Source organism: Mchenga conophoros, linkage group LG9, assembly GCF_057382185.1.
Source record: "Mchenga conophoros isolate Kocher_MC1m ecotype Shallow Benthic linkage group LG9, M_conophoros_male_GT1.1, whole genome shotgun sequence".
NCBI lineage: Eukaryota > Metazoa > Chordata > Actinopteri > Cichliformes > Cichlidae > Mchenga > Mchenga conophoros.
The window spans coordinates 7,176,165-7,298,317 of NC_140534.1; the positions used below are offsets into that span (position 1 = coordinate 7,176,165).

The following is a 122,153-nucleotide window of genomic DNA, read 5'->3' on the forward strand; positions in this document are numbered from 1 at the left end:
AATCGCTGTAACTTTTGATGGAAGACTCAGACAAACATGTTTATGGCTTTATCTTATAGAACTCAATATCCCCGTGCTGGGCAAACAGGTTTTGCAGCCATTTGAGCTAAGATTTTAAAATTATTCACATAATGAAAACCTATACTTTGTTTCAGGCGAGTTTCCCATTCAAATGCATGTAACAGTGAGAAACGCATTGTCTTGGCAAAATAAAGCGTTTTTGAACAACTTCATATAAATCGCTGTAACTTTTGATGGAAGATTCAGATATACGTATTCATGACTTTATCTTATAGAACTCAATATCCCCGTGCTGGGCAAACAGAACAGGTTTTGCAGCCGTTTGAGCTAAGATTTTAAAATTATTCACATAATGAAAACCTATACTTTGTCTCAGGCGAGTTTCCCATTCAAATGCATGTAACAGTGAGAAACGCATTGTCTTGGCAAAATAAAGCGTTTTTGAACAACTTCATATAAATCGCTGTAACTTTTGATGGAAGATTCAGATATACGTATTCATGACTTTATCTTATAGAACTCAATATCCCCGTGCTGGGCAAACAGGTTTTGCAGCCGTTTGAGCTAAGATTTTAAAATTATTCACATAATGAAAACCTATACTTTGTTTCAGGCGAGTTTCCCATTCAAATGCATGTAACAGTGAGAAACGCATTGTCTTGGCGAAATAAAGCGTTTTTGAACAACTTCATATAAATCGCTGTAACTTTTGATGGAAGATTCAGATATACGTATTCATGACTTTATCTTATAGAACTCAATATCCCCGTGCTGGGCAAACAGGTTTTGCAGCCATTTGAGCTAAGATTTAAAAATTATTCACATAATGAAAACCTATACTTTGTTTCAGGCGAGTTTCCCATTCAAATGCATGTAACAGTGAGAAACGCATTGTCTTGGCGAAATAAAGCGTTTTTGAACAACTTCATATAAATCGCTGTAACTTTTGATGGAAGACTCAGACAAACATGTTTATGGCTTTATCTTATAGAACTCAATATCCCCGTGCTGGGCAAACAGGTTTTGCAGCCATTTGAGCTAAGATTTTAAAATTATTCACATAATGAAAACCTATACTTTGTTTCAGGCGAGTTTCCCATTCAAATGCATGTAACAGTGAGAAACGCATTGTCTTGGCAAAATAAAGCGTTTTTGAACAACTTCATATAAATCGCTGTAACTTTTGATGGAAGATTCAGATATACGTATTCATGACTTTATCTTATAGAACTCAATATCCCCGTGCTGGGCAAACAGGTTTTGCAGCCGTTTGAGCTAAGATTTTAAAATTATTCACATAATGAAAACCTATACTTTGTCTCAGGCGAGTTTCCCATTCAAATGCATGTAACAGTGAGAAACGCATTGTCTTGGCGAAATAAAGCGTTTTTGAACAACTTCATATAAATCGCTGTAACTTTTGATGGAAGATTCAGATATACGTATTCATGACTTTATCTTATAGAACTCAATATCCCCGTGCTGGGCAAACAGGTTTTGCAGCCATTTGAGCTAAGATTTAAAAATTATTCACATAATGAAAACCTATACTTTGTTTCAGGCGAGTTTCCCATTCAAATGCATGTAACAGTGAGAAACGCATTGTCTTGGCGAAATAAAGCGTTTTTGAACAACTTCATATAAATCGCTGTAACTTTTGATGGAAGACTCAGACAAACATGTTTATGGCTTTATCTTATAGAACTCAATATCCCCGTGCTGGGCAAACAGGTTTTGCAGCCATTTGAGCTAAGATTTTAAAATTATTCACATAATGAAAACCTATACTTTGTTTCAGGCGAGTTTCCCATTCAAATGCATGTAACAGTGAGAAACGCATTGTCTTGGCAAAATAAAGCGTTTTTGAACAACTTCATATAAATCGCTGTAACTTTTGATAGAAGACTCAGACAAACATGTTTATGGCTTTATCTTATAGAACTCAATATCCCCGTGCTGGGCAAACAGAACAGGTTTTGCAGCCGTTTGAGCTAAGATTTTAAAATTATTCACATAATGAAAACCTATACTTTGTCTCAGGCGAGTTTCCCATTCAAATGCATGTAACAGTGAGAAACGCATTGTCTTGGCAAAATAAAGCGTTTTTGAACAACTTCATATAAATCGCTGTAACTTTTGATAGAAGACTCAGACAAACATGTTTATGGCTTTATCTTATAGAACTCAATATCCCCGTGCTGGGCAAACAGAACAGGTTTTGCAGCCGTTTGAGCTAAGATTTTAAAATTATTCACATAATGAAAACCTATACTTTGTTTCAGGCGAGTTTCCCATTCAAATGCATGTAACAGTGAGAAACGCATTGTCTTGGCGAAATAAAGCGTTTTTGAACAACTTCATATAAATCGCTGTAACTTTTGATGGAAGATTCAGATATACGTATTCATGACTTTATCTTATAGAACTCAATATCCCCGTGCTGGGCAAACAGGTTTTGCAGCCATTTGAGCTAAGATTTTAAAATTATTCACATAATGAAAACCTATACTTTGTTTCAGGCGAGTTTCCCATTCAAATGCATGTAACAGTGAGAAACGCATTGTCTTGGCGAAATAAAGCGTTTTTGAACAACTTCATATAAATCGCTGTAACTTTTGATGGAAGACTCAGACAAACATGTTTATGGCTTTATCTTATAGAACTCAATATCCCCGTGCTGGGCAAACAGGTTTTGCAGCCATTTGAGCTAAGATTTTAAAATTATTCACATAATGAAAACCTATACTTTGTTTCAGGCGAGTTTCCCATTCAAATGCATGTAACAGTGAGAAACGCATTGTCTTGGCAAAATAAAGCGTTTTTGAACAACTTCATATAAATCGCTGTAACTTTTGATGGAAGATTCAGATATACGTATTCATGACTTTATCTTATAGAACTCAATATCCCCGTGCTGGGCAAACAGAACAGGTTTTGCAGCCGTTTGAGCTAAGATTTTAAAATTATTCTCATAATGAAAACCTATACTTTGTCTCAGGCGAGTTTCCCATTCAAATGCATGTAACAGTGAGAAACGCATTGTCTTGGCAAAATAAAGCGTTTTTGAACAACTTCATATAAATCGCTGTAACTTTTGATAGAAGACTCAGACAAACATGTTTATGGCTTTATCTTATAGAACTCAATATCCCCGTGCTGGGCAAACAGAACAGGTTTTGCAGCCGTTTGAGCTAAGATTTTAAAATTATTCACATAATGAAAACCTATACTTTGTTTCAGGCGAGTTTCCCATTGAAATGCATGTAACAGTGAGAAACGCATTGTCTTGGCGAAATAAAGCGTTTTTGAACAACTTCATATATATCGCTGTAACTTTTGATGGAAGATTCAGATATACTATTCATGACTTTATCTTATAGAACTCAATGTCCCCGTGCTGGGCAAACAGGTTTTGCAGCCGTTTGAGCTAAGATTTTAAAATTATTCACATAATGAAAACCTATACTTTGTTTCAGGCGAGTTTCCCATTCAAATGCATGTAACAGTGAGAAACGCATTGTCTTGGCGAAATAAAGCGTTTTTGAACAACTTCATATAAATCGCTGTAACTTTTGATGGAAGACTCAGACAAACATGTTTATGGCTTTATCTTATAGAACTCAATATCCCCGTGCTGGGCAAACAGGTTTTGCAGCCGTTTGAGCTAAGATTTTAAAATTATTCACATAATGAAAACCTATACTTTGTTTCAGGCGAGTTTCCCATTCAAATGCATGTAACAGTGAGAAACGCATTGTCTTGGCGAAATAAAGCGTTTTTGAACAACTTCATATAAATCGCTGTAACTTTTGATAGAAGACTCAGACAAACATGTTTATGGCTTTATCTTATAGAACTCAATATCCCCGTGCTGGGCAAACAGAACAGGTTTTGCAGCCGTTTGAGCTAAGATTTTAAAATTATTCACATAATGAAAACCTATACTTTGTTTCAGGCGAGTTTCCCATTCAAATGCATGTAACAGTGAGAAACGCATTGTCTTGGCGAAATAAAGCGTTTTTGAACAACTTCATATAAATCGCTGTAACTTTTGATGGAAGATTCAGATATACGCATTCATGGCTTTATCTTATAGAACTCAATATCCCCGTGCTGGGCAAACAGGTAATTGCAGCCATTTGAGCTAAGATTTTAAAATTATTCACATAATGAAAACCTATACTTTGTTTCAGGCGAGTTTCCCATTCAAATGCATGTAACAGTGAGAAACGCATTGTCTTGGCGAAATAAAGCGTTTTTGAACAACTTCATATAAATCGCTGTAACTTTTGATGGAAGACTCAGACAAACATGTTTATGGCTTTATCTTATAGAACTCAATATCCCCGTGCTGGGCAAACAGGTTTTGCAGCCGTTTGAGCTAAGATTTTAAAATTATTCACATAATGAAAACCTATACTTTGTTTCAGGCGAGTTTCCCATTCAAATGCATGTAACAGTGAGAAACGCATTGTCTTGGCGAAATAAAGCGTTTTTGAACAACTTCATATAAATCGCTGTAACTTTTGATGGAAGACTCAGACAAACATGTTTATGGCTTTATCTTATAGAACTCAATATCCCCGTGCTGGGCAAACAGGTTTTGCAGCCGTTTGAGCTAAGATTTTAAAATTATTCACATAATGAAAACCTATACTTTGTTTCAGGCGAGTTTCCCATTCAAATGCATGTAACAGTGAGAAACGCATTGTCTTGGCGAAATAAAGCGTTTTTGAACAACTTCATATAAATCGCTGTAACTTTTGATAGAAGACTCAGACAAACATGTTTATGGCTTTATCTTATAGAACTCAATATCCCCGTGCTGGGCAAACAGAACAGGTTTTGCAGCCGTTTGAGCTAAGATTTTAAAATTATTCACATAATGAAAACCTATACTTTGTTTCAGGCGAGTTTCCCATTCAAATGCATGTAACAGTGAGAAACGCATTGTCTTGGCGAAATAAAGCGTTTTTGAACAACTTCATATAAATCGCTGTAACTTTTGATGGAAGATTCAGATATACGTATTCATGGCTTTATCTTATAGAACTCAATATCCCCGTGCTGGGCAAACAGGTAATTGCAGCCATTTGAGCTAAGATTTTAAAATTATTCACATAATGAAAACCTATACTTTGTTTCAGGCGAGTTTCCCATTCAAATGCATGTAACAGTGAGAAACGCATTGTCTTGGCGAAATAAAGCGTTTTTGAACAACTTCATATAAATCGCTGTAACTTTTGATGGAAGACTCAGACAAACATGTTTATGGCTTTATCTTATAGAACTCAATATCCCCGTGCTGGGCAAACAGGTTTTGCAGCCGTTTGAGCTAAGATTTTAAAATTATTCACATAATGAAAACCTATACTTTGTTTCAGGCGAGTTTCCCATTCAAATGCATGTAACAGTGAGAAACGCATTGTCTTGGCGAAATTAAGCGTTTTTGAACAACTTCATATAAATCGCTGTAACTTTTGATGGAAGACTCAGACAAACATGTTTATGGCTTTATCTTATAGAACTCAATATCCCCGTGCTGGGCAAACAGGTTTTGCAGCCGTTTGAGCTAAGATTTTAAAATTATTCACATAATGAAAACCTATACTTTGTTTCAGGCGAGTTTCCCATTCAAATGCATGTAACAGTGAGAAACGCATTGTCTTGGCGAAATAAAGCGTTTTTGAACAACTTCATATAAATCGCTGTAACTTTTGATGGAAGATTCAGATATACGTATTCATGACTTTATCTTATAGAACTCAATATCCCCGTGCTGGGCAAACATTTTGCAGCCATTTGAGCTAAGATTTTAAAATTATTCACATAATGAAAACCTATACTTTGTTTCAGGCGAGTTTCCCATTCAAATGCATGTAACAGTGAGAAACGCATTGTCTTGGCGAAATAAAGCGTTTTTGAACAACTTCATATAAATCGCTGTAACTTTTGATGGAAGACTCAGACAAACATGTTTATGGCTTTATCTTATAGAACTCAATATCCCCGTGCTGGGCAAACAGGTTTTGCAGCCATTTGAGCTAAGATTTTAAAATTATTCACATAATGAAAACCTATACTTTGTTTCAGGCGAGTTTCCCATTCAAATGCATGTAACAGTGAGAAACGCATTGTCTTGGCGAAATAAAGCGTTTTTGAACAACTTCATATAAATCGCTGTAACTTTTGATGGAAGACTCAGACAAACATGTTTATGACTTTATCTTATAGAACTCAATATCCCTGTGCTGGGCAAACAGAACAGGTTTTGCAGTCGTTTGAGCTAAGATTTTAAAATTATTCACATAATGAAAACCTATACTTTGTTTCAGGCGAGTTTCCCATTCAAATGCATGTAACAGTGAGAAACGCATTGTCTTGGCGAAATAAAGCGTTTTTGAACAACTTCATATAAATCGCTGTAACTTTTGATGGAAGATTCAGATATACGTATTCATGACTTTATCTTATAGAACTCAATATCCCCGTGCTGGGCCAGAGCGTTCTCACTCCCGAGGCGTAACATGTCGACGTTTTGTCACGTCCCGCGGCGTTCCTGAGGAACGCGAAAGGAGACCTTCGGCGTTCTTATGGTACGCGGCGGGTTATGGCTGGAATCCAGTGCAATGACGCTCCCGCGGTAGTAGACGTTCCAGCCCTGTATTCCAGCCCTAAACCTAACCTTATCCCTAGCCCTGACCATAACCTTATTCCTGACCTTAACCAGGACTTTAACGATGTTAAATAGCGTGTTTCTAAGCGATTTGAAGAAAAAGAGCGAACATGTGTAGGTTCAGTCCAGACGGTTCTCATATTTCCTCTTTTTCCGAGGTCGTCATTTAGGAACGTGGTGGGTAGCCGAAAACGTAATATGGTAACGATTTGTCACCTAGCGTAAAATGTTACGCTTTGGGAGTGAGAACGGGTTGGCTGGGCAAACAGGTTTTGCAGCCATTTGAGCTAAGATTTTAAAATTATTCACATAATGAAAACCTATACTTTGTTTCAGGCGAGTTTCCCATTCAAATGCATGTAACAGTGAGAAACGCATTGTCTTGGCGAAATAAAGCGTTTTTGAACAACTTCATATAAATCGCTGTAACTTTTGATGGAAGACTCAGACAAACATGTTTATGGCTTTATCTTATAGAACTCAATATGCAGCCATTTGAGCTAAGATTTTAAAATTATTCACATAATGAAAACCTATACTTTGTTTCAGGCGAGTTTCCCATTCAAATGCATGTAACAGTGAGAAACGCATTGTCTTGGCGAAATAAAGCGTTTTTGAACAACTTCATATAAATCGCTGTAACTTTTGATGGAAGACTCAGACAAACATGTTTATGGCTTTATCTTATAGAACTCAATATCCCCGTGCTGGGCAAACAGGTTTTGCAGCCGTTTGAGCTAAGATTTTAAAATTATTCATATAATGAAAACCTATACTTTGTTTCAGGCGAGTTTCCCATTCAAATGCATGTAACAGTGAGAAACGCATTGTCTTGGCGAAATAAAGCGTTTTTGAACAACTTCATATAAATCGCTGTAACTTTTGATGGAAGATTCAGATATACGTATTCATGACTTTATCTTATAGAACTCAATATCCCCGTGCTGGGCAAACAGGTTTTGCAGCCATTTGAGCTAAGATTTTAAAATTATTCACATAATGAAAACCTATACTTTGTTTCAGGCGAGTTTCCCATTCAAATGCATGTAACAGTGAGAAACGCATTGTCTTGGCGAAATAAAGCGTTTTTGAACAACTTCATATAAATCGCTGTAACTTTTGATGGAAGACTCAGACAAACATGTTTATGACTTTATCTTATAGAACTCAATATCCCCGTGCTGGGCAAACAGGTTTTGCAGCCATTTGAGCTAAGATTTTAAAATTATTCACATAATGAAAACCTATACTTTGTTTCAGGCGAGTTTCCCATTCAAATGCATGTAACAGTGAGAAACGCATTGTCTTGGCGAAATAAAGCGTTTTTGAACAACTTCATATATATCGCTGTAACTTTTGATGGAAGATTCAGATATACTATTCATGACTTTATCTTATAGAACTCAATATCCCTGTGCTGGGCAAACAGAACAGGTTTTGCAGTCGTTTGAGCTAAGATTTTAAAATTATTCACATAATGAAAACCTATACTTTGTTTCAGGCGAGTTTCCCATTCAAATGCATGTAACAGTGAGAAACGCATTGTCTTGGCGAAATAAAGCGTTTTTGAACAACTTCATATATATCGCTGTAACTTTTGATGGAAGATTCAGATATACTATTCATGACTTTATCTTATAGAACTCAATATCCCCGTGCTGGGCAAACAGGTTTTGCAGCCATTTGAGCTAAGATTTTAAAATTATTCACATAATGAAAACCTATACTTTGTTTCAGGCGAGTTTCCCATTCAAATGCATGTAACAGTGAGAAACGCATTGTCTTGGCGAAATAAAGCGTTTTTGAACAACTTCATATAAATCGCTGTAACTTTTGATGGAAGATTCAGATATACGTATTCATGACTTTATCTTATAGAACTCAATATCCCCGTGCTGGGCAAACAGGTTTTGCAGCCATTTGAGCTAAGATTTTAAAATTATTCACATAATGAAAACCTATACTTTGTTTCAGGCGAGTTTCCCATTCAAATGCATGTAACAGTGAGAAACGCATTGTCTTGGCGAAATAAAGCGTTTTTGAACAACTTCATATAAATCGCTGTAACTTTTGATGGAAGACTCAGACAAACATGTTTATGGCTTTATCTTATAGAACTCAATATCCCCGTGCTGGGCAAACAGGTTTTGCAGCCGTTTGAGCTAAGATTTTAAAATTATTCACATAATGAAAACCTATACTTTGTTTCAGGCGAGTTTCCCATTCAAATGCATGTAACAGTGAGAAACGCATTGTCTTGGCGAAATAAAGCGTTTTTGAACAACTTCATATAAATCGCTGTAACTTTTGATGGAAGACTCAGACAAACATGTTTATGGCTTTATCTTATAGAACTCAATATCCCCGTGCTGGGCAAACAGGTTTTGCAGCCATTTGAGCTAAGATTTTAAAATTATTCACATAATGAAAACCTATACTTTGTTTCAGGCGAGTTTCCCATTCAAATGCATGTAACAGTGAGAAACGCATTGTCTTGGCGAAATAAAGCGTTTTTGAACAACTTCATATAAATCGCTGTAACTTTTGATAGAAGACTCAGACAAACATGTTTATGGCTTTATCTTATAGAACTCAATATCCCCGTGCTGGGCAAACAGGTAATTGCAGCCGTTTGAGCTAAGATTTTAAAAATTATTCACATAATGAAAACCTATACTTTGTCTCAGGCGAGTTTCCCATTCAAATGCATGTAACAGTGAGAAACGCATTGTCTTGGCGAAATAAAGCGTTTTTGAACAACTTCATATAAATCGCTGTAACTTTTGATAGAAGACTCAGACAAACATGTTTATGGCTTTATCTTATAGAACTCAATATCCCCGTGCTGGGCAAACAGAACAGGTTTTGCAGCCGTTTGAGCTAAGATTTTAAAATTATTCACATAATGAAAACCTATACTTTGTTTCAGGCGAGTTTCCCATTCAAATGCATGTAACAGTGAGAAACGCATTGTCTTGGCGAAATAAAGCGTTTTTGAACAACTTCATATAAATCGCTGTAACTTTTGATGGAAGATTCAGATATACGTATTCATGACTTTATCTTATAGAACTCAATATCCCCGTGCTGGGCAAACAGGTTTTGCAGCCATTTGAGCTAAGATTTTAAAATTATTCACATAATGAAAACCTATACTTTGTTTCAGGCGAGTTTCCCATTCAAATGCATGTAACAGTGAGCAACGCATTGTCTTGGCGAAATAAAGCGTTTTTGAACAACTTCATATAAATCGCTGTAACTTTTGATGGAAGACTCAGACAAACATGTTTATGGCTTTATCTTATAGAACTCAATATCCCCGTGCTGGGCAAACAGGTAATTGCAGCCGTTTGAGCTAAGATTTTAAAATTATTCACATAATGAAAACCTATACTTTGTTTCAGGCGAGTTTCCCATTCAAATGCATGTAACAGTGAGAAACGCATTGTCTTGGCGAAATAAAGCGTTTTTGAACAACTTCATATAAATCGCTGTAACTTTTGATGGAAGATTCAGACAAACATGTTTATGGCTTTATCTTATAGAACTCAATATCCCCGTGCTGGGCAAACAGGTAATTGCAGCCGTTTGAGCTAAGATTTTAAAATTATTCACATAATGAAAACCTATACTTTGTCTCAGGCGAGTTTCCCATTCAAATGCATGTAACAGTGAGAAACGCATTGTCTTGGCGAAATAAAGCGTTTTTGAACAACTTCATATAAATCGCTGTAACTTTTGATAGAAGACTCAGACAAACATGTTTATGGCTTTATCTTATAGAACTCAATATCCCCGTGCTGGGCAAACAGGTTTTGCAGCCGTTTGAGCTAAGACTTTAAAATTATTCACATAATGAAAACCTATACTTTGTTTCAGGCGAGTTTCCCATTCAAATGCATGTAACAGTGAGAAACGCATTGTCTTGGCGAAATAAAGCGTTTTTGAACAACTTCATATAAATCGCTGTAACTTTTGATGGAAGACTCAGACAAACATGTTTATGGCTTTATCTTATAGAACTCAATATCCCCGTGCTGGGCAAACAGGTTTTGCAGCCATTTGAGCTAAGATTTTAAAATTATTCACATAATGAAAACCTATACTTTGTTTCAGGCGAGTTTCCCATTCAAATGCATGTAACAGTGAGAAACGCATTGTCTTGGCAAAATAAAGCGTTTTTGAACAACTTCATATAAATCGCTGTAACTTTTGATGGAAGACTCAGACAAACATGTTTATGGCTTTATCTTATAGAACTCAATATCCCCGTGCTGGGCAAACAGGTTTTGCAGCCGTTTGAGCTAAGATTTTAAAATTATTCACATAATGAAAACCTATACTTTGTTTCAGGCGAGTTTCCCATTCAAATGCATGTAACAGTGAGAAACGCATTGTCTTGGCAAAATAAAGCGTTTTTGAACAACTTCATATAAATCGCTGTAACTTTTGATGGAAGACTCAGACAAACATGTTTATGGCTTTATCTTATAGAACTCAATATCCCCGTGCTGGGCAAACAGGTTTTGCAGCCGTTTGAGCTAAGATTTTAAAATTATTCACATAATGAAAACCTATACTTTGTTTCAGGCGAGTTTCCCATTCAAATGCATGTAACAGTGAGAAACGCATTGTCTTGGCGAAATAAAGCGTTTTTGAACAACTTCATATAAATCGCTGTAACTTTTGATGGAAGACTCAGACAAACATGTTTATGGCTTTATCTTATAGAACTCAATATCCCCGTGCTGGGCAAACAGGTTTTGCAGCCGTTTGAGCTAAGATTTTAAAATTATTCACATAATGAAAACCTATACTTTGTTTCAGGCGAGTTTCCCATTCAAATGCATGTAACAGTGAGAAACGCATTGTCTTGGCAAAATAAAGCGTTTTTGAACAACTTCATATAAATCGCTGTAACTTTTGATGGAAGATTCAGATATACGTATTCATGACTTTATCTTATAGAACTCAATATCCCCGTGCTGGGCAAACAGAACAGGTTTTGCAGCCGTTTGAGCTAAGATTTTAAAATTATTCTCATAATGAAAACCTATACTTTGTCTCAGGCGAGTTTCCCATTCAAATGCATGTAACAGTGAGAAACGCATTGTCTTGGCAAAATAAAGCGTTTTTGAACAACTTCATATAAATCGCTGTAACTTTTGATAGAAGACTCAGACAAACATGTTTATGGCTTTATCTTATAGAACTCAATATCCCCGTGCTGGGCAAACAGAACAGGTTTTGCAGCCGTTTGAGCTAAGATTTTAAAATTATTCACATAATGAAAACCTATACTTTGTTTCAGGCGAGTTTCCCATTGAAATGGATGTAACAGTGAGAAACGCATTGTCTTGGCGAAATAAAGCGTTTTTGAACAACTTCATATATATCGCTGTAACTTTTGATGGAAGATTCAGATATACTATTCATGACTTTATCTTATAGAACTCAATGTCCCCGTGCTGGGCAAACAGGTTTTGCAGCCGTTTGAGCTAAGATTTTAAAATTATTCACATAATGAAAACCTATACTTTGTTTCAGGCGAGTTTCCCATTCAAATGCATGTAACAGTGAGAAACGCATTGTCTTGGCGAAATAAAGCGTTTTTGAACAACTTCATATAAATCGCTGTAACTTTTGATGGAAGACTCAGACAAACATGTTTATGGCTTTATCTTATAGAACTCAATATCCCCGTGCTGGGCAAACAGGTTTTGCAGCCGTTTGAGCTAAGATTTTAAAATTATTCACATAATGAAAACCTATACTTTGTTTCAGGCGAGTTTCCCATTCAAATGCATGTAACAGTGAGAAACGCATTGTCTTGGCGAAATAAAGCGTTTTTGAACAACTTCATATAAATCGCTGTAACTTTTGATAGAAGACTCAGACAAACATGTTTATGGCTTTATCTTATAGAACTCAATATCCCCGTGCTGGGCAAACAGAACAGGTTTTGCAGCCGTTTGAGCTAAGATTTTAAAATTATTCACATAATGAAAACCTATACTTTGTTTCAGGCGAGTTTCCCATTCAAATGCATGTAACAGTGAGAAACGCATTGTCTTGGCGAAATAAAGCGTTTTTGAACAACTTCATATAAATCGCTGTAACTTTTGATGGAAGATTCAGATATACGCATTCATGGCTTTATCTTATAGAACTCAATATCCCCGTGCTGGGCAAACAGGTAATTGCAGCCATTTGAGCTAAGATTTTAAAATTATTCACATAATGAAAACCTATACTTTGTTTCAGGCGAGTTTCCCATTCAAATGCATGTAACAGTGAGAAACGCATTGTCTTGGCGAAATAAAGCGTTTTTGAACAACTTCATATAAATCGCTGTAACTTTTGATGGAAGACTCAGACAAACATGTTTATGGCTTTATCTTATAGAACTCAATATCCCCGTGCTGGGCAAACAGGTTTTGCAGCCGTTTGAGCTAAGATTTTAAAATTATTCACATAATGAAAACCTATACTTTGTTTCAGGCGAGTTTCCCATTCAAATGCATGTAACAGTGAGAAACGCATTGTCTTGGCGAAATAAAGCGTTTTTGAACAACTTCATATAAATCGCTGTAACTTTTGATGGAAGACTCAGACAAACATGTTTATGGCTTTATCTTATAGAACTCAATATCCCCGTGCTGGGCAAACAGGTTTTGCAGCCGTTTGAGCTAAGATTTTAAAATTATTCACATAATGAAAACCTATACTTTGTTTCAGGCGAGTTTCCCATTCAAATGCATGTAACAGTGAGAAACGCATTGTCTTGGCGAAATAAAGCGTTTTTGAACAACTTCATATAAATCGCTGTAACTTTTGATAGAAGACTCAGACAAACATGTTTATGGCTTTATCTTATAGAACTCAATATCCCCGTGCTGGGCAAACAGAACAGGTTTTGCAGCCGTTTGAGCTAAGATTTTAAAATTATTCACATAATGAAAACCTATACTTTGTTTCAGGCGAGTTTCCCATTCAAATGCATGTAACAGTGAGAAACGCATTGTCTTGGCGAAATAAAGCGTTTTTGAACAACTTCATATAAATCGCTGTAACTTTTGATGGAAGATTCAGATATACGTATTCATGGCTTTATCTTATAGAACTCAATATCCCCGTGCTGGGCAAACAGGTAATTGCAGCCATTTGAGCTAAGATTTTAAAATTATTCACATAATGAAAACCTATACTTTGTTTCAGGCGAGTTTCCCATTCAAATGCATGTAACAGTGAGAAACGCATTGTCTTGGCGAAATAAAGCGTTTTTGAACAACTTCATATAAATCGCTGTAACTTTTGATGGAAGACTCAGACAAACATGTTTATGGCTTTATCTTATAGAACTCAATATCCCCGTGCTGGGCAAACAGGTTTTGCAGCCGTTTGAGCTAAGATTTTAAAATTATTCACATAATGAAAACCTATACTTTGTTTCAGGCGAGTTTCCCATTCAAATGCATGTAACAGTGAGAAACGCATTGTCTTGGCGAAATAAAGCGTTTTTGAACAACTTCATATAAATCGCTGTAACTTTTGATGGAAGACTCAGACAAACATGTTTATGGCTTTATCTTATAGAACTCAATATCCCCGTGCTGGGCAAACAGGTTTTGCAGCCGTTTGAGCTAAGATTTTAAAATTATTCACATAATGAAAACCTATACTTTGTTTCAGGCGAGTTTCCCATTCAAATGCATGTAACAGTGAGAAACGCATTGTCTTGGCGAAATAAAGCGTTTTTGAACAACTTCATATAAATCGCTGTAACTTTTGATGGAAGATTCAGATATACGTATTCATGACTTTATCTTATAGAACTCAATATCCCCGTGCTGGGCAAACATTTTGCAGCCATTTGAGCTAAGATTTTAAAATTATTCACATAATGAAAACCTATACTTTGTTTCAGGCGAGTTTCCCATTCAAATGCATGTAACAGTGAGAAACGCATTGTCTTGGCGAAATAAAGCGTTTTTGAACAACTTCATATAAATCGCTGTAACTTTTGATGGAAGACTCAGACAAACATGTTTATGGCTTTATCTTATAGAACTCAATATCCCCGTGCTGGGCAAACAGGTTTTGCAGCCATTTGAGCTAAGATTTTAAAATTATTCACATAATGAAAACCTATACTTTGTTTCAGGCGAGTTTCCCATTCAAATGCATGTAACAGTGAGAAACGCATTGTCTTGGCGAAATAAAGCGTTTTTGAACAACTTCATATAAATCGCTGTAACTTTTGATGGAAGACTCAGACAAACATGTTTATGACTTTATCTTATAGAACTCAATATCCCTGTGCTGGGCAAACAGAACAGGTTTTGCAGTCGTTTGAGCTAAGATTTTAAAATTATTCACATAATGAAAACCTATACTTTGTTTCAGGCGAGTTTCCCATTCAAATGCATGTAACAGTGAGAAACGCATTGTCTTGGCGAAATAAAGCGTTTTTGAACAACTTCATATAAATCGCTGTAACTTTTGATGGAAGATTCAGATATACGTATTCATGACTTTATCTTATAGAACTCAATATCCCCGTGCTGGGCCAGAGCGTTCTCACTCCCGAGGCGTAACATGTCGACGTTTTGTCACGTCCCGCGGCGTTCCTGAGGAACGCGAAAGGAGACCTTCGGCGTTCTTATGGTACGCGGCGGGTTATGGCTGGAATCCAGTGCAATGACGCTCCCGCGGTAGTAGACGTTCCAGCCCTGTATTCCAGCCCTAAACCTAACCTTATCCCTAGCCCTGACCATAACCTTATTCCTGACCTTAACCAGGACTTTAACGATGTTAAATAGCGTGTTTCTAAGCGATTTGAAGAAAAAGAGCGAACATGTGTAGGTTCAGTCCAGACGGTTCTCATATTTCCTCTTTTTCCGAGGTCGTCATTTAGGAACGTGGTGGGTAGCCGAAAACGTAATATGGTAACGATTTGTCACCTAGCGTAAAATGTTACGCTTTGGGAGTGAGAACGGGTTGGCTGGGCAAACAGGTTTTGCAGCCATTTGAGCTAAGATTTTAAAATTATTCACATAATGAAAACCTATACTTTGTTTCAGGCGAGTTTCCCATTCAAATGCATGTAACAGTGAGAAACGCATTGTCTTGGCGAAATAAAGCGTTTTTGAACAACTTCATATAAATCGCTGTAACTTTTGATGGAAGACTCAGACAAACATGTTTATGGCTTTATCTTATAGAACTCAATATGCAGCCATTTGAGCTAAGATTTTAAAATTATTCACATAATGAAAACCTATACTTTGTTTCAGGCGAGTTTCCCATTCAAATGCATGTAACAGTGAGAAACGCATTGTCTTGGCGAAATAAAGCGTTTTTGAACAACTTCATATAAATCGCTGTAACTTTTGATGGAAGACTCAGACAAACATGTTTATGGCTTTATCTTATAGAACTCAATATCCCCGTGCTGGGCAAACAGGTTTTGCAGCCGTTTGAGCTAAGATTTTAAAATTATTCACATAATGAAAACCTATACTTTGTTTCAGGCGAGTTTCCCATTCAAATGCATGTAACAGTGAGAAACGCATTGTCTTGGCGAAATAAAGCGTTTTTGAACAACTTCATATAAATCGCTGTAACTTTTGATGGAAGACTCAGACAAACATGTTTATGGCTTTATCTTATACAACTCAATATCCCCGTGCTGGGCAAACAGGTTTTGCAGCCGTTTGAGCTAAGATTTTAAAATTATTCATATAATGAAAACCTATACTTTGTTTCAGGCGAGTTTCCCATTCAAATGCATGTAACAGTGAGAAACGCATTGTCTTGGCGAAATAAAGCGTTTTTGAACAACTTCATATAAATCGCTGTAACTTTTGATGGAAGACTCAGACAAACATGTTTATGACTTTATCTTATAGAACTCAATATCCCCGTGCTGGGCAAACAGGTTTTGCAGCCATTTGAGCTAAGATTTTAAAATTATTCACATAATGAAAACCTATACTTTGTTTCAGGCGAGTTTCCCATTCAAATGCATGTAACAGTGAGAAACGCATTGTCTTGACGAAATAAAGCGTTTTTGAACAACTTCATATATATCGCTGTAACTTTTGATGGAAGATTCAGATATACTATTCATGACTTTATCTTATAGAACTCAATATCCCTGTGCTGGGCAAACAGAACAGGTTTTGCAGTCGTTTGAGCTAAGATTTTAAAATTATTCACATAATGAAAACCTATACTTTGTTTCAGGCGAGTTTCCCATTCAAATGCATGTAACAGTGAGAAACGCATTGTCTTGGCGAAATAAAGCGTTTTTGAACAACTTCATATATATCGCTGTAACTTTTGATGGAAGATTCAGATATACTATTCATGACTTTATCTTATAGAACTCAATGTCCCCGTGCTGGGCAAACAGGTTTTGCAGCCATTTGAGCTAAGATTTTAAAATTATTCACATAATGAAAACCTATACTTTGTTTCAGGCGAGTTTCCCATTCAAATGCATGTAACAGTGAGAAACGCATTGTCTTGGCGAAATAAAGCGTTTTTGAACAACTTCATATAAATCGCTGTAACTTTTGATGGAAGATTCAGATATACGTATTCATGACTTTATCTTATAGAACTCAATATCCCCGTGCTGGGCAAACAGGTTTTGCAGCCATTTGAGCTAAGATTTTAAAATTATTCACATAATGAAAACCTATACTTTGTTTCAGGCGAGTTTCCCATTCAAATGCATGTAACAGTGAGAAACGCATTGTCTTGGCGAAATAAAGCGTTTTTGAACAACTTCATATAAATCGCTGTAACTTTTGATGGAAGACTCAGACAAACATGTTTATGGCTTTATCTTATAGAACTCAATATCCCCGTGCTGGGCAAACAGGTTTTGCAGCCGTTTGAGCTAAGATTTTAAAATTATTCACATAATGAAAACCTATACTTTGTTTCAGGCGAGTTTCCCATTCAAATGCATGTAACAGTGAGAAACGCATTGTCTTGGCGAAATAAAGCGTTTTTGAACAACTTCATATAAATCGCTGTAACTTTTGATGGAAGACTCAGACAAACATGTTTATGGCTTTATCTTATAGAACTCAATATCCCCGTGCTGGGCAAACAGGTTTTGCAGCCATTTGAGCTAAGATTTTAAAATTATTCACATAATGAAAACCTATACTTTGTTTCAGGCGAGTTTCCCATTCAAATGCATGTAACAGTGAGAAACGCATTGTCTTGGCGAAATAAAGCGTTTTTGAACAACTTCATATAAATCGCTGTAACTTTTGATAGAAGACTCAGACAAACATGTTTATGGCTTTATCTTATAGAACTCAATATCCCCGTGCTGGGCAAACAGGTAATTGCAGCCGTTTGAGCTAAGATTTTAAAAATTATTCACATAATGAAAACCTATACTTTGTCTCAGGCGAGTTTCCCATTCAAATGCATGTAACAGTGAGAAACGCATTGTCTTGGCGAAATAAAGCGTTTTTGAACAACTTCATATAAATCGCTGTAACTTTTGATAGAAGACTCAGACAAACATGTTTATGGCTTTATCTTATAGAACTCAATATCCCCGTGCTGGGCAAACAGAACAGGTTTTGCAGCCGTTTGAGCTAAGATTTTAAAATTATTCACATAATGAAAACCTATACTTTGTTTCAGGCGAGTTTCCCATTCAAATGCATGTAACAGTGAGAAACGCATTGTCTTGGCGAAATAAAGCGTTTTTGAACAACTTCATATAAATCGCTGTAACTTTTGATGGAAGATTCAGATATACGTATTCATGACTTTATCTTATAGAACTCAATATCCCCGTGCTGGGCAAACAGGTTTTGCAGCCATTTGAGCTAAGATTTTAAAATTATTCACATAATGAAAACCTATACTTTGTTTCAGGCGAGTTTCCCATTCAAATGCATGTAACAGTGAGCAACGCATTGTCTTGGCGAAATAAAGCGTTTTTGAACAACTTCATATAAATCGCTGTAACTTTTGATGGAAGACTCAGACAAACATGTTTATGGCTTTATCTTATAGAACTCAATATCCCCGTGCTGGGCAAACAGGTAATTGCAGCCGTTTGAGCTAAGATTTTAAAATTATTCACATAATGAAAACCTATACTTTGTTTCAGGCGAGTTTCCCATTCAAATGCATGTAACAGTGAGAAACGCATTGTCTTGGCGAAATAAAGCGTTTTTGAACAACTTCATATAAATCGCTGTAACTTTTGATGGAAGATTCAGACAAACATGTTTATGGCTTTATCTTATAGAACTCAATATCCCCGTGCTGGGCAAACAGGTAATTGCAGCCGTTTGAGCTAAGATTTTAAAATTATTCACATAATGAAAACCTATACTTTGTCTCAGGCGAGTTTCCCATTCAAATGCATGTAACAGTGAGAAACGCATTGTCTTGGCGAAATAAAGCGTTTTTGAACAACTTCATATAAATCGCTGTAACTTTTGATAGAAGACTCAGACAAACATGTTTATGGCTTTATCTTATAGAACTCAATATCCCCGTGCTGGGCAAACAGGTTTTGCAGCCGTTTGAGCTAAGACTTTAAAATTATTCACATAATGAAAACCTATACTTTGTTTCAGGCGAGTTTCCCATTCAAATGCATGTAACAGTGAGAAACGCATTGTCTTGGCGAAATAAAGCGTTTTTGAACAACTTCATATAAATCGCTGTAACTTTTGATGGAAGACTCAGACAAACATGTTTATGGCTTTATCTTATAGAACTCAATATCCCCGTGCTGGGCAAACAGGTTTTGCAGCCATTTGAGCTAAGATTTTAAAATTATTCACATAATGAAAACCTATACTTTGTTTCAGGCGAGTTTCCCATTCAAATGCATGTAACAGTGAGAAACGCATTGTCTTGGCAAAATAAAGCGTTTTTGAACAACTTCATATAAATCGCTGTAACTTTTGATGGAAGACTCAGACAAACATGTTTATGGCTTTATCTTATAGAACTCAATATCCCCGTGCTGGGCAAACAGGTTTTGCAGCCGTTTGAGCTAAGATTTTAAAATTATTCACATAATGAAAACCTATACTTTGTTTCAGGCGAGTTTCCCATTCAAATGCATGTAACAGTGAGAAACGCATTGTCTTGGCGAAATAAAGCGTTTTTGAACAACTTCATATAAATCGCTGTAACTTTTGATGGAAGACTCAGACAAACATGTTTATGGCTTTATCTTATAGAACTCAATATCCCCGTGCTGGGCAAACAGGTTTTGCAGCCATTTGAGCTAAGATTTTAAAATTATTCACATAATGAAAACCTATACTTTGTTTCAGGCGAGTTTCCCATTCAAATGCATGTAACAGTGAGAAACGCATTGTCTTGGCAAAATAAAGCGTTTTTGAACAACTTCATATAAATCGCTGTAACTTTTGATGGAAGACTCAGACAAACATGTTTATGGCTTTATCTTATAGAACTCAATATCCCCGTGCTGGGCAAACAGGTTTTGCAGCCGTTTGAGCTAAGATTTTAAAATTATTCACATAATGAAAACCTATACTTTGTTTCAGGCGAGTTTCCCATTCAAATGCATGTAACAGTGAGAAACGCATTGTCTTGGCGAAATAAAGCGTTTTTGAACAACTTCATATAAATCGCTGTAACTTTTGATGGAAGACTCAGACAAACATGTTTATGGCTTTATCTTATAGAACTCAATATCCCCGTGCTGGGCAAACAGGTTTTGCAGCCGTTTGAGCTAAGATTTTAAAATTATTCACATAATGAAAACCTATACTTTGTCTCAGGCGAGTTTCCCATTCAAATGCATGTAACAGTGAGAAACGCATTGTCTTGGCGAAATAAAGCGTTTTTGAACAACTTCATATAAATCGCTGTAACTTTTGATGGAAGATTCAGATATACGTATTCATGACTTTATCTTATAGAACTCAATATCCCCGTGCTGGGCAAACAGGTTTTGCAGCCATTTGAGCTAAGATTTTAAAATTATTCACATAATGAAAACCTATACTTTGTTTCAGGCGAGTTTCCCATTCAAATGCATGTAACAGTGAGAAACGCATTGTCTTGGCGAAATAAAGCGTTTTTGAACAACTTCATATAAATCGCTGTAACTTTTGATGGAAGACTCAGACAAACATGTTTATGGCTTTATCTTATAGAACTCAATATCCCCGTGCTGGGCAAACAGGTTTTGCAGCCATTTGAGCTAAGATTTTAAAATTATTCACATAATGAAAACCTATACTTTGTTTCAGGCGAGTTTCCCATTCAAATGCATGTAACAGTGAGCAACGCATTGTCTTGGCGAAATAAAGCGTTTTTGAACAACTTCATATAAATCGCTGTAACTTTTGATGGAAGACTCAGACAAACATGTTTATGGCTTTATCTTATAGAACTCAATATCCCCGTGCTGGGCAAACAGGTAATTGCAGCCGTTTGAGCTAAGATTTTAAAATTATTCACATAATGAAAACCTATACTTTGTTTCAGGCGAGTTTCCCATTCAAATGCATGTAACAGTGAGAAACGCATTGTCTTGGCGAAATAAAGCGTTTTTGAACAACTTCATATAAATCGCTGTAACTTTTGATGGAAGACTCAGACAAACATGTTTATGGCTTTATCTTATAGAACTCAATATCCCCGTGCTGGGCAAACAGGTTTTGCAGCCATTTGAGCTAAGATTTTAAAATTATTCACATAATGAAAACCTATACTTTGTTTCAGGCGAGTTTCCCATTCAAATGCATGTAACAGTGAGAAACGCATTGTCTTGGCAAAATAAAGCGTTTTTGAACAACTTCATATAAATCGCTGTAACTTTTGATGGAAGACTCAGACAAACATGTTTATGGCTTTATCTTATAGAACTCAATATCCCCGTGCTGGGCAAACAGGTTTTGCAGCCGTTTGAGCTAAGATTTTAAAATTATTCACATAATGAAAACCTATACTTTGTCTCAGGCGAGTTTCCCATTCAAATGCATGTAACAGTGAGAAACGCATTGTCTTGGCGAAATAAAGCGTTTTTGAACAACTTCATATAAATCGCTGTAACCTTTGATGGAAGATTCAGATATACGTATTCATGACTTTATCTTATAGAACTCAATATCCCCGTGCTGGGCAAACAGGTTTTGCAGCCATTTGAGCTAAGATTTTAAAATTATTCACATAATGAAAACCTATACTTTGTTTCAGGCGAGTTTCCCATTCAAATGCATGTAACAGTGAGAAACGCATTGTCTTGGCGAAATAAAGCGTTTTTGAACAACTTCATATAAATCGCTGTAACTTTTGATGGAAGACTCAGACAAACATGTTTATGGCTTTATCTTATAGAACTCAATATCCCCATGCTGGGCAAACAGGTTTTGCAGCCATTTGAGCTAAGATTTTAAAATTATTCACATAATGAAAACCTATACTTTGTTTCAGGCGAGTTTCCCATTCAAATGCATGTAACAGTGAGCAACGCATTGTCTTGGCGAAATAAAGCGTTTTTGAACAACTTCATATAAATCGCTGTAACTTTTGATGGAAGACTCAGACAAACATGTTTATGGCTTTATCTTATAGAACTCAATATCCCCGTGCTGGGCAAACAGGTAATTGCAGCCGTTTGAGCTAAGATTTTAAAATTATTCACATAATGAAAACCTATACTTTGTTTCAGGCGAGTTTCCCATTCAAATGCATGTAACAGTGAGAAACGCATTGTCTTGGCGAAATAAAGCGTTTTTGAACAACTTCATATAAATCGCTGTAACTTTTGATGGAAGACTCAGACAAACATGTTTATGGCTTTATCTTATAGAACTCAATATCCCCGTGCTGGGCAAACAGGTTTTGCAGCCATTTGAGCTAAGATTTTAAAATTATTCACATAATGAAAACCTATACTTTGTTTCAGGCGAGTTTCCCATTCAAATGCATGTAACAGTGAGCAACGCATTGTCTTGGCGAAATAAAGCGTTTTTGAACAACTTCATATAAATCGCTGTAACTTTTGATGGAAGACTCAGACAAACATGTTTATGGCTTTATCTTATAGAACTCAATATCCCCGTGCTGGGCAAACAGGTAATTGCAGCCGTTTGAGCTAAGATTTTAAAATTATTCACATAATGAAAACCTATACTTTGTTTCAGGCGAGTTTCCCATTCAAATGCATGTAACAGTGAGAAACGCATTGTCTTGGCAAAATAAAGCGTTTTTGAACAACTTCATATAAATCGCTGTAACTTTTGATGGAAGACTCAGACAAACATGTTTATGGCTTTATCTTATAGAACTCAATATCCCCGTGCTGGGCAAACAGGTAATTGCAGCCGTTTGAGCTAAGATTTTAAAATTATTCACATAATGAAAACCTATACTTTGTTTCAGGCGAGTTTCCCATTCAAATGCATGTAACAGTGAGAAACGCATTGTCTTGGCAAAATAAAGCGTTTTTGAACAACTTCATATAAATCGCTGTAACTTTTGATGGAAGACTCAGACAAACATGTTTATGGCTTTATCTTATAGAACTCAATATCCCCGTGCTGGGCAAACAGGTTTTGCAGCCGTTTGAGCTAAGATTTTAAAATTATTCATATAATGAAAACCTATACTTTGTTTCAGGCGAGTTTCCCATTCAAATGCATGTAACAGTGAGAAACGCATTGTCTTGGCGAAATAAAGCGTTTTTGAACAACTTCATATAAATCGCTGTAACTTTTGATGGAAGACTCAGACAAACATGTTTATGGCTTTATCTTATAGAACTCAATATCCCCGTGCTGGGCAAACAGGTTTTGCAGCCGTTTGAGCTAAGATTTTAAAATTATTCACATAATGAAAACCTATACTTTGTCTCAGGCGAGTTTCCCATTCAAATGCATGTAACAGTGAGAAACGCATTGTCTTGGCGAAATAAAGCGTTTTTGAACAACTTCATATAAATCGCTGTAACTTTTGATGGAAGACTCAGACAAACATGTTTATGGCTTTATCTTATAGAACTCAATATCCCCGTGCTGGGCAAACAGGTTTTGCAGCCGTTTGAGCTAAGATTTTAAAATTATTCACATAATGAAAACCTATACTTTGTTTCAGGCGAGTTTCCCATTCAAATGCATGTAACAGTGAGAAACGCATTGTCTTGGCGAAATAAAGCGTTTTTGAACAACTTCATATAAATCGCTGTAACTTTTGATGGAAGATTCAGATATACGTATTCATGACTTTATCTTATAGAACTCAATATCCCCGTGCTGGGCAAACAGGTTTTGCAGCCATTTGAGCTAAGATTTTAAAATTATTCACATAATGAAAACCTATACTTTGTTTCAGGCGAGTTTCCCATTCAAATGCATGTAACAGTGAGAAACGCATTGTCTTGGCGAAATAAAGCGTTTTTGAACAACTTCATATAAATCGCTGTAACTTTTGATGGAAGACTCAGACAAACATGTTTATGGCTTTATCTTATAGAACTCAATATCCCCGTGCTGGGCAAACAGGTTTTGCAGCCATTTGAGCTAAGATTTTAAAATTATTCACATAATGAAAACCTATACTTTGTTTCAGGCGAGTTTCCCATTCAAATGCATGTAACAGTGAGAAACGCATTGTCTTGGCGAAATAAAGCGTTTTTGAACAACTTCATATAAATCGCTGTAACCTTTGATGGAAGATTCAGATATACGTATTCATGACTTTATCTTATAGAACTCAATATCCCCGTGCTGGGCAAACAGGTTTTGCAGCCGTTTGAGCTAAGATTTTAAAATTATTCACATAATGAAAACCTATACTTTGTCTCAGGCGAGTTTCCCATTCAAATGCATGTAACAGTGAGAAACGCATTGTCTTGGCGAAATAAAGCGTTTTTGAACAACTTCATATAAATCGCTGTAACTTTTGATGGAAGATTCAGATATACTATTCATGACTTTATCTTATAGAACTCAATATCCCCGTGCTGGGCAAACAGGTTTTGCAGCCGTTTGAGCTAAGATTTTAAAATTATTCACATAATGAAAACCTATACTTAGTTTCAGGCGAGTTTCCCATTCAAATGCATGTAACAGTGAGAAACGCATTGTCTTGGCGAAATAAAGCGTTTTTGAACAACTTCATATAAATCGCTGTAACTTTTGATGGAAGATTCAGATATACGTACTCATGACTTTATCTTATAGAACTCAATATCCCCGTGCTGGGCAAACAGGTTTTGCAGCCATTTGAGCTAAGATTTTAAAATTATTCACATAATGAAAACCTATACTTTGTTTCAGGCGAGTTTCCCATTCAAATGCATGTAACAGTGAGAAACGCATTGTCTTGGCGAAATAAAGCGTTTTTGAACAACTTCATATAAATCGCTGTAACTTTTGATGGAAGATTCAGATATACGTACTCATGACTTTATCTTATAGAACTCAATATCCCCGTGCTGGGCAAACAGGTTTTGCAGCCGTTTGAGCTAAGATTTTAAAAATTATTCACATAATGAAAACCTATACTTTGTCTCAGGCGAGTTTCCCATTCAAATGCATGTAACAGTGAGAAACGCATTGTCTTGGCGAAATAAAGCGTTTTTGAACAACTTCATATAAATCGCTGTAACTTTTGATAGAAGACTCAGACAAACATGTTTATGGCTTTATCTTATAGAACTCAATATCCCCGTGCTGGGCAAACAGAACAGGTTTTGCAGCCGTTTGAGCTAAGATTTTAAAATTATTCACATAATGAAAACCTATACTTTGTCTCAGGCGAGTTTCCCATTCAAATGCATGTAACAGTGAGAAACGCATTGTCTTGGCGAAATAAAGCGTTTTTGAACAACTTCATATAAATCGCTGTAACTTTTGATGGAAGACTCAGACAACCATGTTTATGGCTTTATCTTATAGAACTCAATATCCCCGTGCTGGGCAAACAGAACAGGTTTTGCAGCCGTTTGAGCTAAGATTTTAAAATTATTCACATAATGAAAACATATACTTTGTTTCAGGCGAGTTTCCCATTCAAATGCATGTATTCACTGTCACATTTTAAAGAAATATAATCTACTTAGTTTTAAGAGTTTTAATCATTTGTGATTTCTTAAATTTGACTTTGAATGTACAAATAGGATGGCCACAGAGTGTCTTAATAGATACATCCAGAGATAAGCTAGTAATTGTATTACTAGGAGCATGGTGAACGGCAACTGCAAGATATCATATCGCAGATCTACATTTGGTCAGTCAGCTTTTTCCATAAAGGCTTGCCATCTGTGGAACACACTTCCAACCGAAATCAAATTGATTACAGACATCAGATCCTTTACATTGAAGGTTAATGTTTGGTTAAAGGGAAATCAGAGATGTAGTCATTTTAACTGATGATTTTTAATTTAATTTAAATTTATTTTCTATTAATTGTAATTGTATTTATGATGTATTTTGGGTTTTATGAAAATGTATGTTTTATTGTAAAATTTATCTATTTTGATTGCAAGCCCAACAAGGGACAATTGTTGAAAATTAGCAATAGCTATAAACTTATGTGCGCTACATCAGTTTCATGTTTTGTATTTGGACTATGTTAAACTGCACTGTCCCTTTTAAATAAATACATTCAAATTAAATCTCAAATTTTTTATTTTTTTTTAGTTTATCTGATTTAATTTTAGCTCATTAGTTTTTATTGCCTATTGTTACTGTTCAAAGAGACTGTACGGTTATCAGTTTTTCCTGTTTTATAGTTTTCACGGTGCTCAACAATGTCCAGAGAATGAGCAGGTGAGGAAATAAAAGGCAGCATCTGTTCGAAACTCTTCTGTCATTCTTGATGCCAAGGGCTGGTACATAATGCATATTACAGAATGTAACACCTGCATATGTGTAAAAAAATGGGCTTTGATTTTGCCACCCCATTTGATTGCCATGCTGCCCTCATACCACCCTAAGAAAATTTCCCTCAATCTGCCCCTGGTGAATATTATGCTCTGTGCTGTTCTGCAGGCACAGATAAGTCCACAAGAGGGAGATATGATACCACAGATGATCACAGGCGTTCACTCCAGCTTTCATGTGATTTGCATGAAATATGGCATGCTAAATCTGAATCCAGTGGTGAAAATCAGTGACATATACTGGGGAGCTTAACAAATGCACTGGTGAGTGAGTAGACAAAAAAACAACACAAGACAGCAATTACCACAGTCAATCTTTAGCTTGTGTAAAGCAATAAATTGCCACAAAATTTACTTTTATTTGTCAGAAGGTTCAATAAACACTTGGTGTCAAGGTTTTGTGTGAAAAACCTTGACACCAAACTGTGAAACTAAGGAAACACAATTCCAACAGAGGCTGGTTTTGAAACATTCCCAATAAGAATATTTTCCAGCACTTTCAATCACAAAGTTAAAGAATGTATTTAAAAGTCCCGAAGATCTCAACTTAACCACTGATCACTGATGAAGCCAGGTTTCGTCTTAGTGCTGTCCTGATACATACGGAGGATCTGACATCTGTCTGGCTGCCAGCTGTGCTTCACATTCACATGCACACTGTGGTATTAAGTATAGATGTGATCTGTACTGATGCTCTCTCTGTCTCACTCAGATGCAGGCACACATACATGCACACATGTGTCCCTTTACATGCAGCCCATGGGATCTCATTACAAACAGTGTGCCATATGCACACACACAAAAACAAGCACTGTTAATGTTTCCTATCTCTCTTTAAAATCATTGTCTTGGGAGCCCTGTTGCCTTCCTTGAGCCATACCCTAAAAGTTGGGACTGTGGTACCCACTGTCCTGCTGGAGGCTGGCTATCTGGGAGTGCCAGCGCAGGAGATGCAGTCACGATCAAAAGTTTAAGACCAGTTGAAAACAAGGTTCCAAGTAGCGCTTCAACATGAAGAAATGGGAGTGACACAAAGCATTTTTTTGAGCATGCAAGTTATTGAATTTAATTTATTTTAACAACTGAGCTATAGAAAACCTCCATCATTTTGCTTTACATGCCAGTATCCCAGTTTTTTTTAGGAAACAGCACTCGTTCATCCCTTTTTGTATATTCAGCCTCAGTGGTGGTCTTCTAGTTCAACCTCTTGTTGATAGTGATGCCCAAGTACTTGCACTCTTCAATTCACTTTCAATTCAATTTTATTTGTATAGCGCCAAATCACAACAACAGTCTCCTCAAAGCTTATATTGTACATATTATACAGTAGATCCTACAATAATAGATATAGAGAAAAACCCAACAATCATATGACCCCCTATGAACAAGCACTTTGGTGACAGTGGGAAAGAAAAACTCCCTTTTAACAGAAAGGGGCGGGGCGGCCATCTGCTGCAATAGGTTGAGAAAGAAGACAGGATAAAGACATGCTGTGGAAGAGAGACAGAGATTAATAGCAAGTATGATTCAATGCAGAGAGGTCTATTAACACATAGTGAGTGAGAAAGGTGACTGGAAAGGAAAAACTCAATGCATCATGGGAATCCCCCGGCAGCCTACGTCTATTGCAGCACAACTAAGGGAGAATTCAGGGTCACCTGGTCCAGTCCTAACTATATGCTTTAGAAGACTTGAAAGTTTTATGTTATGGTAAATGGACTGATACTCATATAGTGTTTTTCTACTCTCCCGGAGTACTCAAAGCGCTCTATACAACATGCCTCATTCACCAATTCACATAAGCACTTCTAAACTCAAGTGCAAACTAATAAACATTCACACAGATTCACACTCCGATGAACACATCAGAGAGCAACTTGAGGTTAGTATCGTGCCCAGGGATATTTGGCATGTAGACTGGGGAAGCCAAGGATCGAATCACCAACCTTCCAATCCTGTAGCTGATCTGCTCTACCACCTGAGCCACAGCCACCCCAGTGTTAATATGGTGATTTCTTCACCACATCAACATTCGTGTCTCAGGATACACTGACAGAAGCTGTTCTCCTCCTTCTGGATTCAGTTATTATCTCTCTGATCTTATTCACATTCAGAAACTGATAATTCCTCAAAGACGCCTTCAAAAAATCATCCATTAGCAAGCTATATCCCTCTTTCTAGAGTATTTTTGCAGGTGAAACAGTGTTGTACAACAACAACAAGTCTGTACAAGGTAACCAGGGATGAAGATCTGAGCCATTTGGCTCGCTGGACATATTCCGCATCAGTTCCTGTGGGGTTGGTTCCTAAGAAGAGAAGTTTTTTGGGGAGAAATTTGTCAGAGTATTTTTGCTCCAAACAGCACAAACCTGAACAGAAAGAGAAGTGGAGGGAATAGGATCTGAGTGAGAGGACAAACAGAAACAGACACTTCACAGAGCCAACTGAAAGCTTCATTAAGAGCCAGATTTAATGCATGTGTGAAGGGAGTGGTAAATAAAGTATAATAAAGTTAATTTTGAATTTTAAAAAAACAAAGCAATTTGACACTAAACTTTATTCTTTTAAACTTTAAGCACATCTTTTAGGCCATTTTTGGATTGCTATTTTTGTATTCATTTTGTGATTTTTTTCTGTGTCAGTGTCTACACTTTAGCACAGTAAACGTAAAATTTAAAAAATCAATTTACTGGTATCTTATCACAACAAAAAAACACTGCTGATTGAAACTGTAATTTCAGGAGGGGCTGTTTCATTCCTGGATGACGAAACACTCTTTGAAACGTGCCTAGGCGTGGCAGCTGGGCCTCTGCTCCTCACAGCATCTCTCTGCACTCTTACATCACGTCCCCCGGTGAGATCTGTTCAGCCTACACAGCCGATGATGCCACATCTATATAACCCACCCACCCCTGTCTGTTGTGATGGTCGACCCATTTCAGAATAAAACTTCTTTTCATGCTATGGCACTGACCCACATTGGCTCCATCATTGCTAGAGGTTTCTTTAGAGAACTACCGAGCCATACTACCTATGACTGTAATTGTCACTGTGATGAATGAAAGAGGACTCGGTATAAAACTGGGCACTGAGAAAACTACAGCAAATAGCTGAAATATTATTTACTTACACTGAAAGTTAAGAGTTTGACACATTAAATCTAAATAGCATTGGTTCCAAATACTGACTTAGAGTTATGAAAGACACAAAAAGGAGACGAATTTGACATTTTTGAGTATTTTTTGTATGCTTTGTTAATTTTTTTCTAGTTTGGGATTACATGGCAGTGACGGCGAGCAGAAATACACTTCTGTGTCATGACCTGAAACCCAGGTCAAGAGGGCTGAATGTATGAGGCACCCTGACAACAGCAGCTTCACCTCAGCAGCCAGTTTGCTCAGCTCCTTCCCTGAGGATAATCTCTATGACAACATGTTTGTGGACTGCTGATCCATATTTCTAATGAGACTATTCATGTGTATTACACTCAGCAGCTCAGACCTGCTCTTTTCACTCAGTTATCTAGAGACAAATTCAAATGTCAAACCAAAATTAAATACTTAAAAAAAAAAAAAGAAATGTACTCTATGAGTAAAATATCTTTGCTCAGGCACAAAAAAAGATTTTCTTGTTTTCCCCAAGAAAGACTTTGACTTTTGAACAGTTTTACAAATAAAACTATCAGCTTGTGTATGACTCATTAAAATAATCTTCAAAGTTGATTTCCACATTATTATCATTATTCTTTTTAACTATATTGTATATAGTTACTGTGCTATATATTAACTATACTATATATTAACATTATTATCCATTAATTTACATTATTTTTTAGTTAATTGATCAAAACAGACAAAGTTTTTCATTTCCTGCATAATTTAAGTGTGTTTGTTGTGCCGTGTTTTTTGCACATTGATGACAGAGCAAACATCAGATGTGTGACTTCCCATAGACAACGGGGGACATGTATCACCATGAACACTTGCAGCTGTGATTGTGCTCTAAAAGCCACATCTGTTATCACCCAGCTTTAAAAAGTAATCTGCATTTCATTTGGTTCTGCCTGTAAATCATTCTGAACTGAGCCGATGAGTTTAGCTGCGGATGACTCAAACAACACAGACATGGAGGATTACAAGTTTCTTTGTCAGCCCTGTATTTTAGTCTCACACCCAGTGTGTGTCTGTGTGTGTGCATGTGCTGTATCAAGGCTTCATGCATTCATACAGTCAGCGTCTTTACAAACAAGCATGAACTATACATTGCACATCATTGGTGTGGTTCCTTCCTTTCGTTTCAAGCACACAGTGGCCCGACGTACTTCTGTAAACTCAACACACCCCCACCCCCAACCCAGTCATCCAACTGTTCTGCCAGCTGTCTATTTTAGTCCACGTAACACCCTTCAAGCAATTACTGTCTGAGTGGTCTCCTGGAGTTCATCCAGAATATTCTCTCCTGAGAATCTGTGGATAACCAAAAAGTATATGACAGACTACGAGGCATATGAGAAGCTTGAAGAGGCCATTAGAAAAGGAAACAATCAGGTTTGCAAGTTCAGAAGCCTTTTGTAATGAAGTTAGTACATTAGTCAGGCGACTAATAAGATTCAAGTTTTCTGCTTTAATAAAATTGACTTGATCTGTAGTTATACTCTTAGTGAAGTCAAAATAACTGCTTTAAATAATACCTATGAAGACATAATAGACCAGTAGACTCAGACATATAAAAAGCCCTCAACCCTGCTACAAAAGAGGAAGACACCCACAGAAAGAGATATAAAATGACAATGTCAGGTTGTTTGGACTCAGGTCATTTTACATTATCACAGACTTTGCATCTTTTTGGCCATTTGGTGTCCCTTTGTATTTTTGTTATACCTCTCCTCTGGTTTTTCTTTCTTCAGTTTTTTTCAGTTTGTTTTATTTTTATGCATCCCTTTGATCATTATTTGTTTCGTTAGAGTGTGTGTTGTTCTTTTTTGTTGTTCTTTTTAAACACTTTCAGTTTGTGTTTTTATAGCTGACTTGCATCTACTTTTGCAGAAAAAAAAAAAAAAAAAAATCAATTCTATTGCATCTTTTCTATTGTTGTCACGGTCCGGGGCAGCGGCCGTGTGGAGAGTGGAAGGAGGACTCAAAGCGCAGCACTCATTCAGGTGTGAGGGTGATTTATTGATAATAACAAACATAAAGAGGAGATGGCAAAACAGAACTACGGATGAACTAAACTGGGTGAAACTACACAAAGGAGTGGCAAACCTGAACACGAAGGGAGAACAGCAGGGAGAGCACGCAGAGGATTTCACAGGGTAGATGCAGGTAGGAACACAGACGACGCGACCAGGAGCAGAGGAAATCACACGCTATAAATATACAAAGAGACACTGGGAAATCACACACAGATGGGGGAAACAGCTGGACCTGATTAACCTGACGAGACAGGGGAACACTAACACCAGGGACCAACAGAGGGAGCACAAACCCAGAACCCAGTGTCTAAAATCCCAAACACAAACCATCCCAAAACAGCCATGAATAATAATGAAAGTAATAACAATAAGTACATAAACATAAAGTCACTGAGTCATGGTCGCAGGACCATGACAGTACCCCCCCCTCAAGGGCTGGCCCCCGACAGCCACAGAAACACACCACCAGATCCGGGCGGGCGGCAGGGGGCCCAGGACGGAGGGACCGGACCACGACCACGGACGGAGGCCCCAGAGTCCCAAAACAAAGATGAACACAAAACCCACAGGGGAGCAGAGTCCAAAGCACAGTTCAGGAGGCCGTCCACGAAGAAGGCAGCGGCGGCGCGTAAAGAGTTCAGGAGGCCGGCCGTGCGGAAGGCAACGGCGGCGCGTAAAGAGTTCAGGAGGCCGGCCGTGCGGAAGGCAGCGGCGGCCACACAGGCGATGGGGGTCCGGGGGCCGGTCGTGCGGAAGGCAACGGCGGCCACTCAGGCGACGGCGCTCGGCCAGTAGCCTAGCCAGCGGTCCAGAAAACGGCCGTTTAGCTCCAGACCCAAACGAGGCTGGGCCAGGCGAGGCTGAGGGCACGGAAGCTGGGACCGCAGCAGGCGGAGATGATGATGCAGACACGGAGGCTGGACCAGGCGAGGATGCAGACACGGAAGCCGGGCCAGGCGAGGATGAAGCCGGGCCAGGCGAGGATGAAGCCGGGCCAGGCGAGGATGAAGCCGGGCCAGGCGAGGATGAAGCCGGGCCAGGCGAGGATGAAGCCGGGCCAGGCGAGGATGAAGCCGGGCCAGGCGAGGAAGAAGCTGCAGCTGAAGCTGGGCTAGGCGAAGCAGACGCTGAAGCTGAAGCTGGGCCAGGTGAGGATGAAGCTGGACCAGAACCAGGCGAGGCTGAAGCTTCAGGCTGAGGCGTGGCAGTAGCAGGTGGTAGCGCTGCAGGTGATGGTACTGCAGGAGGCGGCGCTGCAGCCACAGGTGGAGAAGCAGCCGCAGGTGGAGAAGCAGCAGGAGGCCGGACGGGATCCTCGGGCCCCCCAGCCGACATGGCAGCAGGTGTGGGATGAGGCTGGACGAGCTCCTCGGGCCCCCCAGCCGAAGAAGCAGGAGGCCGGACGGGATCCTCGGGCCCCCATGCAGCCGACGTGGCAGCAGGTGTGGCATGAGGCTGGACGAGCTCCTCGGGCCCCCCAGCCGAAGAAGCAGGAGGCTGGACGGGCTCCTCGGGCCCCCCAGCAGGCGAAGCGGGAGACTGGACGGGCTCCTCGGGCCCCCCAGCGAAAACAGCCGCAGAACCAGTGGGCACCGGGGCCCCCGGCACACATGAAACAAAGCCAGTAGGCACGTGGGCCTCTGGCACACATACGGAGGGCTGCAGCTGCGCAGAGCACTGACCCTGCTCAGGCAGTGACAGCCCGGTGCAGTTCACAGCTGGCATCTTGGCCACCAGGGGTCCAGAGTAAGCTGAGGGCAGCAACCCCGCCTCTGGGGAAGCCCCGGAGTGAGTAACAGTCACTAATGTTGCCAGCTGTTGAGGAACAGGTCCGTAATGTAACAGTTTGTCTCCCTGCTCAGAAACGGCGGTGGAAAAACAGTGTGAAAATTGTGGCTTAAGGGAGGCTAATGGTTGAGCTACAGACTGGGAAGCTTGTGGCTGGACACAGAACTGAGCCGGAGAATGGTGATAGAGTCCTGGCTCAGAAGGAGCGGCAGAGAAACAGTCTCTCGGTTTCACAGAGGGTCTGTACACGCCCACTTGCGAAGGGTCCGTTACCACGAAGGTGGGTAAGCGATCCGAACAGTCTCCCATCCCGCTCTGGATAGCCCCAGAAAACAGAGTCTCGGAATCTGGGGAAGCCAGAACATGTCGCTTGCTCACCGCCTCGGACTGCTCGGAAGTAAAAGCAGACGGGGGGTGAAGACCGAGGTCCAGAAGGAGGAACTCCCGCTCCCACGAACAAAGCGAGCCCAGAAGCCATGGGAGACCGGTCACCAGACGCTGTAGCCGCCTCTCTACAGCGCGCTGGGACGTGCCACCCGGGCTTTCCAGCCACAGGTCGATCAGCTCCTGTGTGGCATCGATGAGATTTTCCCGTAGTTCCCTGGATGGATTAAGCGCTGCTGGGTCCATGTTGTGGTCGCGTCGTACTGTCACGGTCCGGGGCAGCGGCCGTGTGGAGAGTGGAAGGAGGACTCAAAGCGCAGCACTCATTCAGGTGTGAGGGTGATTTATTGATAATAACAAACATAAAGAGGAGATGGCAAAACAGAACTACGGATGAACTAAACTGGGTGAAACTACACAAAGGAGTGGCAAACCTGAACACGAAGGGAGAACAGCAGGGAGAGCACGCAGAGGATTTCACAGGGTAGATGCAGGTAGGAACACAGACGACGCGACCAGGAGCAGAGGAAATCACACGCTATAAATACACAAAGAGACACTGGGAAATCACACACAGATGGGGGAAACAGCTGGACCTGATTAACCTGACGAGACAGGGGAACACTAACACCAGGGACCAACAGAGGGAGCACAAACCCAGAACCCAGTGTCTAAAATCCCAAACACAAACCATCCCAAAACAGCCATGAATAATAATGAAAGTAATAACAATAAGTACATAAACATAAAGTCACTGAGTCATGGTCGCAGGACCATGACAATTGTGACCCTCTTTGTTGTTTTATGCCCATTTATAGTTTTCCTGCATCTTGTTTCTTTCCTCTTCTTCGTTTTTTCTTTTGTTTTGTATTCAGTTGCAGTCATTTTATTACTTGTATTTATTAGAGCTATTTTATTATATTTGGTAACTTTGTAATAAATGTTATCATTTAATTTAGTTTAGTTAGTTGCTGTTCTTACGGTGCTGAAATAACTGACCACATTATTTCCTCTGGGATTAATAAAGTATTCCGATTAGGATTTTTTTTTAGTCTTCACCTATTTTCATGCCCATCCATTGTAGGATACATGTCTTTTTGGTCATTTTGCCTCACTTCGTTATCAACTTATAATTCTGTGTGTGTGTGTGTGTGTGTGTGGGGGGGGGGGGGGGGGGTCATCAATTTGCTTGGCATCTTTAATTTTTTTTAAGAATTTGCTGCAGATTTTGTGTTTTTGTCTCAAAAGCCAAACATACTAGAAATGTTAAGGATGCTAGGTGTGAGCTATGCTTAAGCCTGTGGAATTGAGAATACCAAAGCTGAGTCCAAGGGTGTGTTGTTTCCATTCTGATTATGTATCAAAACTGCTGGGAAATATGAGAGTTCATTTTCTCCTGCAGTATTAAGGAACCATTTATTCTAAGCTGGAACATACCAAAGTTATTATGGCAAGGTGTTGACAAATGACTAACCCATCCTTACTTTTTAAATTAGAATGATCTATTGAGTCTCTGTGAAAGGCTATTGATGGGGAGGATGTAAAGAGTGGGTGTTAATTACCCCATCACTTGAGCTCACTAAAAAAGCCTGTAATGAGTCCAGTGTGATGCCAGTACATGTGGCCCACTGTGACAGCAGGGTTCTAACATGCACTATTTTAAGGATCCTGTTTGCGCCTGCGTTTTTAAATTATATTTTTTGCTGCCTAATGGTCCTTCAGTTTTAAATAAAAACGAATATCTTTTTAGAATATATTTAAAATTAAATATAAGAACTTTTGAAGATTGAAAATGTATTCACTATTGTCATTTTGATTTTATTTGGGGGCTTTGAGCAACTAAATCATAATGTAATAACTACAGAACTTCGAATTTTTGAGGAGAATATCGTTAATTTGATAGAAATATTAGTAACTAACCCTGTTCACAATTAACAGATTTCGACAACTCTGATTTGCTACTGGGAACGATTGACAGCGCTCCTTGGCATTCTAAACCAATGAGCGAGCAGAGAGGGCGGGCACAGCCATACTGTAATCAATCCTCTGGTCGAAGGCGTGAGCGGGAAGTGCTGGCTGTACTGTGTGCTTACACGCGCAGAGTGAGGAGCACAAACTAACCGTTGTGCTGTCCTCCACTGAAAAGTTCCACAGGTGAATAAAAAGGACATGGGGGACAGATTTGTGGTAGTCCCTGTTGGCGGTGGAGGGACGGTCCCCGTACAGGGGGCTCACTTGGACGCGGTTGCCGCTGACCCGGGACTCGACACCGGCGGCAGCAGCAGCAGCAGCGCCGACACGGGGCAGGAAAAAGAGCCACTTGAAGACTCCGTGTTCGAACCCCTGGACCCCGGCGCTGCGGTGCCTATCCTGGAGTACAACAGGGAGCCTAACAAGTACGGTAGGTGTGCTACAGACAGGCGCAGACTCCGTGTCCCACTTCTTATCTCACCTATCCACCTTTTAGAGGATTAGCTGTCGTGTTTCTCCCGGGCAGTGATCTAATAAAACCGAAGCAGACCTGCGGAACCTGTTCATATTAACCACAACAATCAAAACGTTATTGGTTTGTATCCTGGTGCCTCATATAGAGATTTTACTGGCATTAAAAGTTCCGTCAGACAGTTTGGAAGATTAAAACGACATCTCTGCTCACCTAATTGAAGCGCACATGAAGCAGACTGTATTTGTTTAGGTCCATGCGAATTTCCTCTCAGTCTTTTATCTGGAATTTAGTTTTTGTTAATAAATGTAAAGTAAAATAATAATAAAATAATAATAATAATAATAATATACAAGGTTTTGGCGCCATTTGTTTTTAAAATAAAGGGCAGAAAATAAATGGTCCATGGACAATGGTCCAAATATAGTTTTAATTTCACATAGTGCCAGCGATTTCCCAAATGTTCTTGGTTCACAGTATGTGTCTCTGAGCTGAACCACAATTTGGCTGCAGGCTTTATTCTCAAGCTTTGTTCATGCAAACAAGGTGCATCTATAGCAACAGGTGGGTGCTTAGAAGGTGCTAGAAGAATTGCCTGGCACTTAATGTACTCTGAGTTTATTTGTGTCCATAAGGGTCATCCTGCTTATGGCTATTTCATATGTGGCAATAGCTTTATTGTCATGTCTGATGTGTTTGGTTTCTTTTTTGTACCTGTTCATTTGAAGGACCAAAGTGTTTTGGGGTAAACAATGTTTAGACACCAGGAAGGAAAGGTAAATTTTAGTCTTATTAATTAAATATGGATGAAAAAATAAGATAAATCTCACAGTGCTAGTGGTGGTTACTGGGTGTGTACTCATGATGAATCATGGTGACAGAGGAGACTTTTACTATTGACGAAATAAGTTTAAGTTTTGTTAGGTCCAACAAAAGTATCCCACAGGCTCAGAGCCAGTATAAGATGCTGGACAGGTGACAAGTTTCTGGTCCTGTTAAAGCCTCTGTTGATTTAGAGCAGTGATTGACAAGTACTCAAGTGATTCATTGTATAGTAACCGTAGGATATGTGGAAAGATGGGTTCAACTTGTGTGAAAAAAATAACCTATAAAACAAAACAGATTTTACAGGCAAAAAGTTGCTTGCCTTGATTCCAACCGGAGACACAAATTCGCTTTAGGGTAGTGTCAGAAGGACCATCTGACATAAAACTGCCAAATCAAACACACAGAGCAACCTGCTGTGCAGCAAAAAGCAGTGAAAAGTAGCGTTCATATGTTTTGAAAAGAAAATCTAATCTTGTAGAAAAAGATGCATAAATTTTGAAACTAAACAAGCAGTTTTCATTAGTATCAGTTTTTTCTGATTCCAGATTTATTTCTAAGACCTATAACTGACAATGTATACCAGCAAAAACCAGTGCTTCTTCAATGCACTATACTATTTTTGTAATAAAATCAATTTATAAATTATTAATTACAGTTATTAATTACAATTTTACAATTTCCTCCAAACTGTAGGAAGTTAGAGGAGCTGCTTTTCCTTACGTTTTACCTCTCATCCGGTGAAAGAAGCTTCTCAGATGAGAGGTGAAACGTCTTCAAGCAACCTAAAGAAGTCCAGACGGTTTTCTTTCCAAGCTCCTTAGACTGCTTTTGCTTAAACAACTCAAAATAAAGTGCTCTGCTAGGGAGGTATAACTAATAATTGAATCTGAGTTGGCGTACACCTCACTTTAAGGCTTCTTTTGTCTGCTCCCTTATTACCAAGGGTTGACCACCGTGTTTGATTTGGTCCTTCCCGACATAGCCTCAAAGGGATCTCCTTCCCAGGATCCAACAGGAGTCTTAAAACGTACGTTTACCTGACATGCAGTGCTGATAAGAAGTATTTTCCCTCTTCCTACTGTCACACTTAAATGTTTCAGATCATCAAGCTAATTTTAATATTAGACAAAGATAACGCAAGTAAATACAAAATGCAGTTTTTAAATGATGATTTCATTTATCGAGGGGAAAAACGTCCCTATGTGCTCCTGTGTAAAAAAGAAATTAACCCATGAACTTATTAATAACTTGTTGTGCCACTCTTGGCATCAAGAGCTGCAGAAAAGCATTCGTAATAGCTGACGATGAGTCTTTCACATCACTGTGGAGGAATTTTGGCTCACTCGTCTTTGCAGAATTGTTTGAATTCAACTATGTCATAGGTTGATTCTTTAAGGTCATGCCAAAGAATCTCAATCAAACTGAGTCAGAACTCTGACTAGCCCACTCCAAAACCTTTATATTAATTTATTTTCATAAGCCATTTAGAGGTGGAACTTTGTCTTCACTCACAATGAGGAGCCTACATGTTAATGACATGTTTGTGCACGGCTGTGAGTGTGCGCATGTTTTTTGTGTTTTTTTTCTCACGCCTGCTGTCACAGAACCTGCTGAGTCTTTAGCAATGTTGGTAGAAACACTAAAATACTCATTTGTAGCTTGATTTTGAGCATAGAAATATTTTTTAAATCAAACAGGTTGTAGTTTTGTAGGAAAAAAACCTCACCTCACTGGAGCAGTAGGTGTTTTTAACTGACAGCCAGCACTGAGCTGCAAAGCCATGAAAATGTGTTCAACCCGATTACCTCTTCTATAATACGATGACAAGTTGGGACTTGGCTATTCTGCTTTAATGCATAGATGGTATTTCATTCAAATTCAGATTGTTTTGCTAAGTAGAAGATGATGGGTGTGTTTGTGCATGTGAGATATCATGCGAGGGTGCATTATTGGGGCTTGTTGCACTTTGCAAGTTTTCAACGGCAAAAATTTTAATCTCCCAAAAATTTGTAACATGACTCCGGAGAACAACCAAAGAGCATTTGCCGCCTCTGTGGGCACATGCAACTGGGCGGGCAAAGAATGTGGCTGTCAAATGATGTCATAAGTTACATGCCGCTCCAATGAATATGCTGCTATAAAATCTGAGGATGTTTTTTGTTTGTTTTTTCTTTTTTTGCGGTGGGGGTTGTAAAAATACCTACTTCATTAATATCACTGGCTGGAAATTGTGACGGGAATAGTAATGAAAAAGTCTTGTACTTGCATTTTAATTGATTTGAATGCCTTTAACCCTTCGTTGAAAAAGATCCACACTGACCGAACAGATTTATTTTGTAATTTTGGCTGCGAAATTCTCTCCAGCCAAATATAGTTGAGGAGTTATGCTAATGTGAAGCGCACATGGAAAAATCTAGGCCCTGTAAATTCTTTGTGCTTGTTTTGTCTCTATCACAAATACTTACGGGGTTGCAGCCATGTGAAGAGTGCTTGCACAATGGGCCCAGTGATGGTTTTAAAAAGAGAAAAAGTGGACAAACCTACGCCAGAAACTTGCTGAGATGGATTATAGATATTAACGACCCTCTGTATAATGAAGACTCTACTTTAGGAGTTATTTATCACTGAAGCATCTTATTAGGTACTGACTTCAGTTCGATTTCAATTTCCGCACTTCATTCATCTGTGACACTCGGTTTACTGCAATCAGTGGAAAGTTGTTTGTTTTGGTATAATCTGTTTACAGATCTATAGGGGCCTCTGTTTAATTGAATTCCCTATGATAAAGTTAGCGGTAGCAGATAATAGATTTAATTATGTTTACATGATCAATGGTTAGCCATTTTCCACTAAAGAGGCACTGCACAGATAAACTTGTATGTATCAGCATGCTCAATGGGAAGGTTCCTCTTTTAGTTACATACCACACAGTAAAACAGAGACCAGATGCAGGCTCTGAATAAAGCTGACTGCATATTACAAGTTGTGACTTTTAATTTGTTAATAAAGGAGGCTTTATTTGATGGTGGAATGTACTTTTCCAAAGGTCAAACGCAATTTGAACACATTTGACAGTTTAGTGGAACTGGAGCACTGTGTTTTCCACGACTCAAGGTTGCAAAACAATGTTAAGTAAAGTCTCTTGTAAAGAGGAAGCAGCGGTTATGAAGAAATATAAATGATGGCAAAAAACCGTTTTGTTGTGTGAATGATAGTGTCTATGTGTTACACTGCCTTGGGCTCCTCTTAAAACACTTTAGTCTAAAAATGCACTTGTGACTTGGTCGTTGTTCAGATTTTAGGCCGTGCGAGAGTGGGAAAAGGCCATAGTGACTGCTAATGACATTAAGCAGTTTGTGGGTGTGACCTCACGGCTTGCCTCAGATGCTGAGGATGATTAAGATTGTGTTTGGATTTATGAGAGATTAACCAGGCATTGAAATATAAATGAGGTTCTAGAGTCTTCAGAAGGTGTCAGATTCACATCAGGCTGAGAGACTGTTAAGCTCTCATCTCTGTGATTGTTTCTGCTGCCTGAGATTCTTTATGGAGAATCAGCAAAAGTAATCTGCATGAATTTGTTAGCTGGTTATGATTTTTTTAAGGTCCAATCTCAGAAGCTACCCCTATAATATCAGATATAAGTAAGTAAGTTAATGTCTCATTAAGTGCACCAAATGTTAAATTGAAAAAATAACATTATTTATATAACATTAATAATATTCCTGTTGTGATTTGCTTTTATATTTATTCACCTTTGTAACATTTACCCACTCTGCACTTTACTTTGAGCCAAGTTACATGACACAATATCAAAGTTGGGGAAAAATAAACAGTGAAAGCATTTAAAGGGAAACAAATTATTAAATTTAAAACGAATGACGTTTAAAAAATAAAAAATATCTAGATGTGAGATAGAAATTAAATACCACTCTAGACACACTTTGCATTTGTTTTTAAATCTTTTGTGGTGTATTTAAAAGAATGTGAAAATATTTACTACTCAGTTATTTATTTCATTTTTGACAGTTTCAGTCTTACTCATTTTACATGCTGTTTGGATCTCTGCGACGCAGCTATCTCCACAGTGTTTATCCAGACTCTTCGCTCACGTTGCCTTTTATCCCATCGGTGAGTGGACTACGTGACTTTCATGGATCAAACCCACAGTTTCTCCATCCCCTGAAATGGACTGCGTCTGTGGCTGCTCTGTTCTCCACCTCACTAAGCATGACTTTATACAAGCCAGAAATCTGGATTTTTTTTTATTCCTGACTGAGACTTGGCAGCAGTCCGCATACCACACATCCCTTATTGAACTTTGTCCGAGGGGGTACTCTTTTATCAGCCAGCCTCGGATGCTGGGTTGTAGAGGAGGTCTTGCTGTTGTGTTTTCAAATCGGTTTTCATGTTGTTTGTTTAAAATTGGATAGTTTTTATCGCTTGAGCTGCGGGGGAAAGGATCCTTTTTATTGTGCTGTAGTGTACCGTCCACCTGGTCCAAACAGCACATTCTTAAAGGAATTTAGTAACTGTTTATCATACACCCTGAAACTGTCTAGACTGGTCGTATTTGGGGATTTTAACGTGCACATTGATGATGACTCTGAGCTCTTTGCTAGGAGCTTTATGAGTGTCATAGACATTTTTAATTTATCCAGCATGTGTCTGGCCCTACTCACGCCAAAGGGCGCACTTTGGATCTCGGTTTTACTTTGGATCTGAATGTTGATTCTGTTTGTTCTGAGGACATTTTTATTTCTAACCACCACTGTTATTTTTCATTGATCTGTAACTGTGACACAGTTTTCAGCCCCCCATTCCATGAGGTCTGCCTCCTCTGCAGGCATGCTTTCTGAGGATTTTAATTTGTTTTTCTCCCCTTAAAATGATGTAGATATCTTAACAGATCATTTTAATTAACATTACCTTTCTATATTAGACTATATCTGTTGTTTTAAATAGAGATGGGTGCCAGTTTTACAGTCATCACCATAGATAAATTATGATATATGCCATTTTTCTGCATGATAAAACGTTCCTGCAGAAAAATGGAACATCTGTGGAGGAAAACCCATTTAAAAAGGCACTTATTACACCTAAAGGATCTTTTAGTTCCTTTAATAACTCAGTGAAGTAAGCAAGGGTTGCATATTTTTCTAACCTGGTGTTAAATAGCAGTTGTTATTCAACATTGTTAGTGGCATCATTACTCCTGCTCCACCTACTATGTCCTGAAATGAGGACTGTCAGCGTTTTCTTTCCTTTTTTTGTTAATAAGGTCAGAAATGTAAGAAATAATATCTCTTCTTCAGCATCTGTGTTGTTGTTGTTGTTCCCACACCAGCTCGGCCTGTTATCTTACAATAGACAGCTTTGCACCAGTAACTTTACGTGAGCTGGCGAAGCTTATTGGTACGATGAAAGCCTGTTTGTGCTCTCTGGACATTTTTGTACCTTGTACCTTTAAGGACATCTATTATCCCTGCTATGCAGATGATATTCAGCTGTACACCTCGTTTCACCCAAGTTCCTAGACACTATTAAACGGTGGATGGCAGACATTTTTCTTTAATTAAATCAAGAATAAATGGAAATAATTGTGTTTGCACCAGAAAGGAGATGCTTGGACATCTTGGTTCTTTGGCAAAATCCTCTGTTAGGAACTCTGGCATAACCTTTGATTCTGGTTTTACTTTGGATGCACATGTCAAGTTTCTGGTTCATCATTTGAGAAGTACTGCCAAACTAAGCTCCGTTGTGTCACGTGCTGAACTGGAAATGATTATTCATGCTTTTGTTTCTTCATGATTGGATTACTGCAATGCACTATAAATTTGTCTTGGAAAAACATCCCAGAACAGTTCCAAGTTCTTCAAAATGCTACTGCCAGGCTTCTGACAAAATCCCCCAAAATGTGACTCATATCTTAATGCAGCTACACTGGCTTTCGGTTCATTTCAAAGTACAATTTGAGAGTATTTTGCTGACTTGGACAGCTTTTCAATGACAGGCAACATGCATTATCATCAAGATAAGGAACTTCTTCGATTACGCTGTTAAGTGCCAGGAGGATTGGCGTGATTTATAAATCGAGGAAACCAAACAACCTCTACCTAAGCAGATGGCACTACACAGAAGAGCTACCTCGTCAGGGCAGGACTCCGCAGTCTGTTTACACTTACAGGCCAGTCGACACTCTTTCAATGATGATGATGTACACATCCAGGACAAGGAGGAATGCTGGTTTGAGCGCGGAGTCAAGGAGGCCATTTACGTGAAAGCGAGGAGGGGGCCTCAGGCTACATCTTTCACCATCTTACAGTGCTGTGATTGCAGCCATTCCCCAACTCTCTGTGAATGGTACTCATGACCATTGATCAATGGTCCCTTATTAGTGGTCAAGACAATTTTCTTATTAATGATCCAGAAAATGTTTCACCAGTGGTGCTAGTTTCAGTCATTATGCAAATGTACTGTTCATAAGGCTGGAAACCTGCAGTCAGCTGAGACTGAAGAAGTCACTTGCAGATTAGTGACAAAACATTTCTCCCGCTGAAAATGCTACTTCCAGATGATTTAACTTTTTGGGAAAAACATTTATGTATTTTTTAGGTGGAGGGTTTGTATATTACAGCTACAGCTAATAATTACATTGTGTGTAGAGAATGAGTGGGACAGAACTGGTAAATGAACGTCCTCAGAATGTCATTCCAGAGGCTCACTTGCTCTCTCTCTCTCTCTCTCTCTCTGTGGGTGTGTGTTCATGTTCAAGAAGGCATGCACCTTTGGTGTCATGTGCTGCCCTCATCTTTATTTGGAACCCAGCAGTCAGCACCAACTGGGCCCTGGCATCCACTATATCTGCTCCTGCTCTTGTGTGGCCTTGTTCAGTCTCACATATTTGTTCTACTTGCTCCCTATTTACACTGCTGTTTACACGCAACACTCACAGGGCGATGTATGTGTCTGAGGTGGGGGTGGGGGTTACATCGGTCAGACAGAGGGTGTTTCAGAAGACTCTCTCCTTTGGGTCACAGTTTAGCTCAATCTTTACATTTTTATCAGGTAATTTTATTTTGAATTGGGCATTTGTCCTCAGGTCATTATCTACATTATCATAACACTTTACAGTGCAGTTACCACCAAAGCAATAATGGAATCTTACTTGTGCAGTTAGTAAATTTGGATGAGTGGTCAATGGGGTCTATCGGTGTCATTTTCAGGTGCAAATCTATTCCAAACTACAAGGCACAAAGGGTCTTATAGAAACAAAAAAAATGTGACAAACTTAAAAAAAATACTATAAATTCCTGCTCTGACATCACTGCAAGTTTGACCGTTTTTACTAACTAGGGTTTCTCTTTTGTTTTTGTTTTTCATCTGTTACAAAATTGAAGTTAAAGATAACTTAACACGGGTGTTTCTTTTCTATGTCAGTAGGTTGTAGCAATAGTTGTTTTAGCATGGGATGGTATGATATACTATCATACTTTTTTACATGCACAGCTGTGGTTAAAAATTTACATACAGTCATCACAGGCATGAAAAAAAACAGTGTATATCTACAGGTTCAGTATATTTTCACCTGTTATTTCAGAGTTTTGATAGACAAAGTATTTACTGTACTTGTATGTAGACACACATAACCACATAAAAAAAGTCCACCCTGTCCCTTTTTAAAAGCACCCTGTTAAGCAGCAGTGCCAGAGGGGGCGGTAGTGGGGTCATTACCCTTGCCCTGGCAAACCCACGCCATAGGACAATGAGTGACGTTACATGTTGCAGTGTCCCTTCAACTTGTGATTTCTTGATTTTTGTAAGCCAGCACATAGCGTAGCCGAGTCTAAGACACAAGTTAACTATTGTGAAAAAGAAAGTAAGAAACTCAGCAATTTCTTTGCTTCCAGTTTTGACTCCTTCTCCTCCTGTACCAGTGCTGGTGTGGAGGTTCTGTCTGAGTGGGGACACCCATCATTCAGGAGAATATTGCAGGGGCTATCCAAGGCCTAGACACTGGCAGAAATGGTCCGGAGCAAAAATGACCAATGTGGGGTCCTAACCAGAGTCCCAATCACTGTAGTATGGAATTCTGACTCATGAGCATTATGTGTGATGTGGTACATGTTTCATGCTGGATGCCCTTCATCAAGCAATCCTCCTTGTTTTAATTTTTTAAATTTATTTTTTGGAGGGGGGGCTTGGGGCCAGCACTAGGAAAGAGGAAAGATAGCTCCTCATATTTTGTGACTTACACCAAAATCTAGATTAAGAAGTCACTAAATGTGCATAGTATCTCTTAGGCAATGCACCAAACTGAAAATGGAAGTAAGCAAGTGAAACTTTACCAGTCACCTCCAAAGCACTGCTCATACCAGTGCAGTTTGTTTTATTTTAACACACGATGAAAGTGGTCTGGTTAATAATGCTAACAGTCTTTCAGCACCAGAAAACCACTGCTGCTGAACAGATGTGATGGGAAAAACTACATCATGTGTTTTCCCCTAGACATTCTCTACATTTGGGGTTGATAGTCAGGGGTTTTTCCACCTCTTGTATGTGTAAAACTAAGTAAGGCATTTACTGTGAGTCATTTTGGCCTTTTTGCCTTTCCTATCACGGTAAATATTGTTGTAGAGCAACATGAAGCCAAATGAGGCCCCTAGAAAGCAAAATACATGTTTAAAATTATGTCCAGAGAGAGTGAAGACATAAGATGATGACACTTAAACATATTAGCATTATCCCATCCAGTGAAATCATCCAAAATAAAGAAAATAACAACTTTTAAAATGACCAAATATGTTTATTCAACAATAATATTAAAACAAACACAATACAAATACTGCTTTATTTACTGAATAGAGCAGTTGATAAAACTTCAAAACAGAAGAGCTTTGTTTCCATAAAAAGCTGTGTTAAATTTCTGTTTGTGCTATTGTGTCTACCTTGGGTATATGTAAGGAGAAAATGCAGCTGGGCACAGTCAGTACAGTTACTTGGTTATGGCATCAGTGGATATCAGATGTCAGAAATGTGTAGAGAGAGACATTGCGTGAGTATCATGTTCCGCCTGTCTCTGAATTAGGAGTCCTATTATAACCTCCTTAACCGTCAAAGGAGCTTGCAAAGAAAAGCGTCTGGACTTCTTTAAGTTGCTTGAAGACGTTTCACCTCTCATCCAAGAAGCTTCTTCAGTTCTAAGGTCAAATGGTGGGGTGAGCTCATTGTGAGCAGTCCATCTGCATCTAAAGGATAAAGGTCACTCTTTCGAGGATGCCAATGTTCACATTTTGGACAGAGAGGACAGATGGTTTGAAAGAGGAGTGAAAGAAGCCATCTACCGGTATGTCCACTGTGAGCGACCATCTTTGAACAGAGGCGGTGGTTTAAGACACCAACTCTCTGCCATCTATAATCCAGTTTTGAGATCCCTCCCCAGACGCCTTAACGGCCACTCACATCCTGGGCCATCTGACCTCAGGAAATCGCATGATAAAGTGGGGCCAGGTTTCACAATGAGCTCACCCGAAACCCTGGCTGATTGGGACCCACACCCGTTTTCACACCTTGGCTCAGGCGATTAGAAGATCATCAGGGGGTCCTTTTGTCCCTCTTTGGGGGGATATTCCCACTGGGTTTAAATCTGGGACTCTCCGCCATTTGACCTTAGAACTGAAGAAGCTTCTCGGATGAGAGGTGAAACGTCTTCAAGCAACTTAAAGAAGTCCAGACGCTTTTCTTTGCAAGCTCCTTTGACTACGATGACCTGGATGACTGAGAACCCTCACAGACAACCTCCTTAACCCCACCCCAGCCTAAATGACTACAGTCCTGTAAAACTCCAGGGATGAGACTGATGCAGTGCAAGCTTCAATCCTTCCAAACTCTCTCATGACATGGGCTGAGCTGTCTGCTGAAAAAAGGAACTGAGATAGCAAAAAACTTGAGTCAACTTCTGTTTTTGCTGATCTTACTCATTGCCCCAAGACAGGTTTTTTTTTCTTTCTTCTTTTTTTTTTGGTTATGTTTTCTGTTCTTATTATGTTATGTTGGGGTGGCTGTAGCTCAGGTGGCAGAGCAGGTCAGCTACTAACCAGAAGATTGGTGGTTTGGCTGCTCCAGTCTGCATGCAAAATATCCTTGGGCAAGATACTAACCCCATATTGCTCTCCGATGCACCCATCGAAGTGTGAATGTGTATGAATTTTAGATAGAGCGCTTAGAATAAGTGCTTGTGTGAATGGGTGTGATTGGTTGAATTAGATATATAAAGTACTTTAAGTGCTCAGACAGAGTAGAAAAGCGCTATATAAAAACCTGTCCATGTTGTTTGAATTTTTGTCAGACTCACAAATGCAGACACATACAATCTGATTATTAACACACTTGTATGGAGATGCTTTTGTTGTAAACATGTAAAGTACAGAATTGGATAAAATTAAGCAAAATTTCTCAAAATAAAAACAGTTTTCAGATCACACAGTTACAAAGTCCTTCACAGTTTGAAACGATACATACACATACAATACATAACCAGGGCTGCACATAAGCACATAAGCATTCGCTGTCAAAATAAAAGACGCGCACGGAATAAGAAGTTGGAACACGCGTTTGCGTACATAAGATGTTCCCGGAAATTCTGAGAATACGCACTTCTTTTGCGCGTAATTGCTTACGAAGCTTGCTTCTTGCTTCTTCGACATCTTTAAGAGTTTTGAACAAATGTCTGTACTCCTCCAGAACACTTATGTGCAGCCCTGAATATAATAGTATCCCTTGAGTTAATAAGTTCATTCAAAACTTTTACAAGTGTACAGGGAGTGCAGAATTATTAGGCAAGTTGTATTTTTGAGGAATAATTTTATTATTGAACAACAACCATGTTCTCAATGAACCCAAAAAACTCATTAATATCAAAGCTGAATGTTTTTGGAAGTAGTTTTTAGTTTGTTTTTAGTTTTAGCTATATATCTGTGTGTGCAGGTGACTATTACTGTGCATAATTATTAGGCAACTTAACAAAAAACAATATATACCCATTTCAATTATTTATTTTTACCAGTGAAACCAATATAACATCTCCACATTCACAAATATACATTTCTGACATTCAAAAACAAAACAAAAACAAATCAGCGACCAATATAGCCACCTTTCTTTGCAAGGACACTCAAAAGCCTGCCATCCATGGATTCTGTCAGTGTTTTGATCTGTTCACCATCAACATTGCGTGCAGCAGCAACCACAGCCACTGACACTGTTCAGAGAGGTGTACTGTTTTCCCTCCTTGTAAATCTCACATTTGATGATGGACCACAGGTTCTCAATGGGGTTCAGATCAGGTGAACAAGGTGGCCATGTCATTAGTTTTTCTTCTTTTATACCCTTTCTTGCCAGCCACGCTGTGGAGTACTTGGACGCGTGTGATGGAGCATTGTCCTGCATGAAAATCATGTTTTTCTTGAAGGATGCAGACTTCTTCCTGTACCACTGCTTGAAGAAGGTGTCTTCCAGAAACTGGCAGTAGGACTGGGAGTTGAGCTTGACTCCATCCTCAACCCGAAAAGGCCCCACAAGCTCATCTTTGATGATACCAGCCCAAACCAGTACTCCACCTCCACCTTGCTGGCGTCTGAGTCGGACTGGAGCTCTCTGCCCTTTACCAATCCAGCCACGGGCCCATCCATCTGGCCCATCAAGACTCACTCTCATTTCATCAGTCCATAAAACCTTAGAAAAACCAGTCTTGAGATATTTCTTGGCCCAGTCTTGACGTTTCAGCTTGTGTGTCTTGTTCAGTGGTGGTCGTCTTTCAGCCTTTCTTACCTTGGCCATGTCTCTGAGTATTGCACACCTTGTGCTTTTGGGCACTCCAGTGATGTTGCAGCTCTGAAATATGGCCAAACTGGTGGCAAGTGGCATCTTGGCAGCTGCCCGCTTGACTTTTCTCAGTTCATGGGCAGTTATTTTGCGCCTTGGTTTTTCCACACGCTTCTTGCGACCCTGTTGACTATTTTGAATGAAACGCTTGATTGTTCGATGATCACGCTTCAGAAGCTTTGCAATTTTGAGACTGCTGCATCCCTCTGCAAGATATCTCACTATTTCTGACTTTTCTGAGCCTGTCAAGTCCTTCTTTTGACCCATTTTGCCAAAGGAAAGGACGCTGCCTAATAATTATGCACACCTGATATAGGGTGTTGATGTCATTAGACCACACCCCTTCTCATTACAGAGATGCATATCACCTAATATGCTTAATTGGTAGTAGGCTTTCGAGCCTATACAGCTTGGAGTAAGACAACATGCATGAAGAGGATGATGTGGACAAAATACTCATTTGCCTAATAATTCTGCACTCCCTGTAAATTGTTTGCTATTCTGTCCCTTGAAATAAGATTTAAACACTTTTAGTCTGGAGCTGCTGGGAAAAACAGCTTTTTTCCCCTGCACCTGTTGGAGTGAGGTTAGGCTTTTTATTAAAAGGCTGCACTACAGTGTGTTTATGAGAAAGTGTGGATCATTATATATCTGGGATGTCTTGATTGAGTATTCATTTTGAGGTCATGACACCATTTCAGTTGCAGTCCTGTCCAGCGTTAGTGTTGACGATCATTCCCCAAAGCAGTCAAATGAGTGGACTGTTATTGAATTGGGTGAAGGCCAGATACTAACTGCTGCACTGTCATTCTCCTAGCTGCAGTTTTAAATTCAGTGTTTTCTCAACTATTGTAAGGCATTCCTGTCCTGAAGTAGCAAAGCAGCCCCGAACCACGATGCTCCCTCCACTGTGCTTCACAATTGGGATGAGATTTTGACTCTTTCAAGTGTAATGTACATTTAGATATTCACTGACTGCAATTTTCTTGTGCAATATTTGGCCCATACAAGCACATACAAACAAATATCAACTGTTTTTTAAAAATGCTAAATATTAGTTTAATAATTAAAATAAATTATTAATTTCCCCCAAATTTGAAGTACATTTCAGGATTTATTTGCAATTTCTTTTTCAATTCAAGTGTTCATTGTGTTATAATATCACCAGATAACAGGATCTTAATCATTTTCATTTTTTTTTTATTTTTACCCGTTTCCATAATCTTCCTTGTAACTGCTTTGATCATTTTTGCTGTTCCAAATCTCATACTGATGATGCTGACTTATGGTTACTATTAGCTTTAGCCATGTTCTTTTTGTTAGCTTCTTTCAAATCTCATATGTTCAGCTGGATGAAGATGAACATTAGCTTTGTTGCGTGGTGGTCCCTCCATGCTTTATTTTGGGGAACTTTGTGTCTTCAATAACAGTGAGAAATTTCACACTAATGACATGTTTGCATGTGGCTATGAGTGTGCGAGTCAGTATTTGCCTGCATCTCTGTGCGTATGTTGTGTGCACATGAAACAGACTGGCCTGTAATCAGATATTTGGGAGAATGACCAGTCACTGGTCCTGGCTGAAAACACTGGAAATTGGCTGTTCTGTTCCCTGGTTACTGGATCAGTTCATGTCTACTAGTAGAGATGTGGAGGACACTGTCATTTAGAGGAAAGGTCTGATTCCCAACACATGCTTTAGTGTCATTTAAGTGGAACTCTTGACCCCAAGTAACTTTTGGAGAGGCCTACAGGTTCACATCCTGTACAGCCTGGACTTTGAGTGATTGCTCAAGGTTCAATAAAGACAGTAAAACAAAACGACTGATTGTGTGTTCTCAGTTCATTCAGATTGTGTTTGTCTGTAATTGTAACTTGAATTAAAATGTTGTTGATATTTAATGCAGAAATTTACTCCTGCAACTGTAAGATTATAGAATTTTTGTACTATTGTTTACAAATGAATTGTATTCAATGTTATATAATTAATTAATGGATTTTTTTTCTCGTAACGATTTAGATAGCGATTTTAATAGTACTCTCTGGACGCACATAACAAAATCCACCTACCAGCACTCCTAAAGATCACTGATTTTCACAGTTTTTCAGAACATTTCCTGGGCTTGGAAGTTTGCCCTTTGGCCAAAATAAATACTTAAAAACTGGAAAGACTAGAATTGGTACCATAACCTTCAACAGTTTATGATGAAGTTAAATAATGCAAAGTGGTCTTTTATTTTTCCTGTAAGGCAGATATTTTGTGTCTTTAACTTCTTGTATTATCATTTTATGCAAGTAGACTGAAGTGAAGTAGATTTTTCAGTATTGTTTCCTTGCCACAGATGTAAGTTCACATACAGTACCAGACAAATGTCACTAAAATGTTTCAGAAGGGAACCCAAGTGGTACACTCGCACTTTCATAATTACATTTAGGAACGTAAGACTTTGTATGTCTGGAATTCTCACATTTCTTTTCTCCACTTGCCAGTGTGGACCTGATTGTGCAACTAATACTGCTTCTTGGGTTTTTGGACATGAACACATATTCTTTTCCTTTTTTGTGTCTGTTGGAGGCGATGTTTTCATCAGTAATCATCTGGGGAAACTAGTGAAAATGAACTAGTGAAAACAGAAGGAACTAAAAAACTGGTTTTCCGCTTAACTGGAGGATAAAAAGTAAATTCCATTTGGCTCTCTGCCATTTTGTTAGGATTTTGTTTTATTAGTATGAATTTACGTACATTAGCAGGTTTTGTCTGTAACCTCTGGACTCTGTAGGTCAAAAGTGATGCACGTTTGAGAGAAGGAAGTAATGGAAAGGGAGATGATGTGTGAAAAAGCATGTGATCTGAACTCACATGATATGATAAAGAGATTCCATCTGAGCCTGCAAGACACCACAGTTTCCTTTATTGACTTTATTGAATATCCCTGTATCCGTACACTACAAAGTTTTTGCATCTCTGTGTATGGAGAGAAGCTGTTGAACAGATTAAGTGAAGAACTGCAGCAATATCTCTGCATGACTTGGTTTAAAAAGAGGTACAAAAATATGTACAGGGAGGAGGTAGGGCTTTGACCGGGTCTTGTCACACACTATTTTCACACCAGGGATGTGTATATGTGTTTGGGTGCACAAGTTTGTTTATGTTTATATATCTGTAAATTTGTATGTCTTTTGACGTGTTACAGTACTAGGGTTATTAAAGCAAATACATGTAACAAATTTCTGAAGTGATAGGGCATAAACAGGAAGAAAAAGTGTTGACTGTTAGTTACCAAATAGTGTAAGAGGTGGGATTATGTATATAGCTTATGCTTCTTCCTACTCTTTTTTTCAACATGTAAGTTAATTATGATTTTTATTATTGTTTTGTTTTCCTGTTGTTTTGATTTGTTTGTTCGTGTCTCTTTATTCTCGGTTGTTGTTCTTATACTATACACTTATACATGTTCAAAATAAAGATACAATACACAAATACACAGTTTTACACTGAGTTCACTTTTCTCCTTTGCCCACCAGAGGGCAGTGTAATATATTGGTTGGGCAGACAGGCTATGTGGTAAACGTGAGATAATGTGAGGTGTGTTAGTGTTATTTTTCATTGTAGTTGAAATAATAACATTTATTCATTTCAAAATACTCTATTTGAATTTAATCGCAGTAAAATTAAATGCAATTTTAATGAAATCGCAGAACCTGAGCTTAACCAAGTTTTAGCAAAGTAAATAATAGTTCAGATTTGTTCTTTGTTGCTTTTGTATCAAATCTATTAAATACATTTCTCGGTATTTTCCTTTATATAATGATTTTACAACTTCAGGCTACCAAACATCTCTAGATTCTTATATAAAACAGAGGCTTAAAACTTGACAAAGAAAGAGTGAACTGTTAGATATGATAGCCATGAAAAAGATAAAAACCAGGGAGTCTCAAGGCTGCACAACAGCAGGAATGATCTACACTGCTGAGAAGTATGTCCTTGTGTCATTGGCCTGCACTTGGTGTATGTGTTGCAAATCCAGCGTCTTCCCATCTTCCCCTGCAGGTTCAATCAATACATCTATTTTGGGAGTGGAAATGCGAGCCGCCAGAGAGAGTTCTGAACTCAGTTTAAGTGCTGTTGTTCTTGGGGCAGAAAAATTCCCCACTGTCTGCAAAACCAGGAGCCTAGGCTCATGTAAAATGTGGATTACCACACTTTTCAATGTAACAGTAAATCGTAAATGGTTTCTCCTGTCATGTTTGGGTTTTGTTTTGGGGTTTTTTGTTTGTTTTTTGTTTTTTGGGTCAGGTGGTTCAGGGGGCCTCACCACTGTACCCTCTGAGCCACAGAAGCAACAAAATCTGACATCACACAGACTTTGTACTGGGGTGCTGACAGGGTAGAGACCAGTTAGTGTACCATCTGACTGCATTTGTGTTGTCAGGGACACCTTTACTAGGCGATGTTTAAAGTTCAGGGCTTGTACAAAAACAGCTGGAGAAGTGACTGAATAGGCAAACCCACATGTTGGCCTGGGAAGGCCACACCCAATTAAAAAGTTAATAATCAAGATATAACACGTGGAATTTAATACGTTGATCGTTTAAATAATGCCACTGGGATTAGGGGTGTTTATTTCTCAAACGTCTGTGTAACTGTTTAGCCACTAGCCTCCTCCTCAGAAACTTACATACTCAAACCAGTCATGTGTGACAGGTATCTGACTTTGCACACACCCACAACCTCGTCTTGTTTTAAAACACGTTGTGAAGTTGGTCTGTATTTCCACTAAAAATCAAACCTTTCAAAAAAACATGTTCAAAACATTAAAATCAACCCGATTTTACACACACACACAACCCTTGGTTTCGAGTATTTTGTGCAGTTGAGTATAAAAGGCACTTAAAAAAGGAGTTAATGCATATAAATGGGTAGATTAAATCCAGTTATTTTGTACACACTGAAGTGACTATCCTCATACTACTTTATTAGTATATTGTGGAGGTCAAATTTAGGTTCAGACTCCCAGTTTCTTATCAACACATTCCAGTAAAGGTGATAGATATTCGTGCCTTTGTATGTGTTAATTGAGGGAATGAATCATGAGTTTGTGGCACTCACTGTATACCTATGCGGGAATTACAGTAAAACAAATTCAGTAATAATTCCTGTAAGTGTAAGACAAATAAGTACTGGAAAGTTGTGAGGACCAGTAAACAGCTAATGTCTGCTCTTGTTTTGTTTTTTTTACCACAATTGATCATTTCCCTCCTATGGGAATTTTTTTAGCCCTTTTGCTGGAGAAGTTATGTAAGGCATTTCCTCCTTCATATTGTGTGTCAAATCAACCGTGAGACAGCCTGAGAACTGCTTATGTCACAGCATTTTAGCCTACTTTCCAACCTCCCTTATTTATTGGTGTAAATGCTCTCACAAAAAGGGACATTGTCCCCCAGGCCTGGATGCATGGACTGTCCCTGAGAAAGCAGTCTGAGTGTCTGGCCACTTAATCAGCAGATGCCGGTTACATCATTGCTCATCCACTGAGCAGCAAGTAAGAGCTGCCTTTGTTACCTTAGAAGCACTGTAATACTTACTGCGCATTTAGGAATATTGATCCAAGCTTTCCTTTCTTGATGCAGGGAAACAGTAGTAGGAATGCTGGCTGCTTTAGTTTAGGCTGTAGCTGCAGCTCGGAGTGATTTGCATGTAGCATGGGTCCAGCATCATATTTGCAACCACACCCCCTGACAGGAGTTATTTAATTGAAAGAGGTCTAGTTTCTGAAGACTAGAGTAATAAATGTTTGATAATAAGGATGCTGTGGGGTTTTTTTTATGTGACTAACAAATATTTCACTGAAGATGTTTGAGGAGTGAAGGTTTCCCAAGCTTTAAGAATGCTGTAGAAAGTCCTAGATGGTGCTACGTCCTTCCTCTGGTTCAGTATTGAGAAATGAGCTGTGAGCGAGTCGCATTGCTAACTGGGCATCTCTCTTTCTCTTTGATTCTCTCGCACCGTGCACGCTCTGCCTCCCCCTTCCTGCTTTTGCACACCACACCCTTCCCTTGACTCTATTGATCTCATGTGTCGGCACACTGGGGAAGTTACCGGAGGGGGCGGGATCTCATTCTGGTTTCCATGTGTTCACAGTCACACTCAGCTAGTGTTATAAAAACTCTGGCCATCTGCACTCAATTCTGTGGACTTCACTGTTTCTATCACATTTCCAATCACATAAGGTGTTTGAGACCTGATAGCTAGTGTCATTTTCAGTGTAGTATATATTCAGAGGAAATGAATCATTAGAATTAAGGTCAAATGGATTTGAACATGAGGCACCTAAAGCCATTTTCTCCTCCCTTTTACTATTTTTCAGAAACGCTACGATACTTTATTAGTCTTAGAGTACCAGTCGAAAGTTTTAGATCCTATCCATCTTTTATATTCTCGTCAACCCAATAGCACAAATGGAACAGATTAGGGGAAGAATTAAGAGAACAATGGTATTTTAAATGGGTAGAATGGTTCCTTATTAGCGCTGGTGCTTGACAGCAAGATGTCTGTTGCTTCACACCTGCTGGTTTAACAGGTTCGACAGTTTTTTGTACCTCCAAAAATCTTTGATTGCCACAATCACATCTACAATTACTGTCTGTAATTGTGATGTGAGCATGTCTTTGCTGCCCCTTGACTTGTGTTAGCTTGGATAGAGTCTAGCTGCTGTGACTCAATACAAATGAAGCAATGTGCAGAAACTTTAACTCTCCAATCCTGTACAAGTGCACACAAATGCGCTGCTTTGTTTTTCCATTCACTCGTCTGACCACTTGATCCCAAACCAGCTGGATGGGGTTTTACATATAGAGACTTCTGTGCTGATTCTTTTCTTAAAAAAGGCCTGTAGTATGAACCTATGACCAAGATGACGGTCTGTGTAAAGATAGTTTTAAAGTACTCAGCAAAAGTTGGACAGGTTAGGATTAACTGTGGAGACTGCACAAAGGCTCGATGTTCTCCTGTTTCTTAATCCCTGAAAGAAGTTTCTCTATTATGTCTCAATGACCATTCAGTTTTGGTTAAACCTTGGATGATGTACAGCTCACTCTATACAGATATGAGCATCTTTCAGAAATCTGTGTGTTTCCACACATAAGCATATGTGCTAACGCTCTTTAGGGTTATATGTTCACACAGTCTATATACATCTTCAGAACAGCATTGCTGCACACTTGCTGCACATGGGGTTTAAATTATTGCATAGCAAGTGAGGAAATACATGTGTGTCCGTGTGTGTGTGTGTGTGGCAGCTTTGCACTTCCTCTTTGAACAAAGGTGATTGTTTCTGGTGGTTGTTGTGCCTGTGTGTGAGAAAAAGGCTGCATTCCTGGTCAGGGGATCTGCCCTCAGGCATAGAAAGAGCTGCTATATGTGCTCTCACTCACAGATGAGCACTAATGCATGTAGTTTTTCAACCTCAGTGTGTGTGTGTGTGTGTGTTCATGTGCACTGCCCCCCATTGGGCGGGGCAGCAGCACTCTTCCTTATTTGGGTAGTTGGTGCGGTGGGGGTCGGGGTCACATGGGTGGACAGCAGAATCCTAGCGATAGGAACAAAAACTCAGAAGCAAGACACAGCGTCCTGCCCATGAGGGTAAAGTACACCGGGGAAGTTGGTCTGAACAACAGAAAGCAAACAACGGAGAACAGTAGGAAGAAAGAGAAGAAGAGTGACAGTTGCTGGACAGAGAAAGGAAAAGATTCAGCAGAACAGAGGGGGCGGAGGAGGGCTGCGGGAGATAAGAGTGTGACAAACAGGAGACACTGAGAGGAAGCACAGGGTATAAAAATGCCCACCAACTTCACCGTGGTGCCGGTGAAGGACGGCACCAGAAAGGCAGAAGAGGGGAACGACCAAAATGATGTGCTGAAAGAGGAGGAGGAGGACGCCGCCACAGGTGAGATCACATGTTTTATTTCTCTGTGCCAGGTGGGCAACTGGTGCAAATGAGATCAAATTTACGAGCGAGGCTCAGGCGTCGGAATACATCTTTATCCTTCTGTCGAGACGGTACAGAGGAAGCAGCTCTGGAAAATTCCAGACTTTGTTTACAGTGTCCAGTGGAAGCTGATAATTTTGCTTTATTGCAAGGTTTTTTTTCTGAAAACCTGTTTACAGCTGTGTGTGGGCAGATAATGTGAAGGGATGATTGGGTTTGGGCAAAGGCTTGCTTGTAGCTGTGTGAGATGCCAACTCGCCTCACACGATACTGCCACTCATGGGAGTTTGACATGAATGTGGTTTTTCCTTCTGTCAAAGTCCCTCCTTTTTTCTTTGTTTTTTCATTTTGTTTCACTCCTCAGCTGATGGCTTTTAAGCAGAAGCCCTAAACACAATGAGTTAAATGTTCTTTGATTTAGTTTAACTTTAATTTTTCTGCGTTATGCCATGTAATCCTAGTGTTGGTAACAAATGCAGGGATAGCAGAGCTTCAGTGACTTCAGCATCTGCTGACTTCTCTGTTGGTTACCATTGATGTGCAAACTCCTGCATGAGTCATGACTGAAGACCTCACAGTGAACTCCTTGGTGTTAGAAACAACAGGATAAAAGAACTTTTACACAATGTCCTGACGCCCAGGCATGACACACATTTCCTTGTGGGGCCTGTAGGACCAAGACAGAATAGTCATGAACTTAAATAACACTTTATAATAAATATTTAGTGAAAGCCAACAAATATGTGCCATTTACAGTTGCACATAAACAAAACAGGAACATACTGTAATATTATAGATCTGGTGTCAGAACAACACAACCTGCCTGTGTGCAACACCTCAGAACAATATGTAGAGGTCATGAAGTGCATATTTAACAAACTCCTCTCTGACACTCCATGGTTTTGTTTTTGGGAGGTTTTTTTTTCCAGGCTCTCATTGCCAGTTAAGTTGTTGCTTTTACAGCGCTTCACATGGTGCTGAGCAAATCTGTTCCCGGTGTTTAATTTCTGTTGTGGAGCTACAATTACGGCTGCATGCCGGGTGAGATTTTACAGACTGTGGGAGAGAGAATGGTGTTTCATTGTGATGCTTATACAGGCTCTTGTATCACTTTAGTTTCTCCTGTGCTGGTCTATGTGTATGCAGATCAGCTGTTACTGACAATGGCTGCAGAGTGACAGAGTCGCTCGGTGAGCAGGGCATAGCATGTCAGAGAGATCTCACGCTTGATCTAAAACCACAAAATTATAACTTGACTCGTGGAAGCATCGAGGCCACGCATGTTCCTTTGTTTGCATTGTTTTGAAGTCCAGCCTGCTCAAAGCCACAGGTCCTTTTAAAATAGGCTGAATCATTCCATGAGTCGAACTGTAGACACATTCTTAGCTGTGAGATTTGTTGAGAACATGATGGTGACGGTATGGTTAAATAACAGCAGCAGGCTCCAGACTTTAAAAGCGAGACATATTGGGGGTGTTTCCTTTCCGTGATTTGTTAGGGATGGGTCTCAATAGTGTAGCTCATGTCAGCTCATAAACATATAGTGTGTAAGGAGGACAGAGTGAAATAGCAGTCACTGTTATTGATTATGTTGCTGGCCCGCTTTCCGTTGACTTAGTCAGGGGAGATGAGACCCCACCCCCATGCTGCAATGTCCTGGGCTCAAGTTTTTCTCATTCACTCTGAATTCTCTCTTTGTTCTACTCTCCCTCTCTGTTTCTTGATGTTCGAATCTCCTGTTCCCTCCTGGAATTAAAGCTTTACTCATAAACAAGGTGTGCTTCTTATACACGCACTGGGCACTGAAAACGTAAAGGAAATATGTGTCAAAAATGTGTCAAGAGTGAAATGGAAACGTTTCATTCCTCCCAGGTAAAGCTAACTAGTGTAGCCAAAGTGAACCAGCTCAGCCCCTTAGGCCTTAGTAAGGTGGTACATCCTTTCCATCTTGTATTTGCAATTAAGCTTTCCTTAGAAGACACAAGATTTATTTATTTTTAAAATCGCTTTAGTAGGTCTGGTGTTGATGTGGAGTAAAACTGTCTTGTTGTCTTTTTTTTCCAGAACAATGTTATTTAAAAAAAGTAATGACACGACTTGACGTAGCTGTACTACAATAATATTCTGACCTATTCCGTATTAACCGAGTCTCTCATGTGCTTCCACGTGTTGAAGCACAATTGTTATAAGGGCAATTGAGTCTTGCCCTTATAACATTCTTCCGTTCATTTAATTGTTTTTGCGCAGGAGATGTCAGCATGTGTGATTGGGTTTAACTAAAGTCTGTGTTTGGCCCAAGCACCAACCCCTGGACCTGAATAATGAAGCCACTGTGGAGGTGCCAAAAAGTGCATTCACCCTTGTGGCCAGTTAGCCTCCCCAGATTCCCGTATTAAAATGTCTGTGGGGGAAAGTTTGCCCCTCGACAACAGCTGTATGGGGGATGAACTTTTTTTGTAAGTTGTGCTTTTGGATACAGGTAATGATTAAAGTTGAGGGCTTGGCTGCTTCAGCTCCAGAATCAAACCATGAAATTCTCCTTGCTGCTGCCCTCTCACGAGAGTATGATAAACCTGAAGTCCATCAGATAAACCTAAGGTCTGTTTGAAGACGATTTTTCGCAAAAATGTAGCATGTTCGGTGTGTATATACAAGTTAAATGACTGAATTTTCCAATTGTTTTTTGTTTGGTGTGTAAATACCTTTACAGGGAGTGCAGAATTATTAGGCAAGTTGTATTTTTGAGGAATAATTTTATTATTGAACAACAACCATGTTCTCAATGAACCCAAAAAACTCATTAATATCAAAGCTGAATGTTTTTGGAAGTAGTTTTTAGTTTGTTTTTAGTTTTAGCTATTTTAGGGGGATATCTGTGTGTGCAGGTGACTATTACTGTGCATAATTATTAGGCAACTTAACAAAAAACAAATATATTGCGTGCAGCAGCAACCACAGCCTCCCAGACACTGTTCAGAGAGGTGTACTGTTTTCCCTCCTTGTAAATCTCACATTTGATGATGGACCACAGGTTCTCAATGGGGTCCAGATCAGGTGAACAAGGTGGCCATGTCATTAGTTTTTCTTCTTTTATACCCTTTCTTGCCAGCCACGCTGTGGAGTACTTGGACGCGTGTGATGGAGCATTGTCCTGCATGAAAATCATGTTTTTCTTGAAGGATGCAGACTTCTTCCTGTACCACTGCTTGAAGAAGGTGTCTTCCAGAAACTGGCAGTAGGACTGGGAGTTGAGCTTGACTCCATCCTCAACCTGAAAAGGCCCCACAAGCTCATCTTTGATGATACCAGCCCAAACCAGTACTCCACCTCCACCTTGCTGGCGTCTGAGTCGGACTGGAGCTCTCTGCCCTTTACCAATCCAGCCATGGGCCCATCCATCTGGCCCATCAAGACTCACTCTCATTTCATCAGTCCATAAAACCTTAGAAAAACCAGTCTTGAGATATTTCTTGGCCCAGTCTTGACGTTTCAGCTTGTGTGTCTTGTTCAGTGGTGGTCGTCTTTCAGCCTTTCTTACCTTGGCCATGTCTCTGAGTATTGCACACCTTGTGCTTTTGGGCACTCCAGTGATGTTGCAGCTCTGAAATATGGCCAAACTGGTGGCAAGTGGCATCTTGGCAGCTGCCCGCTTGACTTTTCTCAGTTCATGGGCAGTTATTTTGCGCCTTGGTTTTTCCACACGCTTCTTGCGACCCTGTTGACTATTTTGAATGAAACGCTTGATTGTTCGATGATCACGCTTCAGATGCTTTGCAATTTTGAGACTGCTGCATCCCTCTGCAAGATATCTCACTATTTTTGACTTTTCTGAGCCTGTCAAGTCCTTCTTTTGACCCATTTTGCCAAAGGAAAGGACGTTGCCTAATAATTATGCACACCTGATATAGGGTGTTGATGTCATTAGACCACACCCCTTCTCATTACAGAGATGCACATCACCTAATATGCTTAATTGGTAGTAGGCTTTCGAGCCTATACAGCTTGGAGTAAGACAACATGCATGAAGAGGATGATGTGGACAAAATACTCATTTGCCTAATAATTCTGCACTCCCTGTATTCAGATCGCAGACTCCAAAAATAATTGGTGATGTGATTGTGGCTATATACTGAGTCCTGTAGCCAGTTTGTCATAGTTTTCGAAAACATCTGTCTTACTGTAGACTTTATTTTTCAGTGACGATATTTTTTTTAAATTAAAATGTCATCTGGAACAAGCAAATTAGGTAGATTTTAGGATCTGTTATGAGCTTCAGGTTACCTTGTATCATGCTGAAAAGGTCTTAACTTAGATGAATAAATCACAGGTACATGTATGTAACTTTCCCTGCTGAACAGGTTATACAGTATTGAACAGAACACAGCGTTCCAGAAGGGAATGAGCTCAGGCTCTGTGGGAGTGGGTGGAGTGGGACTCTGAGTGAGCGTATGTAGTCAAGTATTCTGTGGGAGTTGAGCGGTGTGGCTTTGTAGTGAAATGCAAACCTCAGTTTTCGTTATGCTAAGTTGGGTTATCAGATTTGGGACAAAGCCCCACCTTGTAATTAAGTAACAGGGTGGATGTGGGATGTAGCTCATGGCTCCAGTAGTAATAGTAGTAGAAGTGCAAGTGGTGGGTGTTTGGACCCAGTCTTAAATCACTTGCTTTCAAAGCTGCTATGGTAAAATCCAGCCTTACTTCTGTTTTGTTCAAGCTAAACAGGTGATTATACCAAATGCCTGGGGTTACTGCCTCTGTCCGTTGGTCTGCTTGCCCATCTGTCCCAGACATGTGTTTCCTGTTTATTTCCAAGCAGGTCTGGTTCTTTTTAAAGCTGTACGTGGCAGTCTGTATTTTTGTCTCTAATTATATTGTTAACTCTTTAATTTGCCATACTTGCATACTACCTGCTAGCCGCACTGGAAGCAGCACATATAATATGCTTTAAAGAGACTCTCAAACAAGTACATTGTAATGACTGAGTGATGCGGTTGGAATAGTTGTATCTTAAGCTGCTAAGACATGCACCATAGCTGTAAAATCTTTTAGATATTATGTGTCATGGTCCTGGGCCATGTGGGCCCAGTATTCTTAGTTCCTTGTATTTTTGTATTTCGTTCCTTATTTAGGCCATGTTTTCTGAGTTGCCCTGTTGTGTTGTTCCCTAAGTGTTTTCCCTTCATGGCTTTTACCCCCTGTGTGCCCCTCTGTGTATCTGTGAGCCCTCGTCTTTCCTTATGTTTTATTCCATGTTTCCCCTGCCCTTTATGTCTAAGTTCTCCCCGTGCTCTCTCTCCCCCCTGTGTGCCCTCTATGTATTTATGAGCCCTCGTCTCCCTTTGTGGTTGTTTCATGTTTCCCCAGCCCGTTATGTCTGTGTTTTCCCCGTGCTCTCTCTCCTCCTGTCTGAACCTCTGTGCCTGTACATGTCATGTTCAGTTCACCCCGCCCTGTCTCGTTATGATTATCAGTATCACCTGTGTTCCCCGTGTGTGCCCACTTTCCTCGTTTACCCTCTGTGTATTTCTGTCTGAGTCTCCCTCTGTTCGGCGTCGCGTTCTCCCTCATGTTGTGTGTTATTCTCCCCGTGGTTCGGTTCCTTGTACATCTCATGCTTTAGTTTTCCCAGTTTTAGTTTATTTTGTATTGCTTCTCGTGGCCAGCAATAAAGCTGTGTTTTTGAGTTTATCCCCGTGTCTGTGAATCTGCATCTTGGGTCCTTCTCCTGCCTGCCACACAACGTATCATAACATTATGTGACACAATATATGAGGACAAAATGTCCAGTGCATGTAATGTCCATTTGCAGTGATTTTGGCACAGCACAAGCAAAATAGTCAGATTTTACTAACAGTCTAATCTGTTGATGTGTTCTGAATTTTTCATCACAGCCTGTTAAATGCAGAGTTGATCTCTGAATATTACAGGGCTGTAGTAAAATCTGCTTCTTGTCAAGTTATTCTAGATTTATACAAGTTTGATAAATCAAGAATATGATTGAGGTATGTTTAAAGATGTCTGTTGTCGTATTGCCAGCCTTTAGAGTTTTCATAAATTAATTTGAGAATAATTGAGATAAATGATTGAGAATGGGAATTTTATTTTGGTCATAGAAATCCTAAATAATGAATTGGATAAGCGGTGCACGTACTGTATAAAGATGGTACGATTTTTTCATTTTATTGGCTATGGGGCAAGTTAGCGTGATGCTGCAATCACAGTGTGATAAGTGCTCTAATTTATACAGCAGGATGCAACCAGTTCATTTCAACAATAATCTGCATTCTACCAGGAGCAGCACAGATTAGCGGCTCAAAACCAGCAAACACGATAAAGGAGCACTAAACAAAATATTACAGAGTAAGCACATGTCTTAAGTATGTTTAAGGCCTAGATTGTACTCTAATGGTGTCATGGTCCTGCGACCATGACTCAGTGACTTTATGTTTATGTACTTATTGTTATTACTTTCATTATTATTCATGGCTGTTTTGGGATGGTTTGTGTTTGGGATTTTAGACACTGGGTTCTGGGTTTGTGCTCCCTCTGTTGGTCCCTGGTGTTAGTGTTCCCCTGTCTTGTCAGGTTAATCAGGTCCAGCTGTTTCCCCCATCTGTGTGTGATTTCCCAGTGTCTCTTTGTGTATTTATAGCGTGTGATTTCCTCTGCTCCTCGTCGCGTCGTCTGTGTTCCTACCTGTGTTCATCCTCTGTGTTACCCTGCGTACTCTGCATCTACCCTGTGAAATCCTCTGCGTGCTCTCCCTGCTGTTCTCCCTTCGTGTTCAGGTTTGCCACTCCTTTGTGTAGTTTCACCCAGTTTAGTTCATCCGTAGTTCTGTTTTGCCATCTCCTCTTTATGTTTGTTATTATCAATAAATCACCCTCACACCTGAATGAGTGCTGCGCTTTGAGTCCTCCTTCCACTCTCCACACGGCCGCTGCCCCGGACCGTGACAGTACGACGCGACCACAACATGGACCCAGCAGCGCTTAATCCATCCAGGGAACTACGGGAAAATCTCATCGATGCCACACAGGAGCTGATCGACCTGTGGCTGGAAAGCGCTATAGAGAGGCGGCTACAGCGTCTGGTGACCGGTCTCCCATGGCTTCTGGGCTCGCTTTGTTCGTGGGAGCGGGAGTTCCTCCTTTTGGACCTCGGACTTCACCCCCCGTCTGCTTTTACTTTCGAGCAGCCCGAGGCGGTGAGCGAGCGACATGTTCTGGCTTCCCCAGTTTCCGGGACTTTGTTTTCTGGGGCGATTCAGAGCGGGATGGGAGACTGTATGGATCGCTTACCCACCTTCGTGGTGACTGATCCTTCCCAAGTGGGCGTGTACAGACCCTCTGCAAGACTAACAGACTGTGTCTCTGCCACCCCTTCTGAGCCAGGACTTTATCGCCATTCTCCGGCTCAGTTCAGTGCTCGGCCACAAGCTCCCCAGTCAGTAGCTCAGCCGTTAGCCTCCCTGGGGGCGCAATTGCCTGTTCTGCCGCCGCTCCAGTTAGCCACTCAGCCGCCACCATCACCGCTAGCATCGCTACAACCCACGGTTCCGGTAATAGCTGAATCACAGTTTTCACACTGTTTTTCCACCGCTGTTTCTAGGCAGGGAGATGAACTGTTACATTACGGACCTGTTCCTCAACAGCTGGCAACATTAGTGACTGTTACTCACTCCGGGGCTTCCCCAGAGGCGGGGTTACTACCCTCAGCTTACTCTGGACCCCTGGTGGCCAAGATGCCAGCTGTGAACTGCACTGGGCTGTCACTGCCTGAGCAGGGTCAGTGCTCTGCGCAGCTGCAGCCCTCCTTATGTGTGCCAGAGGCCCACGTGCCTACTGGTTTTGTTTCACATGTGCCAGAGGCCCACGTGCCTACTGGTTTTGTTTCAAAAGTGCCAGAGGCCCACGTGCCTACTGGTTTTGTTTCATGTGTGCCGGGGGCCCCGGTGCCCACTGGTTCTGCGGCTGTTTTCGCTGGGGGGCCCGAGGAGCCCGTCCAGCCTCCTGCTTCACTAGCTGGGGGGCCCAAGGAGCCCGTCCAGCCTCCTGCTTCGCCTGCTGGGGGGCCCAAGGAGCCCGTCCAGCCTCCTGCTTCGCCTGCTGGGGGGCCCGAGGAGCCCGTCCAGCCTCCTGCTTCTTCGGCTGGGGGGCCCGAGGAGCTCGTCCAGCCTCATGCCACACCTGCTGCCACGTCGGCTGGGGGGCCTGAGGATCCCGTCCGGCCTCCTGCTTCTTCGGCTGGGGGGCCCGAGGAGCTCGTCCGGCCTCATCCCACACCTGCTGCCATGTCGGCTGGGGGGCCCGAGGATCCCGTCCGGCCACCTGTGGCTGCTTCTCCACCTGCGGCTGCTTCTCCACCTGTGGCTGCAGCGCCGCCTCCTGCAGTACCATCACCTGCAGCGCTACCACCTGCTACTGCCACGCCTCAGCCTGAAGCTTCAGCCTCGCCTGGTTCTGGTCCAGCTTCATCCTCACCTGGCCCAGCTTCAGCTTCAGCGTCTGCTTCGCCTAGCCCAGCTTCAGCTACAGCTTCATCCACGCCTGGCCCGGCTTCATCCACGCCTGGCCCGGCTTCATCCTCGCCTGATTCTGGTCCAGCTTCATCCTCACCTGGCCCAGCTTCAGCTACAGCGTCAGCTTCGCCTGGTCCAGCTTCAGCTGCAGCTTCTTCCTCGCCTGGCCCGGTTTCATCTTCGCCTGGCCCGGTTTCATCTTCGCCTGGCCCGGTTTCATCTTCGTCTGGTCCGGCTTCATCTTCATCTTCGTCTGGTCCGACTTCATCTTCGTCTGGTCCAGCTTCAGCTTCATCTTCGTCTGGTCCATCATCAGCATCATCAGCATCGTCTGGTCCATCATCAGCATCGTCTGGTCCAGCCTCCGTGTCTGCATCCTCGCCTGGTCCAGCCTCCGTGTCTGCATCCTCGTCTGGTCCAGCCTTTGTGTCTGCATCATCATCTCCGCCTGCTGCGGTCCCGGCTTCCGTGCCCTCAGCCTCGCCTGGCCCAGCCTCGTTTGGGTCTGGAGCTAAACGGCCGTTTTCTGGACCGCTGGCTAGGCTACTGGCCGAGCGCCGTCGCCTGACTGGCCGCCGTTGCCTTCCGCACGGCCGGCCCCCGGACCGCCATCGCCTGAGTGGCCGCCGTTGCCTTCCGCACGGCCGGCCCCCGGACCGCCATCGCCTGAGTGGCCGCCGCTGCCTTCCGCACGGCCGGCCTCCTGAACTCTTTACGCGCCGCCGTTGCCTTCCGCACGGCCGGCCTCCTGAACTCTTTACGCGCCGCCGTTGCCTTCCGCACGGCCGGCCTCCTGAACTCTTTACGCGCCGCCGTTGCCTTCCGCACGGCCGGCCTCCTGAACTCTTTACGCACCGCCGCTGCCTTCTTCGTGGACGGCCTCCTGAACTGTGCTTTGGACTCTGCTCCCCTGTGGGTTTTGTGTTCATCTTTGTTTTGGGACTCTGGGGCCTCCGTCCGTGGTCGTGGTCCGGTCCCTCCGTCCTGGGCCCCCTGCCGCCCGCCCGGATCTGGTGGTGTGTTTCTGTGGCTGTCGGGGGCCAGCCCTTGAGGGGGGGGGGTACTGTCATGGTCCTGCGACCATGACTCAGTGACTTTATGTTTATGTACTTATTGTTATTACTTTCATTATTATTCATGGCTGTTTTGGGATGGTTTGTGTTTGGGATTTTAGACACTGGGTTCTGGGTTTGTGCTCCCTCTGTTGGTCCCTGGTGTTAGTGTTCCCCTGTCTCGTCAGGTTAATCAGGTCCAGCTGTTTCCCCCATCTGTGTGTGATTTCCCAGTGTCTCTTTGTGTATTTATAGCGTGTGATTTCCTCTGCTCCTCGTCGCGTCGTCTGTGTTCCTACCTGTGTTCATCCTCTGTGTTACCCTGCGTACTCTGCATCTACCCTGTGAAATCCTCTGCGTGCTCTCCCTGCTGTTCTCCCTTCGTGTTCAGGTTTGCCACTCCTTTGTGTAGTTTCACCCAGTTTAGTTCATCCGTAGTTCTGTTTTGCCATCTCCTCTTTATGTTTGTTATTATCAATAAATCACCCTCACACCTGAATGAGTGCTGCGCTTTGAGTCCTCCTTCCACTCTCCACACGGCCGCTGCCCCGGACCGTGACAAATGGATGGGGAAATCTATGTTACTTGGACCTGAGCAAACTCTAGCAGACTTGCGAATGCGTAAAGTATAATCCCGATTTAGAAGTAAGGCAGTTCTGGTTAAACTCGACTTCCATTGAGGCTGAAGGACAATCAGGGGAACTTTTGTTTTAATCATTGCTAGAGGCAATTTGAGATCTACAGGACTGGGACTCCGAATTATTTCACACCTGTAGTTTTTAGTCCGTTTAAGTCAAACTTCTTCCTGCGTGGTGTGGTTCATTTGTGCAGATGTGAACACAGTAATTGGACACTGGTACACACCAAAACATCCACACTGAGATGCTTTGGAAGAGGCGGTCTTGGTGTGGTTCCAAATTCAATTCAGTTTTATTTATATAGCGCGAAATCACAACAACAGTCGCCTCAAGGTGCTTTATATAGATCCTACAATAATGGTTCCAAATGAATTCCACTGCGATTCGCTTGTAGTGTCATGTGATCTGACCTCGATCCGAACCAACTACCATGTGTATGTTGTAAGTTTGAGCTAAAAAACTTCCCTGTAGCCTTGTATGCTTTGTATTCTGGGATGCTGCAAGGTACTATGGATGTATGAAGGTCTAAATGGGCTAACAGCTAGCCATTAAATGAACATAAATTCTCCCGTGTTCTCCAATCCAATGATCGGACTCAGTGTTCTCACGTGGTTTGTGGTAACATGTTTTGGGTTTGTTGGAGCTGGAATTGTTCTCTTTGAGAAAACAAACCAAACAACAGGGGAAAGTTAAAAGTTTACAAACTCATCAACTGATTTGAACCAGAGTAAATGAACTATAGGCTATACTGCTGCAAATACCTGACTCCATCGTGGCCTATAGCTGCTCATCCACACGCCTGGTTCTCTTGGATGTTTTTTCCTAATAAAAGGGACTTTTGTCTTCCCACTTTTGCCACATGCTTGCTGATTGTTGGGTTTTTTTTTTCTGTTATTGTAGGTGGGAATCACCATACACCCCACGATACGATATTATCACAATACTTAACTCACGATACGATATTATTGCGATTTTTTTTTATATATTTTTGCAATATTCTGGGTATTGCAATACGATATTTTGTGATTTATCACATATTTTTTCTACTGCAGATTTTGTCCATAAAGGTAAACTTTATCAATATTCATTGTATCTAATAATAAAGTCTCACACTCAGTCTTTCTCTCATGTCAGTCAGTTTTATTGCTGACAAAGTGAACGGTTTGTATAACAGTCTAGTAACCAACTTAACTGAACGTAACTATCTGGTACAATTATAGCTTAAAACAAAATATAATTTTACATTAAATAAAAAAGTTTTAAATTTAAATAAAATAAAACATTTCTTAAATTAAAATAAGTAAACTGTCCTGTTTGTTGCTGCCCTAAAAAGTTAAACACATTTGGACAGTGAAGCAATGTCAGCATTCTTGCTCAGAAAAAGGAGCTGATCAACATGCTCTGAAGTGAGAGTGCTCCGTTTTGCTGTGACGATGTCTCCAGCGGTTGAGAAGACTCTTTCAGCCGAGACACTAGTACCTGGGATACAAAGGTATCTCTTTGCCAGCGTGGCCAGGATTTCCACCAGCTTAGTGGGTCTTCTGTGAGTGCCAGTGATGTGACCTCCTGGTATCTTTTCACCTCCTCCTCAGCTGTGGCAGATAATGATTTTGGTGGGGCTCCAACATCACCATAAGTCTGACCAAGCAAGTCTGTTAACCCACAAGACTTCCTCATCTTGGCTGGTATGAGAGGGGGTCTGGGATTTTGTTCAGTCTCGTCAGGTTTCTCATGATGTTCATGGGCTTCTGGCTCACAGATGGGCTGCTGCCTCTTTTCTTCCTGTAGAAAACCCACACACATACAGAGAGAGAGAGAAAATAAATATTTCATATCTTTTAGTATGCAGTAATATGTTAGCAAATTATAATTAATGTATTTAATTGCTAAATAGAATATTACCAATATGACAAAAAAAATCACAGATCTACTAATATTGTAAGTAAGTTATTTAAATTATAACACCAGAATGTTTGCTTACCTGAAGGGTTATAGCCTCAGCAACCACTCTGGCATAGGTTTCCTGTCTTTCCTCCAGTGACAGGAACGGCAGGGTTTTAAAGCGTGGGTCGAGAGCTGATGCTGTGTAGAGGGTGTTCCTCTCGACTGTGCTGGCATATCTCTTCTTAAGATCTTGACTGATACTTTGCTTGATGTTTCTGACCAGTGCTGTGTCACCAATGTTGTCTTGGGTGTCGTGCAACAGCTGTGCTAGCAGCGGTGCTACGAGAGACAGAGTAGGATTCTTTTCCTCAGACATCACAGTAGTCACGACTTGCATTGACTTGACTTGCCCGGACAATTTCTTCAGTGTTCCCAATATCCGTCTCGTTTAGAGTAAAGATATCTGTGCTACTCTTTCTGACTTCAGGAGACAGCAGCGCTGCACAAATCGCAGGTTGTTGTTCAAGGAAACGCTGGAGCATGTCATAAGCACTGTTCCATCTCGTGCAGACGTCGGTCTTGAGCTTGTGAGTCGGGAGCTGTAACATTTTCTGTTTTTGCTCCAGAGCGTGGTTTGCCACTGTGCTTCTATTGAAAAACCCAGTTATGCGCCGCACTCTCCCCAAGACCCTGGCTACTGCAGGCAGGTTTAAGGCTCGTTGTGATGCCAGATTGAGTGTATGGGCGAAACACTTCACATGCAGGTATCCCGCTAGCTGAGTGGCAATTGTCATATTAGAAGCATTGTCGGTGACAACCACCAGATTTTTGTCGGCAATCCCCCATTCCTGTGGTGTATTTTGCAGGAGATTTGCAATGTTCGCTCCGGTGTGACTTTCATGTAATGTTCGAGTTTGGAGAACGTAAGACAGCAGTTGCCAGTCCGCTGTGAGATAATGAGCTGTTATAGTCACATATGAATCCACAGCCCGCGAGGTCCATGCGTCGCAAGTTAATGCAACCCTTTCTGCTGTGCTCAAACTTTCCTCAACTTTATGCTTCACATGTAGAGATTGGGTACGGCTGTGTCTGCGAAAAAACGTCGTAATGGTATCACATACCTGGGTTCCAGCGTCTTGATCATGTAAGAAAAGCCCTCGTTTTCCACAATGTTGTAAGGACGCAGGTCTTTGCAGATGAAGTACGTGATAGATTGTGTTATTTTCTTAGCTCGCTCTGAATTGGGAGATAGCTTTGCTAAGCTAAGAGTGTCCAGCGTTGGTTGATTTTTCAGTGGAGCTGATTTAGAGCTAGCTTTCCCGTCCGCGGTTAATGCTATTTTTGGATGGTGCCGTGTAAGATGGGCCCTCATGTTCGTAGTATTCCCAGAGTACTTTATTTTCATACGACACACCTTGCAAATCCCGTGTGTCATATCCATCTCATTTGTTCCATCCTTGTTAAAAAATCCAAAGTACGTCCAGACGTTTGATTTAAACGCAGATGGCGCTTTCCTGATCTCTTTTTCTTCCTCCATCTTTGTTTGATCAATTTTCCCATGTGCTGACCTAACCTCTGCTGACCTCACTAGAGAAAATGCTCAACCGCACCATCTGGTGGACTGGAAGTTTTTGGAACAAAATATCGATGTCTGCTGTCCCTGTATCGATACATTATTAGCAAACAAAATATCGCAATACTACGCAGTATCGATTTTTTCCCCCACCCCTAGTCTTTACAGTATAAAGCATCTTGAGGCGACTGTTGCAGTAAGTTTGTGCTATATAAACTGAATTGAACCGAAAAGTTCCGGTACGTTCTGCTTCCTTTCATCAAAAATGACAGTGTTAATAACAGAGTTAATTCAGGCTTTGCTCTAAACACTGTTGTTGAGCACTGACTCAATATGTTCCTTTTTCTCCTAAAAACTTGACTTTGAGGTATGTTTCCCCAGTTGTTCTTGTTTGCATGACCTGCATGAAACAACACGGTAAGAGGACGCCGGTGTGACGTAAGAAGCTCGATGTGTAGTCTGTCTTCTGTAAATTGTAGTTTAAACATGGAAAACAACCAGCATGATGTTTTAAGGAGTCTAGTGTAAGTGTGGTCAGATTGTGAGCACACTGCATTTTACTTTCCCTAAGGCCTTTTCAGTTCTGCTTCACACCTTTCTTTGACCTCATGATATTTTAGGAGGAAAAGTGGTTAGAAAAAAGACAGAGGAGGTGATTTTTCTTTTCTTTTTTCTTCTCTTATGTGGCATGAACACACCTGGTTCTGCTCTCATTTTTGGAAACTGTACATTACTATAGTGCAAAGTATGTGTACAGCTAAACTACACAATGTTTGTCTTAGCCCCATGACTTTGTCCTGATGTTCCCATCAAAACAACCAGTCACTGTTTACACACTGTATGCATTTCCACCCTAAATTTGGATGATGAAAAAAAATAAATAGTAAAAACAAATCTCTTGACAATAGAAACTCTTATGATTGTTTTCTTGGAATTATCTCCACCTTAAAGGTGGTTTGGGAATACTTTCTGGAGCATCCATAGACGATCACCCACGAGCAGCTGTTTAATATAAATGTAAAAACTATATAAAGTTTACTGATTTTGTACAAATGTGTGGAAGTGAAGGTAACAATAGCATGTTTTCTGTGCGTATACTAAAGACAATGTTGAGATTATCAAACATAACAACTTAAAAGAATCCATTTGGGCCATATATATATGAAGAAAAATATCCTACATAAAACACACATGCAACATTATGACCAGAGGATCACGTTGTCTGTAATAGGACAGCTTCCATAGCTCTTTTGAGTGTATGAAAGAGTGAACCACTAATATATGTTCATTCTTTTATGTATGTTGAGCACTCGAGCCAAATGGAAAATTTCATTCTGCTGATTATCCAGACAGTCCTACTCTCCGACTACTGCCCTCCATTTCCGTCTCAGATATCTTGTCCTCACCAGTTCTCTACTCTAAATATGGTACCTCAGATAAGTCCTAATAAGCACGCACAAGTTAAATGCCCATTTTCTCCTCTATCTACTGTTGCTATCAGCTATAGTAGCTTTTATTTGCATAAGCCTGGGTAGGGGAACTCCAGGCCACAAGGGCCAGTGTCCTCCAGTTTTTAGATATCACCCTGGATCAATACGCCTGATTCAAACGATTAGTTCATTACCAGGCTTCTGGAGAACTTCAAGATATGTTGAGGACGTAATTTAGCCTTATAAATAAGCTGTGTTGGATCAAGGACACATCTAAAATCTTCAGGACACCGGCCCTTGATGCCTTGAGTTCACCATCCCTGGCATAAGCGCTTAGCCTTCACAAACATGGTACATTTTAGAGAATGGAATCACCAGACACCCTACAATAGGATATTTTCACAGTACTTAACTCATAATAAATTATGTCCTCAAAGTTGAACTTAATCAGTATCTGTTTTATCCAGAAAGATAAAGCTATCTCACTTCAGTTATGTCATTTATGAGATTGTCAAGCACACCAATACTGTCACTAAAGCCTGTCATCAATGTTGCCATAAGACAGAGTCAGTCTCCTGTCAGGTTGGGATTGAATAGGGTCAGGTTGGCAATTGCATGCAATCCGTTTCTGATAATACAGCAATTAACTGTAAGAAAAGCACATAGCTGTTGTTGTCTACATAAACAGTTTTGCTGGAATATAACCAGAGTACAGCCAGTTGAGTTGTGCTCATTAACAATGTCATCACACCGCATGAGTGTATCTGTCTGCATTTATAACATTTATTTGCAAATCTTTAATGTCTTTGAGAGTGACGGCAGTTGGTGCAAGTCGGACTGCAACTGTTTGCAGAACGGTTGCACTAATTTTTTTCCAGCTTGTTTTCAGTTAGGAGGTAGATTTATCAAGCATAGTGTTGGGTTTTATTTATTTTTGGTTGAGATGATTTAATGTAAGTTTATTCAGCTACTATGACCTCTACTGTTCATATTCCCATGGTATTTTAATTTATTTAATGAAATAAATAAACACCCTTAATGAATTCCTCCAGCTACGTATCTAGGGCTGCACGATTAATTGTTAGAAAATCGCGATCTCGATTCATACTTATGTGCGATCTCATTTCCAAATGACAACGATTTAAAAAAAAAAAGAAAAAAAAAAAAAAAGACGATGACGACGATTGTACCGCATTTTGATCTGGGACGTAATACAGAAGCTGTGCCGTGTGATGCTAAAATTAGCAGGGAAAAAACAACGGAGAGCACGTCAGGGATGACGAGAAAGTGACAGGAGAAAATCCGTTCCGGTCAACCACCCAAACATCAATAACGGGAACCTTATACAGCGCCTCCCTATACCCGTCGAACTCCCGCAGGCACAAAGAAATTACGGAGGCTATTACTTATCACCTGACCAAAGATATGGCTCCCATCAACACTGTGCAAAACGAGGGATTTACAGTGGGGCAAAAAAGTATTTAGTCAGCCACCGATTGTGCAAGTTCCCCCACTTAAAATGATGACAGAGGTCAGTAATTTGCACCAGAGGTACACTTCAACTGTGAGAGACAGAATGTGAAAAAAAAATCCATGAATTCACATGGTAGGATTTGTAAAGAATTTATTGGTAAATCAGGGTGGAAAATAAGTATTTGGTCACCTCAAACAAGGAAAATCTCTGGCTCTCACAGACCTGTAACGTCTTCTGTAAGAAGCTTTTCTGTCCCCCACTCGTTACCTGTATGAATGGCACCTGTTTGAACTCATCATCTGTATAAAAGACACCTGTCCACAGCCTCAAACAGTCAGACTCCAAACTCTGCCATGGCCAAGACCAAAGAGCTTTCGAAGGACACCAGGAAAAGTATTGTAGACCTGCACCAGACTGGGAAGAGTGAATCTACAATAGGCAAGCAGCTTGGTGTGAAAAAATCAACTGTGGGAGCAATCATCAGAAAATGGAAGACATACAAGACCACTGATAAGCTCCCTCGATCTGGGGCTCCACGCAAGATCTCATCCCGTGGGGTCAAAATGATCATGAGAACGGTGAGCAAAGATCCCAGAACCACACGGGGGGACCTGGTGAATGACCTGCAGAGAGCTGGGACCAAAGTAACAAAGGTCACCATCAGTAACACACTACAACGGCAGGGAATCAAATCCCGCAGTGCCAGACGTGTTCCGCTGCTGAAGCCAGTGCATGTCCAGGCCCGTCTGAAGTTTGCCAGAGAGCACATGGATGATACAGCAGAGGATTGGGAGAATGTCATGTGGTCAGATGAAACCAAAGTAGAACTTTTTGGTATAAACTCAACTCGTCGTGTTTGGAGGAAGAAGAATACTGAGTAGCATCCCAAGAACACCATACCTACTGTGAAGCATGGGGGTGGAAACATCATGCTATGGGGCTGTTTTTCTGCCAAGGGGACAGGACGACTGATCCGTGTTAAGGACAGAATGAATGGGGCCATGTATCGTGAGATTTTGAGCCAAAACCTCCTTCCATCAGTGAGAACTTTGAAGATGAAACGAGGCTGGGTCTTCCAACGTGACAATGATCCAAAACACACCGCCCGGGCAACAAAGGAGTGGCTCCGTAAGAAGCATTTGGAAGTCCTGGAGTGGCCTAGCCAGTCTCCAGACCTCAACCCCATAGAAAATCTGTGGCGGGAGTTGAAAGTCCGTGTTGCTCGGCGACAGCCCCAAAACATCACTGCTCTCGAGAAGATCTGCATGGAGGAATGGGCCAAAATACCAGCTACTGTGTGTGCAAACCTGGTAAAGACCTATAGTAAATGTTTGACCTCTGTTATTGCCAACAACGGTTATGTTACAAAGTATTGAGTTGTATTTTTGTTATTGACCAAATACTTATTTTCCACCCTGATTTACGAACAAATTCTTTACAAATCCTACCATGTGGATTCATGGATTTTTTTTTTTCACATTCTGTCTCTCACAGTTGAAGTGTACCTCTGGTGCAAATTACTGACCTCTGTCATCATTTTAGGTGGGGGAACTTGCACAATCGGTGGCTGACTAAATACTTTTTTGCCCCACTGTAGGAAAATGATCAACACCCTAGACAAACGCTACACAGTGCGTTTCTATTGTTGCACTACCTGCTCTATACATGCTGTGTCGAGCAACAGTGGAGACGGAATTTCAAGCAGTACAACATTTTGCGCCAACGACAAAACGTGAGACATTTGTTGTTTTTATGTTTATTTATTGTTTTTATATTTATTGTTTTTATGTTCAGTCTCAACTGTTACGAAGTTGATGTGCAGTTAATAAGTGCAATAAATATTTATACTGGAAAAGAAAATCGTGAGAGAATCGTGATCTCAATTCTAAGCCAAAAAATCGTGATTCTCATTTTATGCAAAATCGTGCAGCCCTATACGTATCAGTGTGTCATGTTTACAACCGTTACACTGCTCTTTCAGTGACATCCAACCAAAAAGTCAACTTTAAATGATGTTTAAATCCAGTATTTACCGACTTTTTTTTATTTTTCCAACCAATCTTGTGAGCTTTGGCACATTTTTACTGGCAAACCATTTTTCATGTGCTTACATTCTGCAGATTATGGGTGTGCACCACTATGACTTTCATGTTCCTAGCTCAAACAGACCAATAAACATGAAAGAAATGCTTTGGTAAAGGTCTGGTTAGAGTCCAGCCACATTTGAACAGCTCCCAGAGTGCTCCCTCTTGGGCGTGTGGGTTTCTCACAATAACTATTAAGTAATTTTGGGTCGCTATTGATTTGACATTGTTTCCATTATCAAATGCGTTAGGCAGCTGCAAACTGCCTGCTTTTCTGTTACTATCAGTGTGGAGTAAATCTCTGCTGACTAATTGTTTCATTACTAACTGTTTACCAGATACATGGTGGAAACAAACCAAGAATTATCTGAAGTGGCAAATTGAAGTCATAAAAGTGGGCTTCCATTTTTTATTAAAAATATTGCAAAGCCTAAAAACATTTGGTAACCTCATAAAAGATGTGTATGTGTGTTTGACATTACGTGAAAGGTGCCTATTTGTGTACCTTTAAAGATACCGTTTCTCTGTGTTGGTGATGTAGCATCACCTTCCTTGCAAGTAATGGATGCTCACCAAACACATTTTGACATAGTACATAAAATATCCTTTCATATTAACAGCCTTTTGTTGTTTAAATGTCTACCATTATCCCCCATATTGAACATTCTCATATTCTAGGAACCAGATGCTGGCAGTAGAACAACCATTTAATATTCTTGTAAATCACCTTGGTTACATTTAAAGTGGCCTTAGGAGGATATTAGAGAGGATTTTGTGGCTCTAGATGAAATCCCAGAATGTCTTACCAATTGCATTTACAGTTTCTCATGTACACGTCCACCTTCAAGCACATGCTGTTTGCTTCATATTGTGAGACAGTGACACCATCTGGAGAAGAGTGGACTTGATCATTTGTACCTTTCATCAGGAGAGGATGGTTGGCACGGACTATGTGACTGACTGTGACAGTAGCATCTGATTTTTCTAACTGCTGTATTTAATCACCACAAAGTCAGTGTCTGTAAGCTATGTGTGAAATACAGTGTGCATGTAAACCAGCCAACACGTGAACAGTTATCTATTCCAGTAACTGTTTGAAGTGACAGGTTGTGTCTAAGTGCTTCTAACGCTAAAACAGAATACCTGTATTTGGGGAATATGTGATTGAAACATCTTTTAAGCTTGCCCATTATGGTCAGTGTTGACTTTTAAGTCTACTGTTTATTCCAACTGTTTTTATCCGTAGTGTGATTTTGTTATTTAATGGCTTCTAAGGTGTCCTTCAGTGTTTTGAAAAGTGACTAAAAAAAGGTATTACTACTACATACTGGGGAGAGTATTAACAGAAATTAAAAATTAAAAAAAATAACCAACATGGACAAGATTACGTCAGCCCTCCTACAGTAGTACTATCATTTGATTTTGTTCTTGTCCATAAAAGAACAATAGTTATGAAAAATTTTGCAGATCAAGGATGAAAACAAATGTAAATGCTTGGGTTTTAGAAACATGCAGCTACACGGTTGAAGTCTTTAGCGTTAAGGAGAGCCCTCACAGAAAGGTTTGCACATCATTTGTGTAGCTGTTGGTTGGTTACTAATTGATGTTCCCAGCTCTGTTTGCTTTTGTAACCCTGTGAAGTATTTAACACCCTGTCATTTGTCAACAGGATCGTCTACTGTCATTGGTCATTGCTTGACAGTTGAGAAAAGTTTAATTCGGGATCTGCTGACTTCACATCACAGATGGTCATTTAGGCTTTTTTAGCTTAAAGCTTTAAGTTTGGACAGCGCTCTATAGTCTTCTCTGTGTATAATGCGACACGTTCACACATTCTGTCCTTTGTGTCCATCCTTTGTGTTGCCCAGCAGAGCAGTTTGTTTACCTGACAGGTTTAGAGGCTTAGAATATAACACGGAGACACTTAAACGCACGCACGCACGCACGCACGCACACACACACACACACACACACACACACACACACACACACACACAAAGTAACAGCATCCATCTGATATCAAACCAAGTGGAGCTTGATACGACCAAAATCTTCTTACTGTGTGATTTGATAGCCTCTCTTTAAGATCTGCTTTGCCAGTTTAATGACGCTGACAGCAGATGTTCAGTTTTGTCTGCTGAAAGATGACTGAACTCTGCTTGTAACAGCGAGGAAGTCTACGTGTTTTTTTTCTGTCCTTTTAAGTTGTTATTCACAAACTGCTCCTTAAACTGGTGTATTGTAGTTGTCCCTGGCTGATGACTCTACATTGATCCTCTGCAGGTAATCTGACCAGCAGTTAACGTATACGAGGCTGGCAAGCAACACTGATCTGATTCTTACTGATTCATCTGAATGTGGCTAGACAGCACAAGTAGACCTTCACTTTGCCTGCTGACTTTAAAGCCATATCTTCCTCAACTCTGGGGCCTCAACTGACTTCTGTTTTATAAAAAGTTCAGGATTAGCCTAATCTGGTTAAGTGATTAGTGCCCATTTCACATGCTCTTGTACAAAGAGATTAATGGGCAGTCAGTACAAAGGAAGACAGCAGGGTTCTAGGTTGACCGGGCTTCAAGGTAATAGCTGGGGCAGAGCTGTTTCTGCCATTGTCTGTCCGGTTTGTGGGGCTGTAGCACACCTTTGACTCTTTCCAGCTGATGTCTAGCTTAACCTGATCTTAGATTAAGTATGCATCAGGGTTTTAATAGTTTTGCAATTTTCATTAGTTTTTATTTTTATTTAGTTTTGACTTCAGATTTTTAATTTTATATCAGTTTTAATTAGTTTTTACCAATTGTTTGCTAGTTTAGTTTAGTTTTTATTTTTTTGAAAATCCTTAGTTTCAGTTTAGTTTTGATTAGTTTCAGTTATAGTTTTAGTCGTGTTTGCAATAATTAAGTGTAACAAAATCCCAGTTTCATCATATCAGTCATTCTCTTCTGCTTATCCTTGGGTATGTTGCTATTCCAGCTACCATACCCTGCACCCTGCACAGGTCGCCTGTCTGTCGCAGGGCTAACACGCAGAGACAGACAACTCACATTCCCACCTATGGGTTCTTTAAATAAATAAATAAATAAATTAGGGCAGATGAACAACCATTGATACCAGGCAACTATAAAATGTATATCTTGGCCCCAATGAGACTATTAACTCTTCAGTGTTCGTAACTTTGGTTCAAGTGAATTGATAAACTTTTTGAAGGCAATTGACTCACACAGTTGTGTAGATATCCCAGTCCTGTTGTCTTGGGATGCATCACGCTGCCTTGCCTGGGGTTAGCTTCTATTTTCTGGGGATGAGGGTTGAGTGTGCTCCCTTACCTTCTCAAGGTAAGCTAGGTTAGCCTTCTTGTGTGAGCTTTTCAAGTGCACTTTAAGGTTTGTGGGATTTTTTTCCCTTGAGAAATGTCCCTCATAATTTGTCTCTTTCCACTACAAGACACTTGCTTCATCCAAAACACAGTCATATTCAAAGTAATCCCAAATTGGACTCTGGCGCTTTCTCCCCACTTTTCCTGACATGATTCTGCGCGTGGACGGAGCAGCAACACAGATGACTCGACTAACATACTGCCACCTGCTGGCATAATGAGACAGCAAGAAATAAATCTGGAAACTAAACTTCATTTTCACCCTTGACTATTGTATGACACACACACATCAACGAAAACTAAACACATTTTTGCTATAAATTCAGTTAATTTTAGTTAGTTTTGTGAACACTCATTACAGTTTTAGTTAGTTTTCCTTTTTTTGTTTTTATTTTTATTTCCGTTAACGAAAATGTTTTTTCACTTCTTGTTTTCGTTATTTCGTTAGTTTTCGTTAACGATAATAACCTTGGTATGCATGACACTAAAGCATGGTGCTTTGAAAGCACTCACCTCTGGTTGGCCGATGTTAAAAAGAGATATTTATATATGTATGTATTAGGGGTGCAACGATACACAAAATTCACGGTTTGGTTCGATACTTTGGTGTCACGGTTAGATATTTTTTCGATACAAAAAATGTTCATGCCTTTTTAATTTGTCATTTATTAAAATTATAAATATATATTTTAACTCAAAAGTAGTTTTTAAATTTAATGTTGCTGAAACAACAAAGGGATAAAATAATAAATCTATCTGATCGAGAAATCACTCATCTTTGGAAAAGAGAGTTTATTACAGAGAAATGGCTCTTTCCAAAATAAAAGCTATACTATACGCGTCTTCTGGGCTATATTCTCAGCAGCACATTGAACATATCAGGTCCCCATAAGGAGAATCATGTGCTAACGGCTGTCTAAATGACTCGGGTCAAGTTTGTAGCATGCATCCTTGTTGTTTTTGTCTGCTTCCACTTGTCTTTGCACTAGGATGATGTCGGAGTAAATGTGCAGTCATATTCGTTGTGTTCCCACTAGTGCTGTCAGCGTTAATCTCGTTAAAATGACGTTAACGCCACAACACGGCAAATCTCCGTTAACGAGCTAACTGCGCTAACGCACTAGTTCCCACCAATGTAATTGAGCATTGCGTGGCACATCCAACATACTGTTTTACTTTTGTCCATGACGCGCTTACCTTCAAGGTCATACATCACATGAAAACCAAAATAGTTTCAAACGCCACATCTGAATGAGGGTGGAGGAGGTTCAGTTCGCCATGTTGCAAGGAGAGCTTAACTTCTGTCTTGCTAGCTTGCCCTGTGCTCAGTGAATCTGCGTTCGACTACTCCGCCTAGGCTGCACTGTCGAGCGCAGATCCACTGAGTGCTCAACACAGACAGCATAGTCAGAAGGAAAGTTGATAAAATAAATTAAAAATTTTGTATTGTTCGATACATATCCGTACTGAACCGAAAGCACTGTATCGAACGGTTCAATAGCGATACGAGTATTGTTGCACCCCTAGTATGTTACATATATTCATTGATGCATGATCATTTTCAGATCATTTTTCTTTCTGAAAAACTGAACAAGTTATTTGCTAATTCAGAAATTAAATACAGGGGGGAATAAAAATTTTAATGGCATCTGTTTTTATGGTAAAAAATTTCTTAGTGTGTGTGTGTGTGTGTGTGTGTGTGTGTGTGTGTGTGTTACGTCATAGTCTAGGGGTACAGGAGCACAACATAAGGGTTAAAAGGAAGGTGACCCCACCCAGGTCCCCAAAGCCAATTTACAGATTAAGGTGATTTTATTGCTACATGTTTAGACATCTTTGTGAGGACAGAAAATTATATACCTGTGGGGTACAACAGACACTTATGGGGACAAAGTGCCTGTCCCCATGAGTTCGAAGGTATTTTAGAGGCTCAAAATATGGTTTTAGTGTCACGGTTACAATTAGGTCATGGTTATGTTTAGACTAAGGGTTAGGTATGAACCTTTTCATGGTTAGGGTAAGTGGCTAGGGAAAGCATTACATCAATTAGATGTCCTGAATAAGATATGAAAATGTGTCTCATACTGTGCTGATCAATGCAATGTTTGTGACACCCTGAAGGTCAGGCAGGAGGTCAGCCCTGTACCTGTAGTTTAAATCGGTAAACACGAATCGATTCGGAACGATGTACTGCACAGCTCTCATTTCAGAGGGCATGTGGTAATTCTGCTCTGTCAGCACCACAAATGTGCTTTTTATTAACGGGGGAAAAGGATTTTTGTATCTTTCCTCTTTGCTGTGTGTGTACGAGAGAGGGAGGCTGAGAGCACATTGACTCATCCTTCCTTCTTCCTCCAGCTCCACTAACCTAAACCAATCTCTCTGTTTTACTCCAGACTGTAAGCTTCTGCATACTCTGCTTGCTTTCTTTGCTCCTCCCCATTTTGTGTGTGTGTTCATACATGCACACACAGTGATCAGTAGCTTAGCAAGGTTGAGTGAGAGAACTTGGGTGTGTATGTGTGTGTGTGCACACACTTGGACATGTGTGCTTGCCGGTCTGTCAGCAGGAGGGTGAGGGTGCTTTGTGATGCATGGCTGATGTCGCTGATCGTCGTCGTCACAGGCCACTTTTCACACACACAAGCACCCACACACTGTCACAGAAATAGCTGATCCTCACGTTATCCACACAGCTCGGGGCAGCATTCCTGACTTCAGCACCTCACTGGCAATATCTTTCTACTTTGAGCCCTGTACTACTGGAGTTTCACAGGGACCACTGCTAGGAACCCAGCCCCCTTCCCGCCCTTCTTTTTAGCCCCGCTCCTCAGGATGGAGCACAGGGGAGGGTCTCGACAGAAGGGTAAGTTTATCTTCACTCCTTCTTAAAAGCCGTTTTCTACCCCCGCGGTCGCTGCACTGATAAATTGTGATTATATTGTGAAGAATTGGTTCAGTGTGTAACGTGCATATATATCTTCAGAGGTATAAATTTGGGTTCAACAGAGGTCGTAGTGTCTCGCTTTCTCTGTATTCAGTGTGAATTTAAGGGATCAAGATGCTTTACTCCTTTATTGTTGTTGGGTTTTTTTTGTTTTGAGACTCACAAAATCAAAAATCTCAATTTTTTGTAAAGTGTGGGAATCGATGGGCGGAGCATGGCACAAACTTTCCCAAGCAGAGTTTAGAAATTTGCCCTAAAAATAAATGCACTGACATCCAGCAAAGGGCAAAGTGCATAAAAATTTAAATTCCTTCTTGTTTCTGCCCTTTCCTAATCTTGGGGTCAGTAATGGAATCTTTTTTATGCATTAACCACAGGCTAAAAAAATAGATTTTTGACTTGTAATTTTTGAATATCTGATATTCTCTCGGTATTGACTTTTTTAAAACCTTTGTGTCTTTTTCTGCCCACCATAGTACATTGAGCCACGGGCTAACACCGACAGTGTTAGGCAGCTTACAGCGTCATCACAGCGGACGGCTTAGTGGTTATAAATAGGATGCGTGGTCATTTATTACCACAGTGAATATAGAGGCTGAGCCTAGCCATTAGCACATCCTCAATGTACCTGCACATATATTTGGAGTAAGTAGCAGAGTGCTGATGGAGTCTAACTTTAGCCGTGGCTTCTGAACAGAGGCGAGCTGAAAGACGACTGACTGTTTGAGAGAAACATCGAGCTGCCTCTAACCATCTTCAACTGTGCAGAGCACGGTGGCACAATCAGGGAATCCCACTCTGTTATGTAACAACGCTGACTGTGATGTAAAACAATGAGTTTGGAATTGCAGATGTTGGGGGCAGTCTAGCATGTAACCATCTGGACTCTGTTTATCCTGCTCTTAACCGCCTGTGTCCTGCAGCTTTCATGAGTATCATCCAAAAAGTAATGGTGGCCACAAGGTTTGCTCTTGCATGCGTAGGTGTGTGCCACTTCAAATTAATTTATGAGCTCTAATGCACTCAAATGTATTTCTCACTAAGTGTTAATGTCTTAAATACAATTTTATCTCACTGCTGAAACACAAAACAAAGCCAAACATAATTTTTTCCTGAGCTGATTCAAATTTTTCTTGGCAGTTAGTGTGTGTTGTTAGCAAGCTTTAGCTCATGCCAAAGGTTTCTGTCCACCTTGAAAGCATTGGAGATAAGGGGCATGATGGTTTTTGCTACTTAGGCGGTTAATTTAACCTTTCTATATTTCCATTTAGTTAGCCCCAATTATATATGCCCTTCAGCAATGTCGCATTTGTTGAGGTCACGTAATGCGCTATAGCACCAGCAGTCTGTCCTCGGCACCTGCAAAAGTGGATCATGTACACAAACACACACAGCTTTAACCGTCAAACCCACCTGCATTCATTCATCACACATTACACAAGAGGCTTCAGCCTGCTCGTTCCTTATGTTTTTTTATTGCTCAAATCCCAAACTCTTTCTTACATTTGAATCATTTTGCCATCAGTGTATGAGGGAAAACTGCACTAATCATCACAAATAATTCTGCTACTTAAAGCTCACTTTTTAAAGTGTGCTGCTCAATACTGCAAATTGAACATTTGCAGTATTTGTAGCTTTAGTGTTTTGCTGTAACATGAGCTAATGCAGGGTTAGGGACACGTTCTTGTACCTGGTTGCTCTTGCTTAGTCTGTACCAGCTGTGATTGAATATGCGGCTCTTTAACTGCAAGCCGGTCTGCTCCATTCACCGGGACGTACCTTACATGTTCTGTCTGCTGTATCTGCTTTTTTTTGCTGCCTCGTAGTATGTTTGGTTCAGACACTGCCTGTTTGGATGAAAACATCTGCTTGTTCTGGATGGAAATGAGGGGGGATTAATGAGTGTGTGAGAGTAAACATTACAGAAGATTTGGAAATGATGACCTGTGTGATGAAGGCAGGGTTACACAGTGAAAAGATCAGGCAGGAGCAGTTTTTAGGCTATGGTTGGCAGGAGACTCTTGCTTTCTTTGTTGTGATTATTTAAATATAGTGAAGGTTGGACACTAATATTGGTTTTGTTTGGTTTAATCCTCTAATGCTGGGCGAGATGAGTGGTTAGGGGCTACTATGGTTACATAAATAGTAGGGGTGCAACGATATTCGTATCGATATTGAACGTTCGATACAGTGCTTTCGGTTCGGTACGCATATGTATCGAACAATACAACATTTGTAATTTATTTTATCAACTTTCCTTCTGACGATGCTGTCTGTGTTGAGCGCTCAGTGAATCTGCGTTCGACTACTCCGCCTAGGCTGCACTGTCGAGCGCAGATCCACTGAGTGCTCAACACAGACAGCATAGTCAGAAGGAAGAGCGCAGGGCAAGCTAGCAAGACAGAAGTTAAGCTCTCCAGATCTGGCGTTTGGAATTATTTTGGTTTTCATGTGACGTATGACCCTGAAGGTAAGCGAGTCATGGACTAAAGTAAAACAGTATGTTGGATGTGCCGTGCAATGCTCAATTACATGGGTGGGAGCTAGTGTGTTAGCGCAGTTAGGTCGTTAACGTGTTGGCCGTCTAGCCCCATGCACGGGGCGATCGGCGGTAGCTCGTTAACGGAGATTTGCCGTGTTGTGGCGTTAAGGTCATTTCAACGAGATTAACCTGAAATCACTAGTGGGAACACAACGAATATGACTGCACATTTACGCCGACATCATCCTAGTGCAAAGACAAAAACAACAAGCATGCTACTAACTTTAGCCGAGTCATTTAGACAGCTGTTAGCACATGATTCTCCTTATGCTGCTGAGAATATAGCCCGGAAGAAGCGGATAGTATAGCTTTTATTTTGGAAAGAGACATTTCTCTGTAATAAACTCTCTTTTCCAAAGATGAGTGATTCCTCAATCAGATACAGGGCTTGCAATATCGCTAGCCCGACGTCCTGGGGCTAGCGATTTTTTTCAGTCGGGCTACCAAAATCTATCTCTTCCCTGCCCGTCGGGCTATTGTAGGAAGAAAAATATATGTCAATGCTTTTGCATTCTTTCAGAAATGTAGCTGGGTAATTATGTCATTGGCATCGGTGAGCCACTGTCAATATGTGACATATTGAAATCGCGTTTGAATTTGCGCTTGTTTTTTTGCTTTCACTTTGCAATCGCGCGAACTGTGTATAGAGAGCGACAGCACTGATCTGTGAGTGATGAAAATTTGTGCACCAATTCCTCTGACATCGTCTTATTAATCGTTAGCTTACTATGCAAACATGACAAGTGAAATCTCCCGCAGCAAGCTTAAACATGTGAGAGGTTGATCGCACAGAGAATCGCTGAGCTTATGTGAGTGCGTGTGTAAAAGCAGGAGGATATATATTTCATTTCTTCTGAGCCAAATAAGACAGGTCAGGGTGAAGAAGTGACAGCCAAAGAAAAGCTTACCACAAAACGGAGAAGTTATGACAAATCAGACTATAAGGCAAAAAGAAAGTGCAGCTTCATGGTTTCATGGACAAAAGAATTTCTGTGGCTGCAATATGATGAGCTAAATAACCAGGGCTGCACATAAGTGGTCCGCAGGTGCGCATTCGCTGTCAAAATAAAAAACGTGCACAAGGGTTAGGGTTAAATTTAAAAACTGTACTTTTGAGTTAAAATATATATTTATAATTTTAATAAATGACAAATTAAAAAGGCATGAACATTTTTTTTGTATCGAAAAAATATCAAACCGTGACACCAAAGTACCGAACCGAACCGTGAATTTTGTGTATCGTTGCACCCCTAATAAATAGATAATCATAAGAGGAGCATCCAGACGGGGAATATCAGCTGAGCATAACCGTGTGTGTCCTTTGTTTGACATGCTATAACCTTTGCTTTGACACTTCACTATAAACTGCTGATCTGGTTATTCATGTGTCCACATTCCTTCTTCTTTTTTTCTTTTTTTTTACATGTAGCACTGGCTGGCTTTTTCCTCACAGGTGCATATTTGCAAACATTTACATCCTTTGCTCCTTTTGAACTAGATTGCAGTGCACCATCAGCAATCTTGAGCTGACTTGAGAACAGATGATGTAAGGACTTTGCATCAGCAAAGCAGGATGGGTAATAATCTTGGTGGAATGATTACCCAAACAAAGGGGTAGTTTGGGGCAAGGCAGGTTTATTTATAAAGCTCATTTGAAACACTACAGTCATCATGATGCTTTAGTTTCAGGCAAAAATAAAGAGGAAAGAACCAGAACAAGACTTTTGCTTATTTGTTTCTTTATGATATGGTTGATGATATGATTCACATGAAATTTAGGATTAGACTGCAATCAAATATATTTAAACAAAAACATAAGATCACTGAAAGCAGGGTGAATTAGTCCAAGGTAGATGGCAACTTCTGCAATGTGAACAGAGGCCAACATCTGTTCACACCATGGCGATATGTGAATCTCGACCATGTGCCTGTGGACCCCTCCATGCAAGCACACTCAAACACATACAGTGACATTTGCGCTAAACCATTCCAGATTATACTTAAGACAGAGGGACATGTGCAGATAATCTTCATCTTCTGTTGAATCCCCCGTATTTGTCCCTGTGATCCGCCCCTTCCTCCACTAAATAATCCACTGCAACAATCACTGCAGCAATTGCAGTATGGGGGGATTGTGGCACCTGGCACTTTTTCTTCGTTTAGGATGTTGAAGTGCGTCTTAAGGTCACCGGAGGATTCGATCACCTCAGGGTGAGACAAATTTGTCGCCCCACACAGACTAGTTGAGATATTTTTAGAACAAAGGAGCATGAGATTGCAGATTTAATTAACAGATGACATCAGTATTCATGTTGGACACAACAATGTGATCCAGATAAAGAAGCAAAGAAAAATGGATGCATAAATGAACAAAAGTTTTTATAATAATGCAGAAAGTCTCTCTGGTTTCTGTTGGCTTGTAGTAAAGAAGGGGTAAAGCCCCTTGATAGTTTTTATTTATATTGTTTTTATTAAATAACCTTAAAGACATCACTTCACACGCTGCAGATAACATCGTTCGGAAAGCTACAACCATGCAGTTAAACTGATAAATCAACTCACCGTCTTTATTGTGTATTCAAACATTCATAGCTATTTTACACTTTTCAGATCACAAAAAATCCTGAACATTCTTGACGTTGAAAGTACTTCATAAAACAATCATGGCTTGATACCTGTATATTAGAGAAATTAGATGCCTTTGAAAAGTCCATTAGGGTGTCTTAAGTGCAGCGTGGGATTGTATTACCAAAGATCCTTCCTTCACTTGAGGACAGGTGAACGGTTCTCTTCACTTCCTGACTGACGTCTTAACCAATTTACATATGGACTTAAAACAGAAACCTCACCTGATTTGGAAACATTGACAGTTTTAGCCTGCTGCCTGGTCTCAAAGAGGATTTAGCCAGAGTCATTTAAGACAATGATTACCGGTGGCGTGTAGCACTGAAAAGAATAGCTAAGTGATGACTGGCTAAGGCTGACTCACCTTTACCTGCACTTGCTTCATGCTTTGCCTTAAATTCACTCATTCCACACTCTGTGAAATATTGTGTCCCTCCCTGATGTTCTCTACGTGCTGTCCCACATAGAACGCTCTTTTACAGAGTGTCACAGTACAAGGACGTAATGACTTTCTCTGTGATTACCAACGGGCTAAGCCACTCTACAAGCCTCTTATTCCCCCAGCAGCTGGATCAAGCAGCAAAAGTTACTCGTGAAATCCCCTCTGCAGTAGGCAGCTCCGGCTGCTGATGAATGGAAAAGGCCCAGCACTGACTGGTTGCGAACTATCAATCTAAACAGGTGGAGAGATGCAGTGCACGTATTTTTGGGCCAGTGTTTAAACTTCAGCTGTTTTGCTCTGGATAGGCTCATCACAGACAGTTGTGTTATTTTTAAGTAGAATAGACTCATTTTATACTGTGGAGCTTCAAACAGCAACTTTATTTACACATATTTACATTTGAACCACTCAGTATTAATACTGACCTTTGCATGTTTCAGTTAAAAAATGCCAAATATAAGCAGATCTTCTGCTTTACTGCATAATTTAATAACATCAATTCATCTTTTACCTCTGTATTAAAATATAAGCATCTTCTTTTTTAAAAGTGATCAATTTGTGACCCTTTAACTTCTTTGAAGTTAAAACTAATGAGCTGGAGTGCTTAAAAAGACTCCAGTTGTCACTTGCATAGTCTTCGCCCAGATAGAATTGACCTCAGTTTATGTGTGCATGCATGAAAGCAGCATTTGAAGTGGTGTGGCTTTTTGTGAAAAACATAGTTTGCTGCCTTTTTTGTGTCGGGATATAAAGGAGTTGTCCACTTATTTTTTCTGTTTTCTGTCGTGGGTTTGTTCTGCGTGGGTGCGTTGGTATGAACTCTACACACGCCACCTCTGTTTATTTTTCTTGAGTTCCATTTGAAGCTCATATTTATTGCTTCATTTTTTGCCTCATTGGACTTTATTTATAGCGTTTTATTGGTCATAAACACACAACCTATTTTTGACTGTTTTAGTCTCTGCACAGCAGGCTTCAACTGCTTAAACGTCTGTTCACTCCACCTCACTTTAATATTTCTGACACTATAATGTAATTACCTGCAAATTAAACTAATGGAATGGCACGCACACACACTCACACAATCTCTCTCTCTGAGATGATCTTTATTTATCACATTTATCTGGATTTCACACACCATCACACCCTGCGCTCTAAGGTGTCCGTTCATTCAAAAAGTTTGGTTTGCATTGCTGTGTAGTTTGCCAGCCCAAGCAGCAAAGACGTGGTTCTCAGCTTGGTGCTAGAATGTCCCTTCTGAAGACGGCTGGGTCGCTGTGGGTAATACAGAACAACTACAAGATTCATCATGCAGTTGACAAAGTAGACACAGAGGAAAGACAGCGTGTTTCAAAAACCTCTGCTACAGACCATAAAATAACCAGTGTTATTAATCTTGATGAGGAAAAACATGGGAACCAATACTTGTGTTGTATTTTCAGTGAGAAAATATCCAACACAACTCTTGGTTGCACTGTTATGTATTTTTAAGAATACGAAATATGTTTTGTGTGATCTGTAGTAATGTCTTTGATATTAGTCTTTCCATCTATATTCCCACTGTCCTTTGCTAACTTGCACTTACAGAGTAAGACTTAATTTCTAGTTTAGGTATAAATTATTTATGGATATCTCATCACCATGATGTGGGTTATTAAAAATGCAATGATGTGAGAGTCAGATGCATGACGCCAAAGTGGGTTTAGTGTAGAGATGGCACGATACCACTTTTTTATGTCCGATACCGATACCGATATCATAAATTTGGATATCTGCCGATACCGATATGAATCCGATATAGTGTTTTTTAATCAACAAAACTGTTTTTTAAATATCTTGCTGCATTTTGTATAAGTTCATACTCAAGTTTAAAACAACAACTACACTAAAGTTATTCTGTTATACCTGTATGCAAAAAAAAAAATTTCATAGTTCAGCAATACTGATCAATCTAATAAACTTAAACCTACACCATCCTCCCTATTCTGGTATTTTAAAGAGTACTTAGCATAAATATTAAGCAACCTAACTAATAGGGTTCCAACTCCCAGCAACAACAAAAATAAATAAATAAAAAATAGGGAACCACCCCTCACGCTCCACCTCATGATGCTTAATCGACGTAATCAACCTTAATTTGATGCAGTGTGAAAAAAAAATGCACAGAAATCAATTATTTTTCAAGAAATATTAAATAGATTCAACATCTTTCTTCAACAAAATTGCAGACTGCACAGATGGTACCTTCCCAAAGGAAAAAGTACTATAGCTTACTAGGGTATATATATATATTAGACTTAATCACTATATACAGTAATTGACTTCTATTCATTTTACATCAAATTAAAACTTTGGGTGTCAGATAATTATTTATTAAAAGCTAGACATTTTAAATGAGAATAAGAAAGAAAAGTATGTCTTTGTGCCCCCTTTTCCCTGTTAATGCCCTATCAGCCCCCCTGGCTAAACTTTGCTAGATCCGCCCCTGCACAGTTACCAGCCGTCAGCTACGTAGAAAAGATCCTCGAGTAGAAAGTAATATTAAATAAATTCTAACAACAGCTGATCAAGCTTAAACGTGCTGCTGTTGTTCAGCCGCTGGTTTCCTCTTTCTGGTGCAAAATGGGCCAAAAGCAAACTAGAGACACGGACTGCGACAGAAAAGCCGATCAGCTGATCGTTAAGCAGTTTCATGATTGAAGTAGCAGCAAGAAGAGGCAGTCGCTTGTTAAGCTTAACGTAGGAATGCTTTACAAACATTCAGAGATGGACTTACACACTTGCTTTACTTCTCTCGGGATAACTTTGTCGGAGATGAAATGCCGGGTTGCTAGCGAAGCTCCACATGCTATCCAGACCACCGACAGGTCCCGCATGCCACAGCCGCTCTATCACAGCCGCTCTATCACGTGATGCACACTGCTCCGACGTGCTAACGTTCTGAGGTGAGTTACGGCGTGTTGCAAGTTTTGTGAGGTGCTTTCGTGATATTTAATGGATCGGATTACATTTTTTATTTTTCTCCGATATCCGATCCAGTAATTTAGGTCAGTATCGGACCGATACCGATACGTAATATCGGATCGGTCCATCTCTAGTTTAGTGTATGTCCAAAAAAGAAATAAGACTGATTACATCAGATAACAATTGTTAGCAGGAGTCACTGAATATAGCAAGTAATGTATTAATTTTAGATGGAATCACGTCCACCTGTTGGATTGTTTTTTTTCAGTAGGATGAAAATACAAACCTTGCCCCGTCCTCAGGATGGATGGTTACAGGTGTGTTCTAATAGACTGTACTGTCAAACAAAATTCGAGTCTTATTTTTGAACCTGTTCCAAAAAAAAAAAAACCTCCCTGAGACATCTTCAGGGATCACCTCAGCAAATAATGAACTTTTTGAATAATGAACTGAATAATGACCTCCGTTTAACAACTTTAGATGTTACATGGACGAGATGTCTTGGAATTAGAGCAGGGCGATATGACCAAAAATATTTGTCACGATATACATTTGAAAATTTGAGATAATGATATAACTGATGATATAATTGACACTAGAAAAAATACTTAAAAAGAGGTTATACACACACAATACAGTAATATTATGTTGAAGCACAGTACGTATCACTCTGCGAGGCTCCTGCCTACGATAGCCGTAATGCTCCGACAATCCATCAAGCTGTGCGGGTTTCGTAGCTTAGCAAAGTTGTACTGAAACATTTGACAGATTTTCCAGCGCCGTGTACGACATAAAATAGTTTTGAGGTCAGTAAACACGATCAGAGTTCATACATAAGGCACATGGGATTATAAGGGGCACTGTCGACTTTCAGAAATATCAAAGGATCGATTTTAAGTGCGCCGTATTTTCCAAAACACTCGTTAATAACGATGCCCCACTAGCATGCTCTACCAAAAATAGTGCTTTGTTGTGTATCTGATGGACGAAAGCTAAACCAGTTCCACACCACTGAAGCTGCAGCATTTTTACAACCCAATTCTGGTTCATCTGTTTCATTCAACGATCCGCTTTTGCCCTTCTCATTCTCTCTCGCCGCCGTGCTTTTTCCGCCATGTGCGTATGAAAACAAAGGCACTGCGCATGCGTGTTTTACCCATATTCTATCCTGATATTTCATTTTCTTATCATTGCCCAACATTATACCGGTATTACCGTGAACGGTATGAAATGGCCCAGCCTTACTTGGTATAAGTACTTGTCCAAGGTAATTTATCATATTTTTTCAGAGATAACACCATCTGCAATAGCTTTACTAGTGGAGAATAGTTTCATTGTCTTCTTAAAAGATCTTTCTGGCTTCTCCCATTCAATGTTTTTCTGCTACCAGCGTGGTGACATGACATTTGTGGCAGTCCCTGCACTGAGTCAACCAAACTGTCAGGAAGTTCTTGGATATAAGAAGAGGAACGCCTTACAAATGGAAACATGTGATAATGATTTGCATAAGCAACCATCTGAAGTTTTCTTTACTTCCACCGAACATTGTCAGGATGAAGATCCATGAACAGCATTATTATGTACTGTGGTTCTTACAGCAATTGTTTTCCAGTCACTGGTTATATTGAGTTTTGGTTACACGATGTGTTAAATCTCCTCTGCATTTCACATAACGAGAAAACTGTGTTTCTACAGGTGATGGAGTCCCAAAGGAAAACAGTCCTTTTATCAACAACACAGACGACAAAGGCAACAGCTACGATGGCACCAACATGGCACTTTTTGAGGTAACTGCCCAACATCATCATGTGGATGTCGCTATCATTTCACAAGCCAAGGAGTGTGTTCCACTACACAAGGAAATGTGACTGTGCTTAGGCTGGGAAAGAGAAAGCCCAAACTCCACAGTAAAAACTATAAATTCACCAGAACCCTGGCTGAACCTTATCTGCAGCCTAAGTTGGAGCTAGTCTGTGAAGCTCAAACCATTCATTAATGCCAAGTATGCTGGAACAACAGTCTAAGTTGTGGTGAACTAAATAAATAGAAACTCGCAGAGGTAAAAGCACCAATTTACCCTTAGCTCAACAATGTGTCAGTCAAGAAGTTTATTTGCCATAAAAACTGGTACATTCATTTAACTCCATTCAGCTGAACCTTTGCCTGCTGCTTGCCTCTGCCATTTGGCGGACTTTGTTGCTCTGTGGTCACTGGCGCTTGTGTAGAATCAATAAGACAGCCGCGGCTTTTGGTTCTGAAGTTGATCCAGGAATGCTTTTCAAATATGCTTTGAATGGATGAAAATACAAAATTTTGCACAGTTTGTTTTGCAAATGGAAGACTTCATGCGATAACTGCCCATCAAAAGGCCAAATTAAACTTTGAAGTTTTTCCTTGATGTGATATATATGAACATATAATTCCTGCAAGCCCAAAGTTCAAGCATCAGGCTGCTCTGAACCATACTTTCTGTTTCTACTCTTGGCTCTGTATGAACTTAATGAGAGCAGATTTCCTGAATATGCTTCTCAGGTACACGGCTCTGTCTGTGAGCATGAAAGCCCCACCAGCCTATTCTTTTCTTTTAGTATTCAGCCAGTCAGAAGGTAGATGGCTTAAAATGAAGACAGTAGATGCACTGGCTGCACTAAAGCCCAGTATAAGATCTAAAGGAATGATTTTGAAAAACAAATCATACAAGGCTGCTAGTAAAGTTCAGCTATAACAGTTTTGAGCCTGAAATGAGCATAAAAGCTCCCACTGAATGTCATTTTGAAAAGGTCATTTGTACAAGACTGCTGCTGTTTAGCTGTTAAAGATGAGTTTCTTTATTGCAGGAGGAAATGGACAGCAACCCCATGGTGTCATCCTTCCTCAGTAAACTCGCAAACTACACCAATCTCTCACAGGGTGCACAAGAGCACGAGGAGGCTGATGACGATGAGGGGCCAAAGAAGAAGGCTGTTAAGGTAAAGAAGCACACACTGTAGTGGAGCTTTTAGTTTGTGTTTGCATGCATTACATACATGGTAATGTACAGTTGCATATTAACAGTTGTTCTTTTAAATCTGCTGACCTGTCATTATATAACCAGGTCTTTGACCGATGAAGCCACCGCTGTTTGTTTTTGTTCTCTCTGTGCTTTTCCATCTTTAATACATCTCTTAAAACGTTTTTGTTCCTCAGAAAAAAATGTTATTATTATTAATATGCGTGTGTGTATTACTGCTTAGAGGAAGTCTGTTTAGTCACTGAGTCAACATTTCGTTTTGTGAAACGGCTACAGTGAAAAACTGATTTTGCCAAGTAAACAAGAAGAAGAGGCAGGGTCAGGCTCATTTCAAAGATAAAATTCTGATAAACACCATCACCAGTCCAGCACAAGCCTTTCCTTCAGCCTCTCCTTCGATGCTTTTGTTTTGTCATTCTTTGAAAAGAGTAGTTTCCACAGTGCTGCCATGCTTTTGTAACCACAGCCTGGGTCACATCCCAGTTGCCCCATCACGTCCCAATGTGTAGAAATGGGCCTTGAGCACCTCCCACTGGCTTTTAGGAGCATCTTACTAAAGAAAGAAGTGGATGCCATTCTTGGCATTCTTGCACCTCTTTGCCTGAAAAAGTGGGACGAGTATCTTACATTTGGAGTTAGATGGTGGGTAGGCCTGTCATTCTCCTTGCGGTCTTTCTGCTTGTTGTTGTGAAAATACCGTTCCTTGCAAGGAATAAGATGGAAGTCAGTTGTACTTTTGGGGTAGTGGTTTTGACTTATACAGTGTTTAATAATGTGTACTTTCTTTTACACTCTGTCTTTATTTCCCTCTTTGCTTCTGCTTCTTTGTCTCTGGTGATGTTTTTTAATTGTTTTATTTATGGCTGTAAGGGTTTCAGCAGTTTTCAGTTTGCACAGCAGTTTTCACTTCTTTCCTCTGTTGTCATATCCTTAATCACTCCTTCCATCAAACACAAATATTTTTAATGTTTTCTCATCTTCTGCTTTGTCGCTTCTCTCCCAAATCCTCCCCCTGCCCTTCCTGCCTTACAGAGCCCTCAGATGGGGACGTTCATGGGTGTCTACCTCCCATGCCTCCAGAATATTCTGGGGGTCATCCTGTTTCTGCGCCTTACCTGGATTGTTGGCACTGCCGGCATCTTGGAGTCCTTGGCTATTGTCGGCTTATGCTGCTCATGTGTGAGTACTTCATCATCACAGTCTATGTGTTTGTTTCTGAGTCTCTCTCTTTTTGCTTTTTCCCCCTAAAATGTGGCATTAATGCTTGTCTCAAGGCCTAAAGAGTTTGTGAATTAGAAGATTATAAAAATGCAAGTTTTAAACAGCCACAGCTGCATGGCTGATGTGATCTGTGACAATCCAAAGTAGAAAACAACTGTGGAAACTTTAGGCTCACATGGACTACTTACACATATGCTCAGTATGCTGACCTTATTATTTGAAATTAGGCCATGTTACCATGATCATTGTGCTAAACATACTCTAGGTCCATGTTGCATTACAGTAAAGGAAGTATGACTGGTTATGTGCAGAGTAAACGTTGATGGGTATTTTGTGTTCCCTTCTACATCTCACACCAAACCTTTTTCCTTGAATTTACTTCCTGATTATTTTTTATGATGGAAACCATTTCAATGTATTGATAAATGATAGAATAAGAGGAACTGGAAGGAGCTGAATATTATTTGTTCTTTATCAAGGGCTTTAGCTTTTAACTCATTAGAACAGGATTATGTAAGAGTGTGTGCATGTGTGTGCGCACGGCTGAGTGTTTTTGCTGATTTTGGGTCCAGAAGCTGCTTCGGTTGGTTGACAGCCATAATGAATGGCCAGCAAGATGAATTAGTGGCCACTGATCCCTCCTATATTTAGCCACTGTGACTCTCCATTTCTCCTGCTCGTCCAGCTTCTAATGGTACCTGACTTGACGTGTAATCTGTCCATCTGCAAACTGTCAGAAACATGACGCCGTCCACACCCACACAGTAGCTATATTCACCAATCCCATGGCAGGCAATGGATTATTTCAGCTTAATCAGGCAAAGTAGAAAGGAGGAAAACCCCAGACCCTAAATGCTTTTTGTCTCATAATTAAATCTTCTAATGGCATACCATCGTCTGTTTGAAGAGTAACACTGCCTAAACAAAGAATCAACCGTGAAGTGCATTTCCATTAATAAACCCATTCTTATCAAAACTTTACATTTTTAATATCCACAAATTATCAAATTTGAAGCATGTTATTAATGATCTTATTAGGTGTTTTATATTAGATATTTTGGACCCTGCAATTCATAATATTATACTGAGACCCCCAACAGTGAGATCACCCACTGTGAGTAAGCAATTGGCAACATCGGGAAGGGAAAAACTCCTGCTCTCTCTTTTTAGTCCCTGTCAGCATTTTGGATCAACTGGAGGCTTTTCCCACCTGTGCGGCCCTACTTGCTTTATATGTGCAAGTAGGGCCGCACATGATTTTGGCTTCCCACAGTTAAATAAACACGATTATTTAAAATCCAACACACACACCTGATAATCAAAGCTTCTGTTTGCTAAGCACAGCCAGCAAAAGAAAGTTGGATTAGAAAGATGTCCATGTGAAGTTCAAGTATGAGATAAATAAGAATAAAGAATAATAAAGTATCCTTTTAGGTGACAACACATATGTTCAGTAGGGGTGCAACGATACACAAAATTCACGGTTCGGTTCGGCTCGATACTTTGGTGTCACGGTTCGATATTTTTTTCGATACAAAAAAAAATGTTCATGCCTTTTTAATTTGTCATTTATTAAAATTATAAATATATATTTTAACTCAAAAGTACAATTTTTAAATTTAATGTTGCTGAAACAAAAAAGTAATAAAAAAATATATATATATCTCAGGGCTCGCAAAATTTCAAAATCCCTGGTAGCCCTTCGGGCAGGGACTCTTCAGTTTTTGGTAGCCCAAAATAAATTGAAGTAGCCTGAATAAAAAAGAGAGCAATTTTTGATTGATGTTTTATTTCCTGTTTTGTTTCCTTTACAATATTATACATTAATAATATAATATTGTAAAGGAAACAAAACATTAATCAAAAAATTGTTAAAAAACAAATTACAACATTGTATAAAAATTACAATCATCAACTCAAATACTTGGTTCTAATCGAACAGAAATTTCTATGAACTTGTAAGAACTGTGTAGGACATGAATCAGTCTGTGTCAGATCAGAATTTGAAATTTCCACTGAAGTCACGGTAAGAGGCAAGTGGAACCAAGATCTAGGCCATTTGCTTTTTGAAGTTTTCAAAGACTGCTAAATTTTGCCAGTGGTAGTTCACTCTTTGCAACATAGTACGCTGTTCTAAACAGATTTTTCAGGTTTATTTTTAGTATGTTATTTGCAATTGGTGTTTGTTCTGGGAAAGATATTGCAGACTGAGCAATAATGCATTTCTTGCATTTCTCATGGGTTCTAATGGGGGCCTTTTCTTAAAATGACATTTCGAAAGAATGCAAAAGCATTGACATATATTTTTCCTTCCTACGATAGCCCAACGGGCAGGGCAGAGATAGATTTTGGTAGCCCGACTGGAAAAATCGCTAGCCTGACGTCCCGGGCTAGCGATTTTGCGAGCCCTGTATCTGATTGAGGAATCACTCATCTTTGGAAAAGAGAGTTTATTACAGAGAAATGGATCTTTCCAAAATAAAAGCTATACTATACGCTTCTTCTGGGCTATATTCTCAGCAGCGTATTAAACATATCAGACCCCCATAAGGAGAATCCTGTGCTAACGGCTGTCTAAATGACTCGGGTCAAGTTTGTAGCATGCATGCTTGTTGTTTTTGTCTGCTTCCACTTGTCTTTGCACTAGGATGATGTCGGAGTAAATGTGCAGTCATATTCACTGTGTTCCCACTAGTGCTGTCAGCGTTAATCTCGTTGAAATGACGTTAACGCCACAACACGGCAAATCTCCGTTAACGAGCTACCGCGGATCGCCCCGTGCGTGGGGCTGGACGGCCAACACGTTAACGAGCTAACTGCGCTAACACACTAGTTCCCACCCATGTAATTGAGCATTACGTGGCACATCCAACATACTGTTTTACTCTCCGTTAACGAGCTACCGCGGATCGCCCCGTGCGTGGGGCTGGACGGCCAACACGTTAACGAGCTAACTGCGCTAACACACTAGTTCCCACCCATGTAATTGAGCATTACGTGGCACATCCAACATACTGTTTTACTTTATTCCATGACGCGCTTACCTTCAGGGTCATACATCACATGAAAACCAAAATAGTTCCAAACGCCAGATCTGAATGAGGGTGGGGGAGGTTCAATTTGCCATGTTGCAAGGAGAGCTTAACTTCTGTCTCGCTAGCTTGCCCTGCGCTCAGTGAATCTGCGTTCGACTACTCCGCCTAGGCTGCACTGTCGAGCGCAGATCCACTGAGTGCTCAACACAGACAGCATTGTCAGAAGGAAAGTTGATAAAATAAATTTTGTATTGTTCGATACATATGCGTACCGAACCGAAAGCACTGTATCGAACGGTTCAATATCGATACGAGTATCGTTGCACCCCTAATGTTCAGTTAACCTCCTAAGACCCAAACTCTTCCACGGCATGCATTTTTAATTTCTCTTTGATATTTGGGCTGATTGGGACCTGATGAATGTAAAAACAAAGAATTATCAGATTTTTTTTTAACCTAATTTTTGTTTCTAAGAAAAATGAGAGCCACATATGAGGATATTTGTTTAAAATTTCGATAGAACAGTAGCAGTATAATGTCCTTGTAAGTGGATATCAGGCCCTTGTAGAGCAAAATTGAGTATTTTGGTCTAATAACCCAAAATGTGGACACCAGGTCCTAGGAGGTTAAAACTGTGATACCTCAAAGAGCTCAATGTTCAGATGTAGTTGAGAGTATTTTATAAATCCAAGTACGGCTGCTGATAAATTCCCGACATGTGGCAGGTAGCTTTAGAGTTACAAATTGGTCCATGTGACGCAGGAACAGTGGGAATGATGTCATCAGTAAACAAATGCCTTCCAGTTCTATACTTCAAGTTCTCGCATCATTCGTTGTCAAGTCCAACTTTGTGTATAGCTTCTTAGTGCTTCAGTGGAAGCAGGAGGTAAAACTGTCAGCTAATTGGCTTTACTCCAGCCTGTCTGACACCTTAAATAGGACGCCAACAAAGAGCACGGGGTGTATTTTGGTCATGCCCTTGCCCTTTCTCTACACCTCCTCTTGCTTTCCTCTCATTCATTTGCCTGCTTTTGTGTCACCTTCACGCTGTCCTCCTTCAGTCTTTACTTCACCCTTTTAAGTTTTAACTCTATTTTCTTTTTTCTTTGTGCATCTTATCTGCCCTTCTCTCCGCTCTGTCCTTTCTGTCATCCGGAAGGTCTGTTAGGTAACAGGCTGATGTAAATATCCTCTTCCACAATGACTGATTTCATGGAAAAGCTTGTATCTGTTACCAATCCAAAAGATTTAGAGCATAAGCCCATAAGAAGTATTTTAACAGACTCAATATTAATTTAATCCACAGAGGGTACCATTGTTTGAAAAATCTACAAAATTCAGGGAAATAAAGAACTAGAGGGTGGGCAAGGACGGTGTTTTGTTTTGGGGGGCTTTTACATGACACCATTGCACCATCTTTGTAAGGTCTTCAACATGAAGCATTTTAATTCAGTTCAGCTTTTGTTCATTAATCTCGTCTCTCCACAGACCATGCTGACAGCCATATCCATGAGCGCAATTGCTACTAATGGTGTTGTTCCAGGTAGGATCCTTTTTCTTGGGGTTATTTGAATAACAGTACACACTTGTCTTCTTCAGGCTTATGGGTTGTATAGCAGTATATAGCTGAAATGATGACCTAAAAGATATTAATATCCTCCTCCCTCATTCCCTTTTTTTCCAGCTGGAGGCTCGTACTACATGATTTCCAGGTCTTTGGGTCCAGAGTTTGGTGGAGCTGTGGGTCTCTGTTTTTACCTGGGGACCACATTTGCTGGCTCCATGTACATCCTGGGTACCATTGAGATTCTACTGGTAAGTAGATTATTTTAGATTTGCAGCTGGTAGATCAAGTGATCCCAATATCCATCAGTTTATGGATTCTCTGATACCTTCTACAAATCCAGTTGGTCATCTCATATAGGGTGCACCTTTTAAGCTGCTTCAGCCAGCAGCACCACATTTGCTGCTCCGTCTCCAGGCCAGCTTCTGCTAGTGATGTGATTATTTATGCATACTCTGTTCTGCTGTCTTTTGTCTTGTCTTCCTTCTCTCACCCCAACCGGTCGCGGCAGATGGCCGCCCCTCCCTGAGCCTGGTTCTGTCGGAGGTTTCTTCCTGTTAAAAGGGAGTTTTTCCTTCCCACTGTCGCCAAAGTGCTTCCTCATAAGGGGTCATATGATTGTTGGGTTTTTCTCTCTACCTTACAATACAAAGTGCCTATAGGCGACTGTTGTTGTGATTTGGTGCTGTATAAATAAAACTGAATTGAATTGAATTGCTGTGGTCTTGCTGCTGCTTTCCCCATTTTATGACCTTGAAAGCAGAACGCAGTTGGGCCATAACCACAGTTTATTTAACACACAAACTGCCACAATATAAAAGTTTTCTTCACATCTTATTAGTACAATGAAACGAGAAGTCGTTTAATGTGACACTTTGTATTTCTTCCTGCATTGTCTTTGTCCATCCAGACCTACATGGTGCCTAAAGCAGCCATCTTTGTGGCAGATAAAAAGGAGGATGAATTGGATGCCCTGCTGAACAACATGCGTGTTTATGGCACTTGTTGCCTAGCAATAATGTCAGTAGTCGTGTTCGTTGGGGTCAAATATGTCAACAAGCTGGCACTGGTCTTCCTGGCTTGTGTTATTCTCTCCATCCTGGCCATCTATGCGGGAGTCATCAAGACCATCTTTGATCCGCCATACTTTCCGTGAGTCAGTGCTAACATTTATTAAGATTTATTTCAGTTTAATTAGTGCTTCATGTTAAAATTTCTCTCTTCCTTCACACAGTGTCTGCATGTTGGGGAATCGTACCCTAAAGAACCACCAGTTTGACAAGTGTAATAAGATTGAGGTTATAGACAACATAACGGTCACTACCCAGCTGTGGAACCTCTTCTGCGATGGATCTCAGCTCAATGCCACATGCAACGAGTATTTTGTCAACAACAATGTGACCGAGTTGCAGGGCATCCCTGGACTGATCAGCGGAGTCATTTCAGGTGGGAGCAGACCGTTTTTGTTTTTTTTTTTTCTCTGGAGCCGTGTGCACATGTGGAAGAATTTTTTAAAAAGTTACCAAGATATGTGTATACTTGTTTGAATCATACAGATTTTAATAGCTGTTCACCTATCCTCATCGATCAGGCAACAACAACCACAACAATCTTTATTTATAGAGCACATTTAAAAACCAGCGGTATACCAAAGTGCTTAACATAAGAGACAGAGAAGTAACACGAGTATTATAAGGCCTTAGCAAAGTGTCAAATATACTCACAGGTCAATGCCACTAATACACAGGGGGTAATATGAAATGCATATCAAATAAAAACATAATAAAAGCACAAGCCATAAAAAATATGTATAAGGAAAAATAGAGTAAGTCTAAGAGTCAGGTGTGAGCATTAACAAGCAGGAAAGGCGAGATTAAACAAATAGGTTTTTTCAGGCACACTGAATACTTCCTACAAACTATAAATGAAAATGATTGAAGAATGCTTAATCTCAGCAGGAATGTACACGGTCAGTAGTTTTTTGAATGCATTGCAAAATCTGAGCATACCTCATGTTATGTAACTGCTGGCAGGGACACACTGCTTTTCCTCCCAACATCCAGTGCAGATGCATTCTTGTCATATTTCTGCAACTGGGACAAGCCTGTGCAGGTGCTGAGTGATTCCATGCACAACTGTTTTACTGTCTCCTTAAAAACAGACAGTTATTTTACTGACCTCTCATCCTTTCATCATTTCTGTGAAATATATTTAATTTTCTCTTGATTAATGATTCATTTCTGCTTTGGTGCTGGTACTTATATAGCACTTTTCTACTCTAATTGAACATTCAAAGTGTTTTTAAATTAAGAATTTAACTTTGCCATCCTCACTATCTAACCGCACTAATAATATTATTTCATTAAATGATTTATCAGTTTCATCGGTGTACCAATGAAACCATTTTATTGTCTATTAATATTTAGATTCCCTTCACCCTGCACTAATGGATGTAACGGATGTTGTAAACAAGCTACGTGGAAAGTCAGAAATCTAAAAAGGTTCACTTTGTCCAGTACTATTTTGAGCTAGAAAAGGAACAATTATATATTTGAGTAAAGTGACATATATGCACATTAGTATAGGCATGTAGACATGCTGAGGCTAGCACTGCTAACGTTAGCCACACTAACGTTAGCAGTGCTTTATTTAAATTAATTTAATTGCCTACCTAAATTGAAATTTTCATTTCATTCACACCTTGCCTTCTATCACAAACTTTTGCTGGAGGACTAACTGCTGATTAGTTGTTTGAATAGTGATCTAGTGCCAAGAATAGCCACACATTTCTACAAGCAGTCTGCACATCTTCACTCTGCTGTCCCAATTTTATCAGCAACACTAAATAAATGCCACACAATTGACTCATTACCCTGTTTAGTACTTGCTGCAATATGTTGCACAGTTCACTGAGCTCAAACAAATGTTCCACCTGCAGAGACTGCCCCCTGGTTGCATTTGTGTGCAGTAAACTACAATCTAATTTTTTCCCAGCACTAATGTAATTTAAACAGATAAATAAAGTCATTTTATCTGCTTCGTGTTGGTGGATTTCTCAGGGTAGCAGGCAAAGGATTTTCCCACAACTTGAAAAGACATACTCCTCGCTCGCTGCTCATCATCTCTTCTCGATAACTTAAGATAAGATAAGATAAGATAAGATAAAACTTTATTAATCCCTCGGGTGGGTTCCTCTGGGAAATTCGGTTTCCAAAAGCACAGCACCGACAGAAGTTACAGTTACAGAATATTATATATATATATACACACACACACACACACACACACACACACACACACACACACACACACACACACACACACACACACATATATAAATACAGAGACATATATAAATAAAATATACGAAGGGGATCAATAGAATAAATAGGAATACAAATAAAAATACAAGTGAATTGCACATTTCAAGTATGGAGTCTATTGCACTGTTGACTATTAACAAAAGTATTGCATGAAAGGTATTGCACAGTGAGGTGAAGAGGCACTACAGCTTAGTTGTTCCCCCCTCCTTTGTCCACCTGTTTCCCCTCCCTCTCCCCTCCAGAGAGGAGTTAAACAGTTAAACTTGTGTCCTGGGAGTACATGCGTTTCACAACACATTATGCTGTTTGCAGTATGAATTAGAATATTTCTGTCTCTCTTGTAGAAAATATGTGGTCGACATACGGCCCTCTGGGTATGTTGGTGGAAAAGAGCAACTTGCCATCGGTTGAGGGTGGCGACCCAACCCAGGACATCTACATGCCCTATGTAGTCAACGACATCACCACCTTCTTCACACTGCTGGTCGGCATCTACTTTCCCTCTGTCACCGGTAAGCTGGCGCCATAAGCAACAGACTCATTCTTTGTACACGTGCATGACAGTTTTTAACATCCGTTATGGCTGAGAGACAGCCATAGGAGTCTCTGAAGATGACCTGTTTGACTTTTGACTGTGACCCTGTCACCTCTCAGGTATCATGGCTGGTTCAAACCGCTCAGGTGACTTGAGAGATGCCCAGAAGTCCATTCCCATTGGGACCATCCTCGCTATCACTACCACTTCCATCATCTGTATCCTTCAACCTCGCACTGTTACCAGATATGATAACAAGTCACACAGAACACTGATAAATTAAAAAAAATCTTATTACACCTCTGATCCAGAAAAGTGAAAAACTGATTCGACCACAGTTTATTATTAAACTTGCCAGTGGAAGATTATCTAACAGTCACCAGATTTTTTCATCTTTGAGGAACTTAAAATCAAGAATTAAAGACTAATATTAACCACCAGCCAGGATGTGGTTGATTTCAGTGTGTACAGCTTTGCAGTTCGTTCTCCTTAGCTCTGCTTCCCAGATATCACCTCCGTGGTTCTGTTTGGCGCCTGTATTGAAGGAGTTTTGCTTCGAGATAAGTAAGAGCTTAACATATTCAACGTTACTATGGACAGTGTGCTGAATGAATGTGTTTTAATAATGGAAATGGAGAGAAAATATGCCTCAAACATGCACGTCTACTTCATTTATAGCATCCAATGGTTTAAACAGGAATAAAAACATCACCACACTGTCCTGTCAGTTTTTGTTAAATCTTCCAATATTTGTGAATAACAGCGTTTGTCATTCACATAATTGTTTTTGCGTTGCAGATTTGGCGATTCTGTAAAGGGGAACCTTGTTATCGGCACCCTGTCATGGCCCTCTCCCTGGGTTATTGTGATTGGCTCGTTCTTCTCCTGCTGTGGGGCTGGTTTGCAGAGTTTGACCGGTGCCCCTCGCCTGCTGCAGGCTATTGCACGAGATGGCATTGTACCCTTTCTACAGGTTTGACGGTTTGACTCAAACAGCACTAACAGCAGACACTAATACTTTCAGTTTCTAGTCTTACGTGCCTCAACGTTCACACTTGGCTGCATCTGCTCGTAGGTGTTTGGTCACGGGAAAGCCAATGGGGAACCAACCTGGGCTCTCCTGCTGACTGCTGGGATCTGTGAGATCGGCATCCTCATCGCTTCCCTGGACGCTGTGGCGCCCATCCTGTCAATGTCAGTATCTGAAAGAAATATTATGCAATCTCATTCCATAAAAGTAGCTCAGCAGATCAAGTCTGTGATCCCCCAAGTATACAGCTGCTTACAGTAGATCATAAAGTGGAGATTTATTATTTGAAAAGTGACCAGAACTTTTGGATTGCTGTTTTCCCTCCTCAACAGGTTTTTCCTCATGTGCTACCTTTTTGTGAATCTTGCCTGTGCTGTTCAGACCCTGCTGCGAACGCCTAACTGGAGACCACGCTTTAAGTACTACCACTGGTGGGTGATGTGGTAAACATCCTTGCATGTTTACATCATATATCTTGTATTATATGTCGAACTGGTGTCCACAGACTGTTAAAGGTCCTCGTTAATTTGAAGCCATCAAATTAGATTTTTGATTTTTGGACGTGTGGCAGGAATCCCTCATACACAGACACCTTCACAGCCACAGGCACATCCATTTAGCCTTTACTGAAGATTAATTCCACAACACAGGTTAAGGACAATGGCAAACGGCACTATTGTTAGCTGTGGATTTTGATTACTCTATTGAATCCTAAGCCTCTCATCTCTCTAGCTTGAGCTGTTTTCACTTTATAAAGACATTTCCATGAATGCACAGAAAACTAAATGAGCATGTAAATTGTTTTTTAATCTTTTCTTTTCTTGTTTTCAGGGCTTTGTCCTTCCTTGGAATGAGCTTATGTCTTGCTATTATGTTCATCTCCTCCTGGTATTACGCTATTGTTGCTATGGTCATCGCTGGCTGCATCTACAAATACATTGAATACCGAGGGTAAGATTGCGAGATAATGGATGTGACCGAGAAACTCAGTACACTGTAAAGAGAGGAAATAATTTATCTGGAGAGAAGCTCTTGAGGTTCTTGTTTTATTTTTGCTTGCACCGTGTTAAAAGTAGCTCATGTTGCCGCAATAAACTGCATATGATCCCTAAAGGAGTTCTTACTGCCCTAAATGGATTGCTACTTTTCTCTTATCACTGAGTGCTTTTCATTCATTTGTTTGCTTTAACAGGGCAGAGAAGGAATGGGGTGACGGTATCAGAGGCCTCTCTCTTAATGCTGCCCGCTATGCCCTCAATCGACTTGAGGATGCTCCACCTCACACCAAGAACTGGAGGTATGGGTGTTTGAGGGTGTGTGTGTTTACAGTTGATATTGTGTTGGGATGGACAATAACAAGACAAGAATAGACACAGAGGATGAATTTCATTAATCTTTTGGTTCCCTTCCTAATCTGTCATGAGCAGCTGATAAGCCTTCATACTGTGAGGCTCACACTGACCTTGAAGTCCTTCTTTCCAAACCAGTGGGTACTCTTCTTAAGGGTCTGCTGTTTCCAGTTACCAGCTGTTCTTTTTCACTGTCTACCTTCAACATATGTCCCTGCAAAGCTGAGTGAGAACCAATAGTGCGACAATAATACTGCCGCACCAACATTTCAACAGTATTTTCTTTACAAACAGCTGTTATGTCACATGATTACAGGCCTTGCACTGTAATTTGAATTTGTGCACCTGATAATTGTGCAAAAAATTTAAATCCAAAATATTTGTTGGTGTTGTTTTTATTCCTGAAGTTTAAAAGAATGAAGTAAAATTAAGCCAGACTGTTTTCCCCTCTCGATCTGCATAGGCCTCAGCTTTTGGTGCTTCTGAACGTGGACTCAGATCAAGCAGTCAAACACCCTCGCCTGGTCTCCTTCACCACCCAGCTGAAGGCAGGGAAAGGCCTGACAATAGTGGGGAATGTTTTGCAGGGAACCTACCTCACTAAGGAGTCGGAGTCTAAGAAGGCTGAGCAGGTATGGTGGGGAAGCACGCGCACAAGTGTGCAAATAAAAGGCAGGTAGCGATACTGTCATTAATATTGATCTGCAGTTGCTAATAATTTAATATCAGTTGTAATGCTTGCTATCTTATCTGTGCTTCAAGGGCTTCAGATTCATCACTGGACCCAAAGGCAAATCTGTACTATCAAGCTGCATTTAGAGCATTTTATAGACTCTAACTGCAGATAAACTCTGCCACCTACTGGCCATAATAAGCAATTCATGTGATTCTTTCAGGCTGGTTTTAACTTTTATCCTCCTTAAAAACAGTTTCTGTTGAAGCAGTCATGCCCAGAAGCAACTTTACAGATGTACAAAATTATTTATTGTTCAGATCCATCAGTACAAGTTATCCTGAATGGATGTGAGTAACTAACAAATAGGTTATTTGAAGTGTTAGCTTAGCTAAGCAGGGAAACTTTGCTGTAGTGTAGCCATATCTTCTCTGGAAAAAACACATTTTGTTTTGTCAGTTGGTGCAACTTTAATAGTGAATCAGTTTTAGTCTCTTTTATGATTAACGATGAAATCCCTGTCCTCTTTTTCTCTCTCTCTCTCTCTCTACAGAACATTAAGGCTGCAATGTCTGCAGAGCGTACCAAAGGATTCTGTCATGTTGTAGTGTCTTCCAACCTTAGAGATGGTGTCTCACACCTCATCCAGTCTGCAGGCTTGGGAGGCATGAAGCACAACACAGTCCTGATGGCCTGGCCTGGAGCCTGGAAACAGTCCAATGACCCACAGTCATGGAGGAATTTCATAGGTACCGTGCAGTAGAATTGCAAAAATAGGGACACAATAACAGAATATATGTCGTAATTTATTTTAAAATACAGTGTAGATAAAGAGAAGACATCGTATGTGACATTTGCTGTCTGTCATTACTCTGTCAAGATGGCAGTGACTTAATGCAGCACAGTGATTTATCTCTCATAGACCCTCTGTCTGTCCTTCTGTTCATCCAGAGACAATCCGGGAAACCACAGCAGCCCATCAGGCCTTACTTGTGGCTAAGAATGTGGACAGTTTCCCCACCAACCAGGACCGCCTAGGAGAGGGCACTATTGATGTGTGGTGGGTGGTTCACGATGGGGGCTTGCTGATGCTGCTGCCCTTCCTGCTTCGACAGCACAAGGTTGGTTGGACTAGTTTGGATTGTGTTTATTCCTGAAACCATCTTAAGCTCAGCAGCATTTTCTTCTATTTCTTATTCCACCCAGAGCCTTTCTTTCACACCCATCTGTCCCGCCTGACATTCTTCTGTCCCTTATCCATCCTGTTTACCGTGCTGTTACTCCATATCTTCCATAATAATGGTGCCTTTCTCCCCTCCAGGTGTGGAGGAAGTGTAAGATGCGCATCTTTACTGTAGCTCAGATGGACGACAACAGCATCCAAATGAAGAAAGATCTCCAGATGTTCCTTTATCACCTGCGACTGGATGCAGAGGTGGAAGTTGTAGAGATGGTGAGCATCAGCCAAGGATAGCCCTGAATGGTATTCATGTCTAAGTGCAATGGGAAGCAGGATGGTTATTGAAGTTTTTCAACAATTCAGTGCCTACTTTTGTCTTAATATGATGAATGTTGTGAGGAGTTTGTCAGAGGACCCACATTGGCATCGTCCCTGAAAAATAATGTGGCTGCTGTAACGCCCGTGTTTATCCCCTTTGCAGCATGACAATGACATCTCAGCCTTCACCTATGAAAAGACTCTTGTGATGGAGCAGAGGTCGCAGATGCTGAAACAGATGCACCTTTCCAGGACTGAGAGGGAGAGAGAGGTAAAGAAGCGCTAAAAACAAACCTTCACTTGGTCTGTTTGCTGCTGTTCAACAAATGTGGATGCATTTTTTTATACTCAGTTAAATGCATTTATTCCTACTGTATGCATTTTTAATACATTGCATGTATATGTGTACATGCAAAATGATTAATAGCACACACAGCACAGCAATCAATTTACTCACTCATCCAGATAGTATTTAAAAAACAACTAAGAGGTCATTCACATGAATAACAGTCTATGACACTGAAGTCACTCATGGCCCAACATCAAGCTAAATGCCTGCTGGCCCCTTTTCCTGTTCATCTGCCACTGCCTTTCTGGGCCTCGCCGCACCATTCAGATTCAGAGTATCACTGACGAATCGCGTAGCTCAATCCGGAGGAAGAACCAGGGCCCTGCCGAGAACGCGAGCCTCAGCCGGCAGTCCTCAACGACGGAGGATGCTCAGGAGGATGAGGTAGCTGATCTTGTCAACCCATTGTTCCCTTACTGGTAACGACACAGGCCCGTCTTCACAAAGCTCCATCTTTGGCTACAGGTGTTGCTCATCATTTGGCTGCATTATCATCATCACGTTTTAAAATCACATTTTCTGTTTCACATTTGCCAGAAAAATATGCGCAAGTGATCAGCGTTGCATTATTACTGAGTTACTGGAATAGTGTGGACAATGGACGTAATGCATACTGTAATAAATAAAGATAGAAAGAGGGAAGTTTGGAGAAAATGTAGTAAGGAAGGAAATCAGATCCCACAATTTCCATCTTTATGATGAAGACATAGTTCCAAGTTGAGCATTTAACACTCTAATGTTGACTTCTTGTTGGAAATGCAGTTTTGTTCTACTTAACAAGCTTGCCTTAACGCAGATGTCTAATACACATCTTTAGTGTCATGATCAAAGCTCTACACAAAATTGGTGAGCAGGGTTCTCTGGGTAACCCTTTGTTATTTTAACCTTCTAGTTTATCCTTAGTATCACCACATGGCTGGTGTACTGGTCTTATTCTAGGGTAGTAGAGTGATAAATAACCATGATATATCATGTCTTTGCTGCCAGTTCACCAGTTCTGTCTGGCCAAAGCCAGCAGTAAGACGCACAAATGCAATCTTCTGCTTTGCCCACAACTACAAACTTACTGTTACTTGTAATAAGCCAATTCATGTTTGAGTGGCTTCTTTCAGTGCCCCCCCCTCTTTTATCCACAAGGGGTAACCATGGCAACACCGTATACTTAACCTGGCAGATTTTTATTTATCATTTTCTTTTTTCCTTTAAATGCCGGATAACCTCTGTGATGCAACCCCCATGGGATTTGTGTCTCCTCCCAATTGGATCTTTTGTGTGTTTGATGTTGTTCAGGCTAAAAATTGCTTATAACCTTTGTTTAAATTTACGACTGTCCAGCAAAAGTAGATGCTTTATTATACCAGAACATCTGATCATTAAAGCCACCAGTCCAGATTAGCCCAACAGTAGTGCTACCTGCTACTGTGTAGTCAGCAAGAGCTGCTTTGTGAATACCAGCCCATTGCATCCTGAAACTGCTGCCTGGCCCATTACCTCCATCACCCCACCTATTCCTCACCCCCTGGCAAGAGTGGGCAGTATTGTCTAAGAAAACTGAAGAGTGTAAATAACATTTCACGTTACTAATACCATCAGACTCATGTGTTTACAGCTGAACAGTTTGATTCTCACATTTAGGGGAGGGAGGGGAGGGTGCTGTTTATCTACTATCTTTGAAAATGACAATACTGTCCTCTTTCTGCTCCATTCTAACCATAGTCAGAACCTACACATCATCCCTCCCTCCACCCTCCTACCATTCATTCTTCCCACTGTATCTGTCTGGTTTTACCACAGTGGGTAGTTAAGGTTAAAAATACTATACTACAGAAAACAAAAATATTTGTATTACACTGATTTATTTGCAGCACCTTCAGTGAATAAAACAAATCTACCTTTAATAAATCTTCTGTGTTATTAGCCTGCTGGAGTATCAGAGAACACTGTTTTGTTTTTGTTTTTTAAGATAAACTAAGCGTCAGTCAAATGTAAACACGGTACTAGTGAAGAAAGACAGCTCTGTTCACAGCTTTACAGCAGATAATGTATTCTTCTTCTCTGTCAGTGGCATTAGTTCAGATGTAACTGCTGATATTGAACAGTAGTGACCACTATTGTTGTCAAATCCAACAAAACTCAATGGTATTTAATGTATTAATCACATATGATGTGCTCCACTCCGTGGGACATATCGTGCTGTGCACTATTTCTGTGCTATCCACACACCAAAAGTTTACAAAGCATGTGTTAACATTTAAACACCTTTTATCACCTTTGAGTTTGCACAATACTTTACTATAACCGCTACCTGCACACATAAATGTTTCAGTTGTTGGGACCATCACATCCACCACGTGTGGTGTTGTAAAGGTTTGTATTTCTGTCGCTATTCACTCTTCTTTCTTAAATGTCATCATTCCCTTCAGTCCTGTCATACCATTGATATTATATCAGCAATTCCCAAGTTCCAAAAGGGATACTTGTGCACAAGCAGAAGGTTCAGCATCCTGAAAGATTAGTCCAACTCGTATGAAAAAAACTGAAATTGCAAATTACTGTATTTGAAAACTTAAGCACACCTGAACAACAGGGAAAATTAACAGTAAAAGAAATGTACAGTGGAGCAAAAAAGTATTTAGTCAGCCACCGATTGTGCAAGTTCCCCCACTTAAAATGATGACAGAGGTCAGTAATTTGCACCAGAGGTACACTTCAACTGTGAGAGACAGAATGTGAAAAAAAAATCCATGAATTCACATGGTAGGATTTGTAAAGAATTTATTGGTAAATCAGGGTGGAAAATAAGTATTTGGTCACCTCAAACAAGGAAAATCTCTGGCTCTCACAGACCTGTAACGTCTTCTGTAAGAAGCTTTTCTGTCCCCCACTCGTTACCTGTATGAATGGCACCTGTTTGAACTCATCATCTGTATAAAAGACACCTGTCCACAGCCTCAAACAGTCAGACTCCAAACTCCGCCATGGCCAAGACCAAAGAGCTTTTGAAGGACACCAGGAAAAGTATTGTAGACCTGCACCAGACTGGGAAGAGTGAATCTACAATAGGCAAGCAGCTTGGTGTGAAAAAATCAACTGTGGGAGCAATCATCAGAAAATGGAAGACATACAAGACCACTGATAATCTCCCTCGATCTGGGGCTCCACGCAAGATCTCATCCCGTGGGGTCAAAATGATCATGAGAACGGTGAGCAAAGATCCCAGAACCACACGGGGGGACCTGGTGAATGACCTGCAGAGAGCTGGGACCAAAGTAACAAAGGTCACCATCAGTAACACACTACAACGGCAGGGAATCAAATCCCGCAGTGCCAGACGTGTTCCGCTGCTGAAGCCAGTGCATGTCCAGGCCCGTCTGAAGTTTGCCAGAGAGCACATGGATGATACAGCAGAGGATTGGGAGAATGTCATGTGGTCAGATGAAACCAAAGTAGAACTTTTTGGTATAAACTCAACTCGTCGTGTTTGGAGGAAGAAGAATACTGAGTTGCATCCCAAGAACACCATACCTACTGTGAAGCATGGGGGTGGAAACATCATGCTATGGGGCTGTTTTTCTGCCAAGGGGACAGGACGACTGATCCGTGTTAAGGACAGAATGAATAGGGCCATGTATCGTGAGATTTTGAGCCAAAACCTCCTTCCATCAGTGAGAACTTTGAAGATGAAACGAGGCTGGGTCTTCCAACATGACAATGATCCAAAACACACCGCCCGGACAACAAAGGAGTGGCTCCGTAAGAAGCATTTGAAAGTCCTGGAGTGGCCTAGCCAGTCTCCAGACCTCAACCCCATAGAAAATCTGTGGCGGGAGTTGAAAGTCCGTGTTGCTCGGCGACAGCCCCAAAACATCACTGCTCTCGAGAAGATCTGCATGGAGGAATGGGCCAAAATACCAGCTACTGTGTGTGCAAACCTGGTAAAGACCTATAGTAAACGTTTGACCTCTGTTATTGCCAACAAAGGTTATGTTACAAAGTATTGAGTTGTATTTTTGTTATTGACCAAATACTTATTTTCCACCCTGATTTACCAATAAATTCTTTACAAATCCTACCATGTGGATTCATGGATTTTTTTTTTCACATTCTGTCTCTCACAGTTGAAGTGTACCTCTGGTGCAAATTACTGACCTCTGTCATCATTTTAGGTGGGGGAACTTGCACAATCGGTGGCTGACTAAATACTTTTTTGCCCCACTGTATCATTGATTGAACTAAATGGCAAAAGAAAACTGTTGAAATAGCTAGGTGTAAAATGATTGCTAAGAGTATAAAATCTTAGGTTAATTGTTAAATTGTTAGGCGTGTGGAAAAAGTAATAAACTGTTAGCTTAATATTTTGGATAAATGGCTAGCCAGCTACAAAAAAAAACATTTTTCCTCTTTATTTAAAGAATTTTTACATGTAGTATCAAGCCCAGTAAAACAAGTGATTAGATGTTTTATCAACTGATTAGTTCATTAGCACCCCTGTGGAGGACTCCAATACATGTTGGGGAAGTAATTTAGCCATTTAAATCAGCTGTGTTGACACAGGATGATATCTAAAACTTGCATTGTGGCCTGGAGTTCCCCCACACCGTCGTATGGTTACACCACAACTGTTTGCTAAGTACAATTATCTAAAACTGGTCACTGAATATATAATGGAAAAAGTAGCTGTGACTGTAAGCGCTGAAAGTAGTTCAGATCTATTATAAAGTGAGTTCACATGAGAGGTGTTGTTGATGAGAAAAGTCTATCTGACAGGCCTTAGGGGGTATGTTGGATGAGTTCCCATTTCCTTTTCTCTTTTGTTTTCTTTCTCCTGTGCCCTGAAACTTCTCTTGGTAATAATCATATCCACTAATCTTCTGCTCTTGTCCTCATCCTACTCTCTGCATCGCCTCCAGGCCCAGCTCATCCACGACAGAAACACGGCATCTCACGCCACAATAAACGATAAGGTTGATGCTGAACCCGAGCAGGTTCACATGACCTGGACCAAGGACAAGCTCCTCACAGAGCGTAACCGTAACCGCGAGTGCAATGCCAACGTTGCTGTACGTGACCTGTTTAACATGAAGCCGTAAGTACTCGCTTGCCTGAACAATATTTAATTAAGAAATAACAAAACTTTTGTGTATTTGTTGCTAGATTTAAAAAAAAAACGTGTTGATCTGTAGGTTTGAAATTTTAAGATAAAAAGAGTTTATATTAGTAAAATACACTAAAGTGACATGGTGTTACTGCATGTGCCTTGTGAGGGACGTTTGCACCATTTTGAATCATTTTTCTCAAACGTAATATCTCATAAAAGTTCATTTCAGAGGGACCGGAAGCTCACCCAGTACTGATATTAGTTCAGGATGGTGCCAAACCTCAGAGAAGGAGCATGAGTAGGAGTAGTGTTAGTACTGACCCCAAGAGGGTGAAATGGGACAACTGTGCATGGCGTGTGCATTCAGGCTGCATTTGGTGTGCGTGCGCGTGTGTGCACTTTCAGCCATTTCAGCTTTAATGTATGGCCAATCTGTGTGCACACTTAATAGACTAACACCTTCTCTTCCCATACTTTCCACACTGTCAGTGGACTCCATCAGAAATGCCCCAGTTCACTTCCATTGGCTCATTAAGTTAAAACCCCAAAATCCCAAGTCTTGCCGGACCGGAAGAACTTTTCAGATTCCCTCACCCTACACATCAAAGAGCTCCATGTCACTTTCTGGGGTTTACTCGAGTCACCTTCGGGTGTCACTGCGAGTCATTTGGGACATTTGGAAGCATGCAGTGTGGTGGGGAGAGCTGCCGAGCAGATGTAGAAGCATCTAAGCTGGTTTCTGTTGTTTTGTCCCATTTTTCCTCCTTCTAGAGAGTGGGAGAGTCTGTAAGTCGCATTCTCTTTGCCCTAGGCCCTGTGTGTTCTGCTACTGTGGTGACTATGTGCTCCAGCTTGTGTGCTCGTACCTCCATGTATCTGTGTTGTCCTTGTTTGCATGCCCTAATGTGCACCGACTTCATCTTCCTGCTTCAAACAGCATGTTGGTGGCTAAAGCCTCTGCTGGGTTATGTTGCATTTACAGCTTATAACATGAGAATTTGTGCTTTCCATTGACTGTTTTCAAAAAATAGTCAAACAGAAAAAACATTCATTCAGAACGGCATTAAACTAAAAGTGTGTATTTATAGGTTGATCTGATATCCTCGTGTTGGTGTTGTTCCCAGATCATCATACTAAATGTTGTTCCAGGATCAACATTGCAAGTGACCAATCAGAATGTTGTGACGTCCCTGACCCTAACCCTAACCGTAACCCTTTAATAAACAGTAAGCAGAATTGATATTGTCCTTGCAACATTGGAATTTCATAAATGCACGAATGGCTTGGCGCGCAAAGGAATAACATCACAACAATGTGATTGGTCACTTGCAATGTTGAACCTGGAACAACATTTTCATGATGGTCTGGGAACAACACCAACACGAGGATATCAGATCATCCGTATTTATAGTTGAATGGAAAGCATGGATTGGAAATCCTGTGACATCGCCTTGTAATTTGGCTTTTGGCAGTTGACATTGCGTGCTGTATATCATCTCACAAAGGTGAAGATGAAGAGGCAGCATTTAAGGAGACAGCTGATTCTTTACACAATAAAGACGTTATATTTCGGCCTAATCTTAAATAAAGTGTTGACATGATTCAGATTCATCTGTCTTTCTCAAAATGCTGCCTCTACACGTTATGTGAAATTCTTAATGCTTGTGCCGAGCATCATTTCTCATGTGTGTTTGAAGCTGATGTCAAATGTGCATGAGTTACTACGTAAAACGTTGCTGACGTGACATCGTGGTCATTAATGTTTTCTTCATTGTGGCTTCTCTCACTGTGGATGCTCTTGTCAAACTAGGAACCAGACGAATGTCCGTCGCATGCACACTGCTGTCAAGCTGAATGAGGTGGTGGTCAACAAGTCACAGGGAGCTCATCTGGTTCTGCTTAACATGCCTGGACCACCGAGAAACAGAGGCGGAGATGAAAACTGTATCCTTCAAATGGTTGTTTTTATGTTACGACTGTATTAGGAAAAGGTTGTGATCGCAAGGAAGTGTTTCTGTTATTTAATCCATCTGCTGATTGTACTTTAGAAAGAAGTGGTTCTCTCTTTTTTAAATTACTGCAGAGTATTTGTACGTTGCAGAATAGTTTGGTCTAAACACAACAGTAGCATGTTTGTAGCCACAATGTTGGGTTTTTTGAACCAGAAATGGCTATATATGGACCCACGTAAGTGCTAATTAGTGTTATGTGATATACGGAGTTGCCGCCTGCCACACACCCTGCTGTGGAGCGAACAGCTGACAGACACAGGCAGAGAACACAAACTGCTGAGGAGGTGGATATTTAAGCTAACATATATTTTATTTATGCCAAAGCAGGGCAATTCATTTGTTATAACAGTTAAAAATTAAATTAAACACAACACACATGCAAATAGCTCAAAACAGTTGAATCGTATGCAACTCAATATCCTAATAGAGTCAAAGTAGAATAACGTAAATATACATTAGTCACTGCAGAGCAATAAAGTGGCTTAGTGTGTGCCAAGGTTTGTGTCAGTGCAGGGTCCAAACAGCTGGGCATAAAACGTGCCATGTCTATGCTAATAATCCCGACCCACCCTCCTCTCACGTGGCTAAAAGCATCACACTGGCCAATGATCACGCATTCATTGCACATTCATTGGGAGGTGGGGTGTGACACCTGGTGTGCCTGTGTGTGTGCTTTACCTTGACTGCTGTTTTCTCAGACATGGAGTTCCTGGAGGTTCTCCTCGAGGGTCTGAATCGGGTCCTCCTGGTTCGAGGTGGTGGCCGTGAAGTCATCACCATCTACTCCTAAAAATCCCCCCAAAACTTTCATGGCCTACCCTGCACCCAACACTGGCACATCGCCATGGAAACCGCGCAGTGAGGAAGAAGCCTAATTTTGGTTTTTAATGAAGGGCAGGGGTTGTTGGCAGGCGGGACCACCTTATGACTGACAGTTGACCTAAAATACGTCAGGATGAAGGAAATCGTTGGCGCCGAATAAGCCGAGCACAGCGTGCGTCCAGCTGGACCAGAGAACCCTTGCGCACAGAAGATAGAGCATAGAGACACTTTATATCTTTCATTTACATCTGACAACCTTGTTGTGTTCTGTTACATTTTCACACTCTGTCCTCTTTGTGTCGATGTTGTCAAGTTTATGGCACTCACTGTGTAAAGACGAGCGGAGAAGAAGTGAATGTGTTGATATGAGCTTTATAGTCTTTGTTTTGTTTTGCTGGACCTGAGAAAAACATGCACTTAATGGATTTAAGTTAAGATGCACAAAGTGCAAAAATGACCCTTTTGCTGTTTTCAAAGCTCCATGTGGGGTGATGTTTTCATTGAAATGTTGTCAGTCTGTTGAGAAGCTGCTGAAATGTTCTGTTTTAGACTGGAGAGCTTTGATGTTGTTGAAGGGTGGAGTCATGTCTGCAGCTGAATGAGTTGATGGAAGGACCAGTTGGGAGGATGCTGAACAAGCATCTTATCCCAGTTTAGTGAGTGGAAGCCTTTCAGATCTCGGGTTCTGCATTTTTGATTTCCCACCCTCAAACTGTAGCTTTTATCTTAATAGGGAAAAAGCCATAGCTAGAAGCATGAATGGTGTCTAGAGAAACAACTGGTTGGGAACAAGAAATATATTCTTTTTTTAAGAGCTGTATGACGATAGCTTAGTAAATAATTCGATTGGTTTGTAGGTTTTTGCACAGTTAATCTATATTTTAGCCTCTCAATTGTTTGATTTTAGCAATGTATACATTTAAGATGTAAAAGCACAAATTGACACATTTAAATTAGTGTAATTGTACCCCCGTACTGACAGTTCCAGCACTGCTGACTTTGCACTACCAGTTTTCAGTCTTCATTCATTGTGTACTTTCCATTTGGTAGCTCTAATATGTTCCTAACAGGAGATACAAGGATGCAGACTGCTTCATACTGTTTAATACCCATGTTTCAATGTTGGTCGTAGAACATTTTACCGATTTAAAATTTTAACGGCTTTGAGTTTCAGATTGAGTAGATTTGGGGGGGGGGGCTGTAAAGAGTGCCAAAATGACTTTAAAAGAAACTGTGGAAGTATTTTGACTGCAGCTGACACATGGCCTACTGTAGCTGATGTTTCTGGCCATCTTTAATCTTTAGAAACAATCATGAAGGTTTGTTTTTTTTATAATGCAGGTCCCTCATTTCTGCCAGGAATAAAGAAATGAATATGATGAAACTAATGGTGCGCTATCAAGGGCATTTCAAGAGGAAGAAGGAAAAAAGGATCCCGCTCCTTCCTCATGTGTACCTCCACAGTTTCTTTTCAAAATTAGCCGCCGCAGTATTCTGTAAAGCAGAAAGTTCCCTTTTCCTCACACTGCCCTGCAGAGAAAAACTGGAACTTTTGATTGTTGCTTATGCTACCTGTGTGTTTTTGTTGTGTTCTGTTCAGTTGTTAATGCCTGTGTTACTCTATAAATACAGTCAAATATGGTCTTTGTGGTGTTTGTTACATTATCGCTGATCTTCTGTTGCTTTTAACTGTTAATTCGAGACGAGTTTTATGACACGAGGCAGAGGGGAGGAAGTTATTTGTTTTAGTTTTGTTTTTCTTATTGTTTGCATTTTGTTTTAACCCACCAGAAACACTTTATGCTCATCACACAGGGCAGTGTGTGTGGTGGCACCCTGGACGGAAAGCGTTAAGAAGAAGGGGTGAAGCCACGGGGGTGACAGGAGCAAATGACTTCTGCTGCATGCTACATGAAGTAATGTCACTGTTTCACTTTAGTTTTCAGTTTTAGGAACCAAGGATGAATGACAAGACGAGTGAGCGCCAACTGTAAAGTTTTAGGAAGTCTGACTGGCTGAAAATTGTAAAAATAAATTATTGAAGACATTCTTTTTTTTTTGTTCTTGTTTAATCTGGTTACTGAGCTGAGTAGCAGTAACTTAGCATAAAGAAAACAGTCAACCCTTAAACAAAAGATGCTATATAATACAAAGAAAGTTTCCATCAGCGGTGTGTGTGTGTGTGTGTGCGTGTTACACAGCTCTGTTTTGAGGTGACTGCAGAATGTTATCTACCTCAAGCTGTCGCTGAGGCTCGGCTGACTAAAGGAAGTCTAGTCCAAACGAAACTGTTTGAGAAATATTAGGCGAAAATTTGAGAAAGAGTAAAAGACCTCTGGCTGTGTGAGAGGATGAGCAGAATAGGCACGTGTGAGCGTGTTTGTACTGTACAGCTGTGTTTCTGTGAACCGGTCATTAGACTTACCAGAGTGAGAACAAATGTTTAACCCCTCTTTAAAGGGCTGTTTGAAGGTTAAGACTTGGGATTAGGCACAGAGCAGTGATATTTATTATGTAGGACCAGGGAGTGACACATTTAACTTATTGTCCTCGCAAAACTAGTAATGTGTGTATTTTCCTGTGTGTGTTTCTGCTGTTTTCCGGCTCCGCTGGCAGGCCTCACAGACTGGAACAGGAAGTTGCATGTGGGTGCACGTATAGAGGAAGGTAGCCCTATAAATTGTATTTGTGCCTCTCTAAATAATAATTAAAAGTGCTGAAACAAACCAGAACTAAAGTTGCCTGGTTATTTATTCTGATCCTCTTATTCAACAAGCATGTTCATTTTCCCTACAATTAAAGGTGTAGGAGGTATAAATTGTGTTCCAACCTTTGCTTTTTTCCTTTTCACCAGATGAAAATTAGAAAATACACTAAAAATGTTGAAATCACAGCCTCTGGTTTCACACAGGATTCAAACCCCACACTCATCTGAAAGTGTTCTGCTTATGCTATCACACTGCTGTGGTGTGTACTGCCCATTTTCAGGGGTTGAAGTGGGAGCTGGCAGATCAGGGAACCCTAAACAGTAAAAATAAGTAACCTCCCACATCGATTTGACATTGAGCTCCAGTCGAGTTTCTGTGTGGACAGGCTGTGATCCAGCCTTCTCAAGCATATGAGCAAAATGCATACTGCATGAGATACCTTTCCACCCCCCACCTAGTATAAAAGTTCGATTTGGTGCATGGAGTAAGTTATCATAAATGAACCTTTTACTTGCAGGCACTAGTAAGGAATAGCTGTTGAGCTGCTTTAACAACTCTGAATTTACCTGACATTAAAAAAATGATAGGCTAAGGTCTCAGTAGCAGTGAACTCACTTGTGGTGGGTGGTAAACTTATTGTTTGACTCAGAAATGTTGACACTGTGTGCAGCTTGTTAGGAGCAGTAAGCAAGAGTTGGTTGATTTGCAAACCTAAACATGGTTCAGCAAACTGTGCAGTTAATGTGCAGGACAGGACATTGATGTGCTCACAATCCTCCACAAGAGTGCAGCCTTGCCTTCTCTTCAAACTGGCTCCATGCGACAGATGCTGTGTATGAGTGATATCAGAACCAAATTCAAAACCCCAGAGAGTGGGAGCATCTTTACATGATGCCAACAGCCAGAGCTCTAAACACAAGTCAACATTGTGATTTGTTTTTACTAGCCTGTTCCTGTCCATCCACATCATCTCCAGCAGCAGCAGGCGCGACTGTGATGTTTGCAACATTTACATTTTTCCCTAAGTCAGAACAGTTACTACCATGTTTTCAATAAAGGCACATGGATGACAGGTTTCTGATGTTATAACTTCAGGAGGAAGTTTCTGTGTGTGCTACAAAAACCTTAAACCTTTTTTCTTTATATGGTGTTTCTGAGCAGGCACACGCTGTGTCAGAAACAGTAAAGAACTCTCAGCTTTGACCTTTGACAGCCAGCAGCTGCTTTCTGTGTGCAGTCTGCACCTAGCAAGTTCAGAGTCTATCTCTCTCTCCTGTTCGCTCTGTACATCCTTGAGCAAATGATCTGGAGAGGGAGATGTTTCCATCCATCTGCACAAATGTGTTATTGGCAGACACAAAGAAGTCTCACTGGTGTTTCAGACCCCCAATGAACCAAAATAACAGTCCAGTAATGCAATATTGTGCGCTCATGTCTGTATTGATTTGTGACATTCAGCTTTTTCCATTCATTGAACGAGGTCCTGCTGGGTCATTAGGATGTTTTCTTTCAATGATTTACACACACACACAAATATATGTAAATAAAACAGGGCAAAAGATTAACTTAAGCTTATTATTTGTTCAGTCTGTGTGATTAGGAAGTTAACCCTGTCATGCATGACTTGTGACAACCTCAATCAGGATTTTTTTTAACATATTTTTATTCATATTTAGGCTTGAAAAGATGAATAAAAATACTCATGAAACCCTGATTGGGGTTGTCATAAGTCATGCATGACAGAGTTAAATAACAATAATTACAATGAAACAGGTCGTACATCTATAGTAACATTAAACAACCAGTGGGTGGCAGGGTATGGAGTGGCACATCAATGTCCAATGTAGTGGTTTATGTGCAAGTATACCATCAACACTGACACAAATACAAGAAAACGGCCTTTGAATAGCGGTCCGCTGTAGCGACCACTATGCGTGAAAGGGTTAATGAATCATAGACGATGATGGCCAAAAGATTTATAGTCTTGTAGGAGTGAAAAAAGGGCCCTCAGCTTCATTGATCTATACCAATGGCAAAAACATACAGCTTGTGACTGACTGATGCATGAGGACGCAGGCCTACATCTTTCTATACAGTCTTTGGTTAAAATACCATTTTCATATTGTTGGCTAGCAATCACACCTGATGCACTTAGGTGAAGTGAACTGGTGTGACTGGTGATGACACCTTTTGCAGGTATCTGGTCATAGAATGAACAATGACAGTATAGGGATCAACACAATTTCATATATGACACTTTATGGGTCCAATTACTCTGATGCACAGGTCAACATTCAGGTTGCTAAAACATGAAACGGTACAGAATGACCAGAGGGAACATCTTCTGGGAAGCATTTACTACCGTGAAAATCTTGTAATATTTCTGCCTTAGCACTGCAAAAAACTGAAATTATTATTAGTTAATAATAAGACAGTAAATCAAAAAGACATAACAGTAAGCAGACACAATTTAGTCATGGTTGTGATGTGGTCCTCTGCAGCTTCTGTAGCTGCAGTGAATGTAGCTACAGTGTTGTTGGTGTGTGTGGTTTCTACGCTATTAACATCAGAAAAAGCAGATATGTGGAGGAACCACGCAGCCAGAGCTGTCTATTTTTTTATCACTTTCATCAAATTTAGGAGTATATATACACTACGTTTATTGTATCTTTAATTAATAAGAAAACTCCAGACATTCCATTCTGAGCTCAAGAAGCTTCTGATAGGTTAGTAGAGTCCATTTGAGTAAATTGGTGGCACAGCTGTGGATGCATATAAGGCACCCCCAAAATACAGAGCCTGTTTCTTTGACATGGGAAGACATATCAACCAAAACACCAGGAAAAGAATTGTAGACCTCCATAAGTGTGGCTCAATTTTGAATACAATTTGGGTGCCATTTGTAACTAAGAAATACATACAATTTCTCTCTTTACTCTTAAATTTAACAAATATGTTTTTTATATTTATCTAAAAAGAATAAACATTTAGTCTGATTTAATGTTTTACAATTAAAAAAGTGATTGTGTTTTTATTGGAAGAGTATGTAAATATCTGGTTTCAACTGTATATTTGATGATGTTGGTGTTTGGCTTGATTGTTAGCACAAAGAGTCTCATGTTACCACAATAAAGAGGTGTTGTTAGTGTAGTGCAGGTTTTGTTTATTTTCTGCTCTGAATGTGCACTTTTTTCTACTAGTTTCTATGAAAAGTGCTGCAGAATTAAAGTTTTATTCGATTGGTTGATT

The 122,153-nt window shown here is 40.4% G+C and overlaps 2 protein-coding genes across 8 annotated transcripts; one reads left to right on the forward strand and one right to left on the reverse strand.

The window, feature by feature from the left end:
* The first annotated feature begins 36,048 nt into the window (after window positions 1-36,048).
* On the forward strand, window positions 36,049-117,840 carry slc12a7b (solute carrier family 12 member 7b). Of its 7 annotated transcripts, none has more exons than XM_085286238.1 (26): window positions 36,049-36,385; window positions 92,373-92,464; window positions 93,515-93,646; window positions 94,720-94,866; window positions 99,432-99,486; window positions 99,628-99,758; window positions 100,418-100,659; window positions 100,742-100,953; window positions 103,175-103,342; window positions 103,485-103,583; window positions 103,872-103,929; window positions 104,164-104,338; window positions 104,441-104,559; window positions 104,728-104,826; window positions 105,227-105,346; window positions 105,588-105,692; window positions 106,208-106,376; window positions 106,971-107,166; window positions 107,369-107,538; window positions 107,739-107,870; window positions 108,079-108,186; window positions 108,532-108,648; window positions 113,175-113,350; window positions 114,134-114,148; window positions 115,173-115,306; window positions 116,073-117,840. In XM_085286238.1, the coding sequence occupies exons 1-26, from the start codon at window positions 36,154-36,156 to the stop codon at window positions 116,162-116,164; spliced, it is 3,495 nt and encodes a 1,164-aa protein (XP_085142364.1). In that variant the 5' UTR covers window positions 36,049-36,153; the 3' UTR covers window positions 116,165-117,840. The 7 variants fall into 7 exon arrangements, with proteins under 7 accessions (XP_085142364.1, XP_085142365.1, XP_085142366.1 ...); XM_085286241.1 differs by lacking the exon at window positions 36,049-36,385 and adding an exon at window positions 56,713-57,083; XM_085286243.1 differs by lacking the exon at window positions 36,049-36,385 and adding an exon at window positions 81,756-82,023.
* Window positions 68,670-69,596, reverse strand: LOC146566677 (E3 SUMO-protein ligase ZBED1-like). Its single transcript, XM_085287817.1, has 3 exons — window positions 69,318-69,596; window positions 68,921-69,118; window positions 68,670-68,888 (listed from the first exon to the last, which is right to left on the reverse strand). The coding sequence occupies exons 1-3, from the start codon at window positions 69,594-69,596 to the stop codon at window positions 68,670-68,672; spliced, it is 696 nt and encodes a 231-aa protein (XP_085143943.1).
* Window positions 117,841-122,153: the final 4,313 nt, after the last annotated feature.

What these genes read in the sequence shown, in the direction of transcription:
- LOC146566677 (XM_085287817.1), bottom strand. Translation starts at nt 69,596, where the DNA reads ATGTCTGAGGAAAAGAATCCTACTCTGTCTCTCGTAGCACCGCTGCTA. An exon ending in CTGAGGCTATAACCCTTCAG is followed by an intron (nt 69,119 to 69,317) that starts GTAAGCAAACAT and finishes GGTTTTCTACAG; the next exon opens with GAAGAAAAGAGGCAGCAGCC. An exon ending in TATCTGCCACAGCTGAGGAG is followed by an intron (nt 68,889 to 68,920) that starts GAGGTGAAAAGA and finishes GGTCACATCACT; the next exon opens with GGCACTCACAGAAGACCCAC.
- slc12a7b (XM_085286238.1), top strand. Translation starts at nt 36,154, where the DNA reads ATGGGGGACAGATTTGTGGTAGTCCCTGTTGGCGGTGGAGGGACGGTC. An exon ending in TTTGATCCGCCATACTTTCC is followed by an intron (nt 100,660 to 100,741) that starts GTGAGTCAGTGC and finishes TCCTTCACACAG; the next exon opens with TGTCTGCATGTTGGGGAATC. An exon ending in CAGAGGCGGAGATGAAAACT is followed by an intron (nt 115,307 to 116,072) that starts GTATCCTTCAAA and finishes CTGTTTTCTCAG; the next exon opens with ACATGGAGTTCCTGGAGGTT.